Source organism: Ornithodoros turicata, unplaced genomic scaffold (assembly GCF_037126465.1).
Source record: "Ornithodoros turicata isolate Travis unplaced genomic scaffold, ASM3712646v1 Chromosome41, whole genome shotgun sequence".
In the NCBI taxonomy this organism is placed as follows: domain Eukaryota; kingdom Metazoa; phylum Arthropoda; class Arachnida; order Ixodida; family Argasidae; genus Ornithodoros; species Ornithodoros turicata.
The window spans coordinates 678,191-822,369 of record NW_026999371.1 but is presented as its reverse complement, the minus strand read 5'-3'; the positions used below and the strand labels follow the sequence as shown (position 1 = coordinate 822,369).

General features: G+C 45.0%; 2 protein-coding genes across 2 annotated transcripts; one reads left to right on the top strand and one right to left on the bottom strand.

Moving 5' to 3' along the window:
* Nucleotides 1–13,864: 13,864 nt before the first annotated feature.
* LOC135374047 (uncharacterized) lies at nt 13,865–17,062 on the bottom strand. Its single transcript, XM_064607053.1, has 3 exons — nt 16,503–17,062; nt 14,508–16,428; nt 13,865–14,410 (listed from the first exon to the last, which is right to left on the bottom strand). The coding sequence occupies exons 1-3, from the start codon at nt 17,060–17,062 to the stop codon at nt 13,865–13,867; spliced, it is 3,027 nt and encodes a 1,008-aa protein (XP_064463123.1).
* Nucleotides 17,063–43,758: 26,696 nt separating this feature from the next.
* Nucleotides 43,759–131,375, top strand: LOC135374054 (atlastin-2-like). The gene is made up of 14 exons (XM_064607059.1): nt 43,759–43,861; nt 58,010–58,142; nt 74,355–74,545; nt 75,377–75,695; nt 81,456–81,747; nt 85,642–85,769; nt 92,858–92,914; nt 93,112–93,183; nt 95,381–95,524; nt 125,784–125,846; nt 125,918–125,986; nt 128,394–128,471; nt 128,547–128,689; nt 131,014–131,375. Exons 2-13 carry the CDS (start codon nt 58,056–58,058, stop codon nt 128,676–128,678), a joined length of 1,632 nt encoding a protein of 543 aa, XP_064463129.1. The 5' UTR covers nt 43,759–43,861; nt 58,010–58,055; the 3' UTR covers nt 128,679–128,689; nt 131,014–131,375.
* Nucleotides 131,376–144,179: the final 12,804 nt, after the last annotated feature.

Genomic DNA, 144,179 nt, shown 5'->3' with positions numbered 1-144,179 from the left:
ACTTTCTGACCCTGACATAGTGGACTGGATTATCGACGGTGTTCTCGAACCAAGGCACAAACCTATGCTCTATGCCTTTTACACGCTCAGGCAAGGTTCTGTAAACGACCTGGTACAGTACGCTCCGGAAATTTATCGCCAGGCTACGGACACAGTGCACAAAACTTCCTTCACCGACCACTCCAAACAAGGAACAGCGAAGACGTTCACAACAAGCAGAAATGATCAAGAAGGAGTTCGGGACCAGAAACCTTCTGACGGCATGCGAAGCCAACCACCCGAAATACAAAGGAAGGCTCAACCTGCAACTGTTCCACCAGACATGTGTGCAAGGTGCTTCAACGTCTGACACCGCGCAAAGGACTGTTCTCTCCCCGACTCGCGTACGGAAGAGGAAAAGGCTGAAGCTCAGCAACGTCGTCGGAGCCTTGACGGCCAGTTCCAAAGACAAAGACCGCCTCTGACTGAAAACGCAATCAATAACGTAGTGTCCTCTTATCAGGCACCTGCACATGGCATTATACTTGTTCCAGGCAGTGTAAATGGCATAGATGTCTTACCACTATGGGACCCAGGATCTGCTGCAAAACTGCTATCTCACGACATCGCAAAGCTCCACAAAATTGACGTCATCCCTAATGAGACCGTCACGTTAAAGGGACCCTTTGGTGGAATCAACAGCCCTGTCGGCCTGGCCCAGGGGACAGTGTCAATTGAATCGGCAACAGCTACCGTCGAACTTCGAGTTGTCGACAGTTTAAACTACCCCCTTATTGTCGGCTTGGACTGGCGACGCGCAGTTCCTTTTGATTATATTGAGCGCTTTCACGGAAACGTACACACTCTCGAATGGATTCCGAAACCAAAACTCGCAGACATCGATACACCAGAAACCGCAAATCACTCGCCTTTTGTTGAGCTTGTAGACTCCGAATCGTCCCACCTCTCTGCTACTCCGCCACTGAGCGACACGAAGACTTCAAGCGTCAGCCATACCACCGATACAGTCACTGAACCTGACGCTATCAACATCGGAGGGTTCACAAAACTGATCGTGGAAAACGGCACAGGGCAAGCTCGCGACAGACCCATTCCAAGTCTTCCATCGAAAGATGATATAGCCAGCAAAATATCATGTCTCCAGGGCTCACAAAACGCAACCGCAGAGGAGCTTGAGAGGCTAAAAGACGCATTGCTAACGAACTTGGAAGCGTTTACGCAACCGAGTACGGAACTTGGACTTTGCCCACACGTCGAACACACCATTGACCTTCTTGATGACAAACCGATACGCATGCAACCTTATTCTACATCAGAGGTCAACCGGAAATCAATGCAAATCAACGCATCGCCGGTCATCGTAGTCGACCAGCCGCACCACGTGTCCACACCCAAACGCCTCTGTGTTGACTACAGGTATCTCAACGCAAAGACGGTAAAGCACGCATACCCCATGCCCCGCGTTGAAACTGTACTCCGCAAAAATAGCAGGATCTCGTTAGATGACAAACCTGGACATCAAGAAGGCTTTCCTCAACATTCTGCTCAGGGAATCCGATAAGCCAAAGGCTGCATTCGTCACCGAGAATGGACATTACGAGTCCAACCGTATGCTTTTCGGACTATGTAATGCGCCAGCAACAATGCAGAATGTCATGAATGACGGCTTAAGACACCTTACAAGCACGGGACATGTTGAAGTTTACATTGACGACATCTGCATTTTCACTGATAACGTTCATTACCACATTGAGCTTGTTTCCGAAATGCTGCACACTCTTTGTGAACTTGCACTGCGAACTGACTTTACCAAGTGCATCTTTATAAGTTCCGCCATTCCATTTTTGGGTCTGGTTGTTTCCCCCACCCGAGGGACTTTCTATCGATCCTCAACGCACAGAAGCGATCGAAAGGTACCCTACACCACGTAACAAGACGGAACTTCGGTCGTTCCTGGGACTGACATCGTACTATAGAAAGTACATCAAGGATTATTCGAAGATTGCCCGTCCTCTTACCGACTTGACAAAGGTCTACAATGACAATTGTCTAGCGCCTGCGAAACCGCAATGACCACGCTCAAACAATGTCTGATGCAAGCGCCCATACTTGCAAGCTTCAATCCTGAGCTTCCTACGGAAGTCCATGTTGACGCATCACACCAAGTTTTTGGAGCTGTTTTGGTTCAGCGAGAGGGTAAAGTTGCCCGTATTGTAGAATACGCAAGCAAGAAGGTTCCCATATCGGACGAAAACAAGCATTCAACTGAACTTGAAGCCATCGCATTGCACTGGGCTGTGCCTGACAAGTTCCACTGCTACCTTCAAGGACTGACACACTTCGATGTTTTCACCGACAACTGGGCCGTTACACATATCATGACGAAACAGACGCCACACAGACGCCTAGCACGGCTTATGCTCGACCTGATGGAGTACAACTTCACCATCCGACACACACCCGGCAAGCAAAATACTGTTGCCGACACGTTGTCAAGAATACCCGACGAAGTTCACAATCTCCTAGTTCTTCATGCAGCGGACTCTCGCCTCAACGACGCACAAATGCAGGATCCGGCACTTAAACCTATCATAGACGGCCTCGAAACCTCTGACTGTCCATCCGCAGCGAAGGAACACTACTCCCTTGTAAATGGCACTCTTACGTCAATCTCTTCGAGTGAGACACCTGGCACAATGCGCACCGTCATACCACGATCACTCAGGCACGCTGTCCTCAAGTGCTACCACGACAAAGATGGCCACAGCGATGCTCAACGAACACTTTCAAAAATTCAGCGAAGGTACTACTGGAAGACAATGTCGCAAGATACACACGCATACGTGAAGGGATGCCCGAAGTGCCAGGAGTATAACCACGTGCCCGGTGTACAAACGCGCACATTGCAACCCCGAGCACCACCTACGACACCATTTGACCACGTCGCTATTGATCACGTTGGTCCAATAAACACGGAGGATCCGGACAAATATTTCATTACAGCTGTTGACCTCACCACGCGGTTCATAGTAACACGCGCTGTTCCCAGCAAATCCACTGAGTATTTCCTCACATTCTTTGAGGAGGACATTGTTGATACGTACGGAGCACCTCGGGTGGTCATCACAGACAACGACAAAGTGCTTATATCTGCAGCAGCTACACGATATTTCGCCGACCGATATATTGAACGACGGACCACCATAACTTACGCACCGGAGACTAATGGGCTTGTAGAAAGAGCCAACGGCAAAATCTTGCCGGTAGTTGGGAAAAACATCGACGGTGACATCGATCACTGGAGTGCCTACCTCAAACGCTCAACATTTCAAGTGGACATCACCGACCATGCAGGACTAAGAACATCGCCATTCCAGCTGCTCTTTAATTACTCACCCCGACGGCACATCGGCAACGCACTTCATGTCAGCCCCGACAATCCACCCATCAACATTGAAGATGCGCGTAATGACGCACACGTCAGCCTTACGAAGTATTTACAAGCCATGAAAAAGAGTTTCGACGCTCGACACCGGACACCAACATACAAGATAGGAGACAAGATAGGAGATCCTCTTCTCCAACGGAATGGGAAACGGCAAGCTTGGAAGTCTCTATGAGGGACCCTACACAATAACGAACGACGAGGACAACGCTTACACGATTGCACGCTCGTTGCCGAATGGGCAAACTGAAAATAAAATCGCCACTGCCATGCAAATCAAAGCCTACCGCGAACCTCATCACATGGAGCATGACTACGACCTCAGCGAGATATTTGACGAGTTTCCCTCGGACAGCCAACCTGACGGCGATCCATCAGCCCTGACCCCTGATATAGCAGAACGCGCGTCCTCCGAAGTACCGCTTACAACTCCCGTTGGAAGCCCCAAACGCAGGAGATGCCCACCTCGGTGGCTATTGGATTACGTCACCGGCGAACATTACGAGGACGCAATGTTTGACACCGGGGCCGTGTTAGCGTGTTAGCGCAGCGGTCAAAGTACGCGCGCACGAGAGCGAGGAGGGCACGATACTTGAGACGGGCGAGACGGCCGGGGAAAAACACAGAGTTCCTTCGGAGGCATTCGACGCTACGCCTTTGGCAATGTCAGACGTTTGTCTTACGTATTAAAGTTTCGTTTTTTTTTTCTTCTTCCTATTTCCGATTCCGATTCTATTTTATCCGACACATTAATACACGGCATGGAAGTTGAAAATGTTCGAATGTAAAAGTGGGACAGAAACTGAAAATGGGTCCCTGCGACGTGTAGAGAAGTTAGAAGTGAATCTGCAAAAGCAAAGGCGCCGTACTGAAGTCTGTGCGTAGTGCATGCACCAAGACTGTGTGTGGTGTGGTTCCGACTAGAGTCACTCTGACGTTTTCAGGTTATATTCCTTTTGTATTTTTTCCTCTTGCAGAGAAACTTGCATGTAGTGGTCTTGAGCGTCAAATCCAAATAATGTGCACCCAGTTTAGTTCATGATTGAAACGTGGTTTAACTTGGTTTAACACCAACTCTTCAGACTCTGGGGTGGAATCGGGTATAACACGTAATCAGGCTGTATTTATGGTGCATTTCAGTTCACTTCACATATCTTTCTGACCAATATTTATAAGGTTTTATGACCATAGTGTTGATACGGCTTACTTTTGTGGTTACATGTTGGCAAAAAGTCGATTACACTTGCCTTTGATTAGTAAATGTTGTGGATAAATGTACACAGCATGACAAAGAATGTACACAGGTTTTTATAATGCTATATTTTGTCCTTTATTCAGTGTTTCTGACTGCTAACAGGGAACAGTGACCTGAACTTGAGAAAACATTATGCATAATATACACATGCATACCTAAAGCTAGCAAGTGCACCAAAATAGCAACACTAAAATGAATGAAAAGCATACTTCTACAAATGCTACCAGTAAAACCAAAAACGATAATGAAGTCAGTATCACTGCATTGGTCATCCTATGATGAGGAATGGCATTCACATTGTTTGTCTTCTGGAGAGAGAAGGGATGCTTCGAGTTGGAACATCTAGGTATAGCCACTTGTGTCTCACTTGATATCACCCAACCAGAACTGACCAATTTTGTCAAACATTTATTCCTGAAATGTTTGTTTTCTCATTTGAACTGCACGAACTGAACGCAAGTATTAGTTACGTTACTTGTTTTAGATTAGTTCATTACTACGCAGCTCAACAAGACATTACTTTGGTAACTTTGTGACTTAGCAATTGCACGTTCCATGAGGAATATTCAAATCGCCATTTGTGGTGTAAATTATATTATCTGATTTCATTTTTCACTATATCCCATGGCTATGATAGTCTCTGTGTCTCATGGTCAACTCTCATCTCTGCTCATGACTGTGATGGTAATGGACAAAGAGACAAAAGTGGTTGTCACCTCAGGATGAAAGATCATCAGTTTCACCCGTCACCTGTTTATGCAATACCTCATGCACATACCAGATTCACTACGAAATTGTTCATTGGAGACAACCACTGACCATTACCAGTCATAACTAGAATTGTAGCTCCAGAAAAACATGTCTAAGTTAATTGGTTAGGAATAGTGACAAGATGTATTTAACGTGGTCATGAGATGCCTACAACTTGCTTTTCATGTTTGGCTGGGGCCACTGCTGGTTGGGTATTACTGGGAGCCCTCTGTCTTGGCAACTAACACATTACACACTGCTCTTGTTTTTATTATTTGGGAACGCTGCCATACAATGGTTTCTACAAAGGGGTATCTAGCAAACTTAGAAACTTGTTAACTCATCAAACCAAGATGGGAAGGTGTCTAGGTTCACATGTTTACTGATCAAGATAAGGGAGTAGGTTAACTTTTAAAAAAAATACAGTGCCAGTGTCCCAGCCACTTGACCCAATCTTGATCATACCCACACCATCACATGCTGTACGTATGTATGCACATAAATTAAGCTTTAAGTACAACATGTTGCTCACAAATGCAAAGGCACTGCAGCTCTATAAAGCAGTAACATGCACTGCCAGGTTATGAAACAAAAAGGGCTCGACTAGACAGCAGTGTCTTCAATATAGTGAAGGTGTTGGGACTTTGGGCACCGAACACTAGGGATGCTGCCTTGGAGGCACTTGTGTTCAGAGCTGTGGGACGGATAGAACCTTTTAGGAATCTCTGTGCATGATCCTGGGATAATTGTGAATAGTGGACTGCTAGTGAATGTATGACTAGTGGACTTCTGAACAGCGACCATGTGCATAGTGAACAGCAAACTTGCGAGCAGAGCACATGAGCAGTATTTTTAGGGAGTGGTGGGGGATGAGAGTTTATGTTAGGAGCAGCAGAACAAGTCGGGAGACAAGTTCAATCTCTCCTCTTTTTTTCATTACAAGCAAACAAAAGGGATTATGTATTCATGTCACTAGAGTAATACTTGCGATGTCACACAGCAATGTCGTTTCCAGAAACTCCCACATGTTGCAGGATAAATTACTTGCATGGGCTTCATGCATGTCGTTGCAGTTGGACGGCATCAGTGAAGTCCGTAATTCCGTGTAATACAAAAACATTGCAACTGTATTCCCCATGTTTTGCCGCTAATAATGGCCTTTTAATATTTCAGTTTGCTGTGTACAAACAACATATCAGTTACGGTAGCGCCATATCGCTAGAGTTACAACATTTTGGTTTTCCTATAGGCTGTGTAAACACCTGCCAGAAAGCTTTAAATCGATGAGATTTTCTTTTGAAAAGTGTTGACTCTTCTGTGCTTAAGAGCATGGTTTTGATGAATTCTGGTCCCACTCACTGCTATAACGTTCAGATTGTGGGGGGAAACTCGAAGAACACACAGCCTCAACAACAGAAAGACATCTATTGGTTAGTCGTATAAGGTCACCAATGGGGGGGGGGGGATATCTTTACTATGTAAAAAAATAGGAGGGAAAGGTTAGCTTGCGCCATGGCGGGTTGATATTCCCAGCAAAGAAAGGCAAACAAAAAGAAAAACAAACCACCAAGGGTAATGCGATGAACATGTACAGTACTATGGCTATAAGGTAACAGTTGTGTTAGTGAGCTTCATGATGTGTCTTTAAGCGAGACATCGTTGCACAAGAAAGGGTAAATACATTGCGTTTTATGATGTATGGTGCTAATGCCATACAAGCATAGCCCAGGCAAGTTCACGGCAGTGAATAAGATGGATTTCAAACAACCGACAAAAACTTGTCTGGTACCTGCTACATTTTAATGTAGGTGTTCTCTCATTACCTCGAGCTACGATAATTCATACTTTTGCATACTTCACACAAACTTCATGTCACCTCCGTGCTTAGCTCACAGTTTTTTAGTGTATTGAAAAACTTATTAACTGAACGGCATTTTTGTCTAATCACCATTTTTCATTCCCTTGTGAAACCCTCCTACTGGCAGAAGATGGCTTCCGCACGTTGCTGACGCCACCTCTTGAGACACCCTCCTTTTAACATAATGCTCACCTCCAGATACCTGTCTCCTAAAGAAGGCACCCTTACTGCTTGGGCATTAGCTGATATCAGACATTTAGTTTTGAGAACTGATGTGTTAAGCTAGCAACCATCGACATGCTGCTTTTTAATATCTCTGCAGTTATTAACTTATGCCTGCTTTCTTGTGTCCCCACTCATAATAGCGCTTCTTTAGAGGAAAGGCTAAAAAATGTGAGCTGCAACATACATTTGGAGTAATTTATAACAATTTGAACAAAAATATGTAATGACCTGGGGTTTGAATTATTGAGTCTACTGTAATTTGGTGTTCTACACAACGTCTTGCAATTATGCCCATATGAAAAAGTTGCATGCAGGGCCAGACCATTCGTTTTGCTTCGATATGCTGCTTCCTTCTGATTTGTTTATTTATGCCCTCAGGGCAGAGCAATGTGATGCTTGATGAACTTTGGCAATTGCTTTTGTACTGCACCATTTTTTGAAACCCGCAAAAAAGTATTTTAGAAGTTTACGCAGACTGTTCTGCAAATCTTGTAGGTCATGCTTTGTGGTAAACAGGCCTCATCAATGGACGTACTCTGGAAACAACATGACAGGATGCAGTCTTTTCGTGTTGTCTTCAACATTTGCCCACTCCTCAGGGTCGTTAGCCATGGAGTTTGTCCACCAGCTTGCCTGCATTTATGCTGTTGTATCAGTGATAGTAGGTCAAGTTATTCTCATGCAACCACATTATTGATGAAAGATGGAAGTCACTGAAAGGCTAGTCAGCTGTAGGATTCGAACACACATCTTCTGGATTACCGGTCCAGGGCTCTACCAATTGAGCTATGCTAACACACATCCCCAGAGACTTCCAAGGCTGCGTCATCTGAAGGGACAAACCAGCGACTCTCTCTCACTCATCCTTCTCTCACTCTTACATTTTTGCTCACTCATACACACATTCATACGACGGTATCGACGCAAGCGGCAACTGTTAACAATAGAGAATTAATGTTCTGAGGCTGGAACACATAGAAAGGACAAATACATAAAGAGACATTATTGTATTGTTTGTTACTGTCATGCTTCCTGCTTCTAAGACCAGATAGCACTTGTCTTTGCTATACTATCTGAAAGGCAGATGATGAAACACAATGTTGTAACACAATTGAGTTTAATAAAGCTCATGTCTTGCAGCCACAGCAACCATTTTGTTGAGTGAAATGATGAAGCCCACACATGCTCTGTTACATTTGTTGTGTATTACTATACTATTATTGTTAAACTAATATTAATAATTAATTATATAACTAATTATATACTATGATTATGTATTATCATTATACTGCATAGTCTTATATGTGATTGCAGATACCTAGCGCAGGTCTGATTAACTTTTCGTAAACGCAAGGGATAATGGTGTGTGTGGGGGGGATATGTTTATTATATTAAAAAATAGTAGGGAAACGTTAGCCTCTGCTATGGCGGCTTCCTATTCCCAGGAAAGAAAGGAAAGGAAAAGACAAACCGAAGAAAAACAAGTGGTGTAACGTTTTCAACAAAAGCTCTGTCTTTTCAATGTAGTCAACTTTTGATCAAACACAAGCATGCGTGATGACAATGAAAACATCACAACCACCAGGTCTATCAACACAACCTCTTTGTTTACATTGATATAATGTATGTCTGTATGCATGCAGGTGTTGGAAGGTGGGTGCAGGAGAAAACTTTCCTCTTGGTCTCAGGGCTTTGCGGGAACGGCCCCCTTTTCGTACATAAGGATTGGACAGGGCACCTTATATTGTTTCATAAGGCATATTTTTACAGGATTTACACGCATTTTGATTACTACAGGTGGCGTCTATTAAATGAGAATGTTCTGTTATGTGTCATCAATATATTTACGAATAGAATCACTACCCCTCTGATACCAAACATACCTAAATATGACCTCACATCATGTGAGTCCTAGCAGAAGTCTGCTTAGCACAATTTACAATATTGCCGATTTCATTTCAAAAACCGCAGCTGCTGCGTGGAATAAACTGCCAATGTGTAAACACCCCATTTAATTGTTACTCCTTTTGTTGTCCACGTCCCATGTCTTTTGGACTTCTTTCGTGAAGGTCCCCAGTCTGAATAATTAATAATAATAATAATAATTTTTATTAGTGCCCAAGAACGGCCGCTAAGGCCATGGTGTTGGCGCACACAATACACAACTCACAGTGGATACAATACAGACATAAACGCACAAATAATTATGTACAGACATATATATAATACATATACAGTGGGATACTAGCAGAGGTACATTACAAACATAACAGGCATACGTACTTACATATTTACAGACAAATACACCACGCAGTACACGCGATGAAACATCAGCAACAAAACTACATGACACGCATACGTACTTACATATTTCAGACAAGTATACCACGCAGTACATGCAATGAAATATCAGCAACAAAACTACAATACATAGATTACGCGCAGCATATAAGTAATAAGATGGAATGGGACAATATACTGTACAAAACAAAGGAAAGAATATCACGATTGAAAATTCACTGATGAAGGAAAGAAATAACGTCGCGTTTAAGGGATGCGGTTGAGGTGTGGAAAATATCACATGTGGGGTGGAAGCGAGCTCAGAAGAATTTGGCATCGGGTAATTGGATCGCTGAGGCAGAAGCGTTTAACGTAGAAGACTGGTGGATTACGAAAAGCCGCGCGAGGAATACAAAGTTTAGGAGGCTCAGCAGGAGTGGCGAATCAACACGGGCATGGACACATTTGTACAGAAATAGGGCGTCGGCGATAGAGCGACGTGTGGCCAGTGGGTGAAGGTGAAAATATTGCAATAGTGTGTCATAGTCATACAATAACTTTTTTCGTAAAAAGCCATTGTGTATGATATGGAGCGCTCGTTTTTGTACAGCCTCAAGACGCTTTGTATCAGTACCTGAAAGTGCGTTCCAAGCAACAGAGGCATATTCAAGCCTAGGAAGAACATAGGACTTGTAAAGTTTAACGAAGACAGCAGGAGTCTGAAACTCCTTGCATGTATATGACAGGAGGCCCAGCGTGCGAAGAGCGGAAGAGAAGGACCGCTGTGACATGTTCATGGAATAGCAGTTTGGCATCAAAAATAACTCCTAAATCTCGGATACTGTCAACACGACATATTTCAATGTCGGAGAAGTATCGAAACACTGAGATATTTGTCTTGCGTGTGAACGAGACAACCTTCGTCTTTGCGCTGTTAATTTTGAGACCGTTGGCACTGCACCATGACAGTATAGTGGATATATCTGACTGTAGCTGTAAGCAGTCGGAAACCGAAGAGATCACTTTCATTAATTTGAAATCATCCGCATACTGAAGTACAGTAGAATGTTTGAGGCAGGATGACATGTCATTCACAAAAATATTAAAAAGCAGGGGACCTAGGTTGGATCCCTGAGGAACCCCAGATGTGGGAACATATGCATCTGAGTACGCGCCCGAGACAAAAACAGAACAGGAATGCTGACTTAGGTATGACTCGAAGAGTGCAACAAGCGGGTCAGAAACACCGGATGTATGTAGCTTATCTAGTAGGACGCCGTGACTCATTAAATCGAAAGCTTTTGATACATCGAAGTAGACAACATCAATCTGACCGCGAGCACTGACGACAGGGGCAACGGAGGACATGAAGGATACCAAATTTGTTACCGTAGATCTGCCTGTCATGAAGCCATGTTGAGAGTCAACGAGCTTGCGTTTGAAAAACGACGACAAGTGCGTATATATGATGTGCTCAAGCGCCTTAGAAGGCGCACACATAATACTGATCGGTCTGTAGTTGGTCGCAATGTGCCGGTTTCCTGACTTGTGGACAGGAATCACAACGGATGACTTCCAGTGACTAGGGAAATTATTGCATCTCAGTGACAAGTTATAAATAAACGATAGTACAGGTGTAACAATATCAGAGTAAGCTTTCAGAAAAATAGCTGGAATTCCATCAGGGCCAGGTGTTGTTGTGGGTTTCAACCTGCAGGTCGCGTCGCTTACATCACTCTCAGTGATAACAAATGTAGGCAAATCATCAGTGTACGGTGCGGTCTTGAAATCAGCGGAAGCAGTAGTGTTACTGGTACCGTTGTACACTGAACTAAACTGCGCAGCAAACATCTTTGCAACGGTTGGAGGGTCAGAATACAAGGCGTGACCGTCACTGAGAGAAGGCGACATGACCGGACCGCGTTTCTGAAGTTTGTGCCACTTCCAGAAGTTACGAGGATTATCATTTACATTCGCTTCGACGGTGCTCAAGTGCAACCTGCGGTCGTGCACAACGGCTATTTTTAAACGTGCGCGAAAAATAACAAATTCTTCGTAGTCAACCGCGTTCCCATGTTTTTTATACTTCCTGTTACCAACTTCCTGTTATATACCAAAAGTTGGTGCTATTGGAAAGCTTCCTTATCGCTAAAGATGAGTTGTGCAGTGAGTGGCTTATTGGCATATGCTCACTAATTAAATAAATATCATAACTTTTGAATTTTACTTTGGACACTTATGGGTAAGTACCTGGGCCTGCTTGCACTAGACTTCTGCTAGGGTCATAACTTGAGGAATTCCCTTTGGGGCGGCCTTGCTAGTGCTTGTTTCACATGCTACTGTTAACTTTTTTGACTTCACATTAAATGCTCTCCGCTCACGCTGTAGAAAGGAGTTGTGGTTTAATGTTTCCAAAATGGTTACAACATCGCCACACAGGCCGCACTCATCCGCAAACGCGCCACACACACACACACAGTCCTGCAATCGCTTCGCTCTCTCCCTCGCGGAACAGGGGGCGCCAGTAACGAGCGGAGAATTGCCTACATTCGGCCGTCCTGTTCGTCTTAACGTCCTCGTTAAGTCCAGAAGACAAAATAATGACAAAATTAAAACGTCATTTACGACGGTTAAAAGTGCATACTATTGCACAACATAATCTTGCAGTCTAGCCGGTAGTGTACGGTGCCTAACCGGCCTCCTAGCAACAGGAAGCTCTTCTTGCGGATCCTCAGAATCTTCAGAGTCAGCATCGTCTTCAAGATGAGTTGTCTTGGTTGTTGCCGACCAACTCTTTAGTTGGGAGACGTGCGCTGTAGTTGCGAAACAGCTACCTGAACTTGGATTGAGCTCCGCTACTCTGTAAGTATCCGCTGGCAAAACTTGGGTAATGACCAGGGGTCCTCTATACTTGGGCTGAGTCTTAGTTGGTTGCCCGGTTCTCTGTGCTGCCTTTCTCATAAAAACCACCTCGCCCACATCATACATTTTTGCTGGGTAGTGTCTTTGATCATATGTGTGCTTGCTCTTCTCTTGTTCTTCCAGCAGACGCTGTCGCACTCTTGACCTCAGCTCGCTCGGTTCACTCCAAGTATCCTCACCTTCTGCCGCAAGCTCTCGTAGTGCAATCCCGTAACAGGTTGGCTTGTAGCCATGGAGAAGTTCAAAAGGAGTCTTCCCTGTAGTTTTGTTTATAGCATTGTTTAGGCTGCACTCTGCCTGCTTGAGGTTTTTATCCCAATCGCGGTGTTCAGGGTCCTTCATTGCTGTGGTGATGACTGGTAGTACCGTTCGGTTCACTCGCTCCACCTGTCCGTTGGCCTGGGGATACCGTGAGGAATTCAGCACATGTCGAATAGTTCGTGTCCTACAAAATTCCTCAAATGCATTTGAGGTAAAACAACTACCCCTGTCTGAGATAAGAGTTTTTGGCAGTCCTCTCTCTAGGATAAATTCCTCCAGAGCACTCAGTACATGTCTAGATGATGTGTCTCGCGTAGGACAAAGTCTTACGAACTTTTTCAAATTATCCACGATGACCAAAAGGTGCTGATTGCGTTTCCTGCTTGGCACAAATGGTCCCATATGGTCCAGGTGCACAGTTTCAAAAGGACGTTTTCCAGGTGGAATAGAATGAAGGAGTCCCTCTTTTTTCCCACCAGGAAGTTTGTTAAAAATACATTCAAAGCACTGGGAAATATGCTTCCGCACATAGTTACGCATACGAGGAAACCAATATGCTTCCTGAATTTTTGCTACAGTTCTGTCTACCGAAAAATGTCCCAGCTGGTCATGGCACTGAATCACTATTGCTTTTCGCATTGCCTTTGCCAACACAAACTTGCTTGTTTTCTCTCCGTCTTGCTCAAATTCTCTCATCAGTCGACCATCCTTTAGGGTGTAAGCACTCAGTCTTGCTTTCTCGTCCCTGGTACGACAGTGTTCTGGCTTCTCTAATATTGCCAATAGCTCGCATATCTTCTCATCTTCCCGTTGTAGGGCTAATACCTGGTCAGCAAGGTCGCAGGAGAGACAGACCTCAAATCGATCTTCAAGGAGAGTCCATTGTGTCAACTGGCTCATCTACAGGGCCTCGGCTGAGAGAATCAACATGTAGCATCTGCGATCCCGGTCGATGCTTGATGGAAAAATCAAACTCCTGTATCAGGTCATACCATCTTGCAATCTGGGGCTTCTGTGCTCGTTGCGCGTTAAGATAGACAAGAGCCTGGCAATCCGTAACTACGGTAAAGTGGATGCCCAGCAGTAGAGATCTCAATCTGTCCACACACCAAACGATGGCCATGAGTTCCAATCTTGTTGAGTGGTAGTTGCTCTCTGTCTCAGTTGTCTTCTTGCTCACGCAATAGACAAGGTGCCACTTATTCCCCTTTTGTTGCAGCAACATTCCTGCTAGCCCTTTTGAACTTGCGTCGGTATGCAGCTCAGTCTCCGATTTAGGGTCGAAAAGCTGCAGCACGGGCTTTGTCGTCAGACTTTCCTTTAGGTATTGGAAGCAACTCTCTTGTTCAGCTCCCCAATCAAAGTCCGTATCCTTCCTTGTCAACCTCGTTAATGGTTCAGCAATCATAGCATACTTGGGGATGAATTTCCGAAAAAAAACCGCTCAGTCCTAAGAATCTCCTCACTTCGTGCACGTTCCCAGGCGTTGGAAACTGGGCGATAGCATTTACCTTAGCTTCCCCAGGCTGCATCTGTCCACTGGTCAAACGGAAACAAAGGTATTCCACACTGTCTTTGGCAAAAACACACTTGCTCAGGCGTAAGGTCAAATTTGCACCTCTAAAAGCGTGCAAAACCTGCCGTAATCGTCGGATCATGTCACTCCAATCCTGTGCTGGGATGAGAACATCGTCTAAATAACACATCACTACTTGTCCTCTTAGGGGCCCTAAGACCTTATTCATAAGGCGTTGGAAGACGCTTGGTGCGTTGGTGAGGCCGAACATCATCCCCTCGAACTGCCCTGTTTCATCGGGTGTAATGAATGCAGTCTTACGCTTTGCACTTTCCGTTAATGGCACTTGCAGGTAACCATGAGCAAGATCCAGGACCGTATAGAGCATTGCCCCTGCGAGTCCTTCAAACTGGTCATCTATGTTTGGTAAAGGATACTTTTCCTTTACTGTTTGGGCATTCAGTCTTCTATAGTCGACTACAAGTCGTTTCTCCCCATTCTTTTTATCCACTACCAACACAGGGCTGGCATAGTCGGAATCTGTTTCGGTTACCAATCCAAGGTTCTTCCACTCACTGACGATCTTGCGTATTGTTTCTCGTCCTTCAGCATTCGTCCGATAGGGTCGCACAGAAACTGGAGTACTCCCCGGAACTTCGACGATGTTCATTTTCATCACGGACGTACACCCCAACTCGCTTGGCGTCATTGCGAAGCATTCCCGGAACATGTTCAATGTTTCCACCAATTCGGTATGTTGTAGCTCTGTGACTGTAGGTCCCACATTGACCTCAGTCATCAGGATAGGTTGTCGCACGGTAGTGACTTCCTGTTGATCCATGGCGTCCACCTTGAAGACTTCAATCTGTTCAGCGCGTCCAAGGGGTTGTCCTTTCTTGATGATTGCGTCATGATCACCCGCTGCGCACATGGGCAACGTTACTTCACCAAGTGTCATGTCAACCAGGACATCCTGTCCACAGTGTCTGTAGACGACGGGACCAGTAAGCCGTTGCTCTGTTGTAAGCGTAATCCAGTTGACTCTATCTTTCTGTAGGTTGGATTCTTCCTTTGCCCTCATTTGTAGCTTCTGCTGAACGTCAAACGGTTCCAAATGGGCAAATGGGCAATCATTCTGATGCCAAAACCGAAGACAGCCTCCTACCCTTGCATACGTTAGGTAGGGTAACTCAGTAAAGGTTCGTCCGATTAGCAAGTCCACAGTCTGGGCCTCGTCTGGGACCACGAGAATGGGAATATCCCTTGCAACAACACCGTCTATCTCTATATTAGCCTTGCACCTTCCTATGCTCTTAGTCACAGGCTCGCTGCTGTTTCCAAACCCATACAGAGGCGGTGACTCCCGAATGAGTTCTGTACCACATCGTGCTGCCGCAGACGCGCGAAGGAGGCAGCCAGAGCTACCTGTGTCAACAAGTCCGATGAGGGGGAACTCTTCATTTAGTATCACCTCCTTTAGCAAAACACCAGCGTGCTTCGTCTCATCCGTTGGTTGACTCACAGTGTTTGCCTCAGTACGCTCGGTCATCACTCCCTCCTTGCAGTGACGTTGGGTGTGGTCAGTTCCATTACAGCGCAGGCACTTCATTGGACGTTTCGTTTGGGGGCAGTCACGTGCCATGTGTCCGTACTGGTTACAGTTGTAAGATTTACGCTCACCTTTTTCGTTGGAGACTGGAGGTCGTCTGTCCTTGTTGTCACGTTCATCGATGGCCTTCCTTATAGTTGTCGTAGCCGTATCTGTAGCACGTAATGCATTTACCACAGTCTTTTTGTCACGCGTTGAACCAAAACGCTCTTGTCTTTCTCGGTCGATTCTTTCAAATTCCTGAATATCATGCAGGAGGTCGTCTTCGTCGTCGTGCGTTTTTCCTAATAGCATAGTGCTAAGTTGTCTTGAACGCAGGCCTGTGATAACTTGTTCACGTGTGTCGCAGAAATCAAGATTCGCCTCGTTGCACAAGCGTACCTTAGATTGAAAGTAGGCCGCAGTGCTTTCACTTCTCTGCTGGACGCGTTCCTGCATACGCCTCCATCGTTCCGCTGCTCGTGTTGGCTAACGAGAGTGCGTCGAAAACGGTCTTCGAAGTCTTTCCATGACGTAATTTCAGCGTTATGTGCCCGCAGCCAATCTTTTGCTGTTCCCGTGAGACGACACTTCGCGGTCTCAAGAAGAAAACTCGCGGGCCACTTATGGAGTGTTGACGTTCTCCGCAAATTCTCCAACCACTCCTTGGCCGATGCCGCGCCTTCGGTGGCTTCGAAATTCACAAAGTTCTTGCTTAGATCGGGCATGACCTGAAATGTTGTCACATCTTGCGTTGCTTCTGGTCCTATTGGCGTCGATGTTGACAATCGTCGCAGCAGGTCTGACAGTAGCCGGTCCTTTTCCATAATCACACCCAAAAGTTCACGCACGGTGACGACGTCGCTCTGATCGACGTTTTCGCCGGAACCTGTCGCACTAACCACACTCGACGACTTGCTTTGTCCTTCTTTGTGATTAGGGTTAGCGTCACTTGCCGCCATCGCGCTTCGAATTTTCGTTGCTTACCGGGAGTTGTCACTGCGTTACTTGGTCTATCCCACTTCTGACATGTTAACTTTTTTGACTTCACATTAAATGCACTCCACTCACGCTGTAGAAAGGAGTTGTGGTTTAATGTTTCCAAAATGGTTCGCCAAAACATCGCCACACAGGCCGCACTCATCCGCAAACGCGCCACACACACACACATCTGTCCTGCAATCGCTTCGCTCTCTCCCTCGCGGAACAGGGGGCCCCAGTAACGAGCGGAGAATTGCCTACACTACTGATATAAACTTTGCTATAAGCGAAATGCACTGCCACAGCTGTGTCAAAGGAAATGCCTCAAGGTTAGCATCCTAGCAGAAGTTTCGAGCAAGTGGGCGAGTACCTCCACCAAAAAATATTCTGAGAACGAACTGCATTGACACTCAGTGACTTTTTCAAGTTATTAGTCGGATTCTGTTTACATATTTCTTGCGTGAAGCATTGTAGAAATGTGCTCTTTGGCTGCTGTCAGTTGTGTGTTCATCCGCGTGGTTCACACATAGGGGGCAGAAGTTAAGGGTCACATGGAAGATACACTTCGCTTTTCATTCTTCTTCTCTACCGAACTGGTGCACAGCACTCGTGTCGTCTCATGATGCAAACGTGCTGTCTCGTCTGCGGAATGACATCATAGCCATTGCTGTTCACAAGTAGAGAAGGATTCCAAAGCATGCCTTGTGGCAGTTCCTTAGCAGTGTTCATAGAGACCAACAGACCAACTTCGAGGCGGTGCCATCTGCGTATACTCAAGTACCAACTAGGCAGCTCCGCAGACAAACAATCTCACATCATCTTATTTCACCAAGCGAACAACAGTCTCTTAAGAAATGCCAACTGGGATGCTTCTGCGGAACTTTTGAGAACTATTATTTTTCAGCTACACCTGCAGAATTCGTAACCAATGCAATCTAATGATAGTAGTGTTACGGGATGCTGGTTCCATTCGTTGCGTTAGTGTAGCGCGGATAAAGAAACACAACTACGTCCGTTCGATGAAGGTGAAAAACACACCCTGACTTTATTCTATACAGAACCAGAAACTCTCACAAGGAGAGAGAGAGGAGGGGGAACGGAAATGCCATACCAAACACACTCGGAGCCGAGATCATCTTCGACTTCGATCCGATTTCACCCTGGCGTGGTGGGTCTCGGTGTCAGGTACACAAACTCGGTGCGTAATATGTGGTGTCTCGTTCGCAGTCCCCTGAAGGGGCCTAACACAACAGTAGTACGGCACTATGACACAAATAAAATTCCATCACCATTCGAAATGAGGGCATAAGTCATGTGACAATGCTCCTCTCGCTGACTTGCCAATGCACAACCAATTTCTGAAGGTTTCGTTCGGTCACAGATTCTCACCAATTTGAGTCTGTCATGAATGTGCAGAATGTCGGCCTGTGTGAACGCTGTCTTATCCTTTGTCACCCCTGTTTGTGTGAGAGACAAATGAACATGCGATAGACACGTCAGTTGAGCTGAGTAAGAGAGCTTTGGACACTGCTCTGTACAAAAAATGAAACTTGAAAAAATCACCAATTGCCAACATAGTTAAAAATATTTTTCACTGAAGGTTCCGATACGTAAAACAGACATTCCAAAAGTGTCACAAGTAAAATTTATATGTTAAAATTTTCATTTAATTAGCGAGCACATACAAATGAGCCATTGCCTGCACAGTCCATGGCACTGCACTCTAAAGTTTACGGAGGTCTAATCTGTACTGGTGCAACCCAGCTTGAGACATACATAATTAATTTGACAGTTTCGATTGAAATACATGTCTCAAGTGTGCACAGCACATACTTGTTTACTGACTGTACGTCCTCTATGCCCACTCTGAAGAAGAGCTCGATCCAGCGACAGCCAGCCCTCAAAGTCAGTCTCACCCATGCAAGTGTCAAAGCGGTGCTGCTCAATTACAATCTCTGTCTCTTTATTACAAATATCCAATCATTACATTATTCTTTATTTGACACAATATCAATTTCCTTCAATACAAGTCAGGCCACATCTGTCGTTCGATTGACTCGCCTGCAAGTTTGTTGCGGTTGTTGATGTTGCAAAATATAACAAAATTTACAAAAATTTACGAGAGTATAATAACTATTGGGAGTTGTCTACTAGCGCGTGCTGACATTTGTAAGTACTTATTACCTGTATGGAGATATAATAAGTACAACAAGGTCTTCATTGAAATACAGATAGCCTGTTTGTGTTCCTGCCTTCAGTGTATGTCTCAGCCTTAGCATTGCACACTCTAAAGCAACACATAGCATGACACATCGTATTGACAGTTCAGTACAGTGGATCAATTCTATGCACCCTGTTTACTCACAGCATATGAATTATCAGCGGAGGCTCCTAAATGACAACTGTTTTGACGCAAGAGACTGTTTTGATGTGATTCGATTGTGGGTCGAGGCACATACTAAATCAGACAGGGAAGGAACGACATTGACATTAACAGTGCGACTGGACATACTGTTCCTTGTGTGACAGTTTCCGAACGTTCAAATTAACAGTTGTTGCCCTCTTGCTTTACATGGCGTAATACATTCTCCGAATATCTGTCTGGTTTCAACTATAAATTCGTAACGTTCCGTCTCATCTACAGTCCAAGGGGTAGTCAAATTTGACCCACCCTTGCTTGTAATCCAAACACATAGTAAAGAGCTTCAAAATTACGTGCGTGTTCCAACCTAACCTTGTTCCCCAGCATGTTTCACCTCCCTCCGCCCTGCCCTGTGGGCGATGCGTAGAATTTACAAATAGCCACCGTCGGCGTCCGTACAGCAAACGCATCGGGTTTTCGTGGTTTTCTGCTGCCGCCGCCCTTCTGTATCGATCAGGGTTTCGAAATACGCTGCCGGGTTTTTCCACCTCCTGATGTGCATGTTACGTAACCTAAGTTTAATTATGTAAATTTTTGGGAGATTAAGTTCGAAATTTGCCAAGTAAATGTCACTTTTCCCCCACCAACGTGAAGAGCGTGTCTCATTTACTCAAATTAATGACAATTGACAGGGATATTCAGGAGCTATCACATCGGAAGAAATCATCATGCCGAACATCATGCTCTACGAAGCTCCGGCAGGATAGCGCAAAGCGAATTTTTCAGCGGAATCTTTGTCGGTTCGACGAAAGGAGGTTAGAAACCCAGCCCAACCGCGGCATCGCAGAAAAAGATACCACAGGCATGGCTTATCGCGTCCAACTTTCGCTGGGGTAATACTTGCCGTCTCCCAATTTTCGGAACTGTTTCTTTTTCTACTGTCACTCTATGGGCTGGCTTTAGAACCTTCTTTCGTCGGAGTGTGAGCGATTGTGCTCAAAAAGCCATCGCGCGTTATAGCCCGGTGCTCGGAAAAGGATGCTGTTGGACTATTTTGTTCGATGGGATAGCTCATGAACATCACTGTCAATTGTCATGAATTTGTGTAAATTCTGCTCGCTCTTCAAATTGGTGGTGTAAAAAAGTGACCTTCACTTGGCAAACTTCCGAGTTGAGTTTGGAAATTTTTACGTAATTAAACTTACAATATATGAAAATCACATGAGGTGGTGGCAAAATCCTGATAAAACAAAAGCCGTTAACCGTATGATTCTAGGTGGAATTATTATTATTATGATTCAATGGCGCTTTTTCTGGGACACCCTCTATGCATTTGGCGTTACGCATTAGTTGCTGCTAGTGGTGGATCCAAAGGGGTCCTACAATGTCGGTTTATACACTGCGGTTCTTCACCAGCAACATGCACCTAGCAAAAAAAAGAAAAGAACGTCCCTTCCCCAAATACATTCCACGGCACCCACTCTTTTCCTAATATTTAAAATATGGAGTGACTTTAAAGAGGATCTCTCTTCTTTTGCTGTCGTCCTTTAGCCGAAAAGTCCCCAATTAAACGGTTCATTATTGTATTGTAAGTAATTAGTAATTTTGCACTTACATATGCTCTCCTAGGGATTTCCGCGTGGCCGTAGAACTTAACCGCAAAACATAATCTGTGCTGGTTTCTGTATCGTGTTGATAAAATTTTGTAAAGGTAGAAAATAAACACCCTCTACGACCTTGTTGAAAATAAGCCCGATGTACCGTCCGCAACTGCTATATCATGAACCGATTCAGAAACAGAAGTATTGGCCATGCAAATCAAGTAAATTGTGCGGCAGCTTAAAGTTTTCAAGAATCAGGATATACTCTGTGGCTTCCGCTTTTGAGGGGGGGGATTAACGACAATCATTGTTTACAGTTTTGTTCGACAGAGCGGGTTGTCCTTGGAAGAGAGGCGACGCAGTTTCGCTCAAGGCGGAGTCGCGGTTCCGTAACCTGATCTATGTATACTACGCCGACGGATGTTGCTCGGTATCGTATTCCTCTGGGATGGAAGCCAAATACGTAGTACCATGCGGTGCGATTCAGCTGAGGTTGTGCCAAAACAGTGTTCTGGATTTAAATCCATCAAAGGGCTCGTGCATTTGATTTGGAATTTGATTTACGAGGAAAATATGGCGAGAATTTGGATTTGGATTGAATCACATTTTTCACAGATGATTTGGATTGAATCACATTTTTCACAGATGATTTGGATTGAATCACAATTTTGGCAGATGATTTGGATTTGGACTGAATTACGTTTGTGTGTGTGTGTGCGTTGCGACGGAATTGGATGTGTATTTGGTCAAGCTTCTCAAGGCAAATGGCTGGATTTTGACTGCTGCGAAATTTGACGTTGCCGGGCAGGCAGGTTCTTTGTCAGTCGTATCTAAAGCCGTCTCTATAATTACGTTTTTACAAGACATTTGGCTGAATTGCAATTCACATATTTTTGCACATTACGCAATGCAACTCTTAATGAGGAGAAGGTTAAAAATATGTTTGGATTTGGGATGGTTTGCGTTGCATCCCGCCATCTAGATTCCCAATGTCCCGCCGAAAGTTCCGTTTCGTTCAAAAAGAAATCCCGTGAATTTTTGATTGCGTGAAACAGTCTACGGACAGTGTCTATCGACTGCTTCAAGCTTAAGAGGTGGCCTATAGACATGTTTCTTTTCGAGCAATAAGGGCATGTCATGCAATACTCTCACACATAAGCTCACGGGAAGTTTCTACGTTTAATTCACAACAGTGTCGCAACTTTCTGTGATTTCTTAGAAATGGAACGTATTGGAGAAAGCGCACCACAGGGTCGCTGACCTCAGGCACAGTACGTTCGAGAAAAGGACTACCATATACGTATTCTGTCTGTTTTGTTGGTTCTGAACTGCGACTGATGTCGCGTTCAGGTGTCCCAGAGACTGCTAAAATAAGTCTCGAAATGTGCACATGAGAACCAGTGGTATGAGGTCATTGTGTCCAGGAACAGGAATGTGAATGTTGGTAGCCCTTTTTTCATAGTGGCTTGCTTATGGTCAACTTGATGCCACCGCAGAACTTGTACCGCAAGAACGAACGATGAAATAGTCCTCTATTTAAGCGAGTGCACAGTACATGATGATGTTTCCCCTCTCGGCTATTGGATGTCCGCAGCGGCCCGCTACCTGCTGCTTTCGGAAGTTAGCGAAACATGTATTTGCAGTACGTGCAAGCTCTGGAGCAGTTGAACGAGTGCAGCCAGCCTGATCAAGACCGCGAAAAGAAACAGACTGCATCGAGCTCCATTGGAGCAGCTGGTCTTTCTAAACAAGAACCTGAGAGAATAAGCGCGTTGGGCGTGTTGTGCGGATGTACTATTGAGTTCGTTATAACACAACTGCGGTGTGTAGCACGCAGCCATCACATTTAACCTAACATAATTCCCGACAGGTGGCTTTATCATATGTGCCGAGAAAGCGTATTTGACAAATGTTACTCTGATATCCGCGTGAAAATAAAATGTCAGCTTCAACCTTCGCATCCCTATGTTGGCTATTCCTACTCTCCGCTGCAGGTGACGTTTATAGGTGTTTGTACCATGTCACGGGTCCTATCCAGCGAATGCATGCAGTAATTGTATACCTTGTAGACATGCTCAGATGCATGCTACAGTTATTTCGGGAACTTTAGCCTCGGGATTTGTTGGAGGATTTGATAAATCTTGGTTTAAAACCGGATTTGATTTAGCGCACCACACAACAAATCCGGATTTAAAATGATTTGATATGTTGCCTCAAATTTAAATCCGGACTTGATTTGGATTTGACTCGCGGTGTTTCGAAAAACATGGATTTGATTTAAATCTGATTTGACTCGTTAAATCCGCAACACTGGTGCGAAACTCTTGTGGTGGGGGGGGGGGGCGAGGGGGGCGGAGAACAAGTGGTGTAGATCGCTTTATTCCAGTGTTATTAAAGTACATGAGAGATTTCCTATAATCTCGATAAGGCTCCAACATAAAAGTAGAGCGTGCAGTGTGGCGCGGTTGAGTGCTGTAAGAATATGTGTTGTTGTTGTTGTTGATGTACCTCCTCTGTAAAAATACACTGTATAAGTAGTAATTTTCGCGAAATTTGCGAGCGCTCTTTCCTTCGCGATATTTAAAGTTAAGCGAAATATTCGAACGAAATATGTAAGAATTTTTACCCAGAAAGCTTAGGCGACCTATGTACGCGATTTCTTACGCTGTTACGCTGCGTTGAATGGCAGTCAAACCTGCTCGATGAGGTGACAGGAGTGACGGGGGACAAGGCAATTCGGCAATGACCCGGACACCAACCGAGTAGGGACCCCTTAACCTCAGCCCCATCAGTCAGAAGGGCTGAAAAGCAAATGCAGTGGCTTAATACCCAGTTGTGGCACCTTTCCTTAACTTCCTCCTGGATTTTCAAGGTGGAAGGCCTCTAAGACGCCTGGTACAGGATCAACGCACCGCGGGACCGCGATTTCAAGGTTCCGCGAACATATGCCTCATCCCACTCGTGACAGGCTTTATTTTACTTACAAACGTTCTTCATGACGGCTTAAAACAGCAAAAAAAAAAAAAAAACTTCAGAGATGGTCGAAGTTACGTTCGTAACTCAACGTCGTTCGCAGCGTAAATTCGACCATCTATGAAGCAGAATTTTTTTACGTGCTGCTTTGAGTCGTCATGAAGAGCGTTTCTGAGCAATATGAAAGTTGTCACGAGTGGGCATTGAGGGCATATATGGGATGCCCACGCTGCCGAATTGACGCATTTTCCGTAGTCACCCCTCACAAAAAGACTGCTAGGGGCGTTGCCCTAAATCGCAATACGATGTCCTCGCTATGAGGAGAAAGAACATTTCGAGGCGAACACAGTGGTGTAGACTACTTTGGGGACTTACCTGGGGACGAGTTGTGACGTTCCCAAAACCTACCATATCCTACAAAGGTGGCAACTTTGCGATTTTTTATCTCCTCAAAGGCAAACCATGGGGTCTTCAGAACTTTTGATGAAATGCTACCCAACCTAGATAATAAGTGGAAAAAAATTCAGCTGAAAATGTCAAATAGTTATCAGAATACGTGGAGCCAAACTGCGTAGGGAGCGCAGTGGTCGAAACGCCCACATCTGAATGATCCCAGGCAGCACAGCGCGACGACCCAACGTCGGTGCGCCGGCGGTGACCAACCCGACCGGGTCGGCTCCCGACCATGGTCCGGCATACGGTTTGCAACACGGGGGTGTTAATGGTCCCTTATCGGCAGCCTGTATCGTACCCCAACGATTTCCCAATGCACACTTACGGGTACCTCCTACCGCCCCAAACAAGAGGTAATTTGCGCGATTTTTAAGAACAAAAACAATATGTCATTGTAGAAAACTCTTTATTGCATCATAGTCACAAGATACATGGGATTTTTATGGCATCACTTCATCAGCAACGAAAAAAAAAAGAATGTTACATTGGAAGTATATAATCACCGGTCCCGCATATGTACTATTTACTTCAGAAATATTCACTTAACAGAGGTTATATAGAACAGAGATAGGAGTTGGAACTCGTTGCCAGTTAAGTGAGACTGTTGAAAGATGGAAGTCACTGAAAACGGAAGGGCTAGCCAGAATACAATTGTAGCCCGTTTCCGCGTTAGTTCAGACAGGGAGGTCCCATGGACCTCCTAGATTTTCATTATATATATATATATATATATATAATAATGAAAATCTAGGAGGTCCACGGGACCTCCCTGTCTGAGCTAACGCATATATATATATATATACTCATTGAACGATGCGAGAGCACCAGAGGACACGTGTTTCGCCGTGTTTGCGGCTCGTCGGCCCTGGGTAGCTGCGCATCGTTCGGGATTGGCAAACCAGGGGTCTTCTAGGGGTCCCCCTCTTTATAATTCACTGGCTTGCACTGTGGCATTGAGGAGTGCTCAGTCACCCTCCCAGGTGTATATCGCTCGCTGAGTGACCCCTGGTTTGCCAATCCCGAACGATGCGCAGCTACCCAGGGCCGACGAGCCGCAAACACGGCGAAACACGTGTCCTCTGGTGCTGTCGCATCGTTCAATGAGTATCTGTTTCTCTACGTGCAGCCATAGAAGCCATTTTAATCTGTAAGTTTGAATTTCAAACACATCTAGCATCATTTACTTATTTTTTTAATGGCTTTTCCCCCTCTTTATAATTCACTGGCTTGCACTGTGGCATTGAGGAGTGCTCAGTCACCCTCCCAGGTGTATATCGCTCGCTGAGTGACCCCTGGTTTGCCAATCCCGAACGATGCGCAGCTACCCAGGGCCGACGAGCCGCAAACACGGCGAAACACGTGTCCTCTGGTGCTGTCGCATCGTTCAATGAGTATCTGTTTCTCTACGTGCAGCCATAGAAGCCATTTTAATCTGTAAGTTTGAATTTCAAACACATCCAGCATCATTTACTTATTTTTTAAATGGCTTTTCCCCCTCTTTATAATTCACTGGCTTGCACTGTGGCATTGAGGAGTGCTCAGTCACCCTCCCAGGTGTATATCGCTCGCTGAGTGACCCCTGGTTTGCCAATCCCGAACGATGCGCAGCTACCCAGGGCCGACGAGCCGCAAACACGGCGAAACACGTGTCCTCTGGTGCTGTCACATCGTTCAATGAGTATCTGTTTCTCTACGTGCAGCCATAGAAGCCATTTTAATCTGTAAGTTTGAATTTCAAACACATCTAGCATCATTTACTTATTTTTTTAATGGCTTTTCTCCCTCTTTATATATATATATATATATATACAGGGTGTCCACGCTAAGTGTGAACAGAATTTTAAAAAATATATATAACACTTTTTCGAAGATGAAATCAATTGCAATATAACATATGCTAAAGGACACTCCCTAGCAGGGCATTAGCAAAGTCCAAAGCAATGTCTTAATTAACTTTCATTAATTAACTTTTTTATTATAAAAGCTACAAAGTTGTCCCTATGAGAACATGTGTTCCTTTCGGTCACCTGATATCGTAGCCGTTTTCAGAACAAAAATCCGTTCGATAGATCGCCCGCAAAAAATTCGTGAAGGAACGCCATTTTTTCTTTATTTTGTTCATTGGCGCTTCTTAGAAGACGCGTCTTTCTTTCACCCCCAATGTGAGAGAGAGAAAGATTAAAAGGAAACAGAAAATGCAACCCAAGATAAGGCCAGTTCCGATAGAGTCACTCGATATTTGTTTTTGTTTTGTTTCCCCAAGTTAAAGCTCATCTTCGACGCATGAGGCGGCACTGTGCTCCTTCCCCCTCTACCGTTGGGGATGAAGGAAATACGCGTCTTCTAAGAAGCGCAATGAACAAAGTAAAGAAAAAATGGCGTTCCTTCACGAATTTTTGCGGGCGATCTATCGAACGGATTTTTGTTCTGAAAACGGCTACGATATCAGGTGACCGAAAGGAACAGATGTTCTCATTGGGACAACTTTGTAGCTTTTATAATTAAAAAGTTAATTAATGAAAGTTAATTAAGACATTGCCTTTGGACTTTGCTAATGCCCTGCTAGGGAGTGCCCTTCGGCATATGCTATATTGCAATTGATTTCATCTTGGAAAAAGTGTTATGTATATATATTTTTAAAAAATCTGTTCACACTTCGCGTGGACACCCTGTATATATTTAGAAACGCATCGCACATGATGGTCAACATTGGTAAAATTAATCATTCCTACCGGATACTTTCCGTGCAAAAAATCGAGAAATCCAGCCCTGAATTCGACTGTTGCAATTTTGCCGCGTTTGCACGTGTATACCACCTGAGTTTTAAAAAATATCGTAGTGGATTTTTTTGTGCTTTATCGGGCCTTAATTATCTTCATCGGGGCATATCCTGGCAAAATATACAGGGTGTCTTTTTTTAGGCGATACAGATTTTCATTAAAAAACTATCACGGTTATAGACATGCTGTTTTCACCTCTGTCATCTCTGGGCCGGCGGACGTTCTTCGCCATCTGTTACTCAACCGTCAAATCTCTAATTACCTAAGAACCATTAATTAACTTTTTAATTATAAAAGCTACGAAGTTGTCCCAATGAGAACATCTGTTCCTGTCGGTGACCTGATATCGTAGCCGTTTTCAGAACAAAAATCCGTTCGGCAGATCGTCCGCAAAAAATTCGTGAACGAAGACCGTTTTTTCTTTATTTTCTTCATTGCGCATCTTCCGAGATGCGTCTTTCCTTCACCCCCAACGAGAGATGGTGAATGAGACTCATGCGTCGAAGATGCCGCTGCAATGCCGCCTTATGCGTCGAAATTGAGCTTTAACACGCTGAAAGGAAACAAAAACACATGTATCGGGCGACGCTATCGGAACTGCCCTTATCTTGGGCTGCATTTTCTGATAATCTTTTTCCAGGACGCAAGAGCAGATAGTGTGCTCTTTCCCCCTCTTACATTAGGGGTGAGGAAAGACGAGTCTCCGAAGATGTGTTTGAACGATATAAAGAAAACATGGTGTTCCTTCACGATTTTTTTGCGGAAGATCTACCGAACGGATTTTTGTTCTGAAAACGGCTACGATATCAGGTCACCGACAGGAACAGATGTTCTCTTCGACAACATCGTACCTCTTATAACCAAAAAGTTAATTAACGATGGTTAGGTAATTAGTCATTTGACGGTCGAGCAACATTTGGCGAAGAACAATCGCCGGCCCAGAGATGATAGAAGTGAAAACAGCATGTCTATAGCCCTTATAGTTTTTTAATGAAAAATCTGTATCGCCTAAAAAAAGACCCTGTATACGAAATAAAGTGGGACATATCTGAGAAATACACGCGCAAAATCCATGTTTTTTCTTATTTGGATTATGCCTACACATTTGCCTATTTCAGCACATGCCGCGAGGAAGTATATGCAAGACAGATATATCAGATGAAAGAGCATTAAAAGCTGAGTGAGCCGATAACAAGTATGGCAATCAAAGACATCTATAGTCAGAGATCTTTACCCGTATTCACCAGTCGACTTAAACCATTGGTTTAGTGACGTCGGGTTTAAATAGATCACGTGATCTCTCCGGCTATGAAGCGCCATCCATAGGGTTGACCACAACGCATGCGCATTATTCACATTGTCACGCGACTGTTGAGGGGAGGGAGAAAGTAGCAGACGACAGGAGTGCGAAAGAGGGAAGGCTCCTGTTTTTTTTAATTTTTTTATTATGAGGTTGTTACGGAAGAAAAGTTGAGATGGCGCTGCTGCAGGTGGTTGCGGATCAGGGTATCGGTAATCGGCGGTTAGATCTACCTCTGTATCTGTTAATGACAAGCTCTGCGAGATACGGTTGTTATGGTCGCCAAAAAGGTGTACATAGTCAGCGTTTGCAATGTTATTTGAAAAGCAGAAGTAAGTATCCTCGCGGAGGTGATCGTTGTGCTATTGTCAGTGTTTGGTCGTCGATTGTGGTTGCGTGTAATAATTTCATTTGCATCGACCATCGCTTATTTATCTTCTGTTGTGCGATATGTGTGGTGAACTGCAACGATCAAGATTGCCTCTCGATTGTCGGGGCATTCCAGCAGCGTCCTTTATACGCTTTCGAGCCTGGTGTCATGAGCGCAACGTGTGTGCAAGTGTTTGATCACTGTGGGCTATGTAAACAGAAAGAAAGTTGATGCAAGGATGGACTTATGCTGCATGGGACTCCCACACGCACAACTTTTACGGCGTTATCGTTTTAAGAAATCGACGTGATACTTTCAATGTGTCACAAATCTGCAATGCGTTAGAATATCTCTTTGCTGGCTGTGTTTCTTTGGAGCGCGACTGATACGGAAGACGTACCAGGGTGCTGCCTTGTTTGCCTCGTCGTCCTGTGTGTGTGTGTATTTCGTTTGTTTGTTTAGCTCTGTTTTCGTCATGTTACCCAGGGCGTCCTTGCTTGTGAGCGTGGAAGTGTTGTGACCCCCTGTCAGTGCGGTGCGTTGCTGTGCTTAACCCTGACCGCGTTTATTTCTGCATCTCAGCATATCAGATTATTGTAGAAATCACTAAGCACTAAATTGATTGTTCTGTTCATCCCCCAAGATTCATTGTTACGTTGTGACTGTCTCTTGCTCTGATGAAATTTCATGAAATAGGAACATACCTAATGTATATATTTGTCATTACAGTTGCTGAGCATATTTGTCATTTGATATGATGCATTCGACATTGTTAAAATAAATGGCTACACTTTACTGCCAGTACACTACGTCTGAACCATTCAGGATTTGTAGTTTAATGAGACCATGTACACAAAATACAGATGTTAAAATGAACCAAATATCTCATAAAGAAGGAGGTGTTATACCAGTTTCACGAGTGGTGTTCAAAGGATAGAGCAAACAGGAATGGACCAAAGAAAACACATACAACAGCTGCAACATCAGCTACAAAGAAGCCTGTGCTGTTATTTTGATGATGATGATGATGATGATTCGGGTTTTTATGGCGCATGAGCAACTAAGGCTGCTGTTATTTTGTTCAATAATTGCATTGTGCTTATTTCTTCAACTTCATATATTATTGAGGGAACACTTTTGTGCAACTGGTTCGGGACTTACACATTTTCCATGCTCATTCTTTACAAGCTTCTCTCTCAACTTCATACTGGCATGGTAAATTTCACTAGCATTATCATCGCACCATTACATACCAAACCATCACGACCACCAATGCTTAAAAACTCCCCATGCCATGCTAAAATACGGGTGCCAACAGCACATCATGCACTAAACAAGTGTAGCAAGGCACCGTAGGTCGTACGAATTATGGTGTGTATACAGCCAAAAGACGCGGACAGAAGAACAATGACACGCATCATGCACTACGCTCTGTGAAATCACTCCTTATTTAAGCTTTTAATTTGGGATTCTGTTCAGAAAGAACTTGCGTATAGTGATGCAGTTAGTTGTCACTCCACTCTAACACAGATCACTCAACTTTGACTGTGAAATGACATAAGAGGCCTGTGCGATGCCATGAGAATGATAACTGCCACTGTATAATTGTGTAAACTTAGTTTGTTAATTTTTATTTCAGCAGCTCTTCACCGCTTGCTTGGCATTTTTTTAGTTTTCCAGTCATGGAATAGTTCTCTGACTATTTTCCCAGTTTTCCATGCTTTACTGGATTGCACACATCCTGAGCTACGCACTGTAATTCCAAGCAACTGGGCATTCGAGGATTACATATTTGTATCGCTCATGTTTGTGACCTGCTTCGACTAATTCTCGTTCTTTACACCGATGATAAAGCTCTGAAAAATTATTGCGCAGGCTGCATTTCTGCACTGTGTGGTTATGCAGTTTGACTGTACAGCTTTGTATTGAGAGATTGTGCTATTCCTTGAGAAACAACACCGTGGAATATCAAAGCAAGGCACACCTAGAGGTGCTCATTCTAGCATGAAACATCTGTAGTAGCACTGATCATTGTCTGCTTCCTTTCTGTATTGATCTATAGCAGACAGTGAGTGAAGTTTGCAATGGGCAAATATGTGCAATGCAAATAAGCTCACACCAAGAAAGGATTGCAACTTGAAATCATGTGCATCTTAGCTACAATGTGCTGTATTACTTTTATTAAAATTTACATGTTTGTATATCTTTCTTCCTCAATTTCACTTATTTTTTTAACCACTTTGGTAGTTATCACTTCGTAGAGGCGGACATATTCATCCAGTTGTGTCAACACAGATCTATGCAACTGCACAGTTTAATGTAGTGAGCATGGTGTACTGCATCATGAAGGAAAAGTTTGGGAGCAGATGTATGGGACATAACACTGAATATGTAGTAAAATAATACAGATGCCTCTGCATGACTAACCACCTAACTTCAGTAACGAATGATGAACATGCAGTCTTCAGGCAACTTCAGGAAATTAATACATGATGTATGGGGAAATGGTTCAGAAGATTTACCAGCACCCAAAGCAACAATTTCACAAGTTCCGGCAAAATGCATTATGTTGGCGCACAAGAAAAGCATGTAATTATTTCGTTCCACTTTACTGAACTTTATGCACCCCTAAGAAAATGAAAATGTGGGAGGAGAGTAGGGGTTCTGAAAAGAAACACAAGTAGTGTGAATTTCCCGTTAAAAAGAAATGAAAAATTCCACACACATAACCACAAGATTTATGAACCTATGGTGAAGCAAGCTCTTACACAGACATGTTTTTCGTGTGTTACATGAAGGTCAGTTGTGGGGATGGCATGGTATGCGATAAGCCTAAGCTAATGCCAGCCACATATTTGTATAGCAGTGTGAGGCATGCCTCACACTGCTTTTTCTTTTCTTCTTTTCTTCACATGTGGCTTTGAAGAACTGCTTACTTGAAACAAAATAAATAACCAGGTGTGACACATATAAAATCTAATGTCACAGGCATTTGGTGCCAGTCATTCAGTGAAAGTAGTTTGCATGAGATGCCACATATTCTCCTGGTGACGATGAGGGGGAAGGAAGCTTTCCAGCGATAAATGTATGTCATGGTGTCGTGTATTGCAACAGCATTCGAGCACTGTTTCGAGTGACAGATCCATAGATGTTAAAACCATTTGTCATGATGCTGATGACACACTCTTAGTTACATCTGAATTTTCTTACTGTAGTATTCCCATATGGTGTATACCCTCCACTCACTGCTTTAGGGGTGGAGTGCGAGTCAAGGCAGAGGAGAGCCGGTGTGATATGGGAGTACCCATTCTGTGTAGATATTGTACAGGACATGTCATACAGGAAAAACCGTGCACACTTAGCATGCACCTGAGCTTGTGTAAGGCGAACAAGTTGTAACATAAGTCGATCTACAGAGGCACTACACATATGTATATTAGAAGTGCATATTGGTTTGGTTCACTATTTTTGAACTCAGCTATTCAGAACACGTTGAAGACAGGCACAACACCAAATTACAGGCATTGTGGCATTCGCAATAAATAGAAGCATGATTGCAATGTGCATGCGGGAGTATATTATAAATCATGCAGCATGATTCCATAGGAATGTGTTTTCCCATTCTTAAGATTTACCTGTACAGGATATGAGACTACACAACAAGAGTGCACTGATCGCACCAGTGTACACCTGCAGTGTCGTCAAGCAATTTTTAACAGTCCTGCTCGCAGAACAGCATGCATACATTTTAGCTTGAAAGAAAAGCCTTGAGCTTCAGGAGACAGAAAAGGGACTCTGTTTTTCTGTTTAGTGCTATATTCACACTCAACACCTGAGTACATGGATGAACTCTATGGCCATATGACAGCTATCAACAACATAAAACAGGGAGAGCTAGTGTAACATGGGTGCATGTTTACCCTGCTTTACGACTGTCATCGATATCCACACTGAACACATGCACACAGAAATTAACTACGCAGCCATACGGCAGCTGTCTATGACGTAAAAGAACGATAGCTACTGCTAACATGGGACCGTGCTCTTTCACGTTCTCGTGTGCTCAGTGTATATGCAAACAGCTGCACTGGCAGGACAAATCTGTACCCATGCTAACCGAAGCTAACTTTCTTTTAAGTACTTCACAACAGTCACGTGGCCATGCACTCATGCTACAGTTATGACAGGACCACATTTCCATTTTGATGTTGCATGTACCAGCTGGCTACTATGTTTTGTTAAATCTATCTGGAAGGTGTTATATGCAGTAATTGCAGTTGATCTAATTTTCAACTTCAAGTGTAATGCAATAATGAGCAAGGGAGCTCAAAGTTTCTGTACACATAGCCCTTAATTCCTATATGCAATTCAGCTCTTTTGCAGTACACCTCAGATATATTAGTGGAGTCGGCATGTGGAATGTAGCAAGGATTTTTTTTTCCTTGTGCACCATTGCTTACTTATGTTTTCATGTGACCTCACCAACTAATTGAGCAGGGTATCGAGAGTGCATGCCTCTATGAAAAAAGTCATCCTTGTGGAACTACGTAATAGCCTTTATTGTCTGAATATAAACAAAAATCTCACGAATACAAAGTCGTGACGAATGAATCGACAACGGAGATTTTTGCTGTGGGCAAGGATCTTAGCCGTGGTTGTTACAGGAGGCGGTGGTATTTGTAACACAGGTGTCACAGAAATAGCGCAAATTTTCCCTTTTTTCACCCTCTTTGTAAAGTGGTGTGTTTCCCTACTTAGTCAAGCCCTACTTAGGTCCCTTTCTTGTGTTCAGTTCTTCAATGAACTTGCGAGGTTTTGTCGCCACAAACCGCTACAAGGGATGGAAAACACCCGGGAGTGCGTCCGAAATGTTGCTCTAAAAGGCAAAATCAAATGCAAGAACGAGCGTTGGGAGCTGCTGGTCATTGATGAAGGACGGGAAGACACAGGAGACACGCGTAGGAAACGTAGGTACTTTTACTGAGTTGAAGAAGGACATAAACACAGTTGAGCAACTTACTGCTCAAACGTAATGATCAGGGTAGTGCTACACAGTGCTGGGTCCAAAGTAGCAAGTCTCGTTTGCTAGTTATGGGTACCCCTTAATCATGTGCAATGCTTGGACTTTTCCAGATCTGCTGCAAAGTGAAAAGTAATCACCAACTAAGGATGCAGAGATTTGGGCGAGTTGATGCATGTTCAATCGCTACAGCACAACGAAGAGGGCAAGAAGGATCAGACAAACACAGGCACTGACTACCAACTGAAGGATAATCTGCAACCGCAGGAAAATGAAAGGGAGAAAGTAGAAGGGAGAAGGGGGGGGGGGGGGTAACGAGGCTACACAGGTCACAAGTATGACCTTTGTGGCGTGGGACCTGTGTAGCCTCGTTCCGTAATGTTTTTTTTTTTTTTTTCTCTTTGACCACTTTCTCCCGTTTTGTTTCGTTTCTTTCTTTTTTAATGATGCAAAGGCGACAGCACACGGAAGGGTGCACATTGTTTTTGCTCGTAAATTTGATTGTTGTAATTGTTTACCTGCATGGTACACAGCTACTTTAACCGTGAACCAAAACAGACATGCACCACTATACAACTCCACTTGCTGATATCCAGCGAGTATGTACAGGGTGTTCAAAATTATGCTTTCACGAGCGCTACGCAGACATAGCGATGACAGGAAACCGGATGATAACTTTACGCTACTTGTGTAAGAAACAGGTGCTGCTAATTATGTACACTCTAAATCGTTTTACACCTTAAAGGGTGTAAATCAAAATGTTCATGGCGCACACCTTTTAAGGTGTATTTTAACACCCTCATGGCAATTGGGGTGTAAAGGGTGTAACGCCGAATAAAACTGCTGGGTTTGTGGCAATAAGCTGGTAACTGTGTATTCACAATTACCAGCATATTGCGCATAATCAATGTCATTATGCGTATAATCACACTGAGGTCCATATATGTATGCACATCAAGGCGACTAAATATGTGTGTAAACATGCAGAGCAAACATACAGACAATCATGTATGGCGTGGCAACTGTGCATGCCAATGAAGCATGGCAGCTGTATGTAGCTTTTCGTGAAACTGTAGACCTTCTCATGAGCAGGCACCTCCCCCATATGCATGTTCATTATTTAGAACGCTGCACTTATTCGTTTCTTCAAGGCTTTGCAGTGTTGTAGCCACAAATATCTAACCCCTGTAAAATGCATTACGTTGTTCATTATACGCGACTCATCATGATGTTTGGTCCTTTCCTATCTGTATGGTTGTACGCGTTTCGAAGGGAAACACCAGCATTTTAAAGATGTTGCTAGAAAAACTTGACATTTTAAGAAGATAACCCTTCATTAGCAAGAATACATCAATTTTATGAAATGTATGTGTGGTCGCAGCCCTTCATCAGAAATGCCACATCTACTGATGGTTCCAAGGAGATTCATGCAGAATCTATAGTCTATGTGAAAACTGCAGTTGATAATGATAACACATTTGCTGTTGGCTGTTGTTGCCAAAGAATCTTCAGAGGAGGACTTACCCGCGTTTATTGAGATTGCAGGCATACATGTTATTAACTCTGATACCATTTTTATCATACAAACATTAACTACAATTGAGTATGATGAGCACTATCATGTATTTGTTCTGTTTTGCAATGACGAGCAACGTGTTTTAAGAAATTTAAGCACTATCTCAACAGATCTTCTAAATCTGCATGCATTACCAGATGGTAGACTTGTTGTAAATCCAGGCCATGCACTGTTGTAATGTAACTCCCTGTTCCCCGTTGTTGTATATATTTACTTTTGTTCATGTGAACGAAAACAAACATACTCTCTTTCTACACCCATGCGACACACTATCATCATATTTCACCTGAGGGTGGAGTACACCAACGTTACACCCTCAGGAACTTCCAAAACAAAGTTGTAGGGTGTGAAAGGGGTGTGATCTTTGTTAATACACCTATTTTACACCTTTAAAGGTGTGAAACGATTTAGAGTGTACCACCTGTTTCTTACTCAAGGAATAGAAAAAAATAGCACCAGTTTGCTTTTGTTTGCCTATTTATAAAGTGCTAGTGAAAGCTTAATTTTGAACACCCTTTTTTAGCTTGTTCGTACCTATACCTAAGTGCGCCACAAAAATATATTGTAAATCTACTTACCTGGAAATTGTGAGGTCAATGGCGTTGACCTACCGAGAACTTCTGCCGTAACATGGGACCGCACGCGAGAAATTGGAATTTCTCAATATATAACTTTCTCTCTATATATGAAGTAGACGGGTTGAAATCCAACGAACCGGTACCAATGGAGTTGCCACAAGACGAGAGCCGGGGATTATTCTTCTTCTTCTTCTACCAATGGAGATAATGGCCGTGAGGATATTTCGAACAGACACTTCTTCTTCTGTCATCACCGTGCTGATCGTTGGCATTGTATTTAAAAGGTTAGTATGACGTGTTTGTACGGACCTTCCCATCCTTTCCCTCCAGGCTGTTGACCTTCAATTCGCATGAACGTGAACACGTGATACTAATCCTTTAAATACAATGCCAATGATGAGGACGGTGTCCTTAAGAAGAACAGTGTGTGTTCGAAATGTCGCCGGTTGTCGTCTTGAGGCAACTCCCTTCTTACTTTCTCTATAAAAATGTTATAGGATGTAGTACCGTAGTACTTTCAAGTTTCAGTAATGGAAGTTTTTTTTTTTTTTTTTGCTTAAGTACGTTTCGTACGTACTTTACTGTTTACCTGGCGACAAAAACTGGTGACGGCGAAAAAGAAAGTGGAAAAGACAGTGATATAGAAAAAAAGAACACGCTAAATCTGTCTTTCCCTCACCCTCTATTGCTGTTGGGAAAACATGCACATCCCTTTCCTTGATGTGCCGGTCCTGCTGAAAACGGCTGGAATATTCGGAAAAAGGCGGAGAGTGTCTCTAAATTCCAACTTATTGCGCTTGGACACATGGCCGTACCAAGAGGGGGGAAAAGTGAACTGTGGCCCACTCTTGTGTCCACAAGGTGACTTGTAAAAGTTGTTCAATCCTCGTAATAGCTGAAGATAATTTTTCTGGGATGTCCTAGTAATATGTACATCGTGACACCCGGACAGCCCGCGGCGTCCGTCTCAGGGAAAGATTCGAGCGGGTTGCACACAACCCCCCCTTGAAAAAAATAAAAAATAAAATAAAAATAAGAATAGGGGAACGGCCATGCTTAGCAGGCCACTTGACCCGGAATCCTGGTGCGGGTTACGCTCCTCGGATGGTTTAAAGTACCAATACAGACACTGAAATAACGAGAAATTAACCAAAGCAGGCTACAAACAAGGACCACACAAACAATTATGAATCTCCAACGCCCATAATAATTACTCCGGAAAAAAGTGCTGACGCCAGGATTCGAACCTGGACCCCCCCTGATTTCTTCCCAGATATGCTACCGCCACAGCACGACAGCTCTTGCGAACAGGCTCATCTGTCGCGGTGTAGCGGTTGGACACCTGACCGGAAACCAGACGGCCCATGTCGAAATCCTGGCGTCAGCACGCTTTTCTGAGTTGTTTGATTCATACGGATGCGGACTCGTGCGTTCAGGACCTTACCGAATATATTTTTGATGATATTTCATTTGAGTTGATGTCACTCCTATGTACGTGTATCTCGCTGTGTTCTCCCAAATTATTGTTTCACGATATGACGAGCAAGGACTATGAAATTAATTTGTAGTTCTGTGAAGTATGACAGAAAAGGTTCACAATCTGTAATATGTCTGGTAACATTGCAGCCCGACCGTCGAATTCCCTCCGCTCGACACAGCTGCAAAACTTCAAATGCGAGTCAAAGCGCGGATCGCGATATTTTCCTACATCGGTATCGCAAACTTATTTCCATTAAAAAATTATTGGTAAGGCTGTCTCCGTATCGTTACCGATAACGTTGTATGCTTTACAATTAGTGCCCAACCTTTTCGTAGCCGACGATATTTCTTGCGTTTATTAACTTGTAACTGCACTAAAGAAGCATGTGGACACGCCTCTGTAACGGGAAATATACCAAATACACGTTCGGTAGAGGAAGCAAAAAAAAAAGAAAGCGAAAAAAAAAGGAACGGGAAAGTAAGAAAGTTAAGAAAAATAAACGAACACGTCTTTTTTTTTCTTCGAATCTGGAGGAAATAACCACTCTGGGCCCAATAAAGCAGTTGAAGTCAACGAACAGAAGTCAGGTGCTTGACAGTGCGTTATGGGTTGCAATGCAAAACTGCCGTGTGGCACTGAATCACACTCACATATGCTGTGGTATTGTCAACATGGGACAGGTTTCCTTGCTAAATGGACTCCACGGTATTTATCTGAACCTACAACTAACGTAATACTTATGGAACGCTGTCCGCTGCCGTAGAGGCCACGGTCTGATCTGATGACAGAATAAAATTTTCAGAACACGCTATTGATAAACGCCAAGCAAAGTGTCGGAGCTACATGACAAACACGCTGTCATTTTTCTACGAAAGCGTCTTCTCCCAATTTGCTATTAAGCAAATGGGGTATTCACGTAATTTCGTTGTTGCATCTCCTTCGCATTTTCAACACAGGTATCGGGCAAAGTATTACGTTACTTTTTTGATAACGATGTCCGCACTAATATAAATAACGCTATCCGTATTTTGACACTTTCTACTCAAGCAACGAGCATGGGTATCGCAATGCAATATTTCGGTAACTGAAGCAACATTGGCTTTGTCAGTTTCTTCACAAAATTCTTGACGGCACATCGCCTTGACCGACGCCAGTGTACTAGTTGTCTGGGTGAGGTCGATTTATAACACCGAACAGTACCATTATCACTTTTTTCCTTAGTTCGCCGTCACACTTTCAGTGATGTTTCATCTGGCCCGAAAAGGCAAACATTGACGCAAGCCAGGAGGAAGTCGGCCCAAACCGCACAATTCGTCTTCTCCATGGACAGCGCCTCGAGAAATAGTCCGACAACATCGTAATTCTTCCGATCTAAGTTAACCGCAAGTTGGAAGTGTACTTGTTCACAGGCACAATCACTTCTTGGGGGGAGGAATTTGGACGAGCGTCTAGCCCAGAAGGTTTAAAAGCTTCGTTACGTTACACGTCCGAAGTTCGCTTAATTCGCATATATTATTTCGCAATAACCGAACGAAGGCGGCATGGCTCGTTTTTCTAGATATTGTTTTATTGCCCGACTTCCTCGCGAAAGCAACACCCCCAACGTTTAATTCTGGCACGTTGACAAGTCACCGAGGGCACGGAGACCTTGATAAACAAGAGGAGGAAGTATTCTGTTCCGTTATGGTAGTTCCGTTATATGCGACGTTGCAAAGCAGTTGCAACCGGGGCATGCAATCTTAGGGCGTGCAACCGCATGCGTATGATCTGACGAATATTTATTGTGCGGCCTGTTTTTACTCAATGATCAACATATATTCAATAACATCAGAGCGGCCGATTTCATGCCACATTAAACATATTCGGTGATTTAAAAACCCCGCATTAACATCCTAATAACATTGCCTTCCCCAACAGAGTTCACCAGACGTTTCTGAAAGCGAATTGCGCGTAAAACGTTCTCAGGTCAACAATCCCTGGATAGGTGAGTGATTCTTTTTGGCTTGTAACTGGCTTGTAACTCTTGGTTCTTCAACTGACATCATTCGAGGAACCCGTTCACTGATTCCAGCACAAAGGTTGACGAGTCCACATCAGTTTGGGTGAAAACAGCAGTTGCTCGTCAAATGCAACCATCAATCGGTTTGTGTGGAAAAGGACATCGCGTGTTAATAAGCTTGACTCATTAGGCTTTCCCGGAAAGCGCAGAATTCAAAATACGAGGCACCGCACAACATTCATAATTTCGTAGCACAGATCTCACGGGCCTTCCCCACGTGTGGTTTTTGAGCCGCTCCATAAGTGTCTATGTTTGTACAAACCAGGGGTGGGCCGTAATATTAATATTTCTCTTGTAACGCTGTTTCTGTAATATCTCGAGTATTCATATGTTGTATTATAAGTGCGTTGCGTGGATGCATTCGTATAGCTACTGTAATGCTCAGATTTGCTGTACTACATGAGCGTCGCATCTTCAAATGCAGTCGCAACGGAGACAGGATTCACTGTCCGTACGACAAGCATTTCCCACTTCGTTGTAACCTTCGCACTGCAACCAACGAAAGTGCAACTCACCGTGAAATCGCATGCACTCGTGTGAGCGTCGCGTCGCTCGCTTCTAGGAGTAAACTGTGTGTGTGTTTTACGAGCTCGAACTTGATCAGCGCACTAGACGATTTGGACTCTGTACGCGTGAATATTTGTGTCAGGCTATTGAGTCAGTACGATGTTTCAACTAAATATGTATTTTGTACAAAATTTGGCAGTTGTTCTGGAATACGGAATAACGAGCGTCGGGAATGAAAACCAGTACAATATAAAGCCGATGGTAGCCAATAGGTAGCCTTTAGGTAACCGCTTGGGAGTTTCGGAGTTGTATTTGCGTCTTAATTACTCGTTCATTCTCTGCGGTTTACCTTGCCTTCGACAATTGCGGATGCGTTGACGTCCGCATTCTGAGCACGCTTGATACTGAACCAGCAAGAAGAACGGGGCGTCAAAGTAAAGCGTTGAACATGCTCTGTGGGTCGCCTTCAGGAACCCTCGTTATCCTGCGGCCAAGAGTATGCTGAGAGCAAAAGTGATTCACTAAAACTCCTTATTACCTGAATCACATTAACGGGTACATGAAATGGCACACAGCGTCGCTTACCGTGCTGTTGCATGCTACTGCGTACTGCACATTGTGATAACTACTCGTTGTACAGGGTTCGTCAAAGATAAACTTCGGGGTTTATATCAAAGATAAAATAACCGTGTATGGAAGCTTAAGTAAATGTTAGAGGACGTTTTAATTGTACGTCGATATTGCTGCTCGGTCTGTTTCTCTGGCTATATATCATGAAAATTACAAAAAAATGAAAATAAAGCGCCGCTGCCTCATCGACTATACCTCTGTTTAAGCTTCCTTCCGTCAGATGCGGAAACGGTCGAGCGCGGCGTGGCAGAGGATATCGAAACGCCGAAACCAAGTGAACATGTGAAACTGAATGCAGACTCGTTCTCTGCAACGCCGCATTCGACAATGGCTCTGTCTGACGAAAAGAAGCTGAAATACGGGTATAACCGATTTGGCAGCGGCGTTTTATTTTATTATTTTCTTATTTTATTTTGACGATTTATCCGCAGAGAGGCAGATCAACCAGTATTAGTGACATAAAATCTCGGGGCATAATACACCCTCTAACATCTACTTTAGCTTTCCGACGCTGTTGTTTGTTTTTTTAAAAAAACGGGTTTATCTTGGCGAACCCTATACACTATATTGTAAAGGCTGTTGGCCTGTGATGCGATTGAAATAATGAGTAACAGAGTGGCTCTTATTGTATTTGACCTGTGTGAGAGTAGAGCAGTTACTTCCTCATCGATTGCGTCGGTCGCATGAAATCCTTCTGCCATCCTTCCGCCAGGTGTCTCGGTGTGCTTTCAAACGCTCGCTGTCACGCCAGGCCCCGATAGCTCCTCCACTTACCGGCTCTAAAAAAAATATTTGCACGTCATAAACTCGTGGTATTACTCCGTCAGGCATCATAGTTGATACCCATTGGCCAAAGGACATTGCGTGCTCCGCAATTGGTTGGCAAAGTTTCAAAACAGCATTCTTTCGCGGGCTGCCATTCTGGCGGGCATTTACGAAAAGGGAAGGGAGAAAAGTGGCAGGCGAGCGTGACGCGTCTCGATGATGTCAGTTGCCAGCATCGTATGAATGAATTGCCGCAGATTTGTTAATGTGTCAAAGTGACTCAACGCGTGTTGTGATGTTTCTCGGCACAATTATCCTACGTACGAAGTCTCTCGAGTTCAGAACTGGAATGCATTGGTGAGCTGACGCCTGAGAAACACTTGTGAGCGTCGTCGCATCCTCAAATGCAGTCACAACGGAGACAGGATTCGCTGTCCGTGCGACAAGTATTTCCCACTTCGTTGTAACCTTCGCACTGCAACCAACGGTGAATACGCATGCACTCGTGCGCGCGTCGCTCGCTTCTAGGAGTACACTGTGTGTGTGTTTTACGACTTCGAACTTTGTGAGCGAACTCGACGATTTGGACTTTATACGCCCGGTGGATATTTGTGTCAGACTATTGAGTCAGTACGATGTTTCAAATAAATATGTATTTTGTACAAAATTTGCCTAGTTGTTCTGGAATATGGAATAACGAGCGTCGCGCATGAAAACCAGAACAGGTAAAAGCCGATGGTAGCCAGTAACGGGCCGAAAGGCGAGCCAAACTGAGAGACTTCCGATTGGCCGAATGGTAGGCATCATAGCTCATTTTCATTGGTTGCATGCCCAGTGTTGCCTGAATTATCTCAGACTATGGACTCTATGGGGAGCTGTGGGAGCCTGGCTGGACTCCGTTGGTTTGGCCATCCGCCAGAAGCTGCCGTTTACGCAATGGTCCAGGGAAAATGGCAGGCGCCCAAACCACGTGATCCCCAGGAGCCACTCACAACGTCTCTGCTGGCCAGCGCGGGAAAAAAGCTGGGGCCGAGTGCGCATGCGCAGACCGACCTCCTTTCCCAACCTCCTTCCCCTTCTCTCCTCGGGTTTTTCGTCTCTCCTCTCGTCCCCCCTATCCCCCCAGCCTCGTCCGTTTGTGGTTTGTCTTCGGCGCTTGCTGTCTTGCTGTAGAGCAACGATCATGCTGTCCCAGAGCAAACAATCAAAAAGCGATGGTGTATGACAAATCAACTTTATTTGTCCTCGGGAACTGCCTCGAAAAAGCTAGAGTACATATCTTTTTACGTCTTGTAACAGGCTTCACTGTTCTTGTGGAGCTTTAGGTGCTTCGACATCGAAGGGCAGTTCAAAAGCCAATGCTGAGCTATGTGCGTCGTTGTTGCCGATGGCTGCAGTAGAACTAAAACAAAACAAAAAATATATTGATGATCAGTAACTCTGCACGAAAATCACTGCTATGATAGGTAATCGATCTTGATTTCGTATTTGAACACCAAGGCATTCGTCACGAATGTTCGTAGATCACAGTGAATGAACGGCTGCGACGCGCATGAGGGGCAGCTAGCATAACCACACATAATTTGATTACCGGCATATCAGAAACGTACAATTTACGGCAATGCATGCACAATGAAACGCCGCTAACGTACTGAGTGACTCGTAAATGTTGTACGTAATACACTTAACGTGATAAACCTGCATTACTTCCTTCAGTCACAAAAAAGTAATCAAACTTGTCTTACCGATCGCCTGCAGTACGTCGGAAAGAGTGCAGACTTCCTCTCTGACGATTTCTGCGTCCTTTGGAGGTGCAGGGATTCTATGTCATGTTCGTCTTCCCGCTGTTGTGATGATGAGGTGGATGTGCCATTCCGTTCTCACATTAGCAGTTCGCCACAATCTAAATCTAAAGCATTCAAAACTCTCAAACTACCCCTAGCGTCTGCGTGCACAACGGTTGCAGTCCGAGAGAACACGCGTGGCCGGACAGACGCGATGTCTCCTGTCGTTTTTCTCTTTCCTCCGTTCGACTGCTTCCCTTCAGCGGTTCGCGCGTTCGGATGCTCGCTCCTCAGTCAAATGACTCTCGCCCAATCAGCGCAAAGAAAACTGACGCCAGTTTTCTAGACCAATGAGCATCCAAATATTTATACATATATTGCGCAGCCAATCAGAGATCGTTAGCGTACGCGTGCCGGTGGCGACATTATTTTGGAGGCGGTGCGTTTCGCTTTAGAGCCGGCGGCTGGTTTGGCAGTCTAGAGCTGTGTCTAGTGGGTAGAGGGTGTCCGATCGGTCGCTTCGCTGTCACCGCTGGAGAAAGGTGAGTGATTTACCGTAGAGGTTAGGCTTTTTTCTCGATGTTTGCGCATTTTACCGCGCTCGTCTTAACCTTTTCCCCCCACATGACTGGACTTGTTTAGCAATGACTTACCACGCCATTCAGTTTCGTAGGATTGTGCGCCTTAAGCCTTTTCTCCGTGCTGTCGCGAACTTAGGGGTGTTTATTTTTATTCTGCGCCTCGCATTTTGTGGCTGTCATCTTGTGCTAGCTGCTGTGCGGTGACGCGACGGTTAGGCCTAACCGCTTATCTTAAGTATTTCCCCGGATATGTTTTGTCCGTGCTGTCGCATGTCTGGACTTGTTTAGCAGTGCCTTCCTAGTATTTTGTTGCTTTTTTCTTCTTGTGTTAGCCGGCGGTGTTCGTAGCGATGTGCTGTGAAGCAACGGCTAAGCGCTACTGTACCGACCGAGTGCACATATTATAGCCCAGAAGGAGTATACGTTTACTCCTTCGAGAAGTGGTAAGAAAGAACTCCTCTATAGAGGAGGTTCGCTTTGGGACAAGCCATTTTGCCCACACAATACACAGTAACTGGTGCTAAAGATTAATATTCAAGCCAAACAATGAAAATGACGTCATCAAGGTCGTGTGATGTCACTGAAAGGCTTGGACTCTCCGCCCTCATATCAGTGAGTTCATTATGACGTCGCTGGATAAGATAGTTAATCGGTGATAGGATATGATAGTTAATCAGCGATATCATATCATAGTTATAATCCATTGATATGATATCATTCATATTCAGTAGCAATATTTAATGACTTGATGGTTGAAACAAACTAGGAATCCAAATTGGGTCTCTTTCGTTGTAGGCGAGCACCTCGAACCACTGACCCATTTGCTCAACATGTTGATATGGGTCGCTAATGAGAATAGAATTGTGGAGGAGACGTAGTTTAACTTGTTTCAGGACAGATGGCGCATGCAGTTACAACAGTTTGTAGTTCTTCAACAGATGGCGCTACCTACACCACATTTTAGATTTCCCGCTTTTGTGTCATGTTTAAAGAGACGGCGAATTCCCAGCGACTTTTCCCTCAACGGATGGCGCTACGGAATTTTAAATTTGCCGCTGGATCCTCGCCCTTGGTAAAGAGAGTCCCGACGATGACTTCATTTAAAAAAAAAACAACAACACAAGAATGACATTGACGAACCAGTTCTATGTCAGCTTACTGTCAAAGACGTCGAGTGATGTATTTCTTAGTAACACAATGAGCAAGTTTCGAATTAAATTCGCTCAACCAGTACAATCATAAAAAGTGGCAGGTTGCTGTAGCTGCGGTGAATATTTCATTTGCAATTAATAACGTTACGGTTATCGTTAGTGGTATATCGAAGACTAGCCTCTTCTATACTATAAGCACGATAGGCAAGTTAAGTTTCTTGCACGAGAAAGCATTATGCTTTTACCTTCCGTCCACCGCTAACGAAACAGTTAAACAACAAAACGAGTATAAAAAGCGAGAAAAATATTCGTTTCCTCATGATTATTAATTATTAATTAATTTTGTTATTATTATAATGAGCAGAACTAAGGCATATGGCAGAACTTGAAAGAGTGTGCGAAGCATAGTACTACTACGCTGTAAAAAATAACAGTTGACCTTCGTCTGAAAGAGTAATTAATGAGATATGGATTTCACACTCAAATTAACTCTCTTATGCATAGCAGCGGACATATTGTAAGCGAATTACACACATGTATTGCTGCACGCCTATATATTTCTTCAATTGATGTTACATGAAACAGCCAACCACACATACCGTCGAACTTACATTGTAACGAATAACGGTAGCATACAACGTCCATAATTCTTTAATTTGTATAATATCTAGGGAATAAAGCCTTAACTAACAATGATTATTCCATATCAACCCTCCCAGCAATAGGCCATCCAACCAAACACTCATTTTTCTATGTCACAACTATTTTTTAATATCTGAAAATCAATCAGTCGGCTCTGGAAAATCAATGCTAGCACTAATTATTCTTTATCATAGTAGCTGACCAGCTAAAATCAGTCATATTATTTCAGTCATCAAGGATTCGACAGAGGTGTCACTCAAGCGGTCCATCAAACGAATAACCATCACCACTATGTTACTATGTGATGAATAAAAATCATAGCAAGATATAATTATTCTATGTGAAAAGCGCAACTTTTAGTTCAAATAAGCGATTCTCAATCAACGTGTTAGCAATTAATTATTATACAGGGCGTCTTTTTTGGGCGATACAGATTTTTAATCCAAAAACTATAAGGGCTATAGAGATGCCGTTTTCACTTCTATCATCTCTGAGCCGGGGGACGTTCTCGGCCATATGTTGCTCAACCGTCAAATCACTAATTACCTAAAAATCGTTAATTGAATTTTTATTTATAACAGCTACGAAGATGTCCCAATGAGAACATCGGTTCCCTTCGGTGACCTGATATCGTAGCCGTTTTCAGAACAAAAATCCGTTCGGTAGATCGTCCCCCAAGTGCCCCCCGGAGTGCTCAGTCACCCTCCCAGGTGTATATCGCTCGCTGAGACCCCTGGTTTGCCAATTCGGAACGATGCGCAGCTACCCAGGGCTGACGAGCCGCAAACACGGCGAAACACGTGTCCTCTGGTGCTGCCGCATCGTTCCATGAGTATATGTTTCTCTGCGTGCAGCAATAGAAGCCATGTTAATCTGTAAGTTTGAATTTCAAACACGTCTACTATCATCTATTTGTTTCTTTAATGACGTTTTTCTCTGCATTATATATATATATATATATATATATATATATATATGTAAGTCCCAAACGTCGCCACACCAGCATTGGACAGCTGTTTCGGCCTTATTGTGCCTTCATCAGCAATGCGTAGGTAGGCGACGTTTGACCGAGTGGCGTCGGAAGGTCACGTGGAACGTGATGTCCTCCCGTCAGGGTGAGTGACTCACCTCTGAAAGCCCAGTGCGAAGCCAGTAAAGTATTAAATGAAGAAAAATAGCATACGCTCTTTGGCTGCACGTTGAACATATGTTTGTAAGTCCCAAACGTCGCCACACCAGCATTGGACAGCTGTTTCGGCCTTATTGTGCCTTCATCAGCAATGCGTAGGTAGGCGACGTATGACCGAGTGGCGTCGGAAGGTCACGTGGAACGTGATGTCCTCCCGTCAGGGTGAGTGACTCACCTCTGAAAGCCCAGTGCGAAGCCAGTAAAGTATTAAATGAAGAAAAATAGCATACGCTCTTTGGCTGCACGTTGAACATATGTTTGTAAGTCCCAAACGTCGCCACACCAGCATTGGACAGCTGTTTCGGCCTTATTGTGCCTTCATCAGCAATGCGTAGGTAGGCGACGTATGACCGAGTGGCGTCGGAAGGTCACGTGGAACGTGATGTCCTCCCGTCAGGGTGAGTGACTCACCTCTGAAAGCCCAGTGCGAAGCCAGTAAAGTATTAAATGAAGAAAAATAGCATACGCTCTGTGGCTGCACGTTGAACATATGTTTGTAAGTCCCAAACGTCGCCACACCAGCACTGGACAGCTGTTTCGGTCTTATTGGGCGTTCATCAGCAATGCGTAGGTAGGCGACGTTTGACCGAGTGGCGTCGGAAGGTCACGTGGAACGTGATGTCCTCCCGTCAGGGTGAGTGACTCACCTCTGAAAGCCCCTCTGTACGTGCAGCCATAGAAGCCATCTTAATCTATAAGTTTGAATTTCAAACACGTCTAGCGTCATTTACTTTTTCTTTAATGGCTTTTTTCTCCTCTTTGTAATTCACTGGCTTCCACTGTGGCATTGAGGAGTGCTCAGTCACCCTCCCAGGTGTATATCGCTCGCAGAGTGACCCCTGGTTTGCCAATCACGAACGATGCGCAGCTACCCAGCGCTGACAAGGCGCAAACACGGCGAAACACGTGTCCTCTGGTGCTGTCGCATCGTTCCATGAGTATCTGTTTCTCTACGTGCAGCCATAGAAGCCATCTTAATCTGTAAGTTTGAATTTCAAACACGTCTAGCGTCATTTACTTATTTTTTAATGGCTTTTTCCCCTCTTTATAACTCACTGGCTTGCACTGTGGCATTGAGGAGTGCTCAGTCACCCTCCCAGGTGTATATCGCTCGCTGAGTGACCCTTGGTTTGCCAATCACGAACAATGCGCAGCTACCCAGGGCTGACGAGCCGCAAACACGGCGAAACACGTGTCCTCTGGTGCTGTCGTATCGTTCCATGAGTATCTGTTTCTCTACGTGCAGCCATAGAAGCCATTTTAATCTGTAAGTTTGAATTTCAAACACGTCTAGCGTCATTTACTTATTTTTTAATGGCTTTTCCCCTCTTTATAATGCACTGGCTTGCACTGTGGCATTGAGGAGTGCTCAGTCACCCTCCCAGGTGTATATCGCTCGCTGAGTGACCCCTGGTTTGCCAATCACAAACGATGCGCAGCTACCCAGGGCTGACGAGCCGCAAACACGGCGAAACACGTGTCCCCTGGTGCTGTAGCATCGTTCCATCAGTATCTGTTTCTCTACGTGCAGCCATAGAAGCCATCTTAATCTGTAAGTTTGAATTTCAAACACGTCTAGCGTCATTGACTTATTTTTTAATGTCTTTTTTCCCCTCTTTATATATATATAGTGAAAGAGAAGAGCATAGGCTCTTTGGCTGCACGTTGAACATATCTTTATAAGTCCCAAACGTCGCCACACCAGCATTGGACAGCTGTTTCGGCCTTATTGGGCCTTCATCAGCAATGCGTAGGTGGTTGACGCTTGAGCGAGTGGCGTCGGAAGGTCACGTGGAACGTGACATCCTCCCCGTGATATCTCACCCTGACGGGAGGATATCACGTTCCACGTGACCTTCCGACGCCACTCGCTCAAACGTCGCCCACCTACGCATTGCTGATGTAGGCCCAATAAGGCCGAAACAGCTGTCCAATGCTGGTGTGGCGACGTTTGGGACTTATAAACATATGTTCAACGTGCAGCCAAAGAGCCTATGCTATTTTTTTTTCACTTAATACTTTACTGGCATCGCACTGGGCTTTCAGAGGTGAGTTTCTCACCCTGACGGGAGGATATCACGTTCCACGTGACCTTTCGACGCCACTCGCTCAAACGTCGCCCGCCTACGCATTGCTGATGAAGGCCCAATAAGGCCGAAACAGCTGTCCAATGCTGGTGTGGCGACGTTTGGGACTTACAAACATATATATATATATAAAGAACGACAACTGTTATGTCACAATATGACTCATGATAAAAGCTAACGATATGTACTCTACGCAGGACACACATGTGGAATAAGACGTCCGCAACCGATAAGATGAAAATCATTTAATATATTACGTTGCTCATATTATTGTAATCAATCAACTGAGCAGCACAACACAGGATGGATTAAAGCAGTCCAAACGATACATGATGTTATTTCATCCCCCTCCCCCAGGTTAACTATTTAGTCTCAGTTACCAATTCGAATCTATGAAGTGAAACTTTCATTGGCATCGTATCACATGCAGGCAAGCACAAGTAACGCACAACTAAAAATATTTTATTACGACCACACATTCTATATCATCTAGAGAATAAAATCAGAGCTAGGTATAATTATTCTACAACAGAGGAATCAATCCCCAGCGATGTGTCCTGCAAGCCAATCACTAAATTTTCTATACCAGAACTATTTGTAATATCTCAAAACTAAAAATATCAATCTCAGCAATAATTATTCTTTATTCTAGAAACTGACCACCCACAACAAGTGTATAACAGCATATTAGGCAGTCATCAAGAAATCGAGAGAGGCGTAAGACTCAAGTAATCTATCTGAAGAAGTGCAGTCTCTTGCACGAAAGTTCTTGTTCAAATAAATATTAGTTGCTCCTAACCGTTTTTCATGTTACGTGTGTAATCTATCTAGCTTCAATAAGATGTTTTCAATCGGTGCGATGACAGTCAAATTCCTTTCTTTTTATTAGAGCACGTCGGATATTCAAATATGTGTCCTCTATCCTTTTCACGAGAGACACGAATCGACGGACCTGCAACGAATCTTAGCGATGATTATAGGTAGTCTAATATAGAAATCATACATTAATAGGGGAACGTGGTGGATAGACTGAATGTCCACACGCTGGCAAGCCATTTCTCTAGGACATTCTAGTCAACACCATGTAAATAATCGATACAATCCCATTTCAAGCTATACAGATAATCACGAGAGAATTAATTATCTCATATTCATAATAATCGAATGCAGTTACATGTACCAACATGTAGCAAGATGTGAACGATTCCCAAAACAGGTATCTGTAAGGAATTAATTATTCTATGCTATTTTTATTTGAATTCGATGAAGTGAACAGCAGACCACAGGATAGATAAATCATACCCACCAATACCTTATATTATACCATCTAAGATAATTATTCCATATTGATACTATTGGAAAGCTATCATTTGAAGATCGGAGATCATTGGAAAGATCGTAAGTTAGATCTAATTGAACGCTTACTTATAGATCGACAACTTAGAGATCAGCAGTATACCAAAAATAACAATGGAAATAAGAGAATTGATAGAAGAATAGCAGAAGTGAGAACCTGGCAATTTTGCTTGGAAATTGAAATATGCTCTTTTTTTCTGTTACGACACCCATTGGAGACAATGCAAACAGAGTCAAAGTGACAGGTGCAGTACGCGCTTGGACTTGTTTTCAAACTCTCTCACTCTTTCTTCGAAATTATTTATAAAACAGTAGGGGCTCGACACGAGTGCGTAACACATCTTTAAAAAAAAAGAAAAACAGATTATCTAAGGTGTATGCTCTTATTAATATTCGAACCGATAAACTGAACAAGCACATCACAGGATAGATGGAGCATACCAACCAACACCTTATATTATTTCGTTCAAGTGATTTACTCCATAATTATATTACGGAGAGCCATCAATTCGCATCGATAAATTCAAAGCGCATAACTTCGATGGACATGTAGTTACAGGCAAACAGAGTTAGAGATCAGCATTGTCGTGAAATCCCTTGAAGACAATGCACGCAGTGTCAAAGCGATAGATACACAACACACTCGTTTTTGCCAACTCTCTGACGATTTCTTCGAAGCCAATGGGAGAATGTAAACTATGACATTTACAGATCGCGGTCTCGTTATATGTTTAGCCATTTTTCCCAGTTATACTCGCTATCATCCATATGTTTGCGTCATATATATTGGGACACTAACAGAGTTCCATTTCGCACTTTGTGTTCATATCTGCAGGATTTGAAAACAACTTCAATGTCAACACTCCCAAAATAGACAAATGTTGTCGTCTGACCATGATATGTTGTAAGCATTACTGCGCTACACATCACGACGAGAAAAAAAGAAGACATATAACAATTTAGTTAATTAAATAAATTATATTATATTATATTAAATTAATGAAATTAATTTAGATGGCATGGCACGAGTGGGTGACGTTTGCAAAAGAGCGAGCGTGAGTCAATTTCTGAATTCTCTTCTCCCTGGAAGAAAGATACCGGGCGGCTTGTCTGCTTTTCATTTCTTTTCAAAAGGATGACCTTGACTGCCACGGAAACGACAGTGTACGATAGACACACACCAAGAAAGAGATAAGAAAATGAAACAAGCTGGAATTTCTTCAATGTGACTAGTGTGTACATATTTCTATTCGCCAATAAATTCGCGCAAATGAAACTACTGATTCTCCGATTTTATATTTTTACTGGGTGACTCCAACAACGATATAATTACTTCCCATCGACAGTGTGACTCCATATACAGAATCATTTCGACCAATTGTTCGACCGAGGCCGCATATATTTTTGGCCTCCGGGGAATTGTTAGTTCCCTCTCTACTCGAGAGTGAACTTACTGCTTGCTGATCATACATTCTGTGTTATTATTCGCGAACAATTCGACGTGTCAAAAGCTGCATAAAGAAAATAGGTTTATATATTTGACAGCTGAATAAAGTACGTGCTTGATAGTGTATATCAATAAGCCACAGTCGCTTTGCAGCAAGTTGTATCATCTCGAAGCGACTGGAATACTCAAACAGTTGCACTCGTTTTTCCGTGTCCGTCCGATTAGTAAAATAAAGGATGTACCTTAAAACGAAAGAAAAGAAAAAGGAAAAGAAAAGAATAAAGAAAAGAAAAGGAGAACGAATTGACTGTATGAAGCGCGCAATACAGTTCCTTTGGAGTTCCCTAATGACTTGATTTGGACGATTATTCACTAGAGATTGAAACAGCACAATATTCGTCTCAACTTGAAATGATTGTTCCACTAAATGTGACCTCTCGACTAGTGTTAAGCTAACTTTGATATGTTCTTTCCACCAAGGTATGCTTTCTGATTAGATGGAGTTATCCAGTTTGGCTCTCTCTTGTAACCATAACTTCTTTATTTTGATGTCGAACACTTGTTCCTTGAAGTGATCTTGCAACTTACAAATCCTTCGTTTGCTGTCCTTGTTCTGAGTAGTGATGAATTGGGAGTATACTAAATAGTGGTTCTTTATGATAAGTCGATAGAATTCAGCATTCATTAGTACAGTCAGATGTCTTAGCCCTGTACTATAGCGTTTTAGGAATAAGCATTTGACTGCCACAAACTTGCTCAATCTCATGTAGCTTCTCGTAAGGAGGGCAGGATGGTATCAGCGGAAAATTGTCTAATGGTTCACCGCGTGTGATATGGTCATCGAGTTTCAATAAATGTGGATACATGAGATGCTGAAACTCTCACAAATGGATCTCTACTTTTAAAGTGCAGCTCCGCTGCTGTTCCGAAAGTATGAAGACGTTGTGATATTCAGAACCGTGGTCCCAACTTCATTCATAAACGCACATTGCTTTCCAAATTTCCATACTCCTTCGTAAGAAATTTGAGAAAAACTACCGGGCGGCGGTTCCACTTGTGACGTCATACTTGGAACTGCTCGGATTGGATAGCCACACCTAGCCAGCTCTGCTTGGCAACCAGTTTGTGTTTACACTCCTTCATGGCCGCTGTATCGTGCTGAAATAGCTGTCACGAGCTATCGGGGACCACCGCACCGTTTTATCATGTTTCTTATAAGAAATACTTCGTCTTCGAGCACGTTCTCGTTCTCAATAGCTTTGGTGGTGCTTTCTGCACGCGCAGCAAGTCCGCGCATAGTGCGCTGCCAAAGCTATTGAGAATGCGTACGAGCACGTCACACGTTAGGTGTTAGGTCTTGTTGGTAGCATGAAGCACAGTGCGGGCACAGAATGTCCGCTCACGACGGCCGTCGTTGCACAACGAGGCCATCCTGTAAGGCTTGTTAAAGAAGACCGGCAAAACTATCTTTGAGGCTATTAACGACAGCAATTATCACGGAACACACCCAAAACATTCACCTTCGCCCATAGATCTCCGCCATCGCATCGACGATTTGGCGTTAGCCAAGCCACGAGCGCGGCTAAGCCAGGACGAAGCCGGGATTGGTCAGGGTTTGCCGACCACAGGACCGCCGTGCCAGGGAAATTTAAAAAATTGTTTTCTTAGAAACTACAAACAAATGGTTGAAAATTTTTCACATGTATGCTCCCTGTGCGGAAACGAACGCACAGCCCAAGCATGGCTCCATTCTGTCGCAGTCGAAAATCGGCGGAGCTGAGCTTTAAATCATCGTTGACCCAAACGGTGATGTCAACTACTAAAATTACTACAGCTACCGGAAATAATTGCATGGAATTACTTATACTGGAATTAAAAAATACTTTCCCTACCAATAGACAGATGGAATGGCAAGAAAATATGTAATAATTCATTCGATATACACTGCTTGGGTAAGGGTATTTGATCTGACTGATTTCTTTATTGAAGGCAATCAATCAGCGAGGATTCCAATCTTTGAGCATTTTCAGTGTTCCCAGCCCCTCGACGTGTTTTCGAAATCAATGTTCATTATCGAAAATTATAGAAGCATTATCGTGAGACTGTTTGCAATTAAAAATGTATACACATAATTGACGATTGAATAAAGTCAGTGAATAAAGCAAACAGAAATGATGAACAAAGCAAATTAATCAAAGGGATACATGTTGGTGCCTCTGTGACATAGTCAACTATATGAAGTAACAAAAAATTTGTCATAAAAGAAATGCTAACGAAAGAAAAGCATATAAAAATTATGTTTTTTCTAGATGGGATACGTTCTTCTATGTTTTATGAACCTTTCTCTTTCTTGTTAATGGATGCACACTGCTTACTTATGCTCAGATTTGCCCGTGGTGATGTAAACATTATTTATTGTTATTTTCAGGCGTTCTTGCCTTCACTCGATTGACATTGACGCTTCCTGATTCTTCAGATTGTCTTGTTTAATTGAAACTTGCGTCACACACTCGTGCCATGCCATCTAAATAAATGTTATATGTCTTCTTTTTTATTCTCGTTGTCATGTGTAGCACAGTAACCCTTACAACATAAGATGGTCAGACGACAATTACAATAATTGTCTATTTTGGGAGTGGTGACATTGCACTTGTTTTCAAATCCTGCTAGATACGAACACAACGTGTCAAATGGAACTCTGTTAGCGTCCCGGTATGTCCCGGTATGTATGTTAGCGTCCTGCTATTATACGGGTGATAGCGGGTATAATTGGGAAAAATGGCTGAACATACAACGAGACAGCGATCTGTAAATATATGATAGTCTATATTCTTCCATTGGCTTCGAAGCCATCCTGTGGTGTGCTGTTCACTTCATCGATTTCTAGTAAAAATAGCATAGAATAATTAATTCCTTACACATACCTGCTTTGGAAATCGTTCACATGTTGCTACATGTGACACCATTCAATTATTATGAATATGAAATAATCAATTCTCTTCTGAGTATTTGTGTAGCTTGAAATACGATTGTATCTATCACTCACATGTTTTGTCTAGAATGTCTTATTGGAATGCTTTGCCTGCGTGTGGACATTGAGACTATCCACTTGTTCCCCTGTTAATGTATGATTTCTATCTTCGACTATTTATAATCATTGCTAAGGTTGGTTGCAGGTCCATCTATCGGTGTCTCTCGTCAAAAGGATAGAGGTTACATATCTGGATATCCGATGTCTTCTATTAAAAAAATTCAATTTGTTTGTCATCGTACGGATTGAAAACCTCGTATTTTAGCTAAAAGCTATGTGCTTGACGTAAAATAATTATCGCTAGCTTTGATTTCATTCTTGAGATAGCAAAATAGTTGTGGTAGTGGTTCGTTTTGATAGATTATTTGAGTCTTACTCCTCTGTCGATTTCTTGATGACTGCCTAATATACTGTGATAGACTTGTGGGTGGTCGGTTTCTATAATAAAGAACAATTATTGCTAGCATGGATTTTGATTCCTGAGATATTAAAAATAGTTGCCGTATAGAAAATTAAGTGATTGGTTTGCAGAACACATCGCTGGGGATTGGTTCCTCTGTCGTAGAATAACTACAGTTAGCTCTGGTTTTATTCTCTAGATGTGATAGAAAGTTTGGTGCCGATAATACAACATATTTACTTGTGCGTTACTTGGGCTTTCCTGCATGTGATACGATGCCAATTAAAGTCGCACTTGATAGATTCGAATTGGTAGCTGAGTTTGAATAGTTAACCTGGATGAAATAACATGCTTTAATCCATCCTGTGTCGTGCTGCTCAATTGATTGATTAGATTAATATGAACAACGTATCATGACAAATGATTGTCGTCGTATTGCAGAAGAATGTCTTATTGAAGCTTAAAGCTGTGTCCTTGACATAGTGGCTGTCGTCGTTTCTTTTCATAGATTGCTTGCGTATAACTTCTCTGCCATTTTGAGTCTCTGAGATTTTTTTTTGTTCGGTTTTTATGCTCGTTACACTTGTTCATACTCGCTGTTTCGTTAGAGGTGGACGGAAAGCTAAACACATAATGCTTTCTCGTGCAAGAAACTTAACTTGCTCTATCGTGCTTACAGTAGAAGCGGCCAGCCTCCGATATACCACTAACGATAACCGTAACGTTATTAATTGCAAATGAGATATTCACCTAAGCTAGAGCAACCTGCCACATTCCATTTAATTGCACTGGTTTTGCGAGCTTAATTCTAAACTTTCCCATTGTGTTACCAAATACATCACTCAATGTGTCTGACAATACGATGACATAGAACCGGTTCGTCAATGTCTTCCTTGATTTTTTAAACGAAGTCATCGTCAGGGCTCCCTTTAGCAAGGGCAAAGATTATGAGGGGCACATTTAAAATTATCCGTAGCGCCATCCGTTGAGGCAAAAGTCGACGGGAATTCGTAATCTGTTTAAACATGACACAAAAGCGGGAATTTTAAATGTGGTGTAGGTAGCGCTACCTGCTGAACAGCAACTACAGCGAATCAATGCTGCGAAGCTAAATGTAAAATTTTGCGGAAGGGCTGCCATCTCTTGAAGACATTATTAAGCGAATCGTAGCAACTGCATGGCGCCATCGGTCCTAAAACAAATTAAACTACGTCGCCCCCACAATTATATTTTCATTAGCGACCCATATTAACATGTTGAGCCAATGGCTCAGTGGTTTGAGTCAGGAAGTTGAACCGCTGAAAATACGGGTTCCGTTCGGATTCGGGTTGCTTTTATTTCGTTCCGGTTCAGTTCAGGTTCGGCCACGCTAAAAAACCAACCGGTTCAATGCTTCCATTTTACGTGTTCCACAAAACTGGTTTTATCAGGAAATGCGTGGCTAATAGCTTACAGCGGTTGTGTGCATTGACGTTTTTAGCGAGAGAAAGAAGTGAGTGAACACTTGTTGCAAGTAGAGTCCACGCTGATGAGAGTTCTGCTACTTTCTGGTCCCCAAATATCTTTTTTCACACGCACAGTGCTCGCAAGATACACTTAAAGAAAGCATAATAAGATGGATAGCGTTACATAGACGACGGCACCTGTCGGCACACTGCAGTCGCACCGTGAATTGATCTGAAACCGCACTGAAGCATGTCGAAAATAAGCCTGCCAGCTTTGCTCTGTCCGAGTTCCCAGCAGCGTATTAGTTAACCCACAACACAAAGGCAATGTGTCACGACACAATTGCGCTACCAATAAGTAGAAGTGCATTTACTTTTCAAACAATGACGAATCACGATGACTTTCTGCGTACGTTTCTTCTCCACTTCTAATGCTTCTGACATTGTTAAATTTTTACTGCACACGTGTAAAGGGAAATGTTGGGCGCTTACTTAATCAAATATTCGTCCTATAAGGCAACATATCTGGCCTCCTCCATTCCTGTTTTATTCGTCCGCGTTGTGCCTCGTCTCTGGGAGGGGGGGGGGGGGGGGCGACGCGATATTTAATATTTTTGATGGCTTGCAGGGTAGAGGAGTTTGGGAAGCACTTACGTATTCGATGCGGAATTAGAATCGTTTATATACAACTGTTCACTTCGCTATTCTACAAATTCCGGTGATGTGACATCAATAGGCCATTTGCAAAAGTTCCAGGGCGTGCCGGGAAATGCTGTGCAAAACGACAGCGCTTTGCTATCGTCTCCGATCGTCGTCGTCGTCGTACTGGTGTGTGGGCTGACGTTGTAGTTTTACACAACATTTCCCGGCGTGCCATAGAACTTTTGCAAATGGCCCATGGTATCTACTCCATTCGCAACGTCGATACTCCGCATTCGGCGTTGATGTTTCTCTCGCTTGTAAGGCTTCATATTTTCTTTCAAACAAGGCAATACGTTCTATTCCCACCTCTCATGAACTGCTCGTACCATGACCACCCTCAGCACCTCCACTACCTTTGTTACGTGGACGGTTCGTCCAATGCCTTGCCACCGGCCGCCCATCCCCTTCCGGACACAGCTACCTTTCCAAAAAGGATTTTGGGCTTCGAAACCCGAGCTTCAGAGTCAGTCTTCCAAAACGTCTCCTCAGAACCAGGAGTGTGCGGGAAAACAGAGACTAGAAACTTATCCGGTGCCACCGCCCCCTAAGTGAGACGAGGCATATAGTCCTTGCGACTTCCTCAACTTCACTTTGACGTCGAGGGTTTCTCCAACCGTTGTATTGTGCGGGCTCAGCGTTAAGTTCTTCTTACCTTCCAGAATCTGACAACTGAGCTGGACGACCACGTCTGCGATAGGGAACAGCATGCACAGAAACTGGGGTGCCAGTGCTGGAGCCAATGATACTTCCATGGAGTGGGGAAGCGACTTCGCAGCTCGCCTCGGGCTTGAGGTAGGATAATCCGCAACAAGTTGCTTAGACAAGCCGTCTTTCGGGAAGGACTTTAGATCCATGTGGAATCTGTTAAGGACGTGCGCTAAGATCATAGCGGGCGTTAAAAAAGTGTCACGTGGGCAAAATTCATCCATCGACCAACCACTGACGTAGCCTATCATTAGAGTTATGTCTAGAAGTACAGGAATCTGTTGGAATTTTTAATGAGCTAACAGAAAGGCAAGAAAAGAAAGAGGGGGGGGGGCACTTATGCGGACACCTATGGCCCTTCTGTGTTGGTGACGTCTGAGGATTCAATTTCTATTGGAATTTTTGAGGGCGATCGACAACTGTTTGGGTAACTAAATAGACCGCGAACTATGCGAAATAATAAGTGCGCAAGCCATTACTATTCAACGCAAGCCTTGGGTACGGTTATCAGCGCGAATTACTATTAGAAAGTCAGTTTTGCAGGGCAACAATTACGCTGTGCATAAGGAAATCAAAAAGAGCTGATTAATCTCACGCTTCCCGGGATCATATGAGTGTAACTGTTAACCGCCCCTACGAAGAAGCTCAACTGCATTGCAGGAAGTCGTAGTTTACCTGGTGTAGTTGTTTAAGGGTTTCCGCCAGCCTATCCAAATGATGGGCACAAAACTTTATTGTCGGAAACTGAGTGTGATGTATAAGTCAAACCGACAACAAGGAAGCGCCACAGACAGCAGTTTGGTGCTACAGACTTGCAGACTTACAGTTTGGTGCTATAACGAAATCTGCACTAGAAAACGTAAATAACAGGCGTAAAATAACGATTTCATGCGCCGGAAAACGGAAAAGGCAACTGGTAGTGACCGCACCAAAGTACTCCTGTCAATGGCTCAGCATCATAGCTACCGGCAGTTTCAATTCAGTGAGTGTCTACGAAACCCCCAACTGATGTACTGCAGAAATTCTAATGCTCATACCTGCCATTGTGTCAGAAATGCTAATGTCCATCGATGTGCTCGGAATATGCATGGGTTTCATTCTGAAGGCAAAAGAAAGCAATTACACAAGTTTACAGCGCCACTATTACATCAACGCGACGTCATCTTTACCTCCTGAACGTAAGCGGCCACAAATGTACGGTAATCTTATCTTCATATATATATTCTCCACAGGAATCACAAAAAGACGGTCGGTACAACTTCGCTTTTAGGGAGTTTTTCTTTCTTTCTTTGTCGGCGGCACGCTCAGTCTTGCTTTGATGATATACATACATACAATCAGGATCGAGCGCCCCCCCCCCCCCTCCTTACAGTCACTACATATTTTGTGACGCTCGCACCCTTTATTTCCTGCCAGCTCTGGAGGGATTGTTACTGCAAGTGTATCCACCATTACTCTAGACACCCAACGAAACTCATCAACCCACCACCAACTTTATTTTAAAGATGACGAATGAAAAGTTTCACCGGGCATTGAAAGCTGACCTGGAACCTTTGTAATCATATTGGTACGTTGCAAATATAATGCATAAGCACGACCAACTTATAACCTTGGAGCGCCGCAGAAATTGTTTTTGCGGAATGGCGGCCGCGCGGCGTTTGTGGCGCTCCGTACTTGCTCCTGAGAAGACGACGGGTCACACTTCGACACCATGGTTTCGCATGGTACACTGTACTCCCCCGGCCAATTTCTGAAGGCAGACTTTGCTGTATCTTCTTTCCTGCATTATGGTGTACTGCACCGTACTTCTTTGAAAGTCAAATAAGGGCATTGCGCCCCAGTAATTTCTTGTCACGAGTATCCGTCGGACGCTACTTGAAGAAACAGCTGAATAATGTGTCTATGGGCCCAGATGCAGATAAGCGCGAAACACAGTGATTTCCTGGTTCTTGCGCGGCATCGTGCCCTTTGAGTCAAAAACGGTTAAATACGTCTCGAAGTCAGATAATCCTTCCCTCTATATTTATTTGGGCACGAATGAACCGTTGCAGCCTACGGGCTTTCACACGGTACGCTCTCTGCAGTTTGCAACCGCCTACTTCCTTACATGGGATACGACACAACCTGAGAATCGCCCCTATACGCCTCACGGACGAGGACCTAAAGACCGCAAGTATATGTATACTGCATCTCCTGTGCACTCGCCACTTCCTAGACAAATGATACCACTGTTGGTTCCGAAAATTATAACATTTGTTTGCTTCTGAATAATGTGTCCAGGGTTACTGATGCAGGTAAGCGTAAAAACATAGCAATTTCTTGGTTTTTGCACGACATCGTGCCCTTCGAGTCACATACTGTTAGGCACGGCACGCAGTCATATAGTCCTTGCCTCTATACTTATTTGTGCGCGAATGAACCGTCGCAACCTACCGGCTTTCCTACCATAAGAGCTCGACAGTTCACGGCCGACGACTTCGCCGTAGGTGCCACGAGGACTACTTCAGCTTTTTGGACTACTTGCTTACATGGGAAGCGGCAATACCCTCGAGTCTCCCCTTTAAGCGTCACGTACGAATCCCTAAAGACTACAACTCTATGTCTACTGTTCTGCGCACTCCACACTACGTTGACAGAGGATACCACTGTTAGTTTCGAAAACCGTAGGATGATAATGCGTTCTTCTGAATAATGGGACTAGGCGGTAATTCATTCATACTTGTGCTAGCGCTTCCTCATCTGAAAGGTAACCCCTTGTTCAGCTGCAGGAAAGATGCCAACGACACTGCCAAGTTAAGTACTGTAGTCGGAACAAACATTATGAGGTCATGCAAATCGCATGAGTGTAAATCAACACGGAAACGCAATGATCACAACGATTTGTTTGTAAAAAAATCCTTCGTAATCTAAAGTATTAAAAGTGACGAGTACACCAATCAAAGCATCGTCGTCCTGGCCAACAGCATTTCTAACATTATTTACGTTGTTAGAGGTTCAAACTTTGACTGGCCAAGACAATTTATGCAAACGCCGAAAGTGTGTCTGTGTTTCCGTCTTTTACGTAACACAGATGAGAACATCGTCCGCCAACAGTACCTACTCGCGTCGTTACTTTCGAAGCCCTCACGTTCTTTATTCGCACCCGTTTTGCGCAAAGCAAGCTGGATAGTGTATTGTACTAATTGTCCTTGCTACGTCTACCACAAAACATGACAATAAAACAGTATAAATGCTGCTACTCAGCGACTCGAACTCTCATACACCTACATGATTGAGCCGAGGCGACGGTGCCCGTTCCGTGTGTGCCAAAGGGAGTCTGGCCATTAATGGGACCTACCTATACCTATAGCTCCACCCACTTTCTGAGCTTTATGGGCAATCACGACCTAAAATACAGTTCGCTATCAGTACCAGGCTACACAAGCCATATATCCTGTATTCACTGAGTGCCGACATTTTCGGGAAACAGGATTGGATTAGGTTGCATGGGAAATTCCCCGACGACCTACCAAAATAATTGATTTCGCGTCCACTTTTAAAGGCACCATCTGGATGGACAGGGGCATGTCGGGAAGACGTAGAAGGGCAGAAGTAACAGAAGTGCTTGCTAGCAGAACTGATTGGCTGGCCGAACCGCTTGTTGGAACAGACTGCCGGTGTATACGTATCTTAACTATGAAACATAACAAGATCGAATCAAGAACGGCCTGCATGAGAATAAAAGTACATCATAAACTGCAAATTTTCGGTCACTTGTAGCGTCGTTCTCCCTATTTGCCTGTGATCGCCATATTTCCTAGGCCTCACAAGAACGACGAAACACACTTTTTTTCAGATACACATCAACACTGAGACGTAATGTAAAGCAGCCTCGGCACATTAAACACCTTGCAACTAAAGTTTCAAGTGCAGCGATGGCTCCCCGCAATTCAACATCTTTCTGGCTCAGGAAGGGGCTGTGATCAGCTTTCCCTGCTCGCGGTTCATGCGGCATTGGTGAAGGCAACTGTGCTTTACAGCCTTCCTATTCTGCACAGGATATCAACAACTTCATTAAATACACTTCGGTCCCTGTTTGCTTGAAGCCTTCGTCGATGCCTCAGAGTTCCAAGAATGGCTGAAACATGGCAAGTACTGGATGAAGCTGGTGAGCTCCCGATTGAGGTTCTCCGTGAACCGGAACGGCTCGGCACTACCTCCGTTTGCGTGCTCACATTCCCCACCACCCGCTCCTCCGGAAAATTCGATACCGCCCTGAAAGCGACTGCTATCGAGTAGCGCAGGGGACACGCCAGACTCTCACTGGCTTCATAACTAACGGCACTATACCGCCGGAAGCTCACTGGTCTCTACCGGTACCGCCCACTTTTGTACGCCTCCCAAACCTTCTGGAAAGAAGAGATCAGGTCCCCCCCCCCCTCAAGTCCTCCGAGCCCATTTTCATGCTTTGGTAGACGAGAAGCTTTACAATTAACCAAAAGATCAGCACGCTACTCCCAAACGGCTCTATGCCAAATAACATTGCAGCGTTCATTAGACCCAAAAATGCTACTCCAGGTTCGTCTTACCTATTGATTAAGGTACACATGAAAAATAACCTCGGGAGAACTATAATACGGGGATAAACACACCCACCGAAAACATTTCTCTCTTTTTAGGTTATTGTATAAAACACGTTCCTCCGCTTCTCCCCTCTTGCGTAAAAGACACCAGTCACTTTCTCCTGAAAGTGAATTCGATTAATAAGAAGAACAGTGATTTGAGCGACGTCATGTTGGCTATTGTGGATGTTACATCCCTTTATACAAATATACCACACGAGGAGGGTCTCGATGCGGTAAAAGTTTTTCTTGAATCTTTCCCGTCTATAGTTCTCCAGAGATGAGCATGCTTGAGCTTGTGCTCATGTATAACAACTTTATATTTAACGAGAAACATGTTGTCCAAATTCAAGGCGCAACAATGGGATCACGTGTGTCTCCCAACTATGCCAATCTTTTCATAGGGCAATTGGAAGAAAAAGCAATGACATCCTTCCCGATCAAACCTTTACCCTCGTATCCCCAAACAAACCGTGAGGGCTCCATATGTAAGCGCTAGCCCTGATGGCGGAGAATTCCGTTTCCCAAACTGTCCGTAACTGGAAGGGGTGGCCTCAGGGCGCGAGCCAGCCAAGGAAGCTCGCGAGCTCCCTGCCCAGACAGAAGAAATCGAGCCCTCGGAGGACCAGCAGACATCTTAAACGGAATCTCACGACATCACGTGCAACGGGTCAAACGGGACAAAAGACGTCCCACAGCAGAGGTGGGCGTTTGTCCTCATGCCCTCGCCCTCACCTCAATTTTCTGGGAGAAAAATTTTCATCACATCACCTCACTTCAAAATTTTTCTTACAATTTTTCCTCACCTCACCTCAAAATTTTTTGCCGAAATTTTCCTCGCATCACCTCACCTCAATCTTTTAAAGCCATTTGTGTATTCGATGTGAAGATTGTATATTCGATGCGCGTTGGCTTTGAGTGACTACCAATGTAAATGCATATACCTCAAGCATGAGTGCATACAGGGTGCGGCACGAAACGTGTCATTTGACCACTATAAGAAAACGGCTTAACGGAAAAGTATGGGGTAAACAACTTTCTTCTGGACACTTAGTTTGTCACCAAATACAAATAGTTTCATCATTGAAATGCATTTTCGAAATTGAACTCATTGAATTGCTTAGTCAATGTAACGTTCTTTTTTTCTTCGTGCTGGAGGATTTGGCCTAGTCAATCACAGAAAACGCTTCGTGGAACGATTGTTATGCCGATAAAAGTTCTGCGGAAATTGAGGTTCAACTGCGGGTATGCGAATGGCGCGCAAAGTCGGGCGTCAGATCCGCGGCGAGAGAGGAGGGCAGTCCCCGCTCAGATGACAGACAGACGCTGCGGAAAGAAAGAAAGATATCCCGTGTAAGCGCGGGAAAAGTTTTCATAAAGTGTGCGTTCATAAATTTTTCCTCGCCTAACCTCAAAATATTTTCCTCACCTCACCTAAAAAATGAAAATTTCCTCATCTCACCTCAATAAAAAAAGATTTTCCTCAGCTCACCTCACCTCAAAAATTTTTTGAAAATTTTTCTCACCTCGCCTCACCTCAAACATCACCAGAAAAATTCGCCCTCACCTCACCTCAAATATTGTGAGGTGAAGGTGAGGGTGAGGAAACCCGCACCCTCGCACGCCCACGTAAGGGTGCCCACCTCTGTCCCACAGACACCGTTTTGTCGGTTTCGACGAACATCCAAGTCACTTCCCACGGCGGTTCCGTTTGAAAATATACGGGATGCGTCACGGACGACAGACGGAAGTACTCTTTCATGTTGAAATTTAAATGATTTCTCTATTTTAATCATTATTATAATAATATTAATTAAGATTCGCACTAATATTCCTCCAAGGTGGAATGTTATCCTATAACTTGGTTACACAGCGTCACTCAAATACTGCCACGATATCTGGTTTTCTTGTGTGCCTGTTGATGTGAATAGTGAAGAGACGATGCTTGCCATGGGCACTAAAACAACAACAACAACTTTATTTTGGCTTCGGAGAGTGGGGAGCTTCATCGCCAGAGGCGATACTCTACCCCATTGCTGGTGGGAAAGCGGGGAATAAAATAACGAGCTAACTAAACTAACAACTAAAATAATTCTGCAGTACCCTTGAATCATGCGCGTTAAGAGCCGTGCACTATGAGCCTTCTATAGAATAAGTTCCAGGAAAGCCGAAGCAACTAAATGATGCACACCAAGATGAAGTTCATCATAAATGACAGTAAAAACAGCAATTGATTGTGTAAAGCAGGCCACTTAGGCAGGCGTTAAGAATAAACTTGACCACCACAAAGCCATACACATTACCATGTCCTTTTCTTTGTCGTTGCCGCTTCGCACTACAGTTACAGATGACCTGACACGGGAGAGTCGCTCGTCTGAAATCAGGCAAACGGCACATGGGTGCTAGCGAAAAACAGCTCACCCCGAATTATAAGACTGAAAAGCGAATTCCGGAATACATAATTTCAAAATCAGTTCGCCCAATCTACGTTTCCACGGCAGACGCAGAGACCACTCCATCATCGCACCTCAAACCGATTCGAACCGCAGAGTCGGTTATTCCGGGTTTAGCCGAACATTTGGATATCAATACATGGAGCTCTATGGGAAGAACACTAAAACGCACATTAAATTTTTCCTATAGTGAGGAGTCGCTTGAGAATGGTGTCATGTCGTTCGTCTCTTCTCATTGATCATAATTCCAGCAAGCGTTTCACTTCGCACCCAAGTGGTTCAAGGGCATCCAAGTCTTCGTGATAACCTGGACAAAGAGATGCATTTTGTCGTCTGCTACGGAGGAGCAGACGGAGGCCTGCACTGTGCTATCAGTTTCAGGCCGGTATCAGTTTCCGCTTCGGCAGAAGAGCGGCCATAATGGGGGAGAGAACGTTATCCGTTGAAGTTGAAACCGAATGCTATGCCACTTGGATGGAATTTTACCATGCTGTGTTTCATCACATCGGCTACGGATAGTTTTGATGAACCACGCGTGTTTGAACTGTTCGAAGACCTCGGAAGGTGTCATCTGCTGGTGTTCTATCGTAATAGTTTACGATACAAATGTTGAGCCCAGACAGCTTCCAGAAATTATGCATATGGTACAACACTGACTTCGTGATGTTCCTAGTTACTGAAAAAAATTGGAATTACTTGCTAGGTATTTAAATAACTAATCTATGAAGAATTGTGAATTTATGAACCACTAATTTGTTATTTATTATAAATTTATAAACAACTAATTGAAATAACTAAAAAGTGCACATTGCGCGGCGAGCTTATAATATGGTATGTGTGCTCGCGTACTCTTCCTATCTTCCTTTTATGAAGGTTACAATCATAGCCTGATTAAAAATAATAACAGTCAATGAAACATAATGCGAGCGGCACCTGTAGTTTCAGTACTCGAGTAATGCAACTACAGGCCCCACTCGCATCAGGAGCAGTGGCGAGGCCAGACCTCCAAGGTAGGACGGGGGGCGGGGGGGGGGGGGTTCGATTCCAAAAGTCGCCCCACTTCTCTCCCCCCTCCCCGCTGATCCTGTGTGCACACTGCAAAGTGCGGATGAAAATAAAAAGAGCTTATTTGGACGTTCACAATACGATTACATGTACAGGCTTCCATGACCAATGAGGTGGTGTCACGAGATTAGCAGTATTTTGAAAAGCTGATACATTGAAAACCACTCAAGAGTGCTGTTTAGTTAGACACCATGATTTGCAAGAACTTTCGCGATCGTCACCCATATATATTATGTTCTCCTCGGACTTGCACGTTTTGCGTGGGTCGGTCCGTGGCAGGCAAGCGGGGCTCGAGCCCCATCTAGACGACTCCCCGTGGCTATGCCACTGTTCTGGAGTAACCTCTCCTTTTTTGTGTGTTTCCCATTTGTCTAATTTTTGGGGAGAGTCGTTCGATCCCTGCCGGTGGCCTGACATATAAAGTGGTGAATCGTTCACAGGATAATTTCATTGACAGGAATATCTGATTAGATACTGTTTTGTTTTGCCAGTACATTCACAGAAGAATGCACAGCCATTTCGGAATACTGAAATAATAATAATAATATTGGTAGCGTGATGTTACACGTAAGGTTTGTCTGTCTATAGTATGTCAGTCTAAGGTATGTCTGTCGTCGGCCGGGTACCGTCGGACGGTACCCGGCCGACGGAACCCGCCAATTTGAGCTCAGCAGGCCAACACGTTACCGACTCAGCTACCGAGGAGGGCACAGAAGTAATGAAGTGAAGTAAAGATGGCAGGTTGAGCAATATGAGGCATGCACGGCATTGTGTAAACCTAAAGTTCAACACCAAAATAATTGTTATAAACGTAATTCTTAGGCAATTTGAGGCTTTGTTTGTATCTGTCCCTTCTATGTTGTTCCAGCCTCAGAACATCAGTTTATCTCTTGTAATTTTATTTTCTCACCCCCTTTTTGTATCATGGCTCACCTTCACATTTCGTCTTTGCTACCGAACTATTTAGGGGAAATAAATTTATTGGTGCACAGTAGCACAGACAAAACTAAATATGTCAGTACTTGTTTTTATTCCAGCGTGTAGCCTTCTTCATGCAGGGATTTGGAGTATACTTGTTTAGGTTCCTTCTCGGCGACATTCTCGTGAGAAATCACAGCTAATTTTGCCTTTGTTTAAAATATAATGTTTCCCTTGTGTTGCTGTTTGAACGTGGTTTAAAGAAACGTAGGACTAAGACACGGAACCGTTCAAAATAATAAGTGGCTTTTCGGAGCGACCCTCTTAGCAGTACGTACTCAGCTGCAGTCTTGGGTAGTAACTAAGTTACTTTTAACTTGTAACTGTAACTAGTTACTTCTGGGGGTAACTAGTTACAGTAACTAGTTACATTTCCAGAGAAGTAGCTTTTAACTGTAACCAGTTACTTCTGGGGGTAACTAGTTACATTTCCAGAGAAGTAGCTTTTAACTGTAACTAGTTACTATTTCTGTGAAAGTAACTGCAAAATGTAACTAGTTACTCGAATAAATGTCTTTCCTTTTTTTTTCCTTTACTCTACCTTCCCCTACTTCCCCCTAACAGTGTCTTGCTTCCTGTTATCCGTAACCGGTATGTGCCCCGTACCTTGGGCTCTTGACCAAGCAGGGAATTCCAGCTTTGCCAACAGAAATTTGTTGAAGTTAGTGACCCTCAACGGTCGGAGTGAGTCATATGTGAGTAACAGTGTCACTGCCCTAGCACGGCATCCTGCCTCCTGTGGATATGGACAAGGGAATGATTATGCACAAAGAGAAACTTTCCGGTCAGCTCACTTGCGCTCCGACCAGTACAATGGCTAATTCTGCTCCGGTTGCTGCTACCATAAGCTTCCGAAGCCGCTCTATGAAGCAACCTTCCAGTTTTTATCATGGAAGGACGTGAATAATTTAACTGTAAAGTGCAAGCTATGGAATAAGACGTACTCGGCAAGCAGGACGTCAACTTCAAACCTGAAAAAGCATCTTGAGGCGAGTTCCTTCTTCTTGCGTATGTCTCACTCTCTACACGTTACGAAACATGTGCGTATCACCGTGCTCTTCTTTTTCACCGCGATGCGCCAGGTCGCATGCACATGTCGTATTTTTTCGTGTGGGATAACCGCGTATTAACTCATACTGCTTCTGGTTAAGTGCAAGACAACTTTTATTGCACTTGAGTAAATGTAAATAAATGTATGTTTTCAACAATTGTATCACCCTCTCATGGACATTTTTATAAAAAGTAACTGTAATGTAACTAAGTTACTTTCTCTCAGCAACTGTAACTAGTTACTCGACCAAGAAAGTAACTATAACTGTAACTTAGTTACTATTTTTGTCAGATAAACTGTAACTCAGTTACTTTTTAGAAGTAACTTACCCAAGACTGCTCAGCTGTACAATCCTCACACATACTATCCTTGAAGAGCGTACGGGGGATAGTAGTCCGATATCCGATCACGGAAGTCGAAATTTGATCAGAGAGCAACACCTCAGGACGACAAAATTGGCGCCCGAAAACACTTAAAAACTCCAGAAAAACCGTCGCTTACCAAGGCGCGCTCCTTCAAGTTGCCCCGCCGAAAGTCAGGGGAGGAGGAAAGGACAACACAGGAAACAGCACAGAGCATCCGATGTCGCTGATTATCGGTAACTAATGGCTGAGAACAGATAAGCTGGCGAAGACAAAATGCGTGACTGGGCCGGTCCCCGCCCTGCCGATTCTTTCTTTTTTTTCTCATGCTTCCATGCGCAGTGGGAGTGTCTTCGGGACCAGAGCCGTATATTAAAAGGGAGTCTGGCCATTAATGGGTCATGTCTATACCTGAAGCTCCACCCACTTTTTCAGCTTTCCGACCAATGAAGTCTTGAAATATGGGGCGCTATCAATCAGCCTATCCTCACTATTTGCCCCCCTATCCAACATGGGCAGCGCCATTTTGGGTGGCAAGTGGATTGGATGGGATTGAAATGGATACCTCTCGCAATTTGCAAAAGTAGTGGATTGTTGGTGCAAATTTGATAAGCGCCACCTAGGGAGCGTAAGGCACGTCGGGAATTGTCGTCTGCTTCCGTCGTTGTACCGCTGCCGGCAGAACCACCTGCTGGGACACATTCTGTTGTCGGTATGATTTTTAAACAAATCTTCATGAATAGTTGGAATATAAGGAGCAAGAATGTTTATATCCATGAAATCCAGCTGTTAAAAATAAGATTGTACAGCACAGCGCCGTTTTTGTTATGATTTCGTTGTGATCGCCGTGTTCACTAGGCCTAACACCGGCGACAAAATGTATTATTTTCAGTTAGATATTGATGGATGAGCATAAGTTGAAACTGATTTCCGAGAAATTTATTGTAGGATGTACATTTGCAGCGTAAAATCAGGTTAGTCTGTGAAAATTTTTTGTCACGAAATCCCCGCTTCACTGTGTTTGTTTTCGTCGCCATTTTGGGTGGCAGTATGGCGTCATGGCGACCCCCTTGGTAAAAAGCAAACCAATCAGAGGAGCGAAACTGTGATTGACAGGTCGAGCCTCTTTTTGTGACTCCTCCCAATGGCCAGACTCCCTTTTAATATACGGCTCTGTTCGGGACTTGAGGATAGCGCCGCCAATGATGAAACCCGAAAAAGAGTTTGCAAACGTGGAAGTTTTCAGGAGCAGGACGTTTGAGGAATGGTCGTGATATTAAATGATAGGAGCTACTTATTTATCTGCACATCTAAAAAAATAAAAAAAATAGGTTGCTCCTACCATTTAATATCACTCTTTGATTTACTCACCACCGGCAAATTGACATCGCCTATTTTTTCTACCTCCGTATCTTCTGGTAGGATCTTGAAAGGTTGAGGAGTTCCAACTTCTATCTCTGTTCCATATAACCTCAGTGAAGTGAATATATATGAAGTTAATTGTATATATGGGACTGGTGATTGTATACTTTCAATGTAACACTCATTTTTTTCATTGCTGGTGAACTGATGCCATAAAGAACCCATGCAACTAGTGACTATGACGTAGTAAAGAGTTTTCTACAATCACATATTGATTTTATTTTTAAAAAACGCGCGAATTAACACTTGTTGGGCGGTAGGAGGTACCCGTAAGTGTGCACTGGCTGCACACTTACGGAAATCGTTGGGGTACGATACAGTTTGCCGATAATCAACCATTAGCATCCCCGTGTTGCAAACCGTATGCTGGACCATGGTAGGGAGCCGACCCCATCGGGTCGGTAGCCGCCGGCGCACCGACGTTGGGTCGTCGCGCTGTGCTGCCTGGGTGGGGGTTTTACCAAAACTGTCACAAAATTATGTTAAAAATCTGCTTGTGCGGAAATTATGGAGTTAACGCCGGTTACCTTGAGCGAAGTTGCAACGACTACCGAGCACTTGAATTAATTTTCAGTCGCAAGAAATTGAATTTTCTTAACTAACCTCTACCTTTTTTTATATGTCAAAAACAGAAAGTTCATATCGGAATTACTTGCGTTCACTACAACCCAAGCAGTACGCCAATATTGTCCCTATATTGAACTCATAGGGGCTGCCAAGATTGCAAGTATTGGGCTACCAGTATGGGAGTAATATGGGCAGTGCAACCAGGTTCCATATTGGACTAGTATGGGCCGCCCATTGACAAGCTCATTTTGCCCATAGTGCTCCAATATATTGGTGATAACGCAAAAGGGGAGTCCGTGTAATAGTAAAGCATTATCTGGTTTAAGACCCACTGCCCTGCCTGATAATACTTCTTTCTTTACTTCTTTCTTTACTTCTACTTTTACTAATTCTTATTGCTTTTTCATGTCTGCAGATCGTATTCACCCATGTTGCAGAGCATTGCAAAAACAACACCGTACCGCGAAGGACAAGTGCTATGCCCGTTCTCGTATTGCCAACTGTAGGCTGAGACAAGCTAAAGCGTGCCCACATCACAAGTTAAAAATAGTACATCTTGCCCGGAAAACGAAGAGGAGGATCAACTAGTGCTAGGCATGCTACCAATGCCAACCATCCCTCAGGACCATTTATGGGGATCGCTGTAGTATATGCACCGAAAATTCTCAACTCAGTGCGAGATTACAAAGGAGGGAAACACTCTCATGACGGTGACGGACATACGCCTCAGCATATCGCACTTCCAGTAGTAACTTGAATGTACACAGCTGTACAGAAGTGCCATCCCTTCCAATCAAACATTGTGTTTTTTTTTTTTACTTGACCTGCCGCAGTTCCGTATTTTTGGGACGTATGATTTCGCTCAAATGACCACGCTCCCAGTTGTTTCGACGGATAGGGCTTGGCATCGCGAAGCAAGATGGCGGCTGGTTCTTGAAAGTGGAAAGTTGAGTTGAGTTCTAAGGAATGTTATAATGGGATTGCCACGTATGCTGACTGTCGAGAGAGTCAATAAGTCGAAAGAGAGAAATAAGTCGAGACAATCAATAGACATGATATTGTAATTATATATATTGTACATGGAAAATCCATTGGAATTGCTTTAGACAACTAATGGTTATTTGGGAGAGACCTTCTACTAACATTTGTCCAAACGATTTCAAAAGAAATTTCTCCTCTGGACTTCCCTTAGACTTCCTTCTTGAGAGTGAACACGCTTTGCTTTGATCGTCTATTGAAAGTCATTCACTTTTTTTTTATTACTCCCCACCCCCCACCCCACCCCTGCACATACTATACGTTGTCTCCGGTTGCCCTTGCCACAACTTTAATTCAGTTTGCTGTGAAGTATTAAAGTGTCTGGAACAACACAGAAGGGACAAATTAAAGGACAGGAACGCAAAATCACGTGTGAAATGGTGAACTTTATTGAGTCACTTCATTTTTGAAAGCATTGACGCGAGGCTTTGCTTGGTCTCCCTTAGGCTGGTACTTGTCTACTTCCACCGTGTGCCTACAAGGAAACCACATTTTTCAGCGTTTAGTTGAAAACATAGAATAGCATTTCCTGAATATTTTCAAATCTGCGTCATCCGCGTTTAATATGAGTAATATCACACATTATCTACGGCTAGCTCATGTGGGGACAAAGGGATGGTCATTACTGCGTCGCATACTTGTCATTTACACACGCTTCCATAGATTAATTATACACCAGTTATGCTATTCCGTCATCTCGATAAATTGTGGAATAAACTAGTCCCAAATGCATTATGCGTCCTCTCTCAAAATAGGGCCGATGTATCATTACGTATGCAATTGATATCATCTGTAGGCGCTCGAAAAAAAAAAAGTTGAGCTGGAGCGCTAACTCAGAACCAGGCACCGCATCTCAGTACATACACCAGTCACAAACACCTTTTTATCACCATTAAACATAGCCCTCAATTAATATGTTGAAATAAATAAACTATCAGAAGACTCACCTGTAGCAACAATATAAGTCCCGGAAGCATCTGTGTCGGAAATCCATTTGACGAATTTCTTTCGTCACAAGTAATCAACGCTTTGCCGTATCCGCAGATACGCCACCACGTCCTGGAGGTTTTCGATCGGATAGACGTCCAGCATGCCCACATCGGGCCACTTCACAAAAACACCATCGGAATTCGATCGTTATTGTGAAGGGGCTCATTATTTTATTCCCCACATCCCTACCCGCAATGGGGTAGAGTATCGCCTCTGGCGATGAACCTCCCCACTCTTCCGTCTCAAAATAAAGTTGTTGTTGTTGTAAACTAAACTCATCGGAGAACTTGTAAATGGCGCCAGAACGCTACCACGTTAACATGGCAAAGAAAGAGACAAGGAAGGAATGGGTTGGCTTGGCTTGGAAACTAGAAATGTTGCTCGCCGTGATTCACTGTCACCAAAAGCGAGGAATGGAGCAAGAAAGGTGCACGCCAAATAAAAAAAAAGGAAAAGAAGGAAAAAGAAAAACATGTTTTACTAGTTACTATAAGTAATGGAACCGGAAAGGCAAGCTTTTCCTTTTTTTATATAATGCTAATAAGTAATATTAAGTACCGACCTTGCAGGAACGCTCGCCGATCTGGCTCTGTCGGGGGTGTGTGCGTGGGGGATGTTTATCCGCTTCTTCGTTGCGCTTCTTCTTGCCTAAGTCCTAATTCATTGATTTATTTAATTTACTTCACCGCTGTGAAATCATGCAGGACCATATTGACTCAGTCATGCTTAGCCCACTCACAGGATCATATACGTTTGTGCTATCACCGTGGAGCTCCTAGGTATTTTTCTCTTAACCTCTTTAAGAATGTGTAGCCCCGTTATCGTGTAATCTATTACCGCAACACTAATCTGCTTTGCACTTCCACCTAAATTTTCGTGTTTCCGTTGGAACACCCTTCTTTGGTCGGTCCTTGGACTACCTATTGACTATCCTTTGAAAATGAAGAGAATGGAAGTCCAAAGGCAGTCAATAGATTCCCTTTGGCACGACCTCCTTTGACTTTCAGGAAAAAGAAAGGTCCAGGCCGCCTACAGAAATTGTTTACAGACAGAAATTGATGTCTGTAGGAAATCAAAGTCGAAAGAAAAGTCAAAGAAGCCAAAAGACGTCAATAGAGAGGCAAATTTCATTTTCATAAGCGGTTGTTGGATATAACGACGTATTGAACTGGGCATTACACACACTTCAACGCCGAAACTTGAGGTTCTGTTTGGGCATTTGTGCAACACGGGTACGTGCCATTTTTTTTGCATTTTCGGTCAATATGGTGTATACATTGGCAATATGGGGTCCACAGTGCCCGCGATTTTAATATTTCCCATATTGCCTAATTTGAGCCAATATTAGGGAAATCTTCATGAAACGGGTCCCATATCATATTGGATCCGTATCGCCAATGACCAGCCAATGTGGGCCCAGTATTGCGTGTTACTTGGGAAAGTACATGTCCTACCAAAATGGTAATAGCTGCGAAGAAGCTTGCAAAGGCGCCAGAAGAAAGAGAACACAGAAAGATCACGTGGCACTCGCATCCACCAAACCTTCCTGCTGTCCTCTCTTTATCTGTGTACGTGTGTTTATTTCACTCATAGCCACTGTTGCCCCGCGGCGCTAGCAGGAAAAAGAAAAAAAAACATACACAGGAAAAACATAGAGAGGTAAACAGAAAATGGCCTGGAGGCCTCCAGAAATGTGTCATATGCTCTGTGAAGGGTACACGTGTAAAATGGTTCTATTCGTGGTAATGAATATGACTTGTACTCCTTTACAGGAACGACGGGACCATCGAGCATGCCCGGTCATCGTCCGTCCCAACCACAACCCTGATTGCTTGGAAATACGGAATGGGAACTTGGGGCGTCTTCTAACCCAGCGCAGTGTTGCAGATCTCCCCGTAGTGGTTTGCTCAGTCGCAGGGGGTTTCAGACTGGGAAAGTCCTTCCTTCTCGGCTTCTGTATCAGGTGCAGACAGGTTGATACGGCTACGGTCTTAGCGATCACCGTACAAAAGCGGGACGAGCGGAAATATTTTTAGGATGGATAACTGGTTGAATGGCAGCCCCCGGTTATGGTTTGTGGCTCGTAGCAGTAGGCCGCGGAACCACACAGGTTGCATGTCCATGTGTGTCAGTTTTAGCACCGTTGCTGGATCCTCGTAACATATGTCATGTGCGTGAAGCAGCGGTGTAGCGTGGGGTGTCGCGTAGGCTTTGCGGGATCCACAATGATCTTTTAATATACTTCCTTGCAAATAAGGTATGGCGTATGCCGTATCGTAGCCAGTCATATAAATCACTGCAGGTTCTGATATCCGAGTGCACGTAGCATAGGCAGTACAGGAGTTGTTCCCAAGTTTCTCCAAAGTAGCACTGGCTTTCTAATTGCTTGTAACGCTTTCGATATTCAAAAGAGAAAAGCATAAGCGTCGTCCACAGAAAGCGTTCATTCGAGCCAACTGATCCTGATGACAGCTGTTGGCTTTACTTTCTGCATGACGTCAACCGTGGCAACGCGAGCTCCTGTAACCTCGATGCTAATCCCTGTGCCGACGATTAAATGTCGAGCACCGTCTGACAATTATGTTCGAGGGCGAGCCGTGGTAGGCGGTTAAATCACACTCGTGTGTGCTGAACCGAATTCTGTTTGCGGAACGTGATGTCAATGTTCGCGGAATCGCAAAGTACCGCTTAATTGTGTTTGAGAAATACTGGCTTAGATCATACCTTAGAGTACTGGTTTGAGCATAGATTTGTTTCCCCAATGCGTACTTGTATGTTTCCTGTTACGTGACAGGTATCTGGAACACTTGGAGACGTCGCCATATCCGTCCGGTTGGATGGACGACGACAATATACCCTTGACAGGCTTTTCTTGGAGGTATGGCAGCGAAAGAGAGACGACTGGAATTCAGCTCTGGGGAAAAGTTTTCAAAGTCATGACGAGAAAACACGGGCCCGTAGCAGTCGTTCTGATGGACACGGAAGGCTCATTCGACAGCACGTCTACGCTGGAAGGAAATGTCACAATTTTCTCAATGAGCATGCTATTAAGCTCTGTCCAAGTGTACAACCTGTCTAAGCAAATAACCCAGTCCGATTTGGAGCACTTGAAGGTAAGCACAAGTTACGTATGGAGTAATTTGATCTGCCCACTTTCGTTAATATCGAACATTTGCCAAGAAAGCCCACGGTGATGTGACTACATTTGGCGAAGGATATGACGATGCATTTTTATACACTTCAACTTGACTTGTTCTCGTTTCTTTTCAATGATTGCGGGGTACTCGCCCGCTATACATGCAAAATTCTGATTTCTTGCTGCAAGTCTTCAGCTCCGTCAACGAAATTTTACGTGGCAGATGAACATTGCGCAATGCATAAGAAATAGACGTACCACTTCCTGGTAGGCCTTCGTGGTACGTGAGTGTAGCACTGAGAATGCTTCTTTGGGGTACGTTATGATGTACAGGGTGCTTAGGGCTTTGGCGGTGCGATGTGCGGACCGCGATAGTTCGGTCTGTAAGGATATCGTGGAGCCAGCTGAAGAGTGGACTGCATATTCCGAAAACACTCAAGGCGTGGTTCACACAGATCTGCGAGACTATATCATATGCGTGCCTAATGTCCAGGATGACCCTCAAAACGACGCGCCGATGAGGGCAAGCGTATTGGACTGTAGAGGCTAAGTCGAGAACTGGATCCATGGAGCTTCGGTGGCGTCAAAATCATGCCATTTCTTGAGGGAACGCACATTGTTGTTCGAGCCACCAGTCGAGGCGATGCAAAACCATTGTCTCCATCAGTTTTCCTATACAGCTTGTCAGGCTCACAAGGCGAAAGGAGGATAGGGCATTTGGGGGTTTCCCTGGTTTGAGGATGTGAACAACTTATGTAAGGTAGATTGTGCGGATCCCTGTCACCAAGAAGTGTTATAAACGTGCAGGAGAACTTGGAGTGACCGCTCGTCAAGGTTTCAGAGTGCGGCATAGGTGATTTTATCTGATCCTGGGGACGATCGCAATTGACAAGTTTCAAAGCAGTCTTCAGCTCGATCAGAGTAAAGTCGCGCTCTATAACCTCTGGTGGATGGGGCCAGTCTTGGTGGATATCTGTTGTCATCCTTTGGACAAAACTCTTGTTAGCGGAATAGCGGAGCGCCACCGCCAGATAAATTTCTTCAAGACGATCTGATGTCATTAACATCAAGTCCTCTCAGCTAATTGGGAACAACCGTAAGAACACCCCTCTGTGGGATCACATGACGGGTATCGGTAACAGCGTAAAGTTAACGTAAAAAATTGCTTTTGCAATCCACAAAGTTAGCGTTTAATCAATGATACCTGAGACCGTCGATTTGATGACCGAAAAGTCGCCCCGAAAACAGGTTATATTAACGCTGGCTAGCTAACGGATATTAAACTTAATTCACGCGTTGGTTAAACATACTTCAGACGTACTCAAACGTCGACCAGAGATGATATTTTACAGCAACAAAGGAACCTTACTTTTATGAGGCACGAGATTTACGTCGTTTTCCTGCAACCTGAATGAAGGAATTTACGTTGTCTGAATCATTAAATTTACATTATTTTGCTAGTACCTGAATTGCGAAATTCGAGTTGTGTTTTCGCTAGTGGTATAGCGCTTGGGTATCCTGCCTGTGCATAAAGGTACTGTCATCAAGCAGTAGCCTGCAGTAGCCAAGCCGTAGCATGCGAGCAGGATGGCGCATATTCTGAAATGAAAATATGAAGGCCATGCTGATTATGCGTTGTAGGACCTACAAAGTTTTTGTGACAGTGACCACGATTCCTGTCAAAAGTTAACCTTCGCGTTGAGCCAAGTGCACTCGACAATATCCCTGATGTCCCTTTCTGTCATATAATATGTTTCTAATTCACACTTGCGTGTCTATTGTGATTACCTGCTGAACGGAATTGTAAAGCCAGTAGGTTTCCTCTGTTGGTAGGGCTGTTGTGGTGGTGGTAAGTTTGTTACATGTAGTTCCGCTCATTTATACTATTCAGCTGGTTTTGCTCCACCTGTGCGGGGTGTGTGGTCCAAGCAAAGCCACTGAACTATGATTGGCCGACCGTGCCTTCGCTCCTGTATGCAATAGAGTTGGCTTGGCTTTACCCCTTCACGGTGATTAGCCCATTGCAAGCCTACTGATTGAATATTGGCTGGTTTAGCTCTACCCCCTTGTGCTTATAACCTGGCGTGGCTCCGCCTACCTCGTGCTGATCAGTCCATTTTTAAACCCGCTTATTGTGGCTCTGCTACCTTCTCTGAGGGTTACCTTGCTCCATGCAAACTGGTTGGTACGCTAGGCCCTCTGACCGTGGCTCTGCACCTTATGCTAACTAGGTAACGTGTCTCACTGCACCTTCTGATTGCAGATCGGCTCTCCACATTTTCTAGACTTCTAACCCATCTGATTGACATGTTCCTTCACGCACCAGCTCCCGTGGCTCAGTGGTTAGCGTGCTGGCCATGTCATGTCAAGACTGAGCGGTACCCGAGTTCGAATCCCGGTGCCGGCTGTGCTGCCTGGGGTTTTTCCTGGGTTTTCCTCGGACGCTTTCAGACATATGTCAGTACAGTTCGCTTAGAAGTCGGCCCAGGACGCACATTCCCCAGGGCTTCCACATATGTTTGCCCTTTCCCCACCACCTGCTCCTTCGAGCTGCTCGGCAGCAGCTGCTCTACGGCTGTATCTCATGTGTCCAAGCTAACCTGGTTATAATGCCACCAGGTCCATCGACTACACATGGTTGCACTTCGACGTACCTCACGAGCGAGAGAACTTGGTCGAGATGCGTTGCCACATGTCAAGCTCCTGTCACACAGCAAACAAGTGGCGAGGCCTCATAAGTGAAGTCTTGAATGAATACCCATCAGCCTACAGGGAGCAATCATTGCGTGAGCTTCATGAAATATGTCGAAATAATGTCAATGTAATGTCAATGAACCAGGAATAATGTGGTCAGCACAGATCAAAGACAGCGAGCCGGGGAGCACTGGATTCCCTACACAAAGCTGAAGGATAAACTGAGTTACTTTGTTTCCTTGAGCGTGCCGCACATCCAAACCGAGCTTAGACGTCTGATCGTCGACGAATACAATGGTGTCTGTATTGACAACTTGTATTCTTCAATGTGTGGTGTGCATTGTTGCATTGCGACATTGCTGACGAAAGGTAAATTACTGAAGAGCATTCTATCCATGTGTTCCAATAATGTCGGCGCTAATGACCTAAAGTCAATAAAGGTGTTAGAACGGTTGTCTGTTGCTTAGAAAAACGTGGTATCCTCTTGTTCAATATATAGCTTTCTATCATAACATCCTGTCTATACAGGGCAGGCCGGTAGAAACGCAGCGAACCGATAGAGGCAATTACGTTCTAGAGACTTTTGCCACCATTTAGGAAGGCTTTGCATGATTTTTAGTTGAGGGATTTTCAGAATTTTGAGCATTTTCAATTGGACTTAATTTTTTTTTAATGATCACTCCCTTTTACAGAAATATGAAGTCCTCCACGGACAACCACTCACTTGAAATGCTCACTCTTTCTTCTAAAAGAAAATATGAGGTCCTCCAGGTACAACAAACACACCGAACAAAAACTGTACACGAAGGAAGGGAATTGCTTCAGGACAGAAACTGCCGATATTTCGAACAGAGACTGTTCTTCTTGTGGGGACCGTCCTCATCATTGGCATGGTACTTAAAGCGTTAGGTGTGATGTGTTTAAAGGTTCATGCGAATTGTGGGTCAATAGCCCGGAGGGAAGAAAGGGTCCGTGAGAGGTATCGCAACGGAAGTAGTCGAGAAAAACAGTGAGAATTACGCTGCTTGATTTTAGCAAACATTCGCGCGCCACATGGGTGGCGCCACCAAATTCTCAGCGGGACGCAGTCAGTGGGCTCAGAATGGTCCAATCATCGTGAGGTGGGCGTAGCTATGAAAGTACGTTACCATCAAGGTGCGGAGCTAAGCCAACCAACCATCGCTCAGTAGGTTTGGAATGGGCGAATCATCGTGAAGGGGCGAAGCCAAGCTAGCCATTAACATAAAGGGCGGAGCTACGACAGTCCAATCAGATGGCTTATAATTGGCTTGTGTTGAATTAGAACTAGATTGTGCTGGATGAGAGCTGGATGAGAGCTGACATAGAGCTGGTTTGTGTAGGATTAGAATTGGATTACAGTTTGGTTTTATTGGTTTAGAAACAGTGGTTGAAGTGTTCGATGGCAATATACATACTGAAATAAACATTGACGAGCGTCAAGTAAGTTTCTTGACGGTAAATTACGCTCATCAGCATTTCTACAAATTGCATGATATGGAATAGGTGGTCATTGTTCACTTCACATGCTTTCTGGCCGACAATTCCGATGTTAATTTGGTGTTCTCAGGTATGGAGAAACGTGAGGTTGACTTGGAAAATTAGCGAGATCAATTTTAAAAATTCCATTTATTGCAGCTGAAATTTGACAAAATCGGTCTTTCCTGGTGGCCAAAGTGCCGCAAAGGCAAATGCAGCAAGCGGCATCCTTGTACAATGTCTATATTTTTTTCTATAATTCACGGACACGTTAGAGCGAGCTCCCTGTATATCTCTGTTTTTGCTTTTTCAACCTAGACACTCATTGTTCATGATAAGAAATATGGTGAAGGAATAAAGACGAGAAACCACCAATGAGAAGCTGGTGACTGAAGTTCATGATATATAAAAAGCACACACGCGCACATTCCTCAAAATAAATATATAATTCACTGTAAGGTATTCGGTTGCGCCCCTGGAACCATACTAGATGTGTTCCTGGGAGTTTTGCCGGGGAAGTTCTGAGGATGGTACATGAACTCTGATTTTATCGCTTTTCTGAGGAATTGAAGACCATTCGGTGTGTGTGTGGGGGGGGGGGGGGGGGGTAGTGTGAGGGATACCATTCTTATCCCAGAATGACATTCCTGAATAGCCTGGGGAGATCAGTGTGTTCTAGTGGGTAGAATGTGCTCCACATTCTATAGAGCACCGGAGTGACAGCATCTGGTAAAGTGAACTTGTCTCAAGCACTAACACAACTGAGCTGCAGAAACTACATCCAGTCACATTCGATGAACTAATGTAGCATCCTGACTAGAGGTGTTAGGGCGGCATGCGTAGAGTGAGTGTTGGATCGACTCCTTTCAGCAGGATGGGGGACAATGTCAGAAAGAGTGCAGGTTCAAACAGTGCAGGCGCCGCAGGATCTGCAGCCCTGAAACGGTAATCGTATAACTGAAAGTAGATTTACGCGTAGGGTAAGTACGTCAACACTTGTGCGGTATAGGGTAAGGCTGCGGATTTATTCCGGGGAATGCCGACGCACTCCGCAAGAGTAATGTTTACCTACCGCGAGCTGCTACCGCCGTCGGCTGTCATCCACCCCGCAACATTGACCTCCGCAAGTCAGTGCACTACCGACTGGGCTATCTAGATAACTGATATATATTCACATCCTTTACGCTAACAACATCGGAATATATTACTCAGGTTACAACACAGCCTTATACTCTATATCGCAATCACGCCTGAAGTATGCATTCCGACATGTGGGGCTGTACGCCATACGGAATGGCTATATATTTTCCTGTTGTGCTGCTTGCGGAAAGAAACTCGAACGTGTCCGGCACATATGAACGCTGTAGCGATGCACGAGGTTGATACGCAAACAAGAGTAATATCACTGTCTTATCATGAATGAGAAGAAATGTCTTGTAGGGTCATATGACGAAAATTACTGCAGTGGGAAAAGAGACATTGAAGAAAAGAGAGTGTGTTCCTGCTCTCAGACAGCAGTATGTAATGACTTTTCTTTTTCTCCCAGCTATTTGCGGAGTATGCTAGCATGGCAAGAAATAAGGAGGGTCAGGGGAATGAAGTCTTCCAGAAGCTCCTGTTTCTCATTCGTGATTGGCAATATCCTGGAGAGAAACCTTTTGGACTGGAAGGAGGACAAGCGCTGCTTCGCCCTTGGCTTGAAAGGAACCCCGCGCTGCCCCATGAAGTCTATGAGCTGCGTGAAAATATCAGATCCAACTTCGCCGAAGTGAGATGTTTCCTCATGCCTAGACCTGGTGACGCGGTAGAGAACACCAGCTTCGACGGAAGGCTTCGAGGTAAATTTACTGTAAATTAGCTTTCGTACATCCTTCTCCGTAAAGCGTATAAGTCGTAAAGAGAAAACAATGTTCCCGGTTCATATATCCATACAGATCTTATACAAAAAGAAACACATACTAACTTTAAAGGGGCACTAAAATGGAAGAACAACTGGCTCTCGTATGAAAGTTCCTGTTTGATTTAGTACGGTAAAAAAATCGGTTCATACAACGCTATCGTTTAGAAGAAAAACGCAATGAAAACGGCCGTCTTTGGTGGCAACGAATGGCATCCGCAGGAAGCAGCGCTTGGCGGCATTCAATGAGACAGCAATAAAAATGCGCGCATATCTATCATAGGCCAGGCGAACGGGCCCAGTCGCAGTGTTCAGTATACGCGCAGCATGATGGGCACCGCTGTATTATTCAATACCGATTCACTGAACTGCAGTTCACAACAGTTCTCGCAAATGCGTCATTGGCAACATTTATCATTACGTTCTCCAGACACCGACGCCAGTCCGCTTCGCAACGCGACGCGCACAATGTTTTTATAGGGACTGGTCTATGGTGTGGCACGAGCAGTATGGACTAAACACACCGGTGCACAAGCTAAAGCGTTGTTGAATGCTTGGCTCCGAAGCAAGGAGGAGCACCGGATATCGATTGTAGCTTCGTAAGCTTGGAATTAACATAAGAACTACGGAATTAACAAAGCGTGTAAAGTAATTTGAAGGGAAATTTATATATATATTTTAGTGTCCCTTGAACCGTTCCGTGTCTGCCCTGCTTTCTGATAAGTGTTCAGGAATGAGTCTTTGAAGAAACGTTTATTGTAAATTTTATTTTATTTTATTTTATTTTATAAACGTTTATTATGTTTATTTATAAATTTTCAAGGTAAAATATGCAGCCGTTGCCCAGATACTGAAAGGTACCCAATTGGGAAAACGGGCTCTCCAAACATCAAAGCTGTTCAGCAGCAAGTCTGACTCCTAGAAAAGCTTTGTGTACTGAATATACATATACATTTCCCAGACATTGCATACAGGTCTTGTATGCTTCTTGCACTGTCTGCAGCGGCCCTACTTCCTTGGAGCACTATAAAATGTCATTGTTCCGTTCTTGGGAGAAAACAGATGTCGCCGAGTGGACCTGTTCTTCTGAACGGACCATCACTGGCTTAGCTGGTCATACTTAGGGCGACATTCCAGCTCCAACTGAAGTCTTAATGCTGCTTTCGGAGCGTTTGCAGAAGGTTTTGTATGCCAACTGTAGGATGGGACAAGCGTAAGAGGGTTTGTGAGCAGTTGCCAGTACCATTTCGTGCTAGTAACGACTGGTCTGTATTTATTGACAAACCCACCAAAAAGTCCACTCCAGCCATGAAGCTGTAATCTAGAATATCCTGTGGAAGAGATGGTGTCTCCCTACACGTGTCCTGACAGACTTTGATGGTATGTCCCAGCGGGTAGTAGTGCGTGACCCCACGCTAGGTCGATGCCGGGCGATAGTATCCGTTGAACTGATTGGCTTGCTCCATGGCGTACCGGCGTCGCATGGTCGTCGTCCACAGGCAGACACAAATCATTGCATCATTGCAGGTACAACAACCATCATTGGTTGTTGTACCTGTACCTTCTTCCGCTCACTGCGGCCTAGCCACGGTAAGCTGGTGCACCACATCGAAGCTAGAAGCTCATTTTTGACGAGCGCATTTCTCAGTCGCTGCCACCAGAAGGCAGCTGTCTCACCGGTCAGAAAATTTTTGAACAAAAAATCCACCAAATCAGGGGACTTGGTTAGAAAGACTGAGTGGACCTGTTGGCACATAACTATACTTGTTGTACTGGAGCAGCCCGTCCCGTGTACGTGTACTCTTTATGTGTCCTTATAAAACTCCGATTTATTCGTATATCGTAAATCAGGGGACGTTGTTTCAGGCTGAGTCGCGACTGCAGGTATGGTGGATCCCTCTCGTTTTATCGATTTTGCACCGGAGGTGCGCCTTGTCTTTTTTCTTATGGGGTCATGATGTTCACACTGTACATACGAACAGTCCGACTGCTCTTCGAGTTTTTCAGTGAATTTCCACTTCTTCTTCCTTCCACTTTCAAGTGTCCGTATAGTGTCCGTGCTACAGCTTCGTCGTCTTCATTGGTCTTCTTCCCATCACACCCGGTTGTGCATATCGCAAAACTATCATTTTTGTGTCCGTCTCTGTCTCTTAGAAAACCATTTCCATAGCTTCTGCTGACGTCAATGGCCCATTTGAAGACATCTGCAGCGAATCAGAAGCGTTCCCCGTCAAGCAGTTTAATACGGAGAAGTATGTACCTGAACCCATTGTTCCCACATGGGAACAACTGAGGAAATATTTGCCTCATATTAGAATATTTGGCTCGTGAACTTTTGTAACCATAGAGACATGTTTATTTGTCTCCCTGCGATCAACACTGGCAGTTATATTCACAATGAAGGGGCGATGCACCTTCACCTAGTGATGGAAACTTCGTTGCCAGCAAAAGTTTCAACTTCCGGAAATACGGCTGAAGAATCTCCCTATCGAATGAAAACGTTAACAACCTAAAGGCGGCTTTGAGCCATACTTTTGAACACTGGCACATATACGTACAATGCAATCTAATTTAGGCATCATATAGGAGTTAACAAAGCTGCACGCTCGCTTATACTGAGGTAATATTTTTGTTCCTGGAATGGGAACAATGGTATCAATTCGGTTAATGCCGTTGCTGCACGGACGCCCGTCGTGATGAAGTTGTCCAGTACGTCGTAATTGGCATACACTTTTATGTCGTCAGCGATTCATATGAAACGTGGGAGTTCCCTATTTTGCGAGTATAAAACGATGTTGAGGTTAAGGCAGCGTTTTATGTGTAATACGTGCTTCTTCGCCTGTAATGAGGTGATTCTATCAGTGATGGTAACAATCTATGAATAACGACCAATTCTTACGCTTAATTTATCAGGATTTTAGCTTGTATTCTATCTTTTTCCTTTCCGCTTAAGTGCATGCCTGTACAGTTACCGCCGACAGGTGTGCAATTTTGCGAATCAACCAGCTCCACGACAACGTAATGTTAACATCACATTTCTTGGGCAATGAGTCAGGACTCGCGAATGGGAAGGGACCTCCAACGATACTGTGATATGAGCTCATATCGGAAAACAGAAGCATGGTCTTGATTTGTCGAAATGGGAACATGTGCGTCAATACAGCATCCCCTTTCGCTACCATAGACGGAACTACAGTCGCTACGTCTGCTCAAAGAGGAGTGTAGTCTCGAGAAAAAAAAATATTGAAAGTGTACGCGCGCACCCGTTTTTTTTTTTGGCGCCTTTGGGTCTAGCGCTTCAATAAATCAACGTCTCTGATGTGTTTCTCACATGGTTGCTATCATTTGCACTGCTATCATTTGTTTGCTACAGGAACCATTCGCCTGAACGCTTTTCCGACTTGTACTGCTTGCGACATACTTCTGTGGAATGTCCAGCAGGGGGCCCGCTTGTCCCCCATCAGTGGTGTCGCGCCATTATTGCCTTCGATGGGAAGTCTCGTTGCACACAACGCCACAAAACCGGGAGCACTCATATGTGATGCTTGTGCGCCGTCTCCCATTATGCCTAAGCATGGAGAAGGAAGAATTCTAGCGGACGACGCAGAATGCGCTCGAGTATGAGGGAGGGTTTCTCGCTGTTGGTGGCGTTGTGTCAAACACGGCTTCACTTCGGAAACGATTACGGTATGGATTCTTCGTGCACTACACCACCGACGGGGGTCAGGTATGCACGGCCTGGAGGTTGCAGACAATTATGTCGAAAACAGCCCATTGTTTTACTACTGCGTTCTCAAGTGCATCACTACCTCACAGTGCCAACCTTCATTCACAGATATATCGAGAGATTGTAAATATCACATAGAAAAGCTCGTGTCCTATCTTCTTTCACCCGACACGCTTGTCCCAAAAAAGATCAATGGAAGGATTATTACGTGCAAGGAGCTCGTGTGCATGTTTCAGGTAAGCCTGATTATTATGTGTTTCGGCATTATCTGTGTAGTACTGTGTGATTGCTATACAAGGTGTTTCAAAGGAATCCCCGGGCTAAATAATTTGCACACGGGTGCACCAATCTACAAGCTTCGCACAGTGTCTACGAGTGGGAGGCACTCATTATTTAAACGAATGATGAAATGAGTATTCACGAAAAATGTAACTATTAAAGCAGCGCGCTGTCGGCTCTAAAGTGGGTATGCACCTCTTGTGACCTTGGGTAGAGAGCTGTTAGACAAAAATCAGCCATCGAGAAAACCACTAAGCGCCAATCAACATCCCATGGGCACGTGGCTGCGAATGCGATGCATGTCAGGCGGACGTGCGCATTCTGGTCACGTGACGTTTGGTTGCGCGTCCAAACAACCGTGCCAATGAAGCCATAAATATACGCGAAATGGATGTTTAACGACGGCCGCTTTCAATCCCTATGGGGCTGGTTTCGGCTCCACTTTGTCTCTTCATATATACCATGTATCATGCACATTCAATGGAAGCAATTATTTCCACAACCAGTGCCCTTATCCTTGAGCTGAAGCAATGTGTTTTCTTGTAAGCGTTAGCTCTAGATCAGAGATAATGACGTTGGTCGCCGCAAGTACACTTTTTGCTTCCAATAATAGCTATCCCTCACAATGCAATTACCAAACAAAAGTCGGAGTTCATGTTTCGGTATCCTTTATTCTCATGTTGTGAGGGAGACAGTCGAACCGAACCCGAACCGCAAACCGTAATTAACCGTTATTTTTGGCCGAACCGGAACTGAACTGAACCGAAACAGCCGACGCCATCTTGGAGCCGAACCGGAACTAAACCGGTAAAAAAATACCGGTTGCCGGTTCAAATAACAGTTCACATGGAATTAAGTGCGAAACTTTGTATGTTGTGCATGAACACATAGGCTATTTTTCGTATTTTTTTCTTCATTTAGTGGCGTCATAGAGTTCCTCTTGCTTGCCGAAAAAGTTAAGCCATGCAACGATGATATGGATTTTCCCGAGTCACGAAACAGGAACAGATAGTAAGTGAAAAATGTTAGGACTCCTAATGTGTGACATACATATGAATACGTATAAAAATTAGGGATCAACGACAGTTTTGGGTAGCAGTGAATAAGTGACATATATTATCATAGTGTATTAATGGCACTCAGCTATACACAAAGTGTCCACCCTTGCAACAAAAATGATCGCTAGAACATAGCACCATCAAAGGGAAACTGACGCTCTGCTGTGACGTTTGTGTCACAAACAGGCGCTGTATTGCAAGATCAGTCCGTTTGTAACACAAACCTGTCAGTTTTTCTTTGACAGCGCTATGTGTTCGAGATCATCTCTACAGTTATCGCAGACATCCTGCATATGTATAAATACGAATAAGCGGACCAAGCGACAGATACGTCGTCGGCCGTTAGACCTTCGGTCTTTTAAACGTTATCATGTTCGTTTTCCTTTTCGTTTCGTTTTCTTCTGTGGTTTCTTTTGTGCAGTGCTGTGCCAAAGCAAACTACCTGGACCCAGCTACAGCATGAGTTCCTGTGTATGACGCTGCAGGATAATTCCGAACGTTCGAGTGTGAACTGACAAAAGCCCCTTACAAAGTAAAGCGTCAGGCATCCTCGTTCGGGTCAGAATCAAAAGAACATACCAATATGGTTTTCTTTGTACATTTGAAATATAAGAGGTAAAAACAAGCATGCTGAAATTCTATTTAGGAAACGGCAATGGATCGAACATAGGTCGAACTCTCTGTTTGCACTTGCCGTGCCCTGTCTGTGTTCCACAGGCACTTCACTCTAACGTCGACATGGAAGCACTGCGACGGTCAGTTATAATACGATAACGCGCCTTTTACATGAAGACCCCGGGGCTCAGAATCGCAAATAACAACAACAAAGATCGTAACTGAAAAGTGTTATGACAACTAAACATGGGCGAACAGTGAAAGGGCAAAAGGGGGAGCGTGTCCCCCTTGGAACTCCAAGGTCACTGTGAAAATAATGCACTGCTTAGTCATAGGTCGTAATAGATATTCTGAGACGTCGTAACAGAGATTTCTAAACACCCACGCAGTGCACAGCGTCCGTTTCCAGAAAATGATGTGGTGGGGGCTTGCACTCTTGTCTCCCTTGGAAGCGCGTTGCCCCCCCCCCCTCCCCCATGGAAGAAATACTGGGAACGCCCTTGCCACTAACGTATAAGACAGTCACGTGTATGCATTAGTTATCAACGACAGTTTTGGGTAGCACTCATGAAGTAACGTGTTTCATAATAATATACTAATCAGCCACCCTGCTGCTGAAGTGATCACTGACATAGAGCAAACATGACTTGTTCCTGTTACGGGCGAGTGAGGATCGCTACGGATCTCACTCTTTTCGAGGCTACATTTCTCGACCTCCGTGCTATGCTCATTCTCTGCAGGTGTTTCATTACCGAGGTGGTGCACTGCGCTGAGGCGCTTGCTCGCCTGCCCCTGGCCCTTGCAGTCGGACCTCAAGCTTCCGCCTTCATGACTGGGCAAGTGCTCTTCGCTCATGTTAGCGTGCAAAGCAGTGCACCGCAAACGGACGTCGCCGACCTGCTCGGCACAATGGTCTTTGCCCGTGCAAAGAGAATTACCGCAGTGCTGTACGTCTGTCACCACACGTGTCACCACACGGCATTCGACATCAACTGATGCTTCTGACACATTTTCTTCGCTATCAGTGTCTCACTGACTGATTACATCGACCTTCAGGTCGCCTACGCTGCTAGTATCATCCTCAGCATGGCTGAAAGATGCTACGACGGTACTAGACGTCACGCCCTCAATCAATGCTTCACACAGCAGCTCAAAATTACTTCGCTCTGGAGGCGACAGCTTTGAGTACGACTGATCAACTCTCCCATTTAATATGGGGTACAAAAACCCCGCTCTCCACGGATACGGAACGCCTTGAGCATCAAGTGCCTGTTCCACGTCTCGTAGCCACTGGGCTGCTGATGACGGTTCGTTGGGCATTTCCTTAAGGGACACGCTCAGCCTGCCTAGCAGGTCTCTCACCTCAACGAACTTTTGATTTGGACGGAAGGTTGCGGCTTCACGTCGCTCATTACACCTCAAACTTTGCGCATTGTTTACTCTGAGTTCGTTCGGCAAGTTGAAGTTTCAAATCTAAGAACTCCCACTTCTTTGCGGGCGCCGCGGCGATCCCACAAACGCCATGTACATATTCGGCGGCGTCTATCAACGCTGCGTCTACTTCTAGCTCCTCATCGTTGCGCATCTTTTCCCTGTCTCTGTGCCCGTTACTAGCCTCGATCACAGTGCACACGAGATGTAAGCAACGAAACACCTACCTCGTGTATCTTGCTTCCGTAGGATGAGTTGAGGTTCTGTCCAACAATCCAAGAACACAGTTGACCCAAGTGATGCTGCCGCTACAACGTCGCGTCACCGCTGCTTGGGTCTCTAAGTTGTCCTTGCTACTCGTCACTGACATAGACACCTTCATTGCAGTCCGTTGCAGTTAGCTTCCGCTGTCCGTCGCGGAGCTGCTTCTGGGCTTGGATAGCACTGCTTTCTGGTCACAGCCGATCCAACGGCTGCAGCCGGCAATGCTCCGACTGACTTGACTCGAAGTTGTTCCACGTTGCTATTGGTCGTTGGTCTTCTTCGCAAAGCTGGGATCCTGTCGATGACGATGACTGGAGCTGTCCCTTCAGTTTCCTGGATACTCCGATGGTCTGCCGCTGTCTTGCGCCGATATGCCCTCGCTGTTCCGACTCGAAATAGCGTCCGTGCGTCCGATGGTTCAACTCTCCGTAGGTGAGCAGACTGGCGTGCTGCGCCAGTAAAGTTTCTTCCGTTGTTGCTGGAAGATGGTCCGTTGATGTAGCTCACAGATCGGGGATATTCCCAAGAGACGTCCGACAGGCGGTATTCTCTAACAATAACTGGGTTTTATTTACATAGTTATTTACATAACTATATACAAGACAATACAACAGCGACTGAAGCCACGGGGCTTTCGCCTCGTCTTCCTGAAATCGTTGCGGCTTCCCCACACGGATTTTCGTGTGTCCTCCGCTTAAAAGAGTGACATTTGGGACACAACCCCCCGTCAGCAAACGCCAATCCCAGAAGCCCGGTTCAAACGTCTCCAACTCATTGTTGGCCTAGTTTGAATTTAGACCGAACCAGGCACCTCCTAATTGTCCGCCCACTACTCGGTATTTATGGGTAATGGCCCAAGCTGTCAATCCGTGCACCATGCAACTTTGGCCAGTGCATCTTCCTTCGCCCACTCTACTGATTTATTGCCAGCGAGCATCTGGTCGCGAAGACCCCCTGAGGCGTCAAGTGTCCCCCGTCCAACGTGCCTTCCCCGAGTGTCTGTCGGGTGGCTATTGCACTGAGTTGGAAATGCACAATATTCGCGAGGTTTCTATAAAGTACAACTCTTACAACGTTTTACACACACACAGGCACATAAATAGGATGTGGATGAGGCGATCATTCACCGCCGCCATGGCGGTATACTGCCACATCGGTCTTGCAGAAGGGATGAACAACAAGAACAACTTTATTTTGACTTTGAAGATTGGGAAGTTCATCGCCCCACAGCCGGTGGGGATATGGGGAATAAAATAAGGAGCCCTTTCACAATAACGATCGAAGTCCGATGGTGTCCAGAAATGTCGAAAGAGCTTTGAGCGCAGATCGTTGCTGGGCTGGATTGGGCCAAGGACCAAGCAATTTCGATAGGGAGAAGGGACGAGAGTCCAGCTGACGAAGAGACTCGGAGAGTGCGGTTCGGGAAGGTTGGTAGTGGGGGCAATGAAGAACGCCGATGGGAACGCAGAACGGATGAGAAGAGAATGACGGAAAAGCTTCCTTGTTAGAGTGTGTTCACTAGCCCAGTGGTCGAGAGGAACTAAGAAAAACTCGTAGGCCTTGCAACTGATGTCAGAGGTACGACGATGGCACGAGAAGTTAGCTACGCTGAACTGGAGCTGATAAATGCGTTGCGCAGTATTTTCCATGAACGTGTGCTCACGCTTACAGGCTTGCAGCTGTACATAACAGTACGTACATTACAAGAACATCTGACTAAAAACAGCTATGCCAGCAATACGTGAAATATCACAAAGGTATCTATTGCAAATACGAATGTCAACCTTTGATAATACTTTCTAGTTATCTATCTAGTTATCTAGGATGATTACCTGTAGCGTATTAGACAGTTAATAATTCCCACCTTGTACGAAAAATAAACATTTGAAACTTTCCGAGACGCCGAGAGGAATAACAGTTTAGGCCTGAAATAACGGTGAAAAACATGGAATACCACAAATTAAAAGCAGGGCAATGTGCTTACAATACAGTAGAGCGGGTATCCTTACAGGTTCATTGACTCAACGGGCAGAAGTGACAAGAACAACACTAGACGTTAAATGGAACATTAAAAAACCAAGGTCCTACGACAGTTCAACCGTATATCAGTATGGCCGCCTGTGCTGTGTCGGTTACCTACGAGGCATCATCACTTGATGCTTCGCAAGCTTGTTGTCCTGGTGATGTTAGCATTGTAGATTATCCCTTTACTCCCTGTTCTCCAAGCCATCAGAGATGCAGTCGCGTTTGTCGGCTCCAGTATCTCCGGGTCCAGCGGCGTTTGAAGTTATACGCTGCAACGGCTATGACATCACCTGGCTCTCTTTTCTGCGCCTTGCGAAAAAAATACGCCTTCTGAAGAGATTTCTCCTATGACGACCACGGAGTCAGAGGACATAAGGAGAGAGAAGATGAAGGCGATGAATCAATTGCGAACAAGGGGTCTCAAGTGCCGATATGTGCACACAGTGCTGATCGAGTTCGTATAGCCTCCTGGGGGTGACGTATGTGGGGCTTTTGTTGTATACCATTTGGGGCATCCCAACTAAGGTGTCCCGGAGACATGCGATGGAGGTTCAGACTTTGCTGCGGTTACTGGGGCCATTATCCTCTGTTACTGGATATGTGGGCACCGAAGGGGGTCCACGTTGCAACAATTGGTTTCGGTTTACATATTTTTGTAGCCGCTGGTCGCATTAACGCGCCAAAGGAGGACTTCCGCTCCCGTATCCACCAACCAATTACGTTTTGTTGAGCTTACTACGCAACAGGGAGTGCTGAACAACTTCCCTCTTCTGTTATGATCCAAATAGTCGAAACAGATTTAATCACATAGCACCTCGATACCACGTGCTTTCCACAAGCGCCGCACTGGCCCACATGTGCACAGTGGCACTCCCCGTTGCAAACTAAGCTCAAGAACATGTAATTATTTGGTGGATAAGGGAGTGGAAGCTCGTTCTTTTGCGCTTCACCGTGACCAGCCACGACAAAAGCGTGTAAACCGAAGCCGATGAATTACTGCAAGAAAAGGCCGGCTTTGCGGCAGTCACAGAATGAGTACTACCATATTATTACCGACGAAGCCCTGCTTTTGAAGTTCGAAGAAAATTATATTTATTTAATTAATGACCTCATCCCACTCATTCACACGGTGCACAGCTTGTAGATGGTATCGGATAAATACTTACAAACAAGAAGAGTCCTTCAATTGGTGCATCCGTTCGCAATCATTTAGCCCGGGGATTTAACTGAAGTGCCTGTAACATCGCAGACTCGAAAACTGCGCTCAATCTTTCGATTTTTCGTGCACTTTCACCTGCTGTCGGGACACTTATTTGTCTTATCTAGATAACAGAGCTGTTTGTCAGCCACCTTCCCGGCGAATAGAAGCATCCTGTAACGTTTTTTTCTTTTTTTGCTCTAATGACATCGACTCATTTTATTCATTCTGTTATTAACATAAACCAGAGGTTCTCCTGAACCTAAAGTTATCATGATGGAGCTCTACTACTGTGTCAGCTTTTCCAGTCTGAAGGCAATTTTGAAATAATTAATTTTGGTAAATTTTCTAGGATCGAGCACACTCTCGAAATCCTAGGATTTACATATAATGATCTATGTGCGTGAGAGTGACAGCGGGAAAATAACTATTAAAATTCGTCGATATGTTTCAGGCTTATTTCAGCGTCTTCAACCAAAAGGAGCTCCCTCAACCCATGTCTGTTTTCAACGTAGGTTTGACTATGGGTTATTTTGGTAATGCATAATCGAATAGAAGTGACGTAGTTTTGGAGAACAACATACTTTCCTTTGTCGGGGAGAGTAGATTGTATACAACAAAGAACTGCAATCTTCCCTTACACATTCTGCTTCTGACACATTTTTATAATGGGGCAGAAGTTATCTTCAGCGCTCACTCTATTCACAGGCAACTGCATTCGTCCACAATAAGCGAATCATCGACGAAATCGTGAAAAAATATGAAGCCGGGATGGAACCGGTAAGCCACCTGTTAAAATATTTTCTCGCTCGAACATTTTCTGTCTGCAAGTGAGAACAATATCGCAATTAAGGGATTAAGGAGAGGATCACAAACGGGCGTATACCGCTATGGGGAGGGGGATTCTTTTCCACTCATAATGCTAAATATAATAGCGGCCATCAGTGTGGTACTGTAGCGCAGTGGATATTTCAAAGCACAGCCGGGAAGCCCACGGGCAACAGCAGTTCGGCTGCAGTGACGTAGTAGCTGAACGCTGTGCCACTGTGACGTGCATTGCTAAAGTCCCGTTCTTGAACTCACTGTAGTCGTGTTCAATTTAAGAAGAAAAAAAATCACTTTTTTTTTCTTCTATAGTCTCCTAGCAATTGCATAGTAAAGTAGAAAGACCAACAAAGGGACGCGGACAAGCAGGTGAAGAGACCTGTAGACCCGGGACTAGCTGAACTTTCAATGAATAAAGGCAGAAAGAATATCTACACCGCAGACAAGGCAAAGGACCAATGGAAAAAGTGTATATATTGTCTCTATCGATTAAACTTATGCTAGTCTCAACCCGCTGTCCACATCATTTTCCTGTTGCTCCTTTATTTTAGTGTGTAGTCCAGCCGACTACCACTTCAACCCACTTGTCCTACCAGTTTGCGGAATCGCAACTCACCGAACGTAATCAGGAGATATTTCACACGTCTCGAAACCCTGCCACATGAATGACTGGTCCACCAGGAGTCACCATGCAAAATATATTGACTGTTAGACCGGCTGTGCTGTCTGGGGTTTTCCCGGATTTTCCTCAGATGTGCTCAGACATATGTCGGCGTCCCCGGTGTCCCTTAGATGTCGGCACAAGACGCACATTCAGTCACGCACATCAGTGGTGACGTTGCCCACCTCTGTGAGGCCGACAACGGCGAGCCATTTCACAACATCCACCACCACCACCACCACCACCATATTGGCTGTTAGAGGTATTCTCACTGAAAAAAAAAGAATAAATAACACAATCCCCTCGTCACGCCAAGATGGTCTGGTGAACCTGTTTGTTTCTGCTGATGTCCCGCTCTGCTTATACAGAGTTGCGCTGCGCAGATCTGCTCACGACTGGCATATGACAAGGGATAGGCTATGTCAAGAGTCACCACCTTCCTTTATTCTTAGATTCGTTTTTTTTTTCTTAGAGAATAACGCATTGGTTTTAACGGTATGCGGAATAGAGACCCCCGATCGCCAGCTCAAGATCACCAGTGCCCGTCGTTGCTTCACAGGAGCTCAGTTTATTCGGTGCACTACACGCAGCCAGCAAAAATATATTTGGGAAAAAGTAGAAACTTTTTGGAGTCAGCTCGCTGCTCTTTCAAAGGAGACAACATTAATTCCGTGGTCTGCAAAATTACCTGTTCAAACCGGCCGTATGATTCAATGTCCATTTCCGATTTCATCATCCGATTTGTTATAGCAAGCCCGTCTTCTCCTTCCCACTCTCAGCACATTTCAACGTCCCTGCGAACAATGGCCTATCCTCTAGCTTCTTAATTAGTTAATGAACATTCACATACACAAACTGGAAACATAAAATGTCACAACAAAGGTTTAGTATCAAGTTTCAATTCATGCTCAGACATCAGTGGCATGCAAAACAAAACGATAAGTCATCCTAGTCGTGATATACGTACTTCGTCGCGGCAGCCTTGGTATGACTGGAGAGCAAATTTCTACGAATATGCGTTTCCGTCGGGTGAAGCATATATGCGAATTCTTTTCGCCTGTATTCCTTGCATCCAGTGCAAAACCGTTGCAAATTCGTTCAGCCCTTTCGACTTTGCTTACTGCTGACCAGAGCTGTACAAGCTACTCACAAAGTGCAATTAACTTACATGTATTTAAAGGTGAAAAGGTATACAATATATACAGTCGGACCTCGTTTTATGAACCCTTGATATACGAATTCCCTCAACTTACGAACGGCTCCACAGGGAACTAAACTTTTTCCGTGTATTTTGACCTCGTTTTACGAACCCTCGATATCCGAACTATGAACGGATTATTAGGGAACGGACACAAAGTAGCCATTCTGACACACACCAGCCATTCTTCACACGTGTTCTGGGACACCCTGTATACTATGTATATGCCGACATATTACGGAAGCCAGGAATTGCAATACGCTCGTTCATTTGGCTACAAATTGCTTTTACAGGTCGTCAGGACCAGTGCTGATTTCGAATCTGACGCTGAGATTGAAATGGAACATGATAATCTCATGAAACACTGCTTGGCACAGTTCGAGACCGAACAGAAGATGGGAAAGCACGACACAGAACTTCGTGAACTGCTAATTAAGGTAACGTACTGTAGGAGGGTTTACATCTGCCTGTCTAGAACATACGAAGCATGGCGCATATCGCTGGAAGTATGCAGGTTGTAGTATTTTATGCTGTGGATTTTTTTCAAAGGAGGAACTGGCCTCCTGAAATAAATTTTCGCACTCTAAAACACGAGGGATGGGTATATTATCTTCCAGTCGTTCACTCTCGCTTTCTGCACAAAAATAGATAAAGCTGTAAACCTCTGCAAGATGCTTGTAGTCAATTACACAGATGCAATGCCCTCTACAAATATGTACTCCTGAGGAGCAGTCACGTCGTTGAATGAGATGACTGAGCTTACCTACACGCATTTTTACTTCTGCCCGGTTGAATCCAGTCACGCTGCTGTCCTCAGCATACGCCAGTTTAATGTTCTTGTTGAGGGCTTCCTATGTCGTTGTCTCAGACTCCGTGATAAACTTACCGGAAGTATCGCTTCCATGCCGTGTTCGATGCAGTTTACTTGGACGTAAATAGAGTAGTCGCAACAGACTGCTGCACCGTTCACTACAAGTGTTTGAATGGAGGCGACAAACAGTCAAACCACGAACGCCACGGTCCACTAGATCATATTTCGTCGATGCACGGCGCCAGTCTGAGAGAGTGAAACTGGTTGTAGGCTTCAAACGAGTTGGATTTATTTGTCTTGCATTACACACACATATATAAGTAGATTAACATTAGAGTATGCGTAGAGCGTTGCTGCGCGTGATCATCATCTGTCCGTTGCTCCTTGGGAAGTGTACTCTCTCTCTCTCTCCCTGTAACATGGTTACAGGGGGTGTAACACGGGAGCCCTGCTTAGCGCGTCTACGTGGCCCATCCTTTCGCCTGGTCTGTGCTCGATCTCGAAGCGGTACTCCTGAAGCCGAAGACACCATCTTCCAATCCGGGGAACGATGTGTTTCTTCGAGAAAGCCGTTCGCAGAGAATTACAGTCAGTGACCACCGTGAAGTCCAACCCAAGCAGGTAAGGGCGTAGCTTTTCCACAGTCCATACGACAGCCAATGCCTCCAGTTCGTACGAGTGATACTTTTCCTCGTCACGTGTCGTTCGGCGGCTGACATACATAACCGGGTGGAGGAGATCGTCTGATTGTTCCTGCAGAAGCATACCTGCAAGGCCGTGGCTTGAAGCATCCGTGTGGAGCTCGGTCCTGGCCATAGGTGAATATAAGGCCAGTGTTGGCTTCTCCATCAGCCTTCGTTTAAGTTCAAGGAACGCGCTTTCTTGGTCGGACGACCAACACCACGTCTGGTCCTTGCAAAGCAGTTGGCTGAGTGGCTTTGCAATGAGTGCGAATCGTGCTATGAATCTGTGGAAGTAGCTGCACAGCCCGAGGAATCGTCTTAGCTCGTGCTGATTACGTGGGACTGGAAATTCCGCGATGCTACGAAGCTTGTTCGGGTCTGGGTTGATTCCTGATTCAGAGATTTCATAGCCCAGGTATAACGTCTGCTCTCGGAAGAACGAACACTTTTTCAGTCGTAGTGTCAAATTTGCGTCCCTAAGGACACTCAACACCTGACGGAGACAAGTCAGCCCTTCCTCTATAGTCCGTGTAGGGATCAGTAGGTCGTCCATGTAAGCCATAACTATCGTGTGTCTCAGTGGACCAAGTACGGCATTGATCATCCTTTGAAAGACAGCTGGTGCGTTGACGAGACCGAAGGGCATTCTGGTAAATTCGTAATGCCCGTCTGGAGTTACAAATGCTGTCTTCGACCGACTCGACTCAGTTATCGGCACTTGATAATAGCCCGATGCCAGGTCTAACGTGGTGAAATACTTTTTGTCGTGCAATCTGTCCAGCTGGTCGTCAATCAGTGGAAGAGGGTAGCTTTCTTTTTTTGTGATACGGTTGAGCGCACGAAAATCTACACACAATCGTTTTTCGCCGTTTTTCTTCGTCACCAGCAGAATAGGGCTTGCGAATTCAGAGTTCGACTCTTTTACGATGCCGGCTTCTTCCAGTTCTCGTACGATACCTCGAACCACCTCCCTTTCCGAGTGAGCGAGACGGTACGGACGGTACTTGACGACGCTGTCTTCGATGAGGTCGATCCGCATTTCTGTGAACGCCGTACAACCAATTTCAGACATTGACTGTGCAAAACAGTCCCTGTAGTCGTTTAGAAGCTTAGCGAGTTCTTGTGCTTGGGCAGGTGTTACAAATGTGCCCATGTTTATTTCGGAAGCCTTGATTTCGCTACTATGGCCCTCGTTGGACAGCACCTCGACCACCGTTGGCGTATCCTCTGGCTTACACCACTGTGCTCTTACCACTCTGTCGTCCTCTTGAATGGAAAGTTCGTGCTCGAATACATTCGCGACCGGCAGAAGGTACTCCTGTTGTTCATCCTCGCGAAGCACGCAACTAAGGATGCAGTGCTCGTAACCTCGACCAGCTCGATACTGAGCATCGACGTAGACGTCACCCATGCTCTCTTCTTTCGTGTACAGTGTGACAAGTCCGACGTAGTTCGGAGGAATAACCGTTTTCTTCTTCGCCCAAAGGCTGACATGTCGTGGCGCAAGAGCGGGTATTTTAATATCCTGCAGGGTGCCATCTTCGTCCAGGTGCGCATGTTCTTCGAAGATCCGCAGCATGTTACCCCTGCGTATGACTGTGACGTGTGGTTGCTCTGTGAAGGGTTGTCCGATCAGTAATGGAACTACTTGGGCATTGTCTGGGACGACGTAGACGTCCACCGTTGCTGTGGCTTCGTCGGCTTTCAGTTCCAGTCGCGCTTTGCCGATGGGAATTATTTTGTCAGAGCCGTAGCCGTGGATCTCAAATGGAGCTGAGAGATCGCTGTACTGAACCGATAATTCGTCTGCGTTAGTCTTGCGAAGCGTGACGCACTGGCTGCCCATGTCAACAAATGCCTCGACTTCTTTACCGTCCAGGAGAGCCGTCATGAAATACTTCGCGTTCGCTGGCCCTTCCGCTGTGACCACGTTTTGTGCGAGCACAGCTGCTGACTTTGGCGTTGCCGAACCCTTGCCTTTGTCTTGACGACAGTCTTTAGTCTCATGCCCTGTTCGTTTGCATTTGTCGCAGCGTGGCTTCCTCTGTGGCTGTGGACATGCGGCTGAAAGATGTCCGTATTCTGAGCAATTCAAGCAGAGGGGTTCTCCTTTGTCATTGTACTTTGGCTTTCCTTTTCCTTTGGATGATGCGGTTTGACCGGTGCTCTGTTTCGCACTCTTACTGGAGTCTTGGCCACCCGCGGAACGCGAGTGCTTGACGATGTCCAGTCGTTCGTCCAATAGTTTCAGGCAACGAAGGAGTTCCTGAGGATTTGCAAATTCACGCACACTTAGCGATCGAACTGCGTTTTCGTCGTTGAGGCCAGTGATAATATACTCGATGCAAGCGGGATCGTCCAGTCCGCATCTTCTGGCCTTGGCGAGTTTGTCGTAGAAGTAGATCTCGATGGTTTCGTCCCGTTTTCTTTTTCGGGCCTCCATTTCCCGCAGTAGCTGTTGAAAACTTGCACTTGATGGAAACGCTTCTCGAAGCTTGCTTTTCCACTCTACCCATGTATATTGCGTTGTTGTGAGTCCATCATACCAGCTTCTTGCAACTCCTTCCAACTTCGAAAGCGCAAAGCAAGAAGTTTGTTTATCATTCCAGCCGTAGACCGCCGCGAGTCCGTCCACCTTGTTGATCCACGCTTCCACCGTCGGCTGAGTGTTCGTAGCAGGATCATATGTCGGTATAAGGTTCGCGCTCGCTGAAGCGAGTACCCGACCGGTGATGACTCATCGCTGGCAACAGTACGTTGCGGTGGCCGGGGTGATTCGTAGAGTTGTCGAGCCCCGTCCATAGCTTCTCTAACCGCTGCTTGCACTGCGGCTTGCATAAGTGACTGAATATCAAAAACGTCCGCGTTGTTGCCGTTGTTCGGTGCTCTTGTCCCAGCATCAACGTTGCTGTGGTGTCCGATGCGAGTCGTGCCGTGGAGCCCACTTGACGGTGTTGCCTCGCTGTCCGCGCCCTGTTCTCCATTCGTGTGGCTGCTAACGACTTGTACGTTGTCGTCGGCTACGCTCGCCAGGTTTTGGTCAACAGTAGTGCTGGATCCTGTTTGCGTCCCGTCCATTGTTCGCGGAGCGTCCACGTTACGTGATGCACGGCGCGTGAGCATACTTTGCAATCCAACTCAATCAAAGCCCACCTTGTTCTGATGATGAAAATGGCGAGTCGATCCCACTTCTGATTTCTGTAGGCTTCAAACGAGTTGGATTTATTTGTCTTGCATTACACACACATATATAAGTAGATTAACATTAGAGTATGCGTAGAGCGTTGCTGCGCGTGATCATCATCTGTCCGTTGCTCCTTGGGAAGTGTACTCTCTCTCTCTCTCCCTGTAACATGGTTGCCAACGTATAAGCGTGAAACCGAAACTAAGTCTTGTATTTTGCCTATATGGTGAAACGGTGAAACACAGTAGAGATGCTAGAGGTACCAGTTGGGAGAGAAACACGGCGCCAGTCTATCACGTGACTCAGAGGGGGTTGCTGTGAGAAATTCTATGAGAAAGAGTTTCTCTTAGCGATCTTGAGAGAAATTGTGAAGTTATCTTAGATGCTATGAGAGAGATCTTACTGAGCTCTGCATGTTTTGTTTTGTTAATATACGTTCAAGGCCCTCACTTGAGGGCATTTCTGAACGGAGTGAGTATTTACAAATAAATGTGTAAATAGTGTGAACGACACAGACGGCACCCTAACAGGAGAACACACACAAAAAATATTGTTGATGCACAGATTAGCGAGCATTCTATTGTAAATTATTTTGTTGACGATGTGCTGATGAAAGCTAGGAACTCAATGTCTGCTTGAAGTGTGTCATTGAAGTTCGTGAGACAATGGATTGGTGATCGGAGTTCCACTCTCTTATGGTTGCGGGAGCAAAGGATGTATCATGTATTAATGTCCGACAGAGAGGGCGATTTAGTTTGAAGCAGTGGTCTACTCGTGATGAGATGAGACGTCAGGAATTCAGACTGTGATGGACAAAGAAAAAATTTCTTCTACAACAAGCACAGTCGCACGTCTGTCTGAAGGGCTAGGGATATTAGGTACAGATTTCATGCTTGATGTAGATGCGTGACAATCATAGTTAGTGTAGAGATCACTCCAGATGCGTATGGTAGGCAAACCCTTTACTCACTCACAACCCTAACAAAAGGCGACGTCACCCATGTTACCTATTCCGTTCTAGGTAAACTTCAGAATGCCCCTTCCTGTCTCGTGCACGTCGTCGTCTTCCGTGCTGCGCGGCAGGTAACTGTCCCAACAGCACATTTCTTTGAGCACCATGTCTCTACCTTAAGGCCAGTTCCCACATGTAGCGCTTTGCTACATAGCACTAGAAAATTGCGCTATATTTTCCTCCTCGCATTGCTACGAACAGCTATAAAACCGCTCTTGTCGAAGTAGAGCTCCGGTCAACTTTTCTAGCGCTATATTGAGCGGCGAGTCTGCGTTAACCAATAGTGAGCTTCTTTCAGCCGTGACGTCGCGGAAGCTGGGGTTTGTTTTGCTTCCGATCACTCGAAGAGACGGGAATGCGACGACGACGACGACGACGACGTGAAAATGGCCACGAGTTTCATCTGCCAATGCATGGGTGTTTGGTTACTATAGTCTGGTATCGCGATCACAGCATCGAAAGTGTCATCCCCCTTGATGCTGCGGATACCCGACGCCGACAGTAAGCAATCACGGTAGCACCTGTGCATCACGTCGCAAAGAGATATCCCGTGACCCCAGCAGGATAGCGCTATGTGCTCGGTTGTATGTGAGAACGGGAAACGGAAAAACAGCGCTAGGTTTCGAGCGCTATTTTCTAGCCCTATAGAGGGAAGCGCTGTATGTGGGAACTCGCCTTTAGAGTTGTAAGCGATCGGGAGGTTTGACAAGTCGTCCACTTCTAGTCGTTCCTGCGTATGCTGACTCTTGGTTGCAGATGACTCCGTGTCCGTCTGGTAGTTCCAGTTTCGGTCCGTATGACATAAAAACATAGTGTTAATGCTGCTGACACCACTGTCCCGCGCGCTGCTGCCCCGGTTAAGATCTTCACGCGCGTATTGGGCATTCGCGGTTCGTACTCCTTTACTCGCCGGCGCTTGTTGTAGTAATGAGCGTCCTTTTTCTTTTGTACTTCCAGACGTCTCCTATAATCCTTGTCATCCCATATTGGCTGCAACTTGGCTGGTACCATAGGTACGTTCGTCTTCAGCCTACGGCCCATCAGTAGCTCTGCTGGGGAGTACCACTCCTTTCCTGGCGTTGCCTTGTGGGCTAAGAGAGCCATATGTATGTCGCTTGATTTTTTGATGAGTTGCTTCGTTGTTTGAACCGTCCGTTCGACCGCGCCGTTGCTCTGTGCGTAGTACAGACTTGAAGTGATGTGGGTTATGTCCCACTGTTTTGTGAATGTGTTAAACTCCTGGGAGGTGATCTTATCTGATAATGTCTGGGTCCCCAATCTTGCAAAGATCGGTTTCAGTCCACAGACAATGTCTTCTGTTTTGTGAAGCTTCACTAGTTCGAAGTAATCCACCACTACTAGATAATTCTCTTCATTTCGGCAGGACAAGTCAGTTCCGATGACTTGTCATGGTCTCTGTGACAGTGGAGTCTGCAGGAGTGGGGCTGTGTTCAGCTTGTTGTTCTCCTGGCATGTGGGACAACCTTGTACAAACTGCTCAACATGTCTGTTACGTTCCAACCTGTATTGCCCGAGAACACCGTACATTCCAAACCGTCTCCGGTGGCTGCCAAAACTCGAATGCCGACGCACAGCAAACCACGCGCTCCCGTCCAGCTTGATGCGCTTCGTCGTCGTTACCTTCAAACACCACATTTTCCTCCCCTTTAAATTGTGACCCCCAAAATTCCTAAACAAGCCGTGTACCCAAAAGTATTGCCAACTACACCACAGTCAGTCTGTCAGGAGGCCGCCTTACACGTTCTGGGTACCGCCGCGCTGCACTCGTAGAGCTCGCTGCGTCGGACATATCTTGCTCCGGTGGTTGTCGCTCCGGTGGTGACACCTCTTGCGCAGACTCGCCCTTCGCAGGATCTCCAGCGTCCTCACTATTGTCGACCTCTTGTGATGGAACCCAAGTGAAGTCATCGGAACCTTCTGGTCTGAGCTGGTCTAGGTGACGTCGCCAAATGCTACCTGACGGAACTTGAACCTTGTACGATACAGGTCCTGTCCGACAAACGACCGTTGCCCGCCGCCATTTCGAGGCCCCTTGGTAGTCCCTGGCATATACATGTTGTCCGTCAGCGAAGGTTGCTTCACGCCCTGCTCTTCCAGATTGTCGAAGCTGACTCGTTGCCACTGACTCGGCGACAGACGGCCGTATGAGGTCCAATCGTGTGCGCAGACTCCGCCGCAGAAGAAGATTTGCAGGACTTTCCCCCGTTGTTGCGTGCTTCGCATTTCTGTAAGACAGAAGGAACCTAGATACAGCAGTATCTATGGACGCTGTTGATGCTGTTTTCCGCAGGTTATTTTTCAGGGTTTGAATAAAGCGTTCCGCCAGCCCGTTGGTAGAGGGATGATAAGGCGCCGATGTGACATGCCTGATACCATTTGTCTTGAGAAAGTTCCGACACGAATTGGGGCCCGTTGTCAGATACCAAGTTCGATGGCAGACCAAAACGAGCAAAGCACTCCTGCACACACTTGATGACTGCTTCCGATGTCGTGCTCCGCAAAATGAACACTTCCGGCCACTTTGAGTGGGCGTCCACCACGACTAACAGCATTTTGTTCATGAATGGCCCAGCTAAATCAATGTGTAACCGCTCCATGGTCTTGTAGGCCATACCCAGGGGTGAATTTGTGCTGCCGGAGGGTTGTTCCTTTGGAGTTGACATTGTTCACAGGTCGCGGTTACCCTTTCGATATCTTTGTCAATGGCCACCCACCATACAAAACTTCGCGCTAGTTCCTTAGTTCGCACAATGCCTTGGTGATCCTTGTGCAATTCTTCCAGCACTCTTCTTTGCAAAGCTTGGGGGACAATAACGCGCATTCCCCACATCAAACAGCCCTGATGCAGAGATAGCTCCATACGGCGCACGAAAAACGGGTGAAGCTCCGAACTTGCCGGCTTCTTTACATTTCCCCAGCCATTCAACACCAGCTGAACCACTCTGCTCAACAGGGGGTCTCGACAAGTAGCTCTGGAAATGTCCTTACTTTTTACGGGAATATTTTCGAGATAGTCGCAGAAGAAGACATAGGTCTCGTCGACTATGTCGCCTTGGGACTCCTGGGTTGTCTGGGGGAGTCTTGACAGGAAATCTGCATTCGCATTTGCCTCTGACGTCCTGTAGACTATGTTGTACCGGTGAGCTGCCAGGATACAGGCCCAGCGTTGCAGCCGTGCCGCTGCCATGGAAGGAATCCCTGTCGTTGGTCCAAGAATCTTCTGCAAAGGTGCGTGATCAGTCACGAGGGTAAAGTGGTGACCATAGAGATAATAGTGAAATCTTTTCACTCCGAATATAATAGCCAGCGCTTCCTTTTCCAACTGAGAGTAGTTGACCTCGTGAGTAGTCAGTGTCCGTGAAGCAAAAGCTGTTGGCTTTTCTGACCCATCTTGGAACACATGTGATAATACTGCACCAATGCCGTACGCTGACGCATCGCACGATAACACAATTGGCAATTTTGGATCAAAATGTGTTAGCACGGGCGCCCGCGACAGTCGTTCTTTCAGCTCACTCAACGATCGGTCGCAGTCACTTGACCATTTCCATGGAACGTCCTTGCGAAGCAGCCTATTTAGTGGATGCAGTACAGTTGCCAAGTTCGGGATAAATTTTCCGTAATAATTCGCTAGACCAAGCAATGAGCGCAGTTGAGCCCTATCCTCTGGAACTGGCGCGTCTCGCATTGCAGCTACCTTATCGTCTTATGTGCTCAGCCCACCTCCACTGATCTTGTGTCCGAGGTAGGAAACCTCCTCCTTGAAGAACTCGCATTTTTCTTTCTGCAGGCGTATGCCACGATCTTTCAGACGCTTTAACACCTCTTTCAAATTTGATAAGTGTTCCTTCATTGTCCGTCCGGTTACGAGGATGTCGTCAATGTAGCAATTCGTGTACGGAATCCCCTGCAGAATTTGATCAATTGTTCTTTGAAATATCGATGGCGCGGACGCAATGCCGAAAGGAAGCCGGTTAACTTGGAAAAGACCCAGATGCGTGTTTATGGTGAGGTACTTCCTCGACTGTTCTTCCATCTGGATTTGCAAGTAAGCTTTTGCTAAATCGAGCTTTGTGAACAGTTGCCCACCTGCCAGCGTTGCAAACAGGTCTTCTATCCTGGGCAGCGGGTAGCTGTCGACTTCTATAACTTTGTTTATGGACACTTTGTAGTCTCCGCATACCCTGATCTTCCCATTCTTCTTTGGTACCGGCACGATCGGCGAAGCGTATTCGCTTGTCTCCACGGAAGTTAAGATCCCCATAGATTGCATTTTCCGTAGTTCGGCGGCAACGGCGTCTCTAAGTGCGTACGGAACCGGCCTCGCCTTATGAAATAACGGGGCGGCATCGTCGTGCATTCTGACTTTTGCTTCGAAACCTCTAATGCATCCTAGTTCGTCCGCAAAAACGTCTTTAAACTCCTCCAAGATACACTCGACGTTAGCTTCTCGACCCTTGCAAGCCTTCAGCGTTTTAATACTCTTCCAGTCCACCTTTATGACTTCCAACCAATCGCGGCCAAGAAGAGGGGGGCCATCGAAGTCAATAACTTGAAACTTGAGACTATACTCTTCAGTTCCTTGTTCTACCTGAACCTGAACCTCTCCAATCGGCCTAACTTTTTCCCCAGTAAAGCTCTTGAGAACTACCCTACTTTCCTGCTTCGGTAGATGCGAAAACTTCTCGGTGTACAGTTCCAATGGCAAAACTGACACCGCCGCTCCGGTATCAATTTCCAGTCTTAATGGGTTCTTGTCAACTAACAATGTCACTTCCAGCGGATCCATCCTGCGATCCTTCAGAGAGAACATTTCGAGTACTTCGTCTGCGTTGTCTACTTCGAGTGACTTAACCTTGTGCTTAGGGCTGCGCCTTCGAGTATCCTTCCCTACCGACGTCTTTCTTGAAGTTGAATAACTTCTGCATACGCGTTGTAGATGACCTGATCTGTCACATTGTCTACATATTGCGTTTCTCCAACGGCAGTCGTCCGACGAATGATTTTTGTAACCGCAGTGCTGACAACTTTCCAGCCTCCTACCGGTATCGGACAACTTTAGCACGACTTCCGTTGCTGACTTAGAGTTACTCAAGGCTCGCGCATCATTTGTTGCTGTTTCCACAGCCACAGCGATCTCCACGGCTCTCTGGAACGTTAGGCTTGACTCGGCTAAGAGTCGCTTCTGTATGGCATCACTGCTTAATCCACACACCAATATGTCCCGAAGGGCCTCGCTGAGGTGTGTTCCAAATTCACACCTCTGTGCTAATCTCTTGATTTCAGCAACAAAATCCAGTACCGTCTCTCCGTCTATCTGATTACGCTTGTGGAAACGAAAACGTTCTGCGATAACTAAGGGCTTCGGTGCCAAGTGATCCTTGAGTACTTCCACCAACTCCGAATAAGACTTTGCGGAAGGAGCTACTGGCGCTACCAAGCTCTTCAAAAGCACATAAGTCTTTCCACCTATAATGCTGAGGAATGCAGCAGTTTTCTTTCTTCCGAGACGGCGTTTGCGATGAAGAACTGTTCCACTCGTTCAGCGTAGGTGTTCCAATCCGTTGAAGCCTCGTCGAACGGCTCGATCCGACCCAGCGTAGTCATCGATCCCGTCGGAGATGAAGATCCGTTCCTAAAACTTAGACGAACGCGGTCAGCCTCTCCCATCCCATCGTCGTCGCCAGTCTGTTACGTTCCAACCTTTATTGCCCGAGAACACCGTACATTCCAAACCGTCTCCGGTGGCTGCCAAAACTCGAATGCCGACACAAAGCATACCACGCGCTCCCGTCCAGCTTGATGCGCTTCGTCGTCGTTACCTTCAAACACCACAATGTCGTCCAATGTTTGGCCACCAGACCGATTCCCTTGCTCTGGCTCTACATCTAGTGACTCCTTGATGTCCTGTGTGGATGTTGCTGAGCACCTCGTTGCGGAGGCTAGGTGGTATGACTAGCTAGCTCCCTTTGGAAAGGAGACCCTGAACTAGGGAGAGTTCCTCCTTTATCATTTCATAGCGGTGTAGTTCTGGAGGAAGCGTTCCTTCCCCTTGGCCATTGCGTTGTAATGTAGTGCATTACTCTTGATAATGTGTACTCATTATTAGTCTGCCTCCTAATGCGGTTTGTAATGCATTCTGATGCTGGAAGTAGTTCCAATGTAAGTACCTCATATTTTTTTACTGTCCCGCCGAACTCATGGGCTGGTGTGCTCGGTTCCGCCAGCGGCTTACGTGATAGCACGTCTGCTGTGTGGATGTTTTTTCCTGTAACATGACTCGCAGTATAGTCGAACTCCAGAAGGCGCATACGGAAGCGTTGTAAGCGAGGGCTCAACACGTCTAGCCGTTTTGTGGTGAGTAGTTGTACGAGGGGCTTGTGATCTGTTTCGATGTGGAACCGCAGACCGAGAAGATAAGTTCGGAAATGCTCGGCCGCCCAAGTGAATGCCAGCGCCTCCTTTTTCAATCTGTGCATAGCGCTGTTCCGTTTCCGATAGTGTTTATGAAGCATATGCTACCGGACGTCGATGCCCATTGGTTTCCTGCAGAAGTACAGCGCCTAAATCACATGCAGATGCATCGACTGACAATGTATGGTTGACTCGTGGATCGTAGTGTGGTAAGACTGGAGTGGTAGTGCAGTGAGTAGGTAGTTGTTGCATTGTTTGCCGAACGCTGGGCACACATCCCTTTTGTGCGGCTGTGCTGCACCGCACCATCGGCATAGTGGTCGATTCTGTTGAGCATTTTTTGCTTCCTTGCGATCACGTTGTCGTGCCTTGGTCGTTCGTACCTCTTCGACCCTTTCCTGCGCATTGCCGCACGAGCGCAAATATCTCTGCTGCTGCTTTATCGTCTCCGTGTTTCTTGCAGCTGTTACAGCGATCTCTAAAGTGAGGTCTGGGTTAAGCTGAAGTCGCTCGGAAAGGTGCATATCCGCAAGTTCTACGACGAGGCGGTCCCCTATGAGTGACGAAATCTGGGCTTGTTGGTATGAGACCATATTGCTGCTGAGCGCTATAAGACGAGGACTTAAGAAGGAACACAACACATGCGCTAACTTCCAACACTTTAATGAAATTTGTCGTACCAGCTGCTTAAACACTTCTGGCCACCTGCCGGTTCTTTCTACTGTTACACGTGTCGACATACGTCAGCTCCCTGTCAGATAAAGCAATGGAAGGAACACTGACACAGGTCTGACCCAAATCCTTAATTGTTTGGGCCTCTATAACCTCTCTAGCTGTTCTGTCTGGATTCCTTCCGATGATTACACATTGGGTTACCACAGGCTCACACCCACACACCCTGCAGTGTTCCGCTAGCCACCCACCCCTGCAGTTCTTGAAGTTGAGTTAATGCTCCCGCAGTCGGTCGTTCACACAGCGCCCTGTTTGTCTCACGTATGACTTTCCGCACGAAAGTGGAATCCTGTAGACAACGTTCTGCCTGCATTCCACGTACGGATTCGTGTGTTGCTTTTTGCACCCCTTCGGTTCTCGATCTACGCCGTTGAGCAGCCGATAAAGTTTAATAAGTTTTTCTGGGGCTGAGAACACAACTCGGACGTCGGCACGACCAGCCATTTTTTTTAGTTTATGGGATGCTTTATGGATTTAGGGAATAACTGCGGTTCTTGCTGTTCTATCCTCCGACTCCGGATCCGATTGTCTCCGACTTAAAGTCTTTCTGAGCAGGGACTCGGCAACCGTCGTGAGCAAGGTCGTTGGATACCCCGACTTTTCTAGCCTGATGGCCTGTTGGTGTATGCTATGACTCATAGAATGGGGGCATGATTTGTTGATTGCGTTCTGAAAACACGTATTAGTTAGCAGAGGAGTTAGAGGAGCATAGTTAACACGTGTTTTCAGAACGCACTCAACAAATCATGCCCCCATTCTATGAGTCATAGCATACACCAACAGGCCATCAGGCTAGAAAAGTCGGGGTATCCAATGACCTTGCTCACGACGGTTGCCGAGTCCCTGCTCAGAAAGACTTTAAGTCGGAGACAATCGGATCCGGAGTTGGAGGATAGAACAGCAAGAACCGCAGTTATTCCCTATATCCATAAAGTATCCCATAAACTCAAAAAAAATGGCTGGTCGTGCTGACGTCCGAGTTGTGTTCTCAGCCCCAGAAAAACTCATTAAACTTTGTCGGCTGCTCAACGGCGTAGATTGAGAACCGAAGGGGTGCAAAAAGCAACACAGGAATCCGTACGTGGAATGCAGGCAGAACGTTGTCTACAGGATTCCACTTTCGTGCGGAAAGTCATACGTGGGACAAACAGGGCGCTGTGTGAACGACCGGCTGCGGGAGCATTGGCTAAACTTCAAGAACTGCAGGGGTGGGTGGCTAGCGGAACACTGCAGGGTGTGTGGGTGTGAGCCTGTGGTAACCCAATGTGTAATCATTGGAAGGAATCCAGACAGAACAGCTAGAGAGATTATAGAGGCCCAAACAATTAAGGATTTGGGTCAGACCTGTGTCAGTGTTCCTTCCATTGCTTTATCTGACAGGGAGCTGACGTACCTCGACACGTGTAAAAGTAGAAAGAACCGGCAGGTGGCCAGAAGCGTTTAAGCAGCTGGTACGACAAATTTCATTAAAGTGTTGGAAGTTAGCGCATGTGTTGTTTTCCTTGTTAAGTCCTCCTCTTATAGCGCTCAGCAGCAATATGGTCCCCTATGAGTTGCTTTTTGAGTTCGTCGAACTGGCACCCTTCTGCCATCCTGTGAAGGTCCGTTATGAAAGATTCTACGCTTTCATGTGATTCCTGTCGTCGTTGATGAAACTTGTCTGGTTCGTAAATGACGTTTTTGCGAGGAACGAAGTGCTTCTGAAATGCTGCCGTAACTGCTTCATAGCTCTTGCTTTGTTCCTCGGTGAGCTTAAGTGAGCCAAGAATATCTTCACTCTCGCGACCCATTGCGTATAGGAATGTGTTCACATGCGTCTCCTGAGGGCGAAGATCTAGGTCCTGTTGCGGTACCTTTGCCATCGTCAGAACCAGTTGCTCCATGTTTGTGGATGTCTGAAGTCGAAGCTATCTGGTAACTGGACGGACAGGTGGTTGAAGTACGGTGTGCGTGTCGCCTCGGTGCGTGGCTGATCGCTTGGAGGATCCCCTTCGGCCATCTTCGGTTGTCCGCTTCTGTCGTTGACTGACATTGTGGATGTATCTTCCCTTGGATGTCCGGTAGGTAGTTGATATAGAGCACCGCTGCCACCATGTAGCGATCACTCCAGACGCGTATGGTAGGCAAACCCTTTACTCTCTCAAAACACTAACAAAAGGCCACGTCACCCATGGGACCTGTTCCGTTCTAGGCACACGTCAGAATGTCCCCTTCCTGTCTCCTGCTCGTGCACGTCGTCGTCTTGCGTGAAACGCGACAAGTAACTGTCCCGACAGTTGGAGAATATGAATCTGCATGCACAGTTCTAAGCGGCGTCAATGGAATTAGTGAGATACTGTTGGTGCGGATCACAGATGGCCGAAGCCTATTTGGACGAACAATCGCTAGGTATGATAGCCGTTTTTGGTCGGATGGAGCATGTTTAAAATTACGACGTAAGTATCCAAGAGCTTGATTAGCAGTGGAAACGATGTGGTTTACGTGACACGTCAATGAGAGGTCGGACGCGAAATGAATTCAAAGATTCTTGTAGGTAGGCACCTGGCTTGTCCCTTGCGTTATGCGATGGCAATCACTTTCAGAACGGTATGGAATTTTCCTGCGGAGCGGGTGACGAGGAATGTGCGCACGCAAACGTAGGAACTGTCATGCCGTTTCACGCTCACGAAGGACCTCCTCTGAGATTTTATAAGCTCCAGCTAGGACTTGCGGTGTTTCAGCCATTCATGGAACTCCTTGGCAGCGACGAAAGCTTCGGGTAAACAGGGTGCGAAGGGTATTTAATGCGTTGTAGAAACCCTGTGGAAGATTGGAAGGCTGTAAACCACTGTCAGTTTCACCAACGCCGCGTGGACGGCTAGAAAGGAGCGTTGGTGACAGCCCCATATTAAGCAAGAAAGATGGTGTAAGCAAGAAAGGTGAATTGCAGGAATCCAGGACCAAAACAAGGAAGCGATGAGAACGTAGAGGCTCGACGTTCTTTGCACCAAAAATCAAAGAGGGAGATTTCTCATAGCGCTGTGAGTGAAAGGGAGCTCGACGCACTTTTTCGACGGACGGTCCACCCCAACTCGCGTGAGGTAAAGATGGGCACTATTTAAGGCTAGCTGCAAACTCGAGACTTGCCTACTGTCCAATGGGCAAAGTCATCGGCATACACAGAGAATGCTACTTTGCGAGGGATTATCGATTTTAGACATGGCATTACCACATTAAGAGTATAGGACACAGAATGCTTCCTTGGGGTACGCCTTGGTGAACAGGGTGCTGAAGGTTCTGCTGGCTGTGGAATGTAATTACAGCGACAGTTCGGTCCGTAAGGAAATCGTGGAGCCAGTTGAAGACCAAACTGGATACAAAAAAAAAAAATAGGACGCGTGGAGCACAAAAATGTGCGAGACGGAACTGTATGAGCGCTTGATGTCCTTCGTCGCCATCGGAGCTCCATGGATCCAGTTCTTGGCCAAGTCTCTAAAGTCCAACATGGTCGTGCTCATCGGTTTCAGGCCACAACACATTTATCAACCACTAAAGTGTCATTCCAGCTCAAACGTCCCAATCGTGTGGCTCGATCATTCTGTGTGAAATATTTCTTTCGGGATCTGCACGGATCGCCGCTAGGGTCCTCGAACTTCCGCTACAAACCGTAATGCGTTTGAACAGGCGCAGAGGATGAACGGCCTTACATATCTGAAAAATTGTGACGTGTTTCCGAAAAGTTCAAACTAGTCATCATCAGATTTGCAGTTGCCGCGAGTGGAGAAATAGCGATCAACGCTTCCGCGAAAGAGGCGTAAAATCGAACGAATTCAAAATTGTTTTTAAAAAAAACACCATGACCAGAAATTCCTAAGTTATATTTTTTATTTGCAGGGGCCTACCAGTACATTCGACCGAAAAAGTTTGACGCCAGAAAATTAAACTCTTAGGCTGTAAAAAAAATGCGAAATTCGGTACTTTTAGGAAAAATTGAAAACTTCGCCGAAGAAAAAGTGTCGTTGGCGGACGCGCTAAAGGAACGAAATTTCCGCACAAATGTAGCATAGTTTCCCAGTTATAAGTACAAAAAATTATCCAGGGTGATTTTTGTTATACGACCGCGACGAATTTTTAAGTTCACCCTGGTGGATTTCCTTGCGGCGCCCTCCTGGTTCCGCACAAACAACGCCAGAAACACTGGTGTTGACAAATTTGAAGCCATTACTCAACTGTGATGCACGATTAAGCATTTATGACACTGATGATGGTCCTGGACAGCGAATAATAATAAACCAAGCAAGGTTTCCTCAACACCCATTTGCGGCCCTCATAAAAGGGGCTTTGGCGGCAAACCCGGCTACTCCAACGCTATGGAGCGCTTTCTCTGTTAGGCCTCTCATACGAAACTGGGCATTTTGCCGATTTCCATTTATTTTTACTTATGTATTTTTTAACGTTGCGGCATTGGCCTCTTCGTTTTAACTGGTGTCAAGCTTAGTAACTCAAGTAAAGCGTTTAAAATGGAAAGACTCATCATCATCAGGGCTGACCGAAGTCAAAGAGCTTTCGATTTGAACATTTGCAGTATGCCAGTCACCTTTCAAGTGCAAGCACTTCTTGTAGCACGTTGGACAAAAGCGATCACCAGGCACCATGCCCCGCGACGTCAGTCTTCATGCCAAGGTGACTGAGATGTACTTTGTTCCCTTTACGTTCTTCCGGTGGGAAGAAAATGGGTCAGCACAATTTCGGGACGCCACAGAATGAGGGTACTTGGGAAAATACAGGTCGTAATGGTACTTGCATATGCTGGTGATAGTTTTCACGTCACGTCATGATCTTTGATATAATGAACTGTTTTTCTTCCTGATGCTTCAGAAAATTAAGGAGTGGTGTTTGCTGGTCTGTTATGCACTTCTGATGTCCAAACGTACAGGAATGCAGTACGTCACGTTCCTCAAGCTCGGAATAAGTGCCTCATGCTTGATGTCCCTGACATAGGTACACAGATGCTCAGGCGACAAGCGCATATCCTGAGACACCTTTCATAGAACGGTGGGGCTCTTGTACGGTTCTTCCGTGAATAAGTGATGTCCACCTGCTCTAAGCAGAATTACGCTGAAATGTGAATTATATATTCTTTCCCCTTTCCTAATGATTTGTTATTTGACTTGGAGCTAAAAAAATAAGTAAATAAAAAGAAACGGAAATCGGCAAGATATAGCGCTCCGCAGCTTTGGAACGGGCAGTTAGCCGTCAAAGACTCTTTTATGAGGTCCTCAAGTGGGTGTTGGGGAAACCTTGCTTGCTTTATTCCCTTGCCAGGACCATCCTTAGTGTCATAAATGCTTAATCGTGCTTCAGAGTTGAGTAACGGTTTGAAATTTGTCAAGGCCAGTGTTTCTCCGCTGACTTTTGTGCGGAAAGGAGGAGGGCGCCGCAAGGAAGCCCATCCCGTGCGGCAAGACGCGAGAGGCGCACCACGGGAAACATAAAAATTCGTTGCGATCGTATAACAAAAAAAAGGAACAAAAATAAAACACCCCGGATATGTTTGTTTGTACTTATAACTGGGAAACTATTCACCGTTTGCGCGGAAATTTCGTTCCTTTAGCTCGTTCGCCAATGGCATTTTTTCTTAGGCGAAGTTTTAAATTTTTCCTAAAACTACCGATTTTCGCATTTTTTTACAGCCTAACATATTAATTTTCTGGCATCAAACTTTTTCGGTGGAATGTACTGACAGGCCCCTACAAATAAAAAATATAACTTAGCAACTTCTGCTCATGGTTCGTTCGATAAATTCGTTCGATTTTACGCTTCTTTCGCGGAAGCGTAGCTCTCTATTTCTCCATTCTTGGCGACTGCAAATCTGATGATAACTAGTTTGAACTTTTGAAAACGCGTCCTGCTTGGATTTTTCAGACATGTCAACCGTTCACTCTCTGCGCCTGTTCAAACGCATTAGGGTTTTGGGTTCGGAGCGGAAGTTCGAAGCCCCCTAGCGGCGATTCTGCGCGGGTCCCGAAAGAAATATTTCACACAGAACGTATGTACGTCAGTGAGAACGACATATATTTTTTTCACAAAAATCGGCGATGGCCGAGCCACGCAATTGGGTCATTTGAGCTGGAATGACCCTAAAGCGAAAGGATGATAATGATGATCAGCTGCTTGCATACATAATCTAGCGACGTCATTATTGCAGCTGGATCATGATGTTGGTTTCAGCAGCCAATGACGATTTCCACACATTCCACAGATACTGTAATTTTACACGTAACACACAATTTTATTGCCATAAACAGGGATAACAGTCTTGCGTGACTGACCTGTATGATGCTCACGACTGTTGAACAAAGACACTGCAAGATGGAGAAATCCTCGGTGCTGCTGATCAGTCTTATAGGCAAACTGAAGTCATACACCAATAATCTGTGGGAGGTGTTGCAACACAATCATCATAAATAACTGAAAAAGAAGTTTCTTTGTACAGGGTGTCCCAGAAAACGTGTCATTGAATTTTAATTTAAAAAACTACGTCACGTACAATCATGCTGTCAACGGCATTTGTTCTTACTAGATTTTTGCCACCTCCTGGTGTGCATGTCATGTAACCTAAGAGGAATTATCCAAATTTTTGCGAACTGAACTCGGAAATTTGCCAAGTAAAGGTCACTTTTTTACCCCAACAATGTGAAGAGCGTGCCGAATTTACTCAAATGAATGATAATTGACAGGCATATTGAAGAGCTATCGTATCGGAAAAAATAGCCGAAAATCATGCTCTACAGGGCTTGCAGAGGATAGCGTGCTACGGATTTTTCAGCGAAAAAATTGTCAGTCCGACGAAAGGAGGTCGGAAGCCCAGCCCACACCGGCGTGGTAGAAAGAGATAACACAGACATAGCTTATCGCGTCCGGCTTCGGGTGAGACAATACCTTCCCACTCCAAGTTTCGAGAACTGTCACTTCACTCTGTGGGCTGGGTTCGAAACATCCTTTCGTCGCACTGAACGCGATTGCGCTCAAAAAGTCCTCGCGCATTATCCTCAAGTGCCCCGAGAAGCATGATGTTCGGCTATTTTGCCCGATAGGATAGATCCTGAACATCACTGTCAATTATCATGAATTTTAGTAAATTCGGTACGCTCTTCATGTTGGTGGGTTAAAAGAGTGACCTTTCCTAGGCAAATTTCCGAGTTCACTTCGCAAAAATTTACATAATTAAACTTAGATTACATGTCGTGCACATCAGAGGGTGGCAAAAACCTAGTAAGAACGAATGCCGTTGACCGCATGATTCTAGGTGGCGTAGTTTTTTAATTAGAATTCAATGACACGTTTTTGGGGACACCCTGTATATATATTTGTTTTTTGTAGCCAAGATGTGAATGAAATTGTTATTTTTTAGCAGTATCATGGCGTGAAGAATACGCACACATGATATAACAAATCCCATCTATGAAAGAGTCACAAGCTATTTAATCTTTCTCTGATACTTCATATAGTTGAAATGGCAAACGAACCTGATGTGCCGCTTAGCGTGTGCACAAAGATCTCGTGTTTGTTTCCCCATCCCTACTCTTCTACAGAATCCACCCATTAATGGCGAAGGAGGTGCCGAAAACCTAAAATCCTAGGTGACAGACAGCTTCTACGGGTCCACTGAAGTCCTTCCCTTGTCCACTTGCACTTAATACTTTAGTGACTCATTCACTGTATCTCTTGTGGTGAGCTTGTGTAGCCTCTTGCTTCTTATCAGGATCTCATGAAAAGCCAACACACAGGGATTCAGCACAGCTCCAGTAAAGCCCCAGACATAACCTAACGTGAAAATCGGCATTATTAGAATGCTTAAAACAGACGGAGTAAAGGAACATTCCACTTTCACATTTCAGTGGTTTTCCCACATGGATTATGCTTTTGTAGATGGAGTATGTGGCAAAGGTAGGAGTGGTGCTCTGATGTTTTAGATACATGACCGAGAAACAGCATTCAGGCAAGGAAACTTGTAGAGCACACAATGACAGGATGTCCTTAACAAGAGGAGGTACACACCATCCCCCTCCAATTCTTCGAAACGTTAAGTGCCTGTAAGTGAGGCATGCAATACGATTGTTTACTAATCCCTGCTAGTTTGGAATATTGTAGATCGCCTTCATAGAGCCGAAGCTTCTCCCGAATGTCTCGATGTGTACATCTTTCATGAAGACCCTGATTCTCATGAATATTCGAAGCAACACCATGGTCCAAATACCCATGATGATATCGTGAGCAACTTGAGGAGGAGCAATATCCCATTGTCATTGCTTGTCCATGGGGACCAGTAGAGGTGGTTTACAATGCTGTGAAACCATCTTTGTAGCACCGCATGTTGCCTCACTACTGCTGCTGCATGTATCTTCTTAGTGGGGCATGACCGCATAAGCAAGGAGAAGCGGAGATTGTAATTATACCCGTTGGGGCTAACACTGCAAAAAATGTGTAAAAGCGTCCACACAATTAACCTACGTACAAATGTGATCAATAATGTTAGCAAGCTTGCCCCATAAAAGTACCGCTTCTAATAGGAGATATGTCGTCACACAACACAGAAAAGCTGGACCGGACATGTCTGTTACGTCGGTGTCCACTATAAACGAAATGTTGCTTATTACCTCCTGCAACATGCAGCATGTCGAACGATGATTCATCTGCGTTGCTTTATATACAACTTCGGACTATAGGGATCAGCATCCCCATATTTCTCATTCGTGGAAGGAAAACGATGATGATCAAAATTTAAATAAAGAGAAATGGTTCTCATGGTGCTTGGTGGGCTTGTATCTACGGGCAACCCCAGATTTCGCTTTCAGCCTTACGATTGCACATTATATACTATAACATAATGTGCTCAAAAATTTTACATGATATGCAGGTAACTGAAATCGAACGGTAGTTTTGTGCAAACTGCGGGTCACCTGACTTGTGTACTGGGATGACCTTGGCTCTTTTCCAGTCATTCAGCAGGGTGGACCGATGGAAAGATTATCTGAATATGCAACACAGAATTTCACTTGATATTTCTCTAGTGTTGTATCATGTCTCGGAGCCAATTCCGTCTGACCCAACAGATGACGACAGTTTTATGTTTTCAATTATTGTACAAATGCCATATGAACTAGCTATGCCATGCCATGGCATGTGACTGCCAATGTGGACATTGATGCAGTAAAAGGCATTGTTAAAGAGGGATGAATACTTGAGTTATCCGTACTGGAAACACATGAGAAGAAGGAAGGCAGTCAAAAATCATTTTGTCCAAGAAATTTAACCATATGGTTAAATTAGAAATGGTTAAAATGGTAAAAAATGATTAGACATGGTTCAAAGAAGAAATCATTAGGTTCAAATAGTTTCTTCTACCCTTCGCAACATGGATTCAGGAAAACTTCTCTTGTGAAACGCAGCTAGCTTGTTTTGTTCATGATATTCTTTCTCGTGCAGACTCTAACTCTAGCACGGACGCTGCATTCGTAGATTTCCGAAAATCAGCTGACATGCTCCCACAAAACAAAGTTCTACATAATCTCTCCTTTCTAAATCTGGATTATCATGTTCTCCGGTGGATAGAAGCATTTCTTACAAAACGGTTGCTCTTCGCAACTTCCACTATCCCGAAATCTCAGTAACATCTGGCATACCGCAGGGCTCTGACGTCCAACCTCTGCTGTTCCTCATATGTAGTGGTCTAACGTCAACCATCCGACTCTTCGCAGACGGTTGCGTCATTTATCGTAAAATTGCTTCTCCTCTCACCATGTAAATGCCCTTGAACATCAACAAATGTAACATTGTCTCTTTTTCACATTAACGACTCTCCACCCTTCCCCCATTTTCTTGCACAATCGATATCTCCATTCTGCCAGGAGGAGATTCTTAGAAGTATCTTGGCGCTCATATTCCACAAAGAATACATGGAATACGCACAACGACTACATAATCTCGAACGCTAATCGCTCATTTGTCTTTATCCGTCGAATATTGAAGCAGGAACCTCCTCACTCAAAACATTTAACATATATCACCCTGACTCGCCCAAAACTGCAAAACGCCTCCGCGATATGTGACATGTCTCAAGCAACCCTCATTGATAATCGTGAACGCATCCAAAACAGGGCAACACGATCCATATTCGACAATTACTGCTCCGCAACGTCAGTAAGTGCACTGAAAGCTGGGCTTAACCACTCCACCCTTGCGCATCGTTGTACCATTTCAAAGGTGTCCCTGTGTCATCGATTCATCCATACCATTCCCACAGATCAATCGCCAATCGTTCGTGCCGATATCATATTCCCCCGCCTAGAGCATACTAATAAAATCGCGCGCCTACACAGTAACACAAACGAATTATCGAAGTCATTCTTTTGTTCCGCCATAGTCATTTAGAATGATCTCCCAGAACACATAGTCGCCACTCAGTACCACCAGTCATTTTTGAACATTGTAGTCCCGCTAAATGATTTTTTTTTGCTTTTCTCTTTTAGACCACTTGTTATTAAGTATGTTCGTGTTGTTCAATAGTGTACTAGCTCTTTCATATTATGTCCTCTTTTCCTTCTTTTTTCTCTCACCATGCAAATGTTTAGTGTATTTGATTTGTATTTTACATACCATATTTACTGCCGCTCCACTGTAACTGTATGTGTGAAGCTATACTATAATTGTAACTGTTTTTTCACACCACCCCCCATGTAATGCACGTAAGGGCCCTTGAGGTTAAAAAATGTAAAAGAAATACTTGTCCGTCCATTGTATCGTGTGTGCAGTACAACCGAGTTGCTTCCTCCTGAATGACAGTCAAGAAATGTGGTAAACTAATCGTGCAATCGTAGTTCGCTTCCAAAAACAGACGTCTTTCCCACCGATCACCGAATGCATGGAAAATTTGCGCATATTTGCAGCGGTGAAGTGTTGGCGATTAGGAGAGGGAGACGGTACAGCAAACGTAACGCGAGCGGTGAGCTTGAAGGGTTTTCGCCTGGGAATTCCCGAGGAGGACAACGTCAAGCAGGTGGGGAGCGCAGAGCTTACTGTGTTTTCAATGCCGGTCTCCAGAGGAACGGTGGTGCCTCCTGTCTGTCAGAGCGGGGTCGGCTGCTGGACTAAAGGGGAGGCGAAGGGTTATGCCATATGGGAAGGTAGCGCGGACATGGTTCCTGGACCGCTAGTGTAGGGGATGCGTTTGGTGCGGTCTACAGCGGCGTACCGCGGCCGCTACACTCTAAACCAGCTAACGCATATGTAACAGTTAAGTACCGCTTTGCCAAGAGGCATATTTTTAAATGTACCTCTTGCATTTAAGAGGTACACACGCCCTCACATGCACCACATTGGGCTCCTGTTCTTCCATGATTTCCGTTTCCTCCGCAGAACGTAAGACGGGCCACAGAAGATGATTGAGTCACCCATACACGACATCGCTTGGACGTAACCCAGGAGAAAGTGCAATGTAAAGAAAACTCCAACAACCAAAATTACTTGCCTGAGAACATACCTGCTTGCTTGTGTAGTACAGGTATAGAGTGCAATCTAGGCTTCTCTAAATTACGCATTAACGTTCGTGCATGAAGCGCAGAGTTCGTGGTCTCTGTCCCTCAATCCCTGTGTCGAGCCTGCCGGGGATGAGGAACACTGGGAATCAGAGCGAAGATGAACGGAAATGCGTCGTGCGGGCAAATAATTACTTCATAGATATTGTACGCACCTTAAATGACTCTAATCTTGAAGGCGACGAGCTAGTTTATTCGAAGGCTAAGCAGACTCACCCTGCTCCCCTACGTTTCAAAACAAACTGATTTGTCAGCGCTTGGAAGAAACGCACTCTTCGCAAAATTGCGATCCCCCTGATACGGGTTCTAGTTATTGCACTTCTTTGATAGAATGATAGTGGAGACCCATTAGGGCACTGCTGAATAAGGGAATTTATCGACAGGTATTCGGAAGCAGGGAAAATATTTCTGGAGCGCATGGAGATCGTGAGACGGCGTTCGTACTCATGCGCCGGAAACAGGCTGTACACATGAGGTACATCTCCGAGACGGCACTTAAAATGTACCTAGCCTTTACGAATAGGTGTCGGAGCCCTTGTGCCACTTGAATTTCGCAGGGGTCGACAACTGTACCTGCTGGTTCAGGACCGTACCTCATGTGTACCGCTTGGCCCAGGTTCGGGCGCTCTTTCATGCGGTTCATATCGGGTGCCGGATTTAGAGTGTACAGGAGTCTCAAGAACATGCCGCTTTTGAATGCCCGAGGAGTACCGTCACGAAGCGTGAGTCAGAGTGATGCAGTTAATATGACCGTGGCGTGTAGATAGCGGTGCGGGAGCAGCATCGTGAAATGCTGGGTCGTTGAATGTTGAGCGCATAGCACCGCCACCTGAGGGTCATCGGAGGAACGAGGTACCGTAGCTTCAGCGATGGCTTCCCCGGTGGTTCGTAATGTTGACGCAGAATTTTGGATGGTAGAAGGCTGAAGTACTCCCAATATATTGTCCGTTGATGGACTCACCAAATGGAGAGGAAATGATGTTGCTCTACACGAGGGACATGTTTCGTGTGCTTTCGGACGTTTGTTGAACTGTATAACAGGTTGATTACATTGCGGCGTACGAGAGAGAGGTACACTTGCGTGCACACTGTGTATATATTTGTGGAGCGTACAGAGGGCGTTTGAACAGGAGTGTTATATGATGCGCCCGTGAGGTGTGATGCCATCTGGCTTAGACATCTCTAAACATCATCCCCTTCGAAAGAAATCGCTTGTCTTCTTTAAATAAATGCAACATAACTGAAAGCTTAGTGAAACACAAAGTCCTTGAAACGGCGGGGCGGTCTTCGATCTCTTGTAGGTCGGTGCTGTTCCTCCTCTTGTATTGTTGGAGGGGTGTTGCAAGCGCTGTCTTCTGTGTCCAGCAGGTCATTGTGGTCCAACAGAGGTTGGTTCGGTTGACTGCATCTTTGAGAGATGGATATTGGTTCATTGGGCTTCTTGGTCGTGGTGAGGGACTTCACGTAGATGTACGCGATTGCGTCTGTGAAGTTGGCCCTCGCTGCGAACTTCGTATGAACGTGGTCCACATTTTCTCGTAATTGTCCCGAGCTTCCATTTGCTCGTGCTTGCCACTGGATGTACTCGTACAGTCTGTCCTGGTTGTAGCTCACTGAGCTGCTTCGCACTCTTGTTGTAGTAAGTCACACTTCGTCTTTGTTGTGCTTGCTTTGCTATTTGTGGTGTCCCATACCTTGGCTGCAAGAGGACCTCCGTTGTAGGTAGTGTGGTTCGCGTTCTGCGCCCTAGAAATGCTTGTGCGGGCGACATTTGTGTTCCCTGCTGGGGCGTGTTCCTGTAGTCAAGGAAAGCTAGCTGTGGTTCTCGGCCACTCTCAAGTGCTTTCGTTATTACTTTCTTCGCCGTTTTCACTGCAGACTCCACCATGCCGTTTGATTGCGGGTAGTGTGGCTGCTCGTGTGATACCTAAAGTCCCATTCATTCGGGAACTGGGCGAACTGCTGGCTGGCAAATTGGGTCCATTAACCGTGAACACCGTTAGCGGAATGCCATATCTGCCGAAGTGAGCTTTCAGCTTTCTGATAACTGCGTCACTCGTTGTGGAACGGAGTTCGTCCACTTCCCAGAAGTTGCTGAGGTAGTCGACCGTGTCGAGAAAATGACGTCCTGCGCATTCCATTAAGTCCACGCCTATTTTCTCGCAGGGATTTGCTGGAACAGGGTGGGACATCAGCGGTTCCTTTTGTTGTTTTGTCATGTGTGCCTGGCAAATGTCACAAGCTCGTACAAGTTATTTTAGTTCAGCGCTGATTCCCGGCCAGTATACACATTCTCTTGCTCGCCGGAGACAACTTTCAATGCCCATGTGGGACGCGTGAAGCTTCTGTTTGATCTCCATTCGTATTTCCTTTGGTATTACCAGCCTTTGTCCTCGGTATAGTAGTCCGTCTTCGACACTCAGCTCTTCGCGAAACGTAAGGTATGGCAATGCTTCCGGTGGGACCTTCGATTTATCGTCTGGCCATCCCGTTGTTATCATTTCCGCAAGTACTTGGGATGTCGTGTCGCCTGCTGTGGCTTTGTGCACCTTTTCCAGCGTTGCCGGACGTACTGGTATGTGTGTCATAACATTCACAATGGGCGCTTCCTCATTTTCAGTGTCTTGCTCGAGGTAGGCTCGCGAGAGGGTATCTGCAATGACGACCATCTTTCCTGGTTGGTAGACAATGTCTACGTTGTACCTTTGTACCTAAAGCATCATTCCTTGTAGTCGTCGGGGCATTTGTGCGAGCGACCTTTGTTTGATTGCTTGTAGAGGCTTGTGGTCAGTAATGACCGTTGTCTTTCTTCCATAAGTGTATTGGTCAAACCTCTGCAGGGCGAATTTGATTGCGAGCATCTCCTTCTCAATCTGGGCATATCTGGTCTCTGGTTGGCTTAGAGCTCTGCTTGCAAATTCCAATGGATGCCCTTCCTGTAGCAGGACTGCGCGTAGTCCGTCTTTGCTGGCGTCGCATTGTATAGTCAACTCCTTTTTGTTGTCGTAGTATGTAAGCACTGGGGTTTGCGTAACCATGCTCTTGACATTGTTGAAGGCTGCATCTTGCTCAGCTCCCCATATCCATGGCGTATCTTTCATGGTTAGCCTCCGCAACGGTTTTAGTTCGCTGGACAGACGTGGCATATAGCGCGAAAGATAGTTAGCCATGCCGCAGAATCGTTGCACTCCTTGCACATCTTGGGGTGGTAGCATCCCTGTAATTGCCTTCACCTTGTCTGTGTCTACTGCAAGACCTTCCATTGTAAGTCTGTGTCCCAAAAAGAGAGTTTTCTGTTTCTGCCTTGTTAAGCTCACATTTCCTTTTGTTCAGTTTGATGCCCTCTTGGCGTCATCGATTTAGCAGCTTCTCAACCTTATTATCGTGGTCTTCTTGCGCTTGTCCTTGAATGGCACTTACGCCGTAGACTAGAATGTCGTCGGCCACACAGACTACACCAGGCATATCCTGTAGTGCCATTTGAAGACGCTTCTGAAATATTTCGCTGCTGACCTTCAACCCCAATGGCAGTCTGAGCCATCTCTTTCTTTCAAATGGCGTTTGAAAAGTTGTCAGCAAACTTGATTCTTCGTCGAGGTCGCAGTGCCAGTATCCGTTTCTGAGATCAAACCTGGAGAACACTTTTGCCTCTGCAAAATCTGGCAAGAGGTCATCAAGCACTGGCAGAGGATGAACCTCTCTTTGCAATGCTTTGTTTAAGGCTTGTGGATCTATGCAGATGCGCATTTCTCCCGACTTTTTTCTGCAATGACCATTCCATTCACTCACGGGGTCGGCTCATCTACAGAGGTGATTACACCGTTAGCTTCGAGTTTGTCAAGTAGTTTTTGACTTCAGCCTTGATGTTCACCGGCACTCTGTTGGTGGTGCATAGTTGTGATTGTACAGTTGGGTCCACGGTCAGATGTACCTTTCCTGACCAATGTCCAAGTTCTTCATTAAACACATCGTCGTGCTTGTCAAAGATAGCTGTCTCCTCATATACTTGTGACACGAGGTCATAGTTAAAAGTGAGAAGACCCATTTTTTCGGACACATCCTTGCCGAGTAGAGGTGTGTAATCTTCTTTTACCACAAAAAAAATTCAACGAGAGAGCGAGTCTTTCGTTGCTTTGCATTCCTTATCCAGAGTTGGCAGGTCCCGACTGGTGTAGCCGTACTCCTATTCCAAGCTCTCAGAGCTGTTGTTGTTGGGCTCAGCTTCCTGCCTTCAACGAACTTCGCAGGAATCACGTTCAAGGTTTCTCTGCTGTCTACCTGGAATTTCACTGCGCTGCCATCTTCAAGTAGAATAGTTGCGAATATTCGTTCCTTGTCATTATTTGTGGATACGTGAAGCACTTCCTCTTCAGAACTAATGGGACTGTCTTCTTGCAAACCGTAAACTCTGCCCGCTTTGCATACTTTTGCAAAATGATTCTTTTTACCGCACTTTGCACAATTTTTAGTCCACGCTGGGCATTCACTTCTCAGCCGCTTATGTCGTCCCCCACAATAGCGACAGTTCTGCACTTCGTTCTTGTTTTCGTTGCTACCTGTCTGAGTTGGCTTCGTTTTGGAACGCTGTTCTTTGCATCCTATGGCGTTAATGACACTCTCGGTTCGTTTCGCAGGTGAGTTGTCTTGGAATGCCTTCAGTTGCGTTGCCGCTGACTCATGTGCAAGACATATTTTAACTACGTTGTGGAGGGTTGGATCCACGTGCTTCAAAATGCCTGTTCGTAGAGCGTTACTTTCAACCCCGAAGGCAACTTCGTCTCGTATCATTTTGTCAGTTTGTGCTTGAAAATTACATGCTTTTGCACGCAGCTTCACGTCCGTTAAGAACGCATCAAAGACCTCATCAGTGCCCTGAACTCGGCAGCGAAAGGGTTACCGTGCTTGGATTTGGTTTTCCTTAGGCGCAAAATACTTGTCAAGCTTCTCTATAACCGTGTTCCACAACACTAAATCTGGCTCTGGTGTTGCCTCGGTGGCCTCTTCGAAGTCAAGCGTGTTATAGACATCAATGAGAGCTGTGCCTCCAAGCGATAAGAATAAGGCAACCTTCTCTGCATCCGATTTTTTACTGCCTCCTGTTGCTAGTAAGTATAGTTTATATATAAAGAAAATTTATTACATTAACCTGATGATATGTACAGTGCAAGCAGTAAATAACAGTGGTATATACAGTGAAGCCGGTTAATAACATGCAACGGATGACAGTGGTATATACAGAGAAACCAGTTGATAACATAGAATGAATAACAGCAGTATATACAGAGTAACCAGTTAATAACATACAATGAATAAACAGTGGTAGATAAAAAGAGACAGCGAAGAACAGCGCATACAATGAACCAGTGAAGAACATTAGATTACATTACATACATTATATACATTGCATTACATTACATGCAATGACCCACTGAAACTATGAGGAAGAAATCCTATACAGTGCTAAATTAGTGAAGAGAGAGGACTAAGAAGGAAAGATACGACCAGCTTTCATTTGATGTTTTAACACTGTATGAAGAAGAGTGGTAAGACGACTCAATAGTAAGTATAGTTTGAAGCGTTGTTCGAAAGACTTTAATTCTGTGGCGATGTCACTTTTAAAGCACATTCCTTGCGGCGTTTCAACTTAGGCCATCGCCATTCCGAAACTATATGACAGGCCTACCTTGCTGGGCGAGAGCAAAGGCGTCTTCAAAACGTCGTGCTCACGATCGGCGCTCGAACTTGTGTTCTGTCGGAAAGCCGCTGTTCTTACACCTTGCTAGATGAGGTGATGCAGGTGACATCCCACTTCTGACACCATGTTCCGTGTCCTTTGGGACGTTTATTGAACTGTATAACTGGTTGGTTACATTGCTGCGTACAGAGAGAGAGGTACACTTGCGTGCACACTGTGTATATATTTGTGGAGCGTACAGAGGGCGTCTGAGCGGGAGTGTTACATGATGCGCCCGTGAGGAGTGATGCCATCTGGTTTATACATCTCTAAACAGCACACAGGTGAAAATGAAATGTACCAGCTGGCAGATGTTCGCTGCCTGACGGAGGCAGTTCATCTGGCTGGTTGGCACACTGGAGCGGCACAGTAGGTGCACCCAGTCTTCGTCCACGGGCTAAACACAGATAGCCTACAAAAACATAGTACAAACATACCCTATTTGTGCCGTGAGTACACAGGAGCAGCTTGATTTATTGATGAGAGGTAATGTACGCTGACGGAAACCTGGTTCATATCTTCTTTGTAGGATATCAATGCCCGGTTCGACATGTGCAAACGCACTCGTGCAATATTGAGGGACTACAACGAGGTAAGTCCAGTTGTCGTGCGTCGCTACTAACGTTGTATGCCATCCTATATGTCTCCTTGAATTATGTGCAGGACATGAAGAATCGTGCTGCGAAAGAACGACAGGAGATTCAGCTTGCTCATGAAGAAAAAATCAGACAGGTTACTTTGACAGTATTTATTTATATGATTTCACCTGCCGGCATCTAACGTGTAGTCCATGTAGAGAGAGAATCCATGGCTGGTTATCGGAAATAATAACATTTCAGATTCTCCTCGGACACCTAAAGAAGCCGTCTTTTTCTTCCTGTTGTTGCTCCGAGATACACCGCGTGTTTGTTGTAACGTGTCTATGAATTATATATATACATAAAATCTAGACATTGTAGAATGTTACCGCTTGCTGCATTGGTCTTTATGGCGCTTTTGTCACCAGCAAAGATCGATTTTGTCAACCTTCTCCTGCAATAAATTCAGTTATTAAAATTAATATCGCCAATGTTCCAGGTCAACTCCACGTTTTTCTAACGAAAATTTAAAACACAAGTCCGATTTACCCCAAAAGAGGCTCCACGGGGAAAACACAAGAGAAAAATGCAAACACCGCTGTTTCGGAGCTCTCAAGTTGCCCGGCGCGCGTATTTCAGCGCCAGAGAAGCAATTCTTCCTCCCAGATATGGTACGATAGAAGCGTCAGGTGAAAATCAAAACGGGACCTTTCAGAGGCAGCAGATTTTGTGCGATTAAGGAACGTCTAGTGGGTGAACTAACGACGGCCCGCATGGCGCAGAAATACGCGCGGCCGGCTACGTGGGAATCCCGAAACGGCGATTTTTGCATCTACGTGTGTGTATTTCCGCATGCATTTCCGGATGCATTCAGTCATGTTTCGGCGTAAATCGAACATGCACTTTCCATTTCCGCTGGAAGAACGTTGAGTAGACTTGGCAGATTAGCGAAATCACTTTTAAAAGTTCAAGTTATTGCAGCTGAAAGTTGACAAAATCGGTCTTTTCTGGTGCCAAAAGTGCCGCCAACACTAATGCACCAAGTGGCATCGTTGTGGAACGTTTAGATTTCTTAAAAAGTATCACTCAAGGACGCGTTACAGCAAACACCCCGTATACGACACCCATTTTGGTTTCTGTTTGCTTGAGATCATCCGTCTGTTTCTACATTACATGGTGTAAACAGAGGCACAGTAGTACTGGCAAAAATCGCTGATATACGCGACCGTGAACGCAGTCGCACACAGACGCGAGAGTCTGTGTGTTGTTATCCCCTCGCTCTGGGTCATGCACTTTACCCACCGTCCAGCCGCTATCAATTTACCCGCCATATTAAATAAAACACTGATGACTTCAATGGAAAGTCCATCACGGATATAACACGCTACCTTCAGTTAGAATTTACCAAAAAGGAGGCTTACGATAGGCGACTTCTGTTACTGCTGTTGCTACCTGTGGTGTCTAAAGCCGTACGTACAGCATTGACGAACCAGCCAGCCTCCTTCAGTCCCAAACTTTATTCAACTTTCCCTCGTGCTGTGATGTCCATAACTATATGCTGCGACAATACCACTCTTGAGTAGCCTTTCTGTTTCGGTTTCTCGTGATGATGACGAAGCAAATGTTGTTTAATTTTCTCTTCTTGTTTACTTGCGCAATTCGCGATGAATAACGTTAGTATCCTGATCACCACGTAATGCGTCCCCACAACGGCAAGCCCTATCACCACCACCACCACCACATAATGCAAAATTAAAAGTTAGCGTCTTCCACACGAACATCAGAACAACTTGCACACTAACTTCCTATAACGCATCGCCAACTCTCTGTGAGAAGCGTCACGAAAACGAGAGCGAACGCAGTAGCATATAGGGTATAACAAATATGAGTGATCGGGATTCCTGTTAACGTGTTTATTTCTACGAACCTCCGTGTCGCTGCTGTACTTGACGGTCTCCAAATCCCACCAGCTGAGCAGCACACGTTGTTGGGCTGTTTGGTGCCTTGCAGTACAGAAGATAGCTCTAAGAACGGACTACTACTAAAAGGTTGTAGACGGGACAAGTGCTCGTCCCGTCCACATCTTCCCGGTGTTGTCCTTTAGGAGCTCATTTTATTCGCAGTAGAACGCATCGCAGTCAAAACAAACGTGAAAAGTGGCGACCTTAGTACGCCTCTTACGGCGTGATGACCGCTATTGCTTCAAATTCATCCGTGTTCCTTATCAGTTCCCTCACTATCGTTCGTCACACTCCACCAGAGATGGGAATAAATACACTTTTCGGGTATTTGAATATAAATACAAAATACTACCTGTTTTGATATATTTAAATACTGCCTATAAATACTTTATGATGAAAGTAATTCAATACAAAATATAAGTACATTGTGACAGTATTTAAATACGGTAACTACTTCCGTGAATACTTTGAGCCGTGCAGGCACCATATTCTTTAAATTAGTGTATAAGTAGAGCTACCCCCCAAGAATGTCGATATAAGTGCTTGATCGGGAAAGGAGCCTCTTTCTCAGCCTCTAATAAAGCGAATCTTTTGTGCTAGATTTTAGAAGAGCAGAGGACTAGACGCATGGAAGAGGTTGTTGCTATCGCTGGAGCACACAAACTAGATGAAGAAAAGGTAAATTCAAAGCTCTTTTTTCTTTCGACATTCAGCTGAGATACACATCATTATTTCATTTTGTACTTTTCTCAGGTGAAACAGGCGATGGAAGGTCAATCAATAGGAAGTAAGATCTTGGAACTTCTGATTGCGGCAGCAAAAGCTGCCCCCAGTGTGATGCAGACCTTGGAGACCTATTTGATATTTAAAGACAATGAGAACTAAGCAGCAATCAGGTAATGACATATTATTATGTTGATCAACGCAACTTAAAGGACACAGATGATTTCGAAGCTGTAACGTCATTTTCTGCCTCCTGGACATTGACGACAGCATTGAAAATCCCGTTGTTCGAATGTTCTTCGACAGCACCCATGACAAGAGTAGACGACGGATGTTGAGAGTATTAAGGAATTCCCTCTCACGGAAGAGAAAACATCACTCCCTTGAACCAATTAGGGCACGACACCCAGGAAAGGGATGCTACGGTCCTGCTGGTGTTATTTGGTGGGTGGCTTCTCGACGGCGCCTTTCCTCGTCTGAGAGCTGCACTTTGAATCATCCGGTTAGGGGTGACATCGCGCTACATCGCGATGCTTCTGCGCTACCGGAAGCAATGCTACCCTCGTTTCTTTAGTGCCTAAGCAGCTTTCGAACCAGCGTTCGTAGACTCGCGGGACGGTCTGCAAGAAATCATGCTCGCAACATTTGACAAAATAAGAAAGAGTATGTGTGGAGTTGTTATGGCAAAGCATTCTATTCTCGGTTGAGATAAGGTAGAGGTGAATGCTGGAAAATCCTTTCAGCAGAAATCTGAACACGGTTACAGGTATGGTGCTCTGGCCTTAAACATGCATCGCATGACTGAAACAAAGCATTGTTTTTCTTTTTATTGTTTTTCTCCATGTGGATTGGTCGACGCCTGCCCCGTAAACGCTCTGCACCTGAGAAGGCTGCAATATAGCCCTTGCTGTGAATCGGCGATAATACAACAGCTGGCGCATGTCTTACGAGTGGTTCTGTATGTCCTCCGTTGCTGGATTTTCCTATAGATGGCGCTGATCAGAGCACGTTTTAAGGACACGTCTTCGATGGTGTTGTGACGAGTAGCAAGGCGCGAAGGAACGAAGATACAAAGGCGGGATGCCGTCTCGGAATCAGCGGCATAAGATGTAACGGAACCTCCTCCGAGCAACAGCTCTGTGTTAATTGGAGCAAGTGATGAATACGATCAAATGTACAACCCGGGTCGGGGTTCTACTGTTGCGGATTAGAGGTGGAATCCTTTTACCGTCGAGCAGAGAAGCGCAGGCGGGTTTAGTTTAGTTTAGACGAGTGTTGTCAACGAAGTTGCACTACTAGCGGTGTCACGACGTGGATAGATACGTCATAGAATACGTCATAGAATACGTGGATTTGGCGATGCGCTCATGCGCTCTCAGGGCCTGTGTTGCGGAAAATGGCACTACAGTTGTCTTATTTTGTTGTGGCTACAGGAGGCCTGGGTACTGCAGGGGTCTTTGAGATTACAGTAAAGTCCATGTAGCTAGGAACTGTTGGTATTCGTATGAACGTGCTGTCGGTAATTTTCCGCGACAAAGAATTTAACAAACACGCGATCATATTCTGTGGAAGCCGTTTCAGCGAATGAAAGCCACGTCTTGGCTCAGTGCAGTTTAGCAGTGCCCGCACCGCTTAGCAGGGCAGACACTTCAGCAGATAATGTGACCCTGTTAAATGTTGGCATATTTGTTAGTCTAAGTTCGCTCTTGGTAATTTCCTCCGGCGACTGTACATTTTAGAGAGTTCATTTGCGGGCGCAGGACCACGGAATATTTATTTCCAACAGTTAAGTTTGCTCGACCACTGAGTTCTTGATGACGAAAGAAAATGACCTAGTAAAGATTTTGTTTTTACGTGAGAGAGGAACAGATAACGAATGAAATGAAACACGAATGAGCGTGATGTGTTGTGAGGAACTTACGAAAATTAGTTCTTACTGCCGATTTTTATCGAGACGATCCACCATGTTTGAAGAAGCCAGCTTCCAGAGAAGTAGACTATACCATTCAAAACAAAACTTATTCTGCTATATCCTCGAAAACTACCAGCTACTCCTACGTTGTGTTAATTTGTCATCGTTGTTTCGTCGTATATTCTCCTTATGTCGTCTCTCGCCGTTAGGAGCCACGTGTATAGAACTGGTTCATTAACTACGAAAGTTGAGAACAGCTGACGCTGGCTCTTAAGACGGTATTACATCGCAGCGCGCCATGTACCACAAAGAAGTGTCTCCAGCGCAGTTTTCGAAGGTATAATGACACTTAGTTTAGGATAATTTAGGCCCACTCCTCGAGGACCACACTTAATGGCTACGAGCTACAACAAGAATGTATAGAGAGAGATATGTTTAAAAAAGAGGAAATTAAGATGATCACAAACAATAACAATAACTAGTGAATAGGCCTTTCTCTTCTGAAACCACTGTGTCCATTGTGTCCAACAATTCTTGAATACACCTCGTTTGTACGAATTTAAATGGTTTTTGTTCTACTTTCAGGGCCTCCTTGTGAAAACCTGTGGCGTCCATTGACAACTAGGGGCACCTGAAATAGAAGAAATACACATGAGAGCAATACACAGGCAGTAGTGGGAGATTGGCGTTGAATACATATTGATTAGCATGGATGTTAATATCGGTCCCCTTTTGCAACTGCAACCCGACCCGAACGGGTTTAATGTGACGTGCCTACCTTGAACTCGGGCAACGCAGGGATAGCTGCTACGTGCCAAATTATTTTTACCGAAATTTCTTTAACTATGACTCGTTGATTCGCAAGCTTTTCTTGGTATTTATTATAACCCTATGAAGGATTCTTAGTAAACTCTGCCCACTACCTGACTGGGTACTGCCCAACTCGCCGCGAGAATTTAAATGGAAAACTTGTTAATTTTCTTGTACGTTATTGCTCAGTGGAGTACGGAATGAGTGAGCAGGTGGAATGAAACTCGTGAACCCTCTTTTCTTCAAAAAGTAATCGTTCAAAATGTAAGAAACACTGTTGACTATCTATGAGGCCGTGTCTCCATTGCACGCCTTTTCGCTGATGACTGTGTTATACCTGGTGTTTCACGAAAATCCCCCGGCTGAATAGTTCGTGAACAGGTGGCGCTATCGAAGAAATGTCTTTTTAGTAAACATCCTTGGGACATCAGCCATGAACTGAGTAGTGAGCAGCTCATTTCAATACGCTCACTAATTAGCTAAGATTCTTAACTTTTACTTGGCACGCTTATGAAACCTCTGTTTTATGCATCGGGACCTTCAGCGAAAAATATTGCAAGAAAAAAACTGCATCGGCACTTAGTGATTTTTCCAAGTAATTAATCGCTTTCGGTTTAAACATTTCTTGAGCGTACCAGCGCATCAAAGCGCTCTTTGGATCAGCTATGCGGCTGTCAATTTCGTGTTCATCCGCCTGGTTGACACACGGGGGTGACGGAAGATTAGGAACAGCCGCAGGAGACGCTTTGATATTCCTTCTCAAAGTAAACAGCACTGGCGGTTCTGTCGTTCCGTAGGTGAGATAGCGCGCTCCCGCCATGTATGATGACGAATGCGCCGCTAGCGCTGTGAACTAGTGGGCACGCTCTTAAAATTAACTACACCACATAGCACGCTCCTAGCCAAGCATCATCCCGAATGACAACGTTCTCGCCCGATTTGTTGAAGACCGTAGGCGGAGCCTTTCTTTTTGTCCTTACCTACGGCATCATCGGTAAAAAAAAATAAAGAAAAAACTAGAAAGAAAGGCGTAGGACACCCGTACTTACCAAATCCAAGGAGGGAAACGTTTTGATCCGGGATGATGGTTGGCTAGCATAGCGCGATATGGTGAAGTTCATGTAGTGTAGAAAAGGAGAGGGAACACCAAAGCGTCTCCCGGGGTCTTGCGGCTGTTCCTTAACTTCCGTCACCCCCGTGTGTCAACCAGGCGGATGAACACGAAATTGACAACCGGATAGCTAATCCAAAGGGTGCACTGGTGCACTGCTCCGCGCAAGCAGTATGTAAACCGAAACCGATTAATTATTCAAAAAAAATCAGTAAGTGTCGATGCGTTTTTTTTTCTTGGAATATTTTTCGCTGAAGGTGCCGATGCTTAAAGGAGAGCTTCCGCAAGCGCGCGAAGATCTCATTGATCCACGTTGCACATTATTACAAAAAAAAAAAAGAAAGAAAATGAAACAGAAAAAAAAGAACACTGCATCGCCCCTAAGACGAAGAACAGGTGCTACGGGAGTCTTGCGGAGCACACAGGCAGTCCCGCAGAACTGCCAATGTCAAACGTTCCTGGGAGACCTTCATTGGGATCGCAGTGTTATGTGAACCAACAATTTCCAACTCGCTCCGAGAGTACAAGGGAGCGAAACACTTTGACAACCGGACAAACAATTAACAACCGGATAGCTGATCCAAAGGGCGCATTGGTGCACTGCTCCGCGCAACAAATACGCAAGTGTCGATGCGGTTTTTTTCGCTGAGGGTCCCGATGCGTAAAACTGAGGTTCCATAAGCGTGCGAAGAAAAAGTTAAAAGTTAAGGTGCCTAGCTAATTAGTGAGCGTATTCAAATGAGACGCTCACTACTCACTCCATGGTCGATGTCCCAAGGATGTTTGCCAAAAAGAAATTTCTTCGATTGCGCCACCTGGTCACGAATTATTCAGGCGGGGGATATTCGTGAAACACCCTGTATATCGGTAAATGCATGGGCGTCGGAAGGTGGGGGCAGGGGGGGGGGGCTTCCGCTTCCCCACTTTACGAAAGTCCCTCAAGGTCTGCGTGTGTAGTACGGGACTGGGTGATAACCCGGAAATGAACCAAGAGCTTCAGAGGTGCGGTTATCGCATTGCCTACAACTTCTCGCGGTTATGTAGCAGTCAATGTGTGTCAAGTGCATAAGGGAAGAAAAAAATCTTTGTTAAATGGTGCCTCCGCTGCAGTGGTATTGCTTTTTCAAAATTTTCATCGAGGTTACCACTACCGACTGCTATGTAGGGTACAACTGAGACTGATACATATGTAGAAATGGGACTGCAAAAGTTGTCAGAGCAAGATTTTGAAGGCAAATACACGTGTGTGATTTGGATCGTGTATCCCCGGGGTGACCAGGTACCACAAACAGAATAAGGCTAATCGAGGTCCATATCTCAGTATGTTGCTTCGTTAAAAAAATATCTGCCTTTTTCTGGGAACACTAATTCCACAATCCATTCTGATTCACAAGTATTGTTGCGATTCCATTCCTCCAATCACTATCACGTGCCTTTCTGCCATTCTATTCAGATTTGCAACGTATACGGGGTCATTCCGGGATAATTTCACTATACAGCAATGCCTGTTCTGCAACCCTAGTTCTTTTTTTTTAGGTCGAACTGAGAGATGCGGCACACAGCGATTTTTGCGTGACGGAGAGAATTGATAGTTTTTGGCAACTGAAAACCGACAATAGTTAAAGAAAAAGGAATGACATTGTACCAACGAGTCGTTGGTGCGATTTTTTAACCTAAGCAGCAATAATGACCATTTGCAGACAAAATCATAGGTTGCGTTAGGTTAGGTTAGGTTAGGTTAAGTTAGGGCTGGCTCCCCTCCCCGCCCCCTTGCCGTGAAAGACTTCCGGGAAAATGTGTCGTATCTCACCTTTCACTATAAATCACCCATGGTGCGTCACCTCGCAACTGCTCCTGTCTTGCCCTCAAGTCATGCCCTTCCACTGTCATAGCCTCTATCCTCCAATTCCTTTTACATGTTATCATGACCCCCTCCTCAATTACTGTTTTCCATAATGTGTAATTGTCCTAAATTGTGTGCCTGTCATTCTGGCCAATGGTACCCCCCCCCCTTAGAAATATCCTGTGTCCGCCTCAGGTACCTTCACATGCAGGGTGTCCACGCTAAGTGTGAACAGCTTTTTTTAAAATATATCAATCACTTTTTCCGAGATGAAATCATTTGCAATATAGCATATGCTGAAGGGCACTCCCTAGGTGGGCATTAACAGACTCCTAAGGCAATGTCTTAATTAACTTTCAATAATTAACTTTTTAATTATAAAAGCTACGAAGTTGCTCCAATGAGAACATCTGATCTCTTGGGTCACCAGATACCAAAACCCTTTTCAGAACAAAAATCCGTTCGGTAGATCGTCCGCAAAAAATTAGTGAAGGAACGCCATTTTTTCTTTATTTAGTTTATTGGCGCATCTTCAAAGAAGCGGCTTTCCTTTACCCCCAGTGTGAGAGAGTGAAAGAGCACAGTGCCGCCTCATGCGTCGAAGATTAGCTTTAACTTGCGGAAACAAAACAAAAACACAAGTCGGATGACTCTATCGCGACTGCCCTTATCTTGGGCTGCATGTTCTGTTTTCTTTTAATCTTTTTCCAGGACGGAAGAGGCGATAGTGTGCTCTTTCATCCTCTCGTATTGGGGGCGAAGGAAAGACGCGTCTCTAGAGGTGCGTAATCAATAAAATAAAGGAAAAAGATGGTGCTCCTTCACGAATTTTTTGTGGACGATCTATCGAACGGATTTTTTTTCTGAAAACGGCTTTGGTATCTGGTGACCGAAGAGATCAGATGTTCTCATTGGAACAACTTCGTAGCTTTTATAATTAAAAAGTTAATTATTGAAAGTTAATTAAGACATTGCCTTAGGAGTCTGTTAATGCCCCTAGGGAGTGCCCTTCAGCATATGCTATATTGCAATTGATTTCATCTCGGAAAAAGTGATTGATATATTTTTAAAAGATCTGTTCACACTTATCGTGGACACCCTGTATATATCTCAGCGGCGTCCTAACTTTCTAACATCTCTCATTAGCTAACTTGGAACAAGCAGGTTGATCTTATAAGGTCAATGCTAGTCACGCAATTAGTAATATTAGGCGATACCCCAAGCTTGCTTCCCGACAACTGAAGAATTTAGCGAATATTTCCTTACACGTCCAAGATTGGCATACTCATTAACTCAAAGTCATCAAACCTACTGAGACAATCCAAAGCTGAGCGGCGACGTTCTTTATCGGTGACTTCCCAAGCTTTTGTTTCATTGAATCGATCAAGCAAGAATTGGACAACGCTAATCATGGCAAATGTTACGAACAGTGAGGTTTTCACTTTTTCATAAGTTCATTCATATTGTTCTCCCATATATACATCATACCCTATGCTGGATAATCAGTTCAAGATGCATATTCAAAATCTGTTTTTCTGCATAAGTTTTATTCAGTGGAACTGCCTCCGGTCAGTTTACTTCACTTGTGTCATATTTTTCTTACTGCCTTAAGTGCACCAAATTGATTTGCCCTATTTGTTGTAAATTTTGTTTCCTGCTTGGCGTAGACTTGTCTAAATTTTCCTGGTATTTCAAATGGTACTTACTTAGACATGTTACTCTGAGTGTATTTTCTGTTTTCGTTTTACTACTAGATACCAAATATAGATCAAGTATTTTAAATACTAGATTATACGTTACTATATTTTGTGTAAGCACTTTAATATGTAGCTGTCTTTAGTTCTCATTAAACGGATCGCGATTCTGAAATGCTGCTGACATTCTTTTCTATTATTGTTCAGAGAGCACTTTAAATGGGAGCTATTCACTCTGGCTCCTCCTCCTGCACTTTTTACACTCTATAATTTTATCACGGCAACTTAAATTTGAAGAGAAATAAGTCACTCGAAACTTCCATATTGATACAGTTGACCACATATATTATACAGGTGTCGTGCACCGTTCAGTGACGACTGGTGCAGTTGTCATAGGGTACACCTCTGTCACTCATTCCTGTCATCATCACCTGCCAGATCTCTGCCAACACTTTTCTGGATGAGCGCCCTGTTGTCTGGTATTCGGCCCACTTGCTGCACCTGCTCTGTAAGAAGAAAATAGTGCCTTAAAGGGAGCTTATAACTCTACTAAGCTAGACCGCCGATTCTGTCGCCCCCAAACGGTGGTTTTAAGCGCCGTTTGGAGGCGACACTTAAGGGCGTTTGGGGGCAAGAACTTGTTGACTGTGACGCCTTTTTGTATAGCTAACTCTGATACATCCGTATCTTCACCACATATAGCACGCTGCTAGCCAACCATCATCCCCACTGACAACGTTATTGTCCCTGGTTTGTTGAAAACTGGAGGCGGAGCCTATTCTGTAACACTAATGCGATACATAGTGGTTAGATGATAGGCTCCGCCTCACGTTAACAAATCAGGAGCGAGGACGTTGTCAGTGGGGATGATGGTTGGATAGGACCGTGCTCAAGAGCAGCATTCCGGTCGCCCCCTCTGAAACTCGGCTTGACCTGATAACAGAGAACTACTCAAGAAAGTTATGTTTACAGGGAAGTGTAGGGAGAGGATGACATATCTCAGGTGAACTATTCCCTTCTCGCGCCCCAACCTGATAACAACAACGATAACACGCCCGGGAACTATCGCGTAAGTCAAATAAGACGTGATGCACAACTGTGAGAACGAGCAGGATACGTATCAGATGTCATGAGCTGACCACATGGAGTTGTCAGCTTCGCGCCTGTGTTTGCCTTCTGAACGACAAACTGACGAAATGCGAGTTCAAGGGTACAGCTAGGAAAATAGCTGCGGTCCACAGACAATATACAGGCTTCGTAATTAGATGATGATACCGTCACTATCAAGTTGGTATCAAGCGTTATTACAAGCTATAAATTGCAAGCAAAATTGACAATTTGGCGCGAGTTAGTTCCACTTGGGTGAAGTTCCACACTTGTGTGTGGTCTCCCATATCCCTGCAGTGGTTAGGAATAAAGAAGTTCACCGACACACGAGGCGGTGAATAAGTAGAGAACACTGAGTGGATTGTGTTTTAGTGTATATACAATACTGTTTGCCCGCAGTTGTGGGTATAGTTGCTGCTGGATATATCACAGGGCAATTTACAACAACATAAGAACAACAGGTGTTGCAGTTTCTAACTTAAAAGTCCCATGTCAGACTTCGCAGCAGGTTGGAAAATTTGATTGGCTGAAGGGTGGGAAAGGAAAATCAGCAACGAAACCAAACTAACACGAAAATGAGCTTTTTTCAGGGGGGCTCATTTTGAAACACGTTCGGCGGTGTGTTATCGCTATCTCTGAATGACATTGCACGTCTGCCACACCCCGCCTGGAAAGGAAACGTTTCCGTGACGTAACCCAACGGGTGAAAGTATTTCTGCCAAGGCGACATTCGTCCCTTACAACTACAAATGCAGAGTACATCGGATGCGTCCTACGGGGCTTGTTGCATTTAGTTTATTTGATTGCGTGTTAGCGCCGCCAAGTAACTGCGGCTATGAGCGGCGTACAGACGTCGAGAAATGTTCGTTGTATTCAGTCGTACAGTTATGCGTGGAAAATGTAAGGTCCTCCAGAAACAGCCCGCATAAATAAAATAACGGTAAATATAGCATAATAGCAATAGCACTAAATAGCAATAAATAGCACAAATAGATAAGCCTCAAACAAAACATGATGAAGACTGGCATCGGATTGAGTATAGGCTAGTAGAGACTGGAACAGGGTAGAATATCGCCAGTGGCTATTAGACGCCCCAACGTGTTCTTGCGTAGATTTTGCGGTAACGCAAAACAAGTGCTACCCGCTCTCGAATACATTATTTGTTTCTCGATGAAGATGACGCAATGTCGTGGGCCTCACACACGCGGACCGCATGTGCATTGCAGTCAGCTATTCTGTGGCCCGAAGGCTCTTGACCACTAAACAAATAAAGCTGCCCCCCTCCCACCTCCAATAGAACGCTGAATCAAATCAGGTTCTCAGGCATTGTTTTTACCTTTGCCCGATATAGTGCTGCTCCTGTCGATTTTAGGAAGTGCATACACATTCCAGCACTTCTTGTGACTCATGAACCTCGACAAGTAGTTACAGCGAACTGGTCTCCCAGTGCATCTTGATAGACTACATTGTAAGTGATATGATAATTAAGAATTAACATAGTGAAGAGAAGTGGAGAGAATGACATCATATTAATTATTACAATAAGGTTATGGGCTTGTAGCAGCCTCTCCGGATATCAACCGCAAAAAACTATACGGAACAGAGAGGCGTACAGAAAAAAAAAAAGGAAAAATACAAATGGAGCAGTTATGCACAAGGGTCATTGTCTGAATCTTTTTAATTATTTCTCTTTCTCTGATTTTTTCCTTCTTTTTCACGTTAAAGATGTAAGCAAAATCAACAATACAGTGTGTAAACCGACAATTTCAGTGCTCCTGAGCATTGGGATAACCGTTCGTGAAGAACTATGTACGAAGAACTACAACAGCAGAAACAACAAATTTGCAGTGTCTCATTTTGAAAGGCAGAACATTTGTTTCTGTTGGTGTGTCGAGTGAAGTTTTTCAGTGATGATACGGCTCAGCTGTGTTGTTTACTATAGTTTTTACGCTAAAAGACTTTGCTATAACTGCGGTCATTTCCCGTGATTTCATTACACCCCCACCCCACCCCAGACAGGTTTACGCTCCCCTGAATTTTTCCAACACCCCCTGAACTTCCTAAGGTTGTCTAATACAGCCTGGCCACCAATGCACTACATATAGATATGTATCCAGAAACATATACGCATTATTGGTCGCTTCAGATCACGCGGACATGTTATCACGCCCTGTCCCGTATCTTTGCTTCTATGCACATTGGTGATAATGCAGTACAAGTCGCAACGACACGGACAAAGAAAAAATTGTCGTCGCTCTTCGGCGTTGATACGAGTTACGCAACGGACCAAAAGCTGATGCCTGCCGTTTGCATTCAGCATGAGAGAGCCGTGACGAAAAAAACTTGCAAAGATAATCGGCACAAAAGTGAACTCGCACGGCAAATCTCCGGCAGTTCGAACATTTCCGAGGCAACAGACGCCTAAAGCGCTGGTACTAACGTCTGAGGAAACACATCGTACATGAAAATACACATCCTTTGCGAAGCCTTATTAATTTCACTATTCATGGTAATCAACCAATTTTTCCCGAAATGCAGCACGCATAAAGAAGTACTACATACTTCGCATACACGTCTGTCTGCAAGAAATGATCCGCAGAATCTGAGTTCCGCAGGTGAGACGAACATTACCATTGGTGCTGCTGTAACAGCAACAGCGTTCTGGTTGGAGGCAGTCTGGATTAGATTTGCCATTTGATCCACCATGTTGGGCATGACTGAAATTAATTACCTGCTACATACCTGTCACAACATATGAGGAAACAAAAATCAGCTTACCATACTTCCGTTTGGCTCTGCGAAGCTTCTTTGTCAGGCGGGCATTTGCATGCTCATTGCTCAAGCTCCTCTATTTTCCGGTTGTGCTCTGCACAATGTGTACAGTGTGCACCCTGAGGCCTAGTGGAAGATCAGCAAGTAGTTAGGCTTGTGGCAGCAGCAAATCAATGAACTAGCAATCAAACATGAGGAACTGATGTTCTGAGGCTGGTTCTACATCAGGACCAATAATGCTGAACCGATTAATGTTTTTTTTACTATAGGTAGGTAAGCCTAAATTGGTAGCGCTAAATGACACGCCATTCCACGTCTGCGGATTGATTTAGACCGCAACAAACACTAGGCAGAAACAGGGAGGCTGCAATTACCATACGCCCTTGGAGGCGTATATGTAATTGGTTGCGGAAACGTCTGGCCTCTCACGCTTTGGGAAAACAAAGCATATTTCTCTGTACACGCTGGATTTACCCGCAGCAACGACGAAGGCTTCAGATGGCTCCGCATTTTTGCTCCACTGTATGAGGAATGTCTTCCCCTTAGCGATGTCCACGTTTGCCGGGTCATGCAAAATACTTAAACCTAATTCGATATCTTGCAGGCTGTCGACGAGATAAACGTCCAACATATTCACGCCCGGCCACTTCACCAAAATGTGCATGTTGCACGTAGTTACGCAAATAGAAAATTGTGTGAATGAAACGTGCGAAATACAGGACACCACACAACATGAACACTCAATTCAAGGCCATGTGCGGCGACAAAGCAAAGAATACCCTACACTTCGCTTGCGGCTTGGATTGGCTTCGATAGCCCTAGCGGTTTTCCTCGACTAAAGGAGAGGAACGGCGCAACCGGAACCTGTAACTACAAATATGCAAACAACGCCGAATAAAATTGCACATTCCAGTTCTCTTGTTTATTCATATTATTAATAATACATATGCCATATACATATGCAACAGCGGAGAATAACACAGTGAATAGATGCAAACAAACAAGCCACTTCGATATTTCGGGCCACTTGCGGTGTCGGACTGGGCAGCTAAGAAATGTTTTGTTGATTTTTGATTTGTGCAACATTTGTTGGACGCTGCGCAGTCGTGCAGCGGTATAATGTTCGTCATGATGGTACACACTAAGGGCGTGTTACCAAGCGCGAGGTTTACGACAGCGACAGCGGCAGCGACAATTTTTCCATGTGTCGGCTTCTCGTTCACGGATTTATATGCGAGGTGTTGAATACTATAGACACCATCAGTGCCAACAACTTCTACCGCTGCATCAATGACAGCATCCGGCCCAGCATCAATGGACAATCAATGACAACCCGGCGACAGCGCCAATGGGCGTACCCAGAGGGACAGTGACGTTGAAAGCCCAATCCTTGCAGGCTGACTGCGACGCAGCCATCGTGCCCCGGGAGACGGCGAGGTCCACGACGAAATCGGGGGCGTTATCTTGAGCCACAAAACCACTGAAAAAGCCTTGAAATTGACAAAAATAGACGAAATTCCGAGGAGCAGTAAAAGAACACCGTCTACGCCGATGTTTTAGCGCAGAGTTGAGAGGACCTTCCCATTGGCGCGTTCCACAAGTCCGTTCGTGTCCGAAGCGTATGGTATGGATAAAACATGCTTGATATGTCTCTCTGTGAGATATTTTGTTGTGGATTTCGATACCATTACTTTGTCGTTGTCAGTGATTACGGTTCTAGGATTGACGAAAGTGTAAATGATTCCTTCGACGAACTTGAGCAGATGTTCTGTCCACTTATCAGGTACGGCTCGAGTGATGATGTATCATGGTTGTCGTGTCGATGGCTGCAATGAAGTAACGGTTTGGGTCTGCCGTGTTGATTGGTCCGACGTCATCCAAAGCAAGTATCTCAAACGGAACTGTGGGTGGGTACCGAGGATGCAGAGTCCGTGGTTGAATTCCGGTCGGCGCATTGTACCTGGCACAGGTCTCGCATGCTGCTACGTATTCCCTGATGTCTTTCGCCATATGTTTCCAGTGGTACCGTCGCTGAATTTTCGTCAAAGTTCTTGTAAAGTCGGCGTGTCCGTCTTGGTCGTGATAGCACTCGAGCACGGCTTGTCGCAAGCATGCTGGGATTTCAACACGTAAAATCTCTTTGTCGTCTTTTGATGTAACGTGCATTAGCATATGGTTGACGAGTCTGTAGTTCGCCGGGGCGGCTCTTTCCGTATATTCGAGTCGCTCGATGATGTCTTTTAAGGAAGGGTGGTTGCGTTGAGCATTGGTCAATCTCGAGTCCTCCTGCTCGCAGGACGAACACATTGTTGACGGGTGCGAGGATTCGCGACAACGTGTCCGCTGGGACGTTTGAATTGCCGGATGTGTGCTTAATGGTGAAGTGATACGATGCCAAATCGATGATGATTCGCGCAAAAATGGATTTTGGTTCTTCTTGGACATCAGGTTTGCTACAGCCCAGGGCCCGCTTGCACGAAACTTCTGCTAGGATCCTAACCTTGAGGAATTTCCTTTGGCGCAGCCTTGCTAGTGCTTGTGTCACGTGCTACTGACGTAAACTTTCCTATCAGCGAAATGCACTGCCAGAGCTGTGACAAAGGAAATGCCTCAAGCTTAGGATCCTAGCAGAACTTTCGTGCAAGCGGGCCTAGTTGTCAGTGAATAAATCAAAACGAGGTAATCCCTATAGGTATTTGTGAAAGCGTTCAGTGACTGCCGAGTGTACGGCTATAGCTTCCACGTCCGTGGAATGCTTTGTATTGTTGACTGATTAGATGAGTCATGCTGGAGTCAGCTTCTTGTATCGCCAACTGTAGGATGGGACAAGCGTTAGCTTGCCCACAGCACGGTTCAAAAATAGGCCACAGAGTCAGCTTATGCTGGTACTTATACTGTTACTGCTGTTACGGCGGCAATCACCGCAAACGCGAAATTCGAGTCTGGGGACTGCTACATACCATCGGCGTCAGTTATAAAAAATTTGCTGGTGTGGCGGATGCGTTTAGAATAAAGATGTTCGTCACTGCCACTCCACACGCAGTACGCGATGACGGCGACACTTGAGCTAAATGGTTCTGATGGCAGCATTCAGTGAAATATTGTATCGAACCTCCCTTTGGCCCAAAGATTTGGGGAGATAACATACCAATAACATAAATTACCAATGACAGTAATTTGGTACAATCACGCGCCTGTTTTAAACCTGGCGAAGCAATACTTTTTTAAGAAAATCTTCTCGGAATGATCCAAGAAGGAAACCCCCGGAAACATATGTATTTGCTTCAAAAAGGCCGACCTCAGGGGCCGGCTTCCTGTGGATCTCAGCATAGTTCAAATCAGAGCGTCGAACGAAACCGAAACCGAAAATCGGAGTTAACTCTAAGGTGGAACTGAAGTGGAATTGAACCGTAATTACTGTGACACCTTGGAGCTGAACTGGAACCGACCCTATATAAAAACTTGGGTTACCGGGTCGGGTTGGTGTGTGTGTGGGGGGGGGGGGGGATTCGAGCGGTCTGCCTGCCTAGATTGGCTGCAGGTTGCTCATGGAAAGGATGAAAGGGGATTCTGGTCGAAAAACAGAAATAAATGCGTAAAAAACGTGACCAAAAGATCTTGCATTCTCTTTAGTGGCTACTATAATTTTGTAGCATAATAGAACCTCGAACTAGTTCCCAACCGGTTTACAGCCTATGAACCGGTTAATGAAACCGATATATGTTAACCCCGGGGCTGAACCGGAACCGAACCTTTATGGCCGAACCCGAACCCGAAACACACCGAAAAACGTTTCGGTTCGACGCTCTGCTTCAAAGACATTCGGAATACCAAATTTGGCACAGGGACTAAGGCTTCGCCTGCGCCTCTCCCGTAGTGGTATACGGTGACGACGACGCTTGAGTTTCGAAAACTGAAATACCAATGTTGACTACAGTGATATGAGGGGTGTTCAATCTGTAATGTGAAAGAGTAAGAACTATCGTTGTGGAGGTATATTCAAAAACTAAGACGATGATTTTGAAACAGTTTCTGAGTTAATCGGCATGAGAGTCGACACAGGCTGAATGTATATTGAGCAGAATATCGAAACCACCAGATAATAGGTTAGCTGACGCCCTGGAAACTGATGCACTCGGACAAAATACTGAGGCGCGTCGTCACCATGTCTGGGTGAACATGTAAATAGTACTCACAAAATTCAGTGTAATACACTGGTTATAGTAAGTTTCGTGTAATACACTGGTTATAAGAATGAACACGACGTAGATAAGCTTCCCGTTGTCAACTCCAGCTATTGTCGTATTCAACGAAAGGACAGCATATCAGGAGCAGACTTTGCAGAGAGTTAGCATATTCTTGTTACATTCCCGTTACATCCGCTCCCAACGCGCAATAGGGCAGTGTACTGCCT

Bases quoted from the DNA above. Each gene is read 5' to 3' on its own strand.
- LOC135374047 (XM_064607053.1), bottom strand. From the start codon at position 17,062: ATGGCGGCAAGTGACGCTAACCCTAATCACAAAGAAGGACAAAGCAAG. The intron at 16,429-16,502 runs GTACGCTTGTGC...CCTGCGTTCAAG, and splicing joins CGGCCTACTTTCAATCTAAG to ACAACTTAGCACTATGCTAT. The intron at 14,411-14,507 runs GTAAATGCTATC...TTCATCCCCAAG, and splicing joins TGCAGCCTGGGGAAGCTAAG to TATGCTATGATTGCTGAACC.
- LOC135374054 (XM_064607059.1), top strand. From the start codon at position 58,056: ATGCACAGAAACTGGGGTGCCAGTGCTGGAGCCAATGATACTTCCATG. The intron at 58,143-74,354 runs GTAGGATAATCC...ACTCCTTTACAG, and splicing joins CAGCTCGCCTCGGGCTTGAG to GAACGACGGGACCATCGAGC. The intron at 81,748-85,641 runs GTAAATTTACTG...CTTCATTCACAG, and splicing joins CTTCGACGGAAGGCTTCGAG to ATATATCGAGAGATTGTAAA.